The sequence below is a fragment of the Quercus lobata genome, chromosome 11 (assembly GCF_001633185.2).
Source record: "Quercus lobata isolate SW786 chromosome 11, ValleyOak3.0 Primary Assembly, whole genome shotgun sequence".
NCBI lineage: Eukaryota > Viridiplantae > Streptophyta > Magnoliopsida > Fagales > Fagaceae > Quercus > Quercus lobata.
Window position 1 is genome coordinate 23,694,479 of NC_044914.1, and position 111,527 is coordinate 23,806,005.

At 35.5% G+C, this 111,527-nt stretch overlaps 4 protein-coding genes across 5 annotated transcripts; 3 read left to right on the forward strand and 1 right to left on the reverse strand.

Annotated features, from left to right (window-relative positions):
- The first annotated feature begins 28,388 nt into the window (after positions 1-28,388).
- LOC115969083 (pentatricopeptide repeat-containing protein At5g09450, mitochondrial) lies at positions 28,389-32,355 on the forward strand. Its single transcript, XM_031088645.1, has 3 exons — positions 28,389-28,534; positions 28,615-28,915; positions 30,881-32,355. Exons 1-3 carry the CDS (start codon positions 28,494-28,496, stop codon positions 31,778-31,780), a joined length of 1,242 nt encoding a protein of 413 aa, XP_030944505.1. The 5' UTR covers positions 28,389-28,493; the 3' UTR covers positions 31,781-32,355.
- A 2,413-nt stretch (positions 32,356-34,768) lies between these two features.
- On the forward strand, positions 34,769-39,410 carry LOC115969106 (serine/threonine-protein kinase PEPKR2-like). 2 transcript variants are annotated; one of them, XM_031088674.1, is made up of 5 exons: positions 34,769-34,958; positions 35,621-35,689; positions 35,871-36,747; positions 38,217-38,513; positions 39,013-39,410. In XM_031088674.1, exons 3-5 carry the CDS (start codon positions 35,892-35,894, stop codon positions 39,375-39,377), a joined length of 1,518 nt encoding a protein of 505 aa, XP_030944534.1. In that variant the 5' UTR covers positions 34,769-34,958; positions 35,621-35,689; positions 35,871-35,891; the 3' UTR covers positions 39,378-39,410. The 2 variants fall into 2 exon arrangements, with proteins under 2 accessions (XP_030944534.1, XP_030944535.1); XM_031088675.1 differs by having other exon boundaries at positions 34,770-34,958; positions 35,647-35,689.
- A 10,216-nt stretch (positions 39,411-49,626) lies between these two features.
- LOC115966603 lies at positions 49,627-51,093 on the reverse strand. The gene is made up of 2 exons (XM_031085805.1): positions 50,980-51,093; positions 49,627-50,028 (listed from the first exon to the last, which is right to left on the reverse strand). Exons 1-2 carry the CDS (start codon positions 51,091-51,093, stop codon positions 49,627-49,629), a joined length of 516 nt encoding a protein of 171 aa, XP_030941665.1.
- Positions 51,094-72,645: 21,552 nt separating this feature from the next.
- On the forward strand, positions 72,646-94,971 carry LOC115966604. The gene is made up of 4 exons (XM_031085806.1): positions 72,646-73,788; positions 76,234-76,604; positions 77,238-77,847; positions 94,780-94,971. Exons 1-4 carry the CDS (start codon positions 72,646-72,648, stop codon positions 94,969-94,971), a joined length of 2,316 nt encoding a protein of 771 aa, XP_030941666.1.
- Positions 94,972-111,527: the final 16,556 nt, after the last annotated feature.

Here is a 111,527-nt window from a genome sequence, read left to right on the forward strand (position 1 = left end):
TTTATTTATGCTTCTCGGCTTGGTTCGATCGATCAAAGCTTAGGCTCGATCAATCAAAAATCGGGACAGAGGTGTTTTTTTGCAAAATTCCAACTCAGCCCTAGTTTGTTTTAAAATGTTTAAGGTTTTCTAATTTTCCCTAGGTATCAAAAGGCAAACCCTAGCCACATTTTAGTGTTGCTCATATTGCTGTTTGTGTAAATCTCTTGTGAGATTTGTGAGGAACTTTCCTTTACACAAGTTTAGGATTATCAAGAAGGAGATTCGTTCAAGAGCTTGATGATTGTTCAGTTGCTGTCATAAAAACTTAAAGAAACACAAGCGGGTGTGCTTGTACTTGCTGGAGAATCCAAGAAAGAAGGAGTTCGTGGTTTCGGAGCTTGCACGTGGTCATGTTAGTAAGTTTTTACTAGTGGGTAGCAATAGGATGTTATTGGTCTAAGTCCTGTTGAACAACTTTGATTCTTTCATAGTAGATTCAGGTTTACCTTGAGGATAGTTAGGTTAAATCCTCCCCAGGTTTTTACCGGTTTGGTTTCCTAGGTGATCATATCATTGTCTCTTTTATCTTTCAGTTGCATTGCATGATATGATTGTTTGATTGTGTTAACCTAGATTTGGAATTTGGACTAAGTAACAACTTGGCTAATTAGTTAGGTTAATCCTATTGTGTTTTTAAGGGGTCTAAAAACTATCAAAAGGCTATAAATTTATGTGATAGTGAATGTTATTAGTGTGCACTACTTCAACAATATATAATTAAATAACAAGTTTTTTATACTCTTATTGTTAGGAACCTAGGTTCCCAATGGTGATAGGTAGGAATTGTAAGAAAATTGACTTAATTAGAGGTAGTTACATTCTATAGAGAAATATTAAGAGAGTGAGGGAAAATGCACTAAGCAATTTTTTTTTTCTTTTCTTTTTTGATAGAATTACCAATCAGTTTTTGTTGTAGGCGGGGATTGAATCTCAGATCTCTTATTCAACCATTAGAAACTTTACCAGTTGAGTTAATTAGAACCCACCACTAAGCAATCAATTGGTTTATTCTTCAATAAATGAAAATGTGATTACAAGTAAGTCTTAATAGAATCATAAAATTATTCTATTGATCCACATGACCTTCTCTTCTCTTCCCATGTGTGTGTGTGTGTGTGTGTGTTAAAAATACTTAGTATTCTTGTGTGTTAAAAATACTTAGTATTCTAAAAAAAAAAAAATGGTTCTATTATTTCCCATGTGCATTATTAATTCCAACATGTGTTAAATGTGATTAACATGATCGGAATTGTAACTAACTAACCAACTAACTAACTAAATGCAACATTACAATAATTATTATCCAATTTATAATATTTTTTTAACATCTATTTTCATATGTTAAAATGTGGACATTCCCACATTAATTATGGACATGATAAAAAATAATGGTTGTAATTGTAAACAAAGTGTAAAAGGATATTGTCCCATTAATAAATGTTGACATATTTATTAGTGGCACCACAATTTTTAAGGTTTATGTGATAAAATTTATAGTATCCTTATCATCACTTTAATAATTTTTAATAAAGTAACCTCTTTCTTGTTGGAAAATACATGTTTGTATCGCATACAAAACATACGTAGCGGAAAATTAACAGATCTACTTCATTCGTAATTGATAACATATATTATGTAAATTTCAGAAGTTAAAAACAAGAGAGTGTACCTTGGTGTGGTGAATTTCAAAACAAAGATTAGAAGTTCTTAAGAACGCTTTCAATCTTTACTCCAATTCCACTTGTGCCCAAGAAGTGTGGTCTCTCAATCAGTTTCTATAAATTTGTTCAAGGGAGAATGAGAGAGAGTCTAACCCTCACATACAAACCATTTTATGTTTTTACAAAAATTCTATATGTTTCTCTCCTTATAATTGATTATCTAATTTGGATAGCCTTTTGGGCCTTTCCAATTGGGATTTAGTATGCAGCTTGGAGTGGGACCAAAATGGAACAAATAAGACACTAACTCCAATGGGCTTTAGGCTTTTCTGTCAACTCTTGACAAGTCCAAAGTTACCATTAATTATATTTAATATCACTATATAAATATAATTACACTCTAGGCTTTATTAATAAATTATATCCCAAGACTTTATTGTACATGCAATCCCTTCATAAAATATTCGTAATAATACAAAGTCATGAATATAGACTGTCATTTTGTAGATTACTACATCTTAATCCTTGAGTATCCGGTTTAACCCTTTAAGTTATTCATTATATATTTATGAAATCTAATTTCATAAATATATACTTTAGTAATTCCTTACTAAAGTGGTTAGGCTTAATTCTCTGAATAACCGTACCTATTAAACTTATCTCAAGGGAATATTTTATACCTCTGTTAAGAGATTATGAATTCCATCAACACTAAATGTGGCTGCCCAACATACTGAGGTTTTGACTGTTACTTTAGATCTCACTCTTGATATATCAAAGCAACTTACACTCCATAATTAAGTCCATTATTCTCTCAGGATTAACAGTTTATGTAAATATAAGTCGTGAGATTTATTATTCATTTGACAGTCGTTAGGAGAATAATAAATCTTAAAGCGGTTCAGTTCAATATGTCTTAACTCTTAAAACATATCAATACATCAACTAGAAGTCTCCACTTCCATGATCAAGACAAATCATCTTAGTTGATATGTTATAGTCTTCACAGATAAAATGCCCAATTTCATCACCAACTACAAACTAAAATTCTGAGTTTACAAAGAACTTGTGATTTATGTCTTCTGTGACTTTTCACATAAATCACATACTATGCATCTCATGGATTATATGATAATGTCCGAATATTCATGTTACCATTATTTTAGATAAAAGTAAAACAACTTTATTAATCACAACATTAAGGCATACATAATGTCATACATAATTACGTACATAGCATCATACAATAGGATTTTAGGGCATTAATCCTAACATTTCCCCCCCCCCCTCTCTCTCTCTCTCTCTCTCTCTCTCTCTCTATATATATATATATATATATATATATTTTTTTTTTTTTGGGGTTAAAAGGTCACACCAAAAAGATTAATGCATACCTATATATATATATATATATATATATATAATTGTATCATGGACTCATAGCTATACTCATTAAATTGTACATTGTAATTGATACAATCACTACAAGAAAAAAAACTTTATTGCAATGAAATTTTTTGTTGCAATAGACTTCAAATTGTTGCAATAAACCTCTATTGCAATGAAAAATTTTCGTTGCCCAATTCACGCAACTTAAATTAACCCTAAATCAATAGTTTGCTTAACTTTTACAATTAGAAACTACAACTTCACGCTAATTGAAATGTCAAAATTGCTTGGGGATCCAAACTCCATACATGCTTAAGCTTCGGAAGATTGAATAACCTCAGGACTCTCAACTGAGTGGATACTGTATCACATATTTCATCAACATCTACCCCTCTAATGTCAAGTACCTCTTCTATTGAATTGCAACCCCTTATCTCCAATTCTTTAAGATTTTGGAGGATTCTCAACATATGTTCTCATTTATTGTTTGGATGTAATCGGCTATTGTGCGAGTATTGTAGGGGTGTCAGTCCAAAATTCAGGAGGATTTGCAAAGAGGACCCTGTTCAGAATGATGCACATCTAGTTGAGAGGGTATGTTATATAAATTAATTTTAAACAAAATCGAAAAGTAGATGTGGTTTTATCATGTGTATACATATGCATATATTTGATTCTTATTAATGTGATGTTATTAATTGTTTATAGTGCTTCAACTGTGGAAAATGCATTAGTGTGGTTACCATTCTAAGACAGATAGGGGTGCTGCTGAAAAATGGTGTTGAGACTGTTGTGATGGTTCTTGACATCGAGGGGATGATGCCTGTTGCTAATCAGCTTGATACTGAATTTTCTTGGACAGCCAAAAGTCAAGTAAATCTCTCTTAATTATTTTGGACTAGGGAGCTTAAAAAAGTTAAGCCTATGTATTGTATTTCTATAATTAAATATTCATGGGTTGCTATATTGTCTGTTTTCAGGTTATTGGAGCATCTTCAATTCCTTTCAAAATTGAACTAGGACAGCCACAAGAAGTGATGCCCCAGCATGGATACCATCAAATGGGTATGGTTCACCGCATTTCATGCAGTGTTAGGAGTGTGCAATATGCCTACCACTTGCACTATTATCTTTCTTTTTGTTCAAGTTTATTTAAGTCTTTACTATCTTTCTGTTCAAGTATATTTGAGTCTTTTAATATGTAGGGAAAAGGCACAAAGCAATCAATTTTTTTTTTCTTTTTTGACAGAATTTCAACCTATGGCGTCCGCTTATGTGATTTTTACTATTTATCATCAGACTAAGACACCAATCAGTTTTTGATGTAGGCGGAAATTGAATCTCAAATCTTTTATTTAACCATTAGAAACTTTACCACTTAAACTAATTGGAACCCATCACTAAGCGATCAATTGGTTTATTCTTCAATGAATGAAAATGTTATTACAAGTAAGTCTTTATAGAAGCATAAAACTATTCTTTTGACCCACATGGCCTTCTCCCCTCTCCCCATGTGTGTGTGTGTGTTAAAAATACTTAGTATTCTAAAAAAAATGGTTCTATTATTTCCCATGTACGTTAATAATTCCTACATGTGTTAAATGTGATTTATATGATCGGAATTGTAACTAACTAACTAACCAACTAACTAACTAAATGCAACATTACAACAATTATTATCTGATTTCTAATACTTTTTTAACATCTATTTTCATATGTTAAAATGTGGACATTCCCACATTAATTATGGACATGATAAAAAAAAATAATGGTTGTAATTGTAAATAAAGTGTAAAAGGATATTGTCCCATTAATAAATGTTGACATATTTATTAGTGACACTACAATTTATAAGGTTTATGTAATAAAATTTATTGTATCTGAAAGTTCAAATAGTGTATAAAACACCCTTGAACGTTTAGACCCCCAATAACAAAAATACAAATTCAAGCTTAATGACAAACCATAAGTGTGCGGAAAATGAACACAAGCTATAAACAGAATTGGTAAACAATCTAAGCCAATTAAAATCACATCCATAGCAAAAAATAAAAGGCAAAGATTAAGGGAAGGGAGATGCAAACACAAGGACAACACAACGATGTGTTATCAAAGAGGAAACCGAAGCCCTCGGCGTAAAACCTCTCCGCCGCCCTTCAAGCGGTAAGAAATCCACTAGAAAATGTAGTTGGGATATATGAACAGCAATAGACCCTCCAAGCCTAATTTACTCAGTGTACCTAAGCCCTTCAAGCTTCTTGCTCCAATGAGGTTGCATCGAACCTATTTCTTTTCTAGCTTCTCAGATTCCGCTACTTGACCATAGCATCAACCAATGTGAAATTGGTTCCTTCCTAACTGCTTCCCAAAACACCAAACAACCCTCTCATAGTAATGGATATGGTGAGAAAATGTTTTGGTAAAAAGCCTCTCAAGGAATTAACAATGGAGAGGAAGAGAGTAGAGGAATTTGAAGAGTCTCTTATGTAAAGATTATGGATGAATCAATCTTGTTTTTCTCTAGAGTTTCTCTCTCAAAATTCTCTCTAGAAGCTCTCTTTCTTTCCTGGGTATAAGGGGTATTTATACTAGGGTGAGAATGGAATGTGAAGAGTCAGGTTTTTCAAAACAGGGTTGGCTCGCGGCTTGACTGAGTTGCGAGTTCCAGCCGCGAGGTAACTGAACGGTCAGTTGTCCTATTTTGTCCTGTAGTACTCCAGCTAACATTACGCTTCAACTTCTGGCATGCTTGGCACGTGTGCAGCTTCTGGCAGCTTGTAGCCGCGAGTCACCCACGAGATCCAGTCGCGAGTCTCTGTTTTTCTTGTACACTCTTGAGCATTTCTTCACACTATCTCACTCACTACTCTTACAAGAATCCCACCTAAATACAGGGTTACTAATTGCTGAAATACAAGCAAATTTGGTACGGAGTAAAGCCAAAAAGATGATTGATTAAATTCAACCTTACAATCTCTCCCTTTGGCTATTCCGTGACAAAACCCTAAAACAAACTCTAGACTTAACATGTGAGTTGGAAACAGTTGAACATAACTCACTCACACCTAATTCTAGAAACTGTGAAGCTCTTGAATCATATGAACATGAATCTCCTAAAACACAACAATACACCATAATCATTGTATGTAGAAAAGAATGAAATGCGTATAAAGCAGGCATAATGTGATCAAGCAAAGATGGAGTTAAGAAACAAACCATGGCTTGATCAAACAAGTAATCACTACAAGGTAGTGACCACAATGCTCATTCACACTTGGAATGAACACTTGGACATACAGGCTAACAAGAACAATGCAAATCACTTGTATGCCCAACACGCATCCAATGCATAATACAGTAAGTATATGCATCTAGGAACAATCCTACAAGAGGACAAGAGTGACAGTACTTAAAAGGAACATGCATGACATTTAGTTAGAAGTACTGATTAAGCAAAGCATAAAGGCTGCATAAAGCATGGTACAAACCATAAAGCCTACAAACTATGATAGCAAACCCTAAAAACTTACAAAAGCAACATGGGTACAAACCACATTATATACTGAAAAACCTCATCAATATATAAAAAGTACCAAAGTTTCAAAACCATCCATGAGTTATGAGTTTGAACCAAATATAAACCATAACCATAGTGTATCAAATCCATAATAACAACAATTAACCAAAACATAATATTATAACCATAAACATAAACAAAGTAAACAAGATAAACGTTGTAAACATAAACAAAGTAAACAAGATAAACACTATTTTTGACTGCTCCCCCTCAAATTAGTACTCCCCCTCAAGAGCTGCTAAAAAAAACTTCTCCCCCTTTTTGACCGGAATGGCCAAAGGGTCACTGCTCATGATATGTGGTGATGCTGTCAAATTTTGCTGAGAGAACATCAAGCTGGTCCTGCATGGCTGCTATCTTCTCAGACTGCTCGGTCTGGACCACTCTGATTCCATCAAGTCTTTCCAGGATGACCTGAAATGCATCTGGAGGTATATCTAAAGAAGTTAATGCTCTAGTCCTCTTGCATCTCCTTCTAGGTGTTGAAGTTGATGCCTGACTTGCTGCCTCTACCTCAATCTCCATTGGGAAACCCTCTCCTTCATCACCTTCATCTTCTTCACCTGGAAGACGAACACTTATCCTCTTAAAGGTTTGCTTGTTAATTGTTAAGGGTGTAGACATGAGACTGATGTCTTGAGGGATTGCAACACCCTTCTTTCTAAAAATCCTCATGAGTAGGCTAGGGAAGATCAGTTTAGGCCTAGAAGTGGTTCTAGTCTCATCCACAATAGTATCAAATATGTGAGAGCTGATATCAATGAATGTCTTTTCTAGGGTTGTACACGGTGCGGTGCAACCGGTTTTTGTGGCCGTTTCTACACTGCACCGGAATTTTCGGTTTCCTAAAAACCCAAGCCGTCGCCGTGCCTGAGGATTGGTTTTCCCGCAACATCGGTGGCGGTTCCAGTTGGCGCGGTTGTCGGTTTCCACCTGTCTATCACACACACAAAGAGGAAGAGATATCTAAAACCAAAATCAAACCCAGAAAACTCAAGGATTCAAACCACAAATCAAAACTTAGATCAAATCTAAATATCAAAAGATTCAAAACCCATTACAAACCCAAATATTAAAACCCATTACAAACCACTTGTCTGACTGAGCTGAGTGATGAAGTGAGGTAGCTGTCTAGTTGATGAGTGATGACTGAGTTCTGAGTCTGACTCTCTGAGAGGCGAGAGTGTGAGACTTGAGACTTGAGAGGAGTAGAAGTCTAAAGAGTAAAGAGGAGGAATGAGAGCAGCTGAGTAGGAAAAGACATGTGTGGCTGAGATCAAAAAGAGAAAAAAAATATTTTGTACAGTGATTGATTTCATCAGTGACAGGTATCCTTTTTTTTTATTATTTTTTTATTTTTTAATTTTTTTTTCAAAAAACAAAGTGAGAAAACTGTAACACACTAACCCATATGGCCACAACATTTTTATTTTTATTTTTTTAATATATCTTTTTTCAAAAATGTAAGTGGGAGACACTAGAGTTTTTTTCTTTTTCTTTTTTTTTTTGGGTTAACAGCGACGCTAGAGTTACTTATAGACAAGACCACTCAAAGTCTCAGACTATTTCTCCTGCACACACACATTTTTTTAATATATTTTTTTTCAAAAATGTAAGTGGGAGACACAAGAGTTACTTATAGACAAGACCACTCAAAGTATCAGACTATTCCTCCTGCACACACAATTTTTTAATATATATTTTTTCAAAAATGTAAGTGGGAGACACAAGAGTTACTTATAGACAAGACCACTCAAAGTCCCAAACTATTCCTCTTGCACACACACACACACATTTCTTGACTAAAAAAAGGAGCTCACAGTCACACACGTTAACTCTTTTTTTATTCAATTTTTTTTTTTTTTTTTTTTTTGATAAGGACAACCCTGTTTAGTGTTCAAGGATGAACGTTGCCTCTTCTTACTTCTTAGTTATTAGAAGTTAGAACGTTAGGCCTCTTCACTGAGGCCTCTTCAGCTCTTCTTATACATATATATATATATATATATATATATATAAAACACGTCGGGTCGGTTCGGTCTTCATTGGTGTGCAAATCTCAGCGCCGATGGCTGCACCGGTCCAACGTCGGTACTGAAGATCCACCGCCGACCACCGTGCCAGAAACCTTCGACGGAGCTCTGAGCGGGGCGGCACGGTGCGATCAGACCGGTTTTGTCGATGTCGGTATATTCTTGAACAGGCCTAGTCTTTTCCTTAAGCTCCATCAGAAAAATTGCTCTAGCATTGTTAATTGTAGTCAACTTCTTTATAGGATACAGGTTAAACATCATGATAATAGTGAGACACCTCATGTCCACTGGAAAGGCTATGGTATTTAGGCATTTTCCTTCTCTCTGTCCACCAATCCTTTGCTGTACAGCTTCTATAGAAAGCATCCTATCCTTATAGTTGATGAAATCATGATCTTCTAACCCCTCAAGACCTAGCACATCATCAATGTCATGTGCATCTAAGGTGAATTCTGTTCCTCTAACCCAGCAGCTCAACTCATCTTCCCTTATCACAGCATTGGAGTAAAACTCCCTAATCAAGGGTTCACACACAACTGGTAAATCACTTAGCAGCTTTTCCCAACCTCTCCCCTCAAAACAATTAAGGATAAAGGTGTCTCTCAAATCCTCCAAATCCACATACCTTTCTTGTATGATGTCTGCCTTTAAGAAAAAATTCTTGTATCTCTCAAAATGGGAAACATACCTGAACAGATTATGGTCCATTTTCATTCTCTTATCTGCTTTCTTGGCAGGTGTTTTCTTCTTTGGGGATAAAGGAGCCATCTGTAGACAAGCAGAAAAGGGCACAACAACAAAGCACAGTACATGTATACAAAAAATCAGTACTTTGTTAGTGTCATAAAGAGATAAGAGTAGAGCAACAAGACCAAAGATGGCTTAAAGTCAGGTGTAGAGGAAATGGCTCAAATCATAAACCAACAACTCAAATGAGTGTACCCATTGGTAGACACTCAAGACCAAACAACATTTTGGAGAAAAGTTCTAAGGTTGCATAGTATAACATCACACAAGGGGCAAACAAATGTCAACGAGACATATCTTGATGAGTATGAGAAGACACAAAATACTCAAGACAGAAGCACACACTAGATAAACTAACACAGAATCAAATCAATAAATCCTAACAAACAGAACTCAAACATTTTGAATCAACTAAATTAAATTGATTTCAAACGAAATGGGTACTAGTCAGTTAACAAACCCTAAGCATAGAGTAAGACAAATAATAATGAACAAATCTAGCAACCTAAACAAGTTCACATAAATCAAGAGCCTCAACAAGCCAAACACGGTCAAAACTCAACACTGAATCACCAACCCATCTCAAAACAGAAAAACAACACATAGAATCAAGAGGGAAAAGCTCAAAAACAAGAAATACTGAGTGAGAAAATGAGAACCCATACCTTTTTCTTGAGGATTTTGAGAAGAAATGAAGCAAAAATAAAGTTTGTAGAGAGTGACACGGAGTGTTTAGGTCAGTTTCAGTTGAAAGAGAAATTGAATAGTCACAAAAAGTTTGAGGGAAAACTGAAAAAAGGTTTTAAAAACTGCCCTTATAGTGCAAAACACGCGTTTTTTGCGACTGAGGTAAGTCGCCAGTTTCACCCGCCAAAACACTTCAAGCCAAAAGTTTTGAAAAAATTTGCTAAGTGTTTTTCGCGACTGGAATTCTCACTCGTGAGGGAGTCGTGAGCTGAGTCGCGAAAATCTCTGTGTACCCCTCACGACTGGATCTTCCACCCGCGAACAAGTCGCCAAAACTGACCCACGAGCTCGCAATTGTGGCATGCGACTTATCTGACCCGCGACTGAGTCGCCAAAACAGGGTAACACTGTTTTTGAAATTTTTCAGTTTATATAAGAACAAAATACTTTCCAAAAACAACTAAAACACTAAAAAATCTTTTTGTGTTTGAATCAACAAAGATTAAGCATGTGACAACACATTTTATCAAGTAAAATCACACAAATGAATATGGCATTTATTGAACATAAACTTGTGTGTTGTGTGTGGATATCAACAATAAGATAGTCCTTAGTCTAATGTGAAACTTCAATAATCAATTCAACCAAGGCATACACAATTAGCACTAGATCATGTGACCCATCTCAATTATAGAAGTATGCATATATGACCTCCCACAAGCCTTGATTACATAACTTGGAGCTTTACATTTGGCTCCACTTTCAATCATAACATTTGATCTTTTTGATCCTTTTGTAACAATCACATCTCATTGTGAGAATAATGTTTGATATTTCACCTTGATGAGATAGCCTTTGGCTTTTTGAAAAATCATACACTTTATTTATTTATTTATTTATTTTGGTTACTTTTCCTTTTTCCTAGTCAAATACTAGTATGTACGATAGGCTTTTGCAGCTCAATATCTCTTTACATTTGGAGATTTACATTTGATGAGCTCTTTTTAGCAAAAACAAAAAAAATAAAGAGTGGGGAGATATATAGGCACAAGTCTATGCATGTCTCAAGATTAACATAACCATTCACTAATCATTCATGACAAGTTTGAAGATCTATTTACAACAGTCACATAGATTTCAAGATTTCTTCCACAGTGATAAGAGTGCAAAGGAACAAGCTACGCTCGTAAATGCACAAAGCCATTAGCACAAAAGTACAAGGCAAAACAAGTTTTGAGACAAAACTCAACAATGTCAATCAAACCTTTTGATTTTCTACTTTTTATGTGGTTTTTGGATTTTTGACACATAAGAGGGAAAAAGATTGAACGGAAGCAACAAAAGAAATGAACGAAAGTATGCAAAAACAGACAAACAAATTTCAACTCACACAATCAATAAGCAAACAACCAAACAAAGTTACAAAGCATAGGAAGTATTGATGCATGGACATGTTGTAATGCTTATGCATGAGTACCTTTTTTCACCCACACATCACTTGCGTTTGGAGTGATTTTCTTATAGGATTAGGTACGAGAGCTGGAGCTTTCAAACCTTCGTGTGAAGCTTTCCAAGCAATTGGTGAATGCACCAATCATCTTCATCACGTCCATCATTCTGGGATCACCATTTCGATCTCTTGATGGTTCACCATCCCAATTTCTCCTGTAATTTCTAGGTCCTTGTGACCTTGGAGTAGTTGCACTATTCATTGCTCTCAGCTTTTGACAATTTGGTCAAGTATGCCCTTGAAGTCCGCAGTGATGACACACATAGTTCGATCTAGGACCTCTTTGTGGTCGTGGACGAGACTTGGCTCGGGATTCAGACCTGCCCACAGATTGATTACGGGGGTTGTTCAACATTCGTTGGTTCTCCACATTCCTCTTCTCTTCTATCTTGGGCTTCTCAGCAGTAGGGCCAACTTCCACTGACTCTTTGGCCTTTATAAACTTCACTTCTTTGGTGATATTGCTCGATGAGCTATTCCCTCCGGTATATCCCAACCTGGATTTGTCTGAAAAATGTTTTTGAGATGAAATAACATCATCTAACTTTTTGGTGGAGCCCCTCTCTATCTTGGCATTTGCTTGCATAACCTCTTGCTCAAGAAATCTCACTTTTGTGTAGGCTTCTGACAGCTCACCATTCAGTATTTCTATCTCACATTTGGCCTCCTTATAGTGAATTAAGAGACTTTTATAGTCCTCCTCTACCTTCTTCATCTTTCTCACAGCTGCCTTGGCCACCCTTGTGTACTCACCCGACTTCTCCAAGAGTGAGTTATAATTCTCTTGAAGATTGGCTGTGATTTTATCTTCTTCTGCATCTGATTCTTCAACAACTCCCAATGATTCTTCATCACTATGTTCTCCAAGCTCTTGTACAAGCAAATTCAACTCATCTGAAGACTCAACATGGGCAATAGTCATAAAAGCAGAGTAATTCCCTTCTTCGTCACAACTTTCCTCAGAATCAAAGTTGGATGAATCCGAGTCACTCAGTGTTGTGGCATACACCTTGCCTTTCAATTTCAAATAATTCGGACATTCTTTCTTAAAGTGTCCATGCCCATTGCATTCAAAACAAGTGACACCTTGTGTAGATTGGGATTCTTTCCCATCTTTCTTTTTGAATTCCCTTCTCTCCCTTCTTGAACTTTGAAATTTCCCTTTATCACCAGATTTACCATTATTCTTGAATTTCAAGAATTTCTGGAAATTTTTCACAAGGTATGCAACATCTTTGTCAACCACATCCTCATTCGATGAGTCATGGACTTCCGACCTTTCATTAATGGTCTCAAGAGCAAGAGATTTGCTCTTCCGTTGAGTGGGCAGTGACATTTCATAAGTCTGAAGGGAACCAATCAGTTCTTGGACTTTGATGTCATCGAGGTCCTTACTCTTTTCAATCGCTGTCACTTTGGCACGAAAGCTTTCCGGTAATGACCGAAGGATCTTTCTTACTATTTTAGAATCCTCTGTTTTCTCCCCCAAATTGAACTTGCTGACAACCACCTCATTCAGCTTGCTATAGAAAGAGTCAAAGGACTCATCCTCACTCATTTTTAGCTCCTCAAACCGAGTGGTCAGCATCTGCAGCTTGGTGTCTTTCACTTTCTTCGTGCCTTTGTAGGTGGTCTCTAATATCTCTCATGCTTCTTTGGCAACGGTAATGTGAGAAATCCTGTGAAACTCATCTGGAGACACACCACAGAAAATCGCGTTAAGTGCTTTACTATTAGCATTAGATGCGGCGAGTGCTGCCTTATCCCATGTGGATTTGGCTTCCTCAGGCCTGGTCCAACCTATATTAACAACATCCCAAACAGATTCATCAATGGAACATAAAAATGCTCTCATGCGAACCTTCCAAAATGCATAATTACTACCATCAACATATGGAGATGCATTTAGGAATTAAGACCGGTCCATCTCAATATGGGGTCAAGGATCACACTATGGTAATGAAACCAATAAAAGTGTACCCGCTCTGATACCAATTGAAAGTTCAAATAGTGTATAAAACACCCTTGAACGTTTAGACCTCCAATAACAAAAATACCAATTCAAGTTTTATGACAAACAATAAGTGTGTGGAAAATGAACACAAACTATAAACAGAATTGATAAACAATCTAAGCCAATTAAAATCACATCCACAGCAGAAAATAAAAGGTAAAGATTAAGGGAAGAGATATGCAAACACAATAACAACACAACGATGTGTTATCGAAGAGGAAACCGAAACTCTCAGCGTAAAACCTCTCCGCCACCCTCCAAGTGGCAAGTAATCCACTAGAAAATGTAGTTGGGATATATGAACAGCAATAGACCCTCCAAGCCTAATCTACCTAGTGTTCCTAAGCCCTCCAAGCTTCTTGCTTCAACGAGGTTGCGCCGAACCTATTTCTTTTTTAACTTCCCGGATTCCACTACTTGACCATCGCATCAACCAATGTGAAATTGGTTCCTTCCTAATTGCTTCCCAAAACACCAAACAGCCCTCTCATAGTAATGGATATGGTGAGAAAAGGTTTTGGTAAAAAGCCTTTCAAGGATTTAACAATGGAGAGGAAGAGAGTAGAGGAATTTGAAGAGTCTCTTATGTAAAGATTGTGGATGAATCAATCTTGTTTTTCTCTAGGGTTTCTCTCTTAAAATTCTCTCTGGAAGCTCTCTTTCTTTCGTGGCTATAAGGGATATTTATACTAGGGTGAGAATGGAATGTGAAGAGTCAGGTTTTTCAAAGCAGGGTTGGCTCTCGGCTTGGCCTCGCAGCTTGACTGAGTTGCAGTTGTCCTATAGTGCTCCAGCTAGCATGACGCTTCAACTTCTGGCATGCCTAGCACATGTGCAGCTTTTGGCGGCTTGTAGCCGCGAGTCACCCGCGAGATCCAGTCGTGAGTCTATGTTTTTCTTACACACTCTTGAGCATTTCTTCACACTGTCTCACTCACTACCCTTACAAGAATCCCACCTAAATACAGGGTTACTAATTGCTGAAATACAAGCAAATTTGGCACGGAATAAAGCCAACAAGATGGTTGATTAAATTCAACCTTACAGTATCCTTATCATCACTTTAATAATTTTTAATAAAATAACCTCTCAACATTACAACAATTATTTTCCAATTTCTAATACTTTTTTAACATCTATTTTCATATGTTAAAATGTGGACATTCCCACATTAATTATGGGACATGGTAAAAAAATAATGGTTGTAATTGTAAACAAAGTGTAAAAGGATATTGTCCAAGTAATAAATGTTGACATATTTATTAGTGGCACTACAATTTTTAAGGTTTATGTAATGAAATTTATAGTATCCTCTCTCTCTCTCTCTCTCTCTCTCTCTCTCTCTCTCTCTCTCTCTCTCTATATATATATATATATATATATATATAATTGTGTCATGTACTCATGGCTATACTCATTAAATTGTACTTTGTAATTGATACAATTACTACAAGAAAAAACTCTATTGCAATGAAATTTTTTGTTGCAATAGACTTCAAATTGTTGCAATAAACCTTTATTGCAACGAAAAAATTTCATTGCCCACTTCATGCAACCTAAATAAACCCCTAAATCTATCAAAATGTTGATGATTTGAAACCCAAAATTACAAAATAAATTGCAATTAGTGAGTCAGTGTGTGCGCCATTGAATTGACAATAAGGTAACCTAAAATCAAAATCAATCAATGGAAGAGGAAGAAGAAAAGGAATTTGTGAAATGGAGAGAGGGAAATTGATTTGATTACCTTCTTCAAGTGAATGGTGTGAACGGCATCTCTATCTAAAGTGGAAGAGGAAGAAGATGGAGAAGAAGATGAAAGATCAAAGGTTATGGCCTTTGGTGGTGGTGGTGGTAGTGGTGGAGGAGAACCTGAGAATGAGCCTGACAGAGGAGGTGGTGGTTGCTAGATGAAAGAGGTGCCTCAATGGTTGCGATGTCGTTAGGCTCCACACTCTCAGTGCCTCAATTGCTTTGCTTTTGTTTTCTTGCTTTGGTTTCTTCTTCTTCTTCCATGGCAAACTCAGATTTCGATTTTGTGAAAAATGTTGGACTGAGAGAATATGAAAGAAGAATAGGAATTTTTGTAATATGGGTAATGAAAAATTGTGGGAAATAAAAAGGCGGGGGGATTAGGCTATTGCAACAAAGTTTTTGTAAGTTATTGCAACAAATAAAAATTTGTTGCAATATATTAGTATTTTTAAGTCTTTATTGCAACAAATAGTAATATAAGCATATATTTATGTTTATTGCTACTATAATCTCTTTTTGTTGCAAAATAGCTTTTATGCTTGTAGTGAATGGTAGTACGTGCAATTAGGTGATTCATTTAATTAGTTGCATTGCTATTGATCACTGCTTAAGCAAACATCGCTATTGGATAATAGTTCAAAAGGCTTAATCGATAGTTCACAAGTAAATCAATTAGGTAACCTTCAGGGGTGGCTCTATGTGTATCTTCAGAGTGGTCATAGGACCACCCTGACTTGCCAAAAAATGTATACACATATACACACTAAACTAAATTATTTTGACCATCCTAACAAAAATATTGATCACCCTAATTTGAGAATTATAAGAATTTTGATTCAATAAAAATAAGAATAATGCTACCTTCACAAAATTTTTACAATAATTTGATAACAAATCTTATGTATTAAGTGGAAATCGGTTATTAATTCTAATTTGGGTCCAATATTGACATCACTTTTTAAACCACTAATAACAAATTATTGTACAAGATTTGTTTTTAAAATGTTGTATATGTAGTATTACTCCAAAAATAATTATGGCCCCTCAAGAAAAATATTGTAATTATGAGTTATCCTTGATAGTGCCGGTAATTATACTCTTTTTGGCTTTCCAGTGGCAATAATTTTGCTTTTCGTGGTGACTTAGCTCACAGTTTTAGCAAACATCATCCGTTTTTCTTTCTATTCTCTATTATCATTTCACTTCTCTTATTTTATTACTCTTATCTCTGCATTCTCAATTCTCACATTATCTCTTATCAATCCTTTTTTTTTTCCTCTTTGTTTGATGTGGGATACAGAAGCATCAAGAAGCAAAACATGTCTACCTCTAGAAAACAACATGAGGGGTCCTTGAATCCACAAGGGTCCTTGAATCCACAAAGAGAAATGGTCTGGAATCTACCAAAAAATAGAAATAAAAAAGTCTAAATTTTATTGATTGAATAATTGTTAAAAAACGTGTATAGACTTAGGGGCCTATTTAAGGGTTTTGTAAAACTTGACTGAGAAGAAAATATATTCTAAAATAACTCCTAATTAATATCTAACCATAACAGGAACCAAATTTGACCTAAAAAACACTAAAAAGCACCTAAAAACAAGGAAATAATAACCCTAAACCTAAAATAACGAAAATTACAAATTAAATACCAAAATTAATAAATTTCAATAATTAAATAGGAAATTGTGTCCTACATCATTGTTGGTATAAAAAAAATGGTAACACTTCATGTATTTTTGGTTTTTTTTTTTTGGTGATTGATATATTCAATTTATTTCTTTATTAAATTTTTTATGATTTAAGTTTTTGTAGTGATCATTCTAAAAATAATTCTTGGAGCAGTCACTGGTAATCGTTCAAAAGTATAAAAACAAACAAGTAAGACTTTTTTTTGATAATCAAACAAGACTTAAAAAGAGTGAGTTTCGTTTCTTTTCTACATTTTTATGGTTGCACATAGATCACTACTAGAAACATTGTGTCAATGTACAGACCTTCATCTCAATGAACAATGGTAAAAGTATAAATAATTTAGCAAAAAGAAAATGGTAAAAGTATTAATCACTTTTATGTGTGAGAGAAGAATCTGTGTGGTGAGAAACATGCAGTCAAGTGATGTTATGTTATGACTCCTCATGTCAGATTTAAAAAATAAAAAATAAAGGCATCAAATATAATTTTGCTTCACACAATTTTAGGTTACTTTTATTAATCTTTTTACTTGATGTTGTTATATGTTCACAAAATTTCAAACAGATTTCAATAATTTAGGAGTAATTCTTAGGTACTCTCGAAGTATAGAGAATGGTACTCTCTCCTCTCACATTCATGGTGGAGTTTGCTCATTAAATTCATAGTGGGGTCCATCATGAATGTGAGAGGAAGGAGCACAATTTTTTCGTGCTCCGAGAGTATCTAAGAATTTTCCATAATTTTAGACCTCCCTACGCACCCATATCTCGTACATAGTCATATGAAAAGCATCGAATTTGATTGGAGCATAATTCCATTTAAGGTACTTCAGCACCTGATTCACAATGGAAAAAAAAGAAAAAAAAAAGATAAGCAATTTGTAATCATAGGTCTAAAACATTTTTTAGGAAAATATATCATTTCCCACGTTGTGATGAAGCATTTTCCAGATCAAACTTCCTCAAGAAATGAACACTTGAAACACACATTACTCTTTCCTTCTCTTCTCTTTATTATTTTTATTTCTATTTTTATTTAATTTTCTATTAAATATATATATATATATATATATATATCTAAAATAGAAATCCTACTTTAACTTAATTTAGGTGTATGTATGTGAAAATCCCTCCTATAAACTTGAACTTCAACCCTTGCCCCTCACTCCACAAGAACTTATACTTGTGAAATAACCATCATGCTACATACTTTAAATCAATTATGATAGTGTAATTGTGTTGTGAACTAAGATAATTGAAAGATAGTGTAGTTAATTTGAGATGACCAATCTCCTGAACTTGAGAGAGGAAATAGACATTTTTGGTTTTTTTTTTTTTTTTGCTTAATTCTCAATAATGCATTCAATGTACATAAATAGCCAAGGATGAGATAACCTCATCAACAAATCCTAAAACATAGGAACTAATCCTATCCTGAAATATAGGAATTAAATTAAATATAAAAAAAATTACAATACTAATCTATCTAGGAAGATTTATTCTATCACTAAACTAATTCAAATAATTTATCCAACACCTGGGTCATAACATTCCCTCCCACTTCAAAATGAATTTTGTCCTCAAGATTCCAAAACATGAAAATAGATGCTTGCCCACACCATATCCTTCTTCCCTAATTGGTGAAAAGTCGACCTCAAATCTTAAAGAGTTGAAGGATATGAATTCGAACCATGGGTACTTGCACCAATTCTTTCATCAATTTTGTGAACAGAAAAGCCTTGATTTTCACATCCTTGAACTTATCGGGAATGACAAATTCAATGTGTGAAATTAGACTAGGCTTATTCAAAATCACGAGAAGATCTCTTTGATTTATCTTTTCCACTTCACTAATCCTTTGATCTTCAAAGACGATTTTTTTTGGCAAGTGCTCCCTCCAACATATTACCTTCTTGAATTGTTGGTAGTTCTTTGATCACCAACACTTGAATTGTTGGTTTTTGAACGGATTGGACAAGGTTTTTGAATGATTTTTCCATAGGAGCCTCCACTGATACTTCATTGATTGATATTTGAAATCAATCTTGAAGGGCGCATATGAACTCCACCCAATCAGTGTATAATCCCGTTGCCTCTAAGGTTTAAAACCAATCATGTGCATATCCTTCCATGTAATAAGAGGCAATGGAAACCATATCATGTGATGGTGTGTTGTTAAAAGTGAAGAATTTGTAGACCTTAAAAAGCCATGAAAATGGGTCTCCACCTTTGAATTTTGGGATCTCCATTAATTTCCTTTGAGTCCAAACATGATGGCTTGATGAGGTTTTTATTTTTATTTTTTATTTTTTATGTAGCACATGGAAACTTATATGAATGACTTGATGGGTACTTTGTTAGTTGGGTTTTGGATTATGGTGGGCATGATGATTTTTTTTTTCTTTTTTTTTGGGGGGGGGGGGGGGGGGGGGGCAGGGGGGCTTATGGTATTTAGTGGATGGCTATAGGTTGATGTACGGCGGGTTTGAAAATAATCTTGTGTGCGTGTTGATATTGGTGTTTTGGCTGGATGTGGGTTTCTGTGTTGAGAAGGGTGAGTCTGGTTACTTTGTTGAGATGCGGTGATATTTCAAATGGATCGAAATGCTCTGATACCAAATGTTGTAAACTGAGATAATTGAAAGATAGTGTAGTCAATTCGAGTTGATTGATCTCCTGAACTTGAGAGAGGAAATAGACATTTTTTGGTTATTTTTCTGCGTAATTCTCATTAATGCATTCAATGTACATAAATAGCCAAGGATGAGATAGCCCCATCAACAAATCCTAAAACATAGGAACTAATCCAATCCTAAAACATGGGAATTAAATTAAATATAAACAAATAACAATACTAATCTATCTAGGAAGATTTATTCTATCACTAAACTAATTCAAATAATTTATCCAACACTTGGGTCATAACAAATTAATCTAGTAACCTTTTATTTTTAAGAGCAAATCAAATAAATTGGTAAACTTAAGTTACCAGGTTGTGTGAAAAGGAAAAATAAAAGATTATTTTAGCTAAAATGCATTCTAGAAATTAAATTAGTACTGGGAACAGTAATTTAAATATTTAATTGTTCTTTAGAGTACTAAGAAATAGATAATGTCATAATGCATGACCCAAAATTCATATTAATTATGTTTCATTTATAGACTTTCTTATGCCATAAACAAAATTTATTAACCAAGGAATGAACATTTCCACAGCAACAAATCATGCTGGAATAAAAAAATTTAAGAAAAAAGAGTAAAATGAAGCACATAGTTAAATATAAACCATATCAAATGAAGACATGGGAGCATAAATTTTTAATGGAAGAAGAAGTCAGAATATTATTTTACCATTAGTATCATTTAGTAAGTTGTAATGCAAGTTGATGAATTTTTCCCCTGTAATGTTCTTAACAGTGTGCAGTTCTCCCTCGGGGGCTATTACTAAAAATTTCGACCAATCAAGAATATTTTTGAATGGCAAATCAAGGTTGCTTAACGAGACAACTGCAAAGTGACACATAAACTACTTAGAAAGCAATTAGAAGATAATCATCTAGGAAATACTAAGTAAATCCAGTCTCAGCAACAAGATAAAGAAAGTAAAATAAAATGACCCTTAAAGAAGGAAAATCAAAATCATAATACATGTCTTAAATTCAATCTACGATCACTTCAGAAATATGAGAAATACCATAATGTGAATTTAAACCTGAAGCTTATGTATTGAGCTAACTTTCCTTAGTTAGATATAAGCTAGCAAGAGGGATGCATTCAGTAAAATGCACTCATTTGAACCCAATACTCTTTTTTGTGGAAAGGAAAGGATATATTTGTGGTTGTTCTTGAACTTTTGTGTGTGGAGGTGTGTCCAACACAAAGGTTGGTGCTATAGTTTGATCCTAAGACTTTTTCAGGCAGGGAACCGTTTTACGCCAAGCTCTACTCTAGGTTGCACAAATCAACCTTCAAGGGCAACACTTTCATGTCATTTTTTATAACTTAGGTGAGATTGTTCTCGAACTTAGATATTTTCTTTGCCAAAAATCTCTGCATTCTCAAAAAAAGTTTCCAACAGAAGGAAAAGATGTAGAACGACATGAATAAGATTAATGAAGAAATTTGCACAAAAGAAGAAATTAAGGCTAATTTATAGAAAACCTAGGGGAAGATGATATTACCAAGAACACATTCTTCAAGGATTGATTCTGCTATACAGGTAGCAAAGTATTCGGTTGTAGGGCATGAACAGAAGTTCCTAATAAGTTCTACACCATCCTCTGAATAATCTGACAAGTTAAGTCTTATTTTCCTGCAGCATACAATAATCTCAAAGAGGCAACAATGTTTCCATCAATACAATATGAAACAGTCTTTATGTTGTGTGTAAGATCATAAAGGTACAAAGATGAGTACCTCTGAAAAATGGAGAATTTTATCTTAAAAACCATGCATATTGAACCTCATAATATGAGCTCTATACCTAGTAACTAATATGGCCGCAAATTATTTGGTCAAAGATATATAGTCTAATAGCTTTGTCAGAGGACTAGATGGAAATCACCTGGTTTCTATCTCAGCCCGTGGTTGAGCTTCTTGAGCTAGGATGACAATATGCGTTTTTGAATTAAATTCTGAACTATCCCAAGATGTACACACAAATTGAATTGCATTCTCAAGTCATGCCAATCCTTTGGTCCAAATCAGACCATGATGGGAATTCACAAAAAAGTGAGCAGCACCTTGGTTCTGATTCCTATAAGGGTACTTTGAGATTAAGATCCGGGCATACTTCTCGACTCTCATCATATTTTCATTATAGCTTGCTCCCTAGACGCCACAAAGACATGTTAGATAGATACCAGAAAATTGCAAATTGGGAATTACATGAGTTAAAAGAGTCTCATACAACACTCGTTTATGATTATGAGTCACCCGAAATTCCGAAATCATCAAATTAAAGAACTAGAACAATGTCATTCAATCTATGAGATGCTAAACCTTCATATCACACGAGTTGTAAGCCTTGTGCGCACAACACAAATTGCTATGTTATCAGATTGTATTAGGAATAAGTTAAAAGAATATTTATTAAAAAAAGAAAGAACGTGTTGGTATTATTTGGAAGAATATAAATACATACATAAGCATACATACATGCACACAACTAAACCTCCATTGGATAAAAAAATTAATTCATTAATGTGAATTTTGATTAATCAAACAATTGTTGAGGTACAAATTTTCGGACCCTAATTTCATTAGCCCACTCACTAAAAAATACCCATACAAACTTATAACTATTTTGAGCTCACACAAATATTTCCTACATACTTACCCCATATTACCCAAATACTCTCCCTATTATTACCCAACTTGGGCTCCCACAAATATTTCTTACATATGCCCCATAAATTATCTTGGGCCCTCCCATAAATATTACCCATTATATCCCACGTATTATCCATATTTCACAAAAATACTTATTATACTATTACCATATTGGGCCACAAAATTATACCATCGCTATAAGAAGCCCAAAATCATTTACCTTGTGGGCAAGACCCAAAAAGCCCAACAAAAATCTCTTATAAAGCCCGTTGCTACACGGCACCTTTAAAGCCCGTTACGATACGGCACCTCTAAAAGCTCGTTGCTACATGGTACTCTAAAGCCCGTTGCTACACGGCACCTCTAAAGCCCGTTACGACACTACACTCTAAAAGCCCGTTATAATACGGCACCTCTAAAAGTCTGTTACGACACGGCACTCTAAAAGCCCGTTATGATACTGCATCTCTAAAAGCCCGTTACGACACAGCACTCTTACTAAAGTCTGTTACGATACGGCACCTCTAAAAGTCCGTTACGACACGGCACTCTTACTAAAGCCCATTACTACATGGCAACATTTTTATGAAATCTCAAAAAGCCCAAATCTATTTTAGCATATATTCATAAAAGCCCAAATCTATTTTAGCACCTATTTTACAAAACCCAATACTATTTTGGCAACTACTTATAAAGCTCAATATTACTTTGGCACCTATTTATAAAACCCAAATATAATTTTGGCAAAAACAATTACATTATGCTCAAAAGCCCAAAACTATTTTTTGGCAAAAAACATATTTTCATATACTAAAGTCCCTAACTCATGGGAAATGTAAATTACTCATCTCTCAAAAATATTTCTTTTACAAAATTTATGAGAACTATGCTTATTTTTTTCCATAATCAACTAACTACAATAGTCCATGTATATCACCCATGGCAAACTATTCATCTTGTAGGGATGGACAAGCCCAAAGAAGCTCAACTACAAGGCCCAGCTTAGCTAGCCTAACTCACATACAAATCTCAGCAGTTGAAGCTCACGTGAGCTGTCAAGTCAAAGTTCAGCACAACCTGACAGTTGGGACCCACTACCATTAGTTCCAATTTGTCAAATCAAATCAGAGGATAACACGTGTCTAGTAGGGGTTAAACCCTTCCTTGCCAAGTTCATTTGCATCATTTCTCATGTGACATAAAGCTAAGGTGACATGACATAAAGTTGGGAAGCTTCAGCTAGCTGTCTTCCCTTTCTTCTCCAACCCATTCGGTCAAAGACTAAGGGCAACCATGACTAGACCATGAAATCTTCTAGAGTGACTTGAAAACAGCTCATTATCTTGCCAAAAACTTACACTTTCTGGTTTATGGACCAAAGGGATCTCTAGCAGAGTTCCCAGCAAGGGCTCCAAAATTGACACTTGGCTTAGGGTGACACAATCTGCCCTAAGGAGCTCTGATTCTAGTAACAACAAAACCAAGATCATTAGCCTAATACATGCTCTAATCCCTTTTGCTAAGGACAATTAGCATTTAATACTAAGTTAGAACTCGAGCTGCCATTACCTAAAATAGAAAAGAATACTCTAAAGCTAAACTTACCAATCTTGACCTAATCCTTGAAACGATTCTCCAAGGATTTTCTAAAGATTGAAGAAGATTTAGCAAAGATTATTTACTAATTACCCCCTCAAACTCAACTATAAAAGGAACTCCACACTATTCCTTCAAGTAGGGACCAATAGAACAATATACGCCAAGAGATACACAAAACTTCTCTGTTTTCTCCCTTTATAATCTTCTTTAAGCTCTTAACGAGGTTCTAAACCTTTGAGTTCTTAGTTTCAAACTTTAAAACTAAGTTCTTAACCCCTAGCTCACAAATACTTCTCACACCTTTACTTGTATACTTTTATCTATCCCCAGCAGAAAGCCCTATCAGCTTTACTGAATACTCTCACTCACTACTCATACTACCTAAAAATGACCCTTACTACTCACTACATATACTATATCCACAATCATACCTTGGCATCATAATGATCTTGTTGTGCTAGCTGGAATCTCTCTCTCTCTATTCATCTCACACTAAGTTTCTTCATTATTTGTTACAATGGAACCCATGAACCAGTGGATGATGATTTTGAAGATGTAGATACTTTCCTTAATTTGTGAAACAGTTAAAATCTGGAAGTTTATTTTGCTTTACTTCACTTTACTGCTGGAATATTTTACTACTGGGCTATTTCTTATTGCAATATGCTTTTTATTGTGCTAACGTGTTTGTTGTAGGAAGTGATTTTGGGCCATCTCATAACCCTTGTCAGTCCCATCCTAGGCCCAAGGTATAAAAAAGGCAAACTCTTCAAAAACTTCATCAATAGTCCTTAGGTCGTGCTTCAAGCCCATTGTCGAGTTTCGGTTTAAGCCCCCAACCCAACACAAATCTCATTTGTCGGAAGGAAGACTTTTTCGCCCTCGACAACAGTCACTAATACTTTGTAACTATTTGGATTTTTTCTGATAGATGATGAAATAACACTTATATGTAAGCCTCGTGAACCACAAAAAAATTATTTTGAGGACAACCTCTTCATGGTTGTGCTTAGTACCTTATCAAAATTACTCTGTTATCATATTAAATCAAGAATCACTTAAAGAATGTTTGTCCAAAGCAAGAACAATGTGTTGGTATTTCTTTGCAAGGATATACATTCATGCATACATGCATACAACTAAACCTCCATAGGATTAAAAATTAATTCATTATATCTCGAATTGCATTAGATGGTTAGAGATGGGGCTAAACAAGTAGTGAGCTTGATTAAGATCATCGGTGAGGAGTTGACTCTTGTTGAGATTCTTGAAGAAGAAGTCCTCATTGGGGCCAACATTCAAGTATACAGATATCTTAAAGTCCCTCTCCATTAGCTCATACTCCTACAAGAATTTCCCCAATTTGAAAAAGACATCTGAGAGATCAAGTTCCAAGGCCTACAATTCACAAGTCATGGATTAATCACCATTGGTAGCAAATCATGGAGCAAGATTGTTATAATGTATGTACCTGTTAAGAGCTAAAAATGTTGAAATAGGAGTTTAGAGCTAGAAAAATGGCAAAGACTGCGATGATGAGACTGTAGGTCGATGTTAGGATATATGTGATTCAATGTTAGGAACATATGTCACTATTTTATGTAATTGGCTAATCCTTTGACAAAACGCTCTTTACTTGTAATTGGGTAAATCTATGATGTGCTTAATGCTTGAAGAAATAAGGTTTCAAGTTCAAGTGTTAAAACCATGCAAGTTTGTCCAAGAACCAAGTCAGAAAGTGCTTAGCATCTATTGAGACTTAGAGCTATCGGAATCTCGTGGCTCGACAGCTGCTCGACAGATAGGGTATCTGTCGAGATTTATGAAACTCAGATTTTCAAGTGTGTTTTTCCACAACCCTAGACATATATAAGGATTATTTTAAGAGCCATTAAATGTGACACAAGTTGTACAAGTGTTGAGAAAAATTTTGTTCAAGCAAATTGTGACCGAAGACAGAATTTGCCCTAGTTCATCTCTTGTGAAGAAGCTACTGTGTTTGTACATTGTAGGGTTTTGTGACCAAGGAGTTTCTTGATCTTCATCGTGTGATGAACTGAAAAACTTTGTAGCCAACAACCTTTTCTAGTTGGTGATTGAAGTAGCATACTGGGATCTGTGCAATTGGTTAGTCACATACTAGGAGCCGTGCATTGAAAATGAGAGATTGTCACTACAAATTAAGTCCAATTGGGTATTGGGATAAGAATTCAACTGTAGGTTAGTAGAAGGTACTGAGATTCCTTTACTTGTAACCACTTGTTGTGATAATAGTGAATTCTCGAGAGTGGTGTGAATTCTCGAGAGTGGTGACCTTAAAATCACCCGGTAGAGTTTTTGCTATATAGGTTTTCCCCATTCGTAAACAAATCACCATGTCAATTTATTTTCTGTTGCATACTTTAGATAATTGGTGATTTGTTTGTGTTACCACGTGCTTTGCATGTTAATTTGATTAATTAATAAACTTGGTTAATTAATCAATTAATTCATCACAAGGGGTCAATACATTTTTGGCCTATCAATCCAAAACATTTTTTTTTCTCTATTACTTTCTCGCTTGGATGGAGCTTCTTGGGGGAGTTTGGAGTTCAATCTCTTGGGAATTGAGGAAGGTAGTTGGGTTGGATTGTGGGAACAGGAAATGTTGGTTTTATATGGACTTTGTATGATCAGTTTGGTTGGTTTTATATATAATGCAATCTCGATCGTCAACATCACAACATCTAGCCGCGTCCCACCATATTTAGCTAGCTAGCTCTAGAGTCAGACCCCAATTTTTTATTTTTATTTTCTTGTTTTTGGTTTATAGACCATCATTTTTAATTCTCGAAATTGAAGGAATTTCGAGGGAAAAGGGGGAGGTTGCACCTATATTAAAAAAAAAATATATATATATATATATATATATAATACTTTAATGTCAAATAATAATTAGAATTTAAATTAGTTTATAATTATTGTCTAATTTTGTATATATATAACTATCTATTTTATGAGTAATTATTCAAGAGCAATGCTTCATCCCCTCAATAACTGTGGATCTTACTAATTATTTAAGGACGACTTCCACAGTGACTCTTTTCACTAGTCATCATCACTGTGAAAGGAATTTAAGAAATTGGTCCATTTGTGACTTCAAGGAATGGCTTTCGAATCTAGGTTTCTAGGGTTTGTGGTGAATCTAGAGGGATTTTGGGTATTTCAAAGGTTGTTACAATGGCGAGGGAAAAAAACTAGACTTTGTTAGAGAATTTATTATTTTCCTTTTGTTTTAAATTTTGTTTTACTAGTCTTGTAGATAGGATGTTTGGTTGATGTAATTCTAAGAAGTTGTTGATTTCTGTCCTTTAAATTTGGTTTCTTTTTCCTTTAGATAGTGATTAACAATGTAATTTTGAGTGATTTTAAACACTTTTTACTTTTTTTTTTTTTTTTATAATGTACATGTGCTTTTTTTTTTTTCCTTGTTATAATGTGTTTTTTTCTCTAAGACAAACAGTGATGATAGAGGGGTATTTTTGTCTTTTAACTTTAAGTGTAGAGTCCAGTTCACTTGTGGTGCAAGTGCTTGCATTTTCCGTCAAACTTAATAGCAAAACAAGCGACAGGGGATTAAGTGTTACAAAGTTTTCAATTTGAGGGGTTGATCATGTATTTTAATAGTTCAAGGAACAAAAGTGTAAAATGAGTATAATTTAGAATGCAAAAGTGTATGACTTCTCACTCTTCCTCTCATAAATATGTGCATGTGCTATTTTCAGTATCTATTATTTTTTGTTATTTCTTTTAGTGTCTAGTCTAAAATACTATTGCAAATTAATTACAATAAGTTTAAATAAAGAAAATAATAAATTTCAAACTCCTAGGCCAGATTTAAATTCTTTCATTTTCAGAACTTTTTATCCTAGAATAACTTTTCATAATTACATGTATTTTTTTCTTAAAAAAAAAACAAAAAACAAAAACAAAAAAAACCTACACATGTTTTAGACATTTACATAGATGATAAATATGAAGAAATGCATAACAATTTTTTTAGATAAAATATTATTTTACCAAAAGTTTGTTGTTCATTCTTAAACTTAAAAAAAATGTTCGTCTTTTGTCCAAAAAGTTTGTTTTACAAGTTTAAACCATTGAAAATGTTTCACATTTTGTTCTTAAAGTTTACAAAATAATTTATTTTATTCTTATTTTTGTCTCAAAACTATTGAAAAACATCATTACAAAATTTAGAGAAAAAAAAATTAAGAATGAAAAAAAAAAAAAAATTGTAGGGATCAGGATAATATTTTACCCTAAATTAAATAAAAAAAAAGAAAAAGAAATAAACGGGTACCGGCCTTTTAACCGATCCAAAACCCGCCCAACCGAGTATCTGCCATCAATCACTCACTCATTCACTCACTCAGCTGCAAAAATGCAGTTGTAACCAAACAGCTCAGCCAGCAATGGCGTCTCGCTCTCGCTCCATTTTCCTGCCTCTCATTCGGTAAAGCATACTCTACTACTACTGTTATTTCTCTTTTTTGTATAAATACTGTAATTCTCATAAACCCTAAAATATCGCAGAAATGGCGGATTCAACATCGTCCCCGAAAATTCTCAGTCACTCTCGCTCTTCAACAGAACCAGCTACCTCTCTAGGTTTCTCTGCTCGATTACTCTGAAAGGTGATTCATTGACGAGTTCTCAAGTAAACGACGACGACGATGACCTGAGGAGTAGAATCTTCAGGCTCAGACTAGCCAAGCGGAGCGTCACCAATGTTATCCAAAGATGGCTCAGCGAAGGCAATCAGATTTCCATCTCCGACCTCCGCCACATCTCCAAGGATCTCAGGAAGTCCCATCGTTACAAACACGCTCTCGAGGTTCGCTTTTTCTCTCTCTCTCTCTCTGAAATGATTTTCTTTGAGCTGTTTGGTTTCCGAGAAAGTAATGATGGAAAATTTTAATGGATTTTATAAGTGATTGTGAAATTAAAAGGAAATTAAAGGTTTGCTAGTATGATTTATTGGAATTCTGGTGATTTTTGAAAGGCATTTGTATTTAGTGTTTGCCATTGCTTTGTACAAATTTTGCTTCATTGGGTTTCTAGGTAGATATATATAGTTTAGTTGGATGTGTTTAAATCAAAATCTTAAACATTCATTGGTGCCTTAAATTATTCCTCATGATAATTGGTGCCTTCTAATTGTCCAATTAATGGATTTGATTATCAATTAATATATAAAATCAATATAATTGAGATTTAATGTACAAGTAAAGCATGGCATAATATTGATATTTAAGTTGCCTTGTTTGTGTTTTTTTTATTTGTAGTGTTGGTGTTTCTATGTAATTCATCTTCTTAATTCAGAACATATGCATGAGTAAAGGTTTGAACACATTCAAAGAGGCTCGCTTTTGACGAAGGAAATATGAAGAGCCAATACACTATTATTATTATCAAGCCATATCTCAAAAATTCTTCCACATGCATTGACATTGGTAACTTGAAAATTCATTGACAAAGATAACTAGCTATGTTGCAGAGATTTACAAAGCTAAATGAAAAAATTCTAATGATAAAAACTTTGAAGAGACCCAAAAAGTTTAGAAAACAAACGGGTATGCTTCAACAAATGGAAAACGTACTGGTGATGAGGATGCAATGGTAGTGGCAGCTTTGATTCATAGGCCATGAACCTTCAGCTTGGGCTCTCTCTCTCAAGTCATCAGAATGAAGGGCTTGGCAGAAAGTTCATAAGGGGCATGGTTGTCATCATGTCAAACTAGCATGAGACATTTTGTCAATTCATAGTATTTTTTTGTTTTTTTTTTTTTTTTTTTTTTTGAGGAACTGAAAACGACCCTTCCCAAATACCTTTTAAATCTGTTCTATTCCCAAAATGCTGATTTCAGCTTTTTGAAGGTGCTAAAAGCTCAATTCAAAATTTTCCAACAACTTCCTTTTGCATGAAAAAATATTTTTGGCCTTGGAAAGCTCTTTTTGCCCTCTCGAAACACTACCAAATGAGGCCATAAAAAATAGTGTGGAGATGGGTAGAGATTTATTATAGAAAAATGCAAAAAGTCACAGTTTGAACTGCAGCATAGCTAAGAAGCTTATCCTGAAATGAGAGTTCAAGATTTGGGTTGTGGGTTTCCTAATCCTTTATATTCTCTAAACAGGTCACATTGTTTATAGAAGCTTCAAAACTTATTCTTTTATTTATTTTCTTTTGGTTCCAACTTATAAAAAAAAAAATCTTTTGGTTCCCACTCTCTCTCGTTGATTTATCCCAAACCAAATGGCAAAGTTTCTCTCCTCACTGAAAACCTAATGCTCCATCTGCAGTTGAAGTGATCAACAAAATGTTAATGGGCATGCTCTAAGGGTTTCTTATGTGACAGTTGGAGGCATGAACAAGACCAACAATCTAATTGCTTATCTTATGGGATATCTTGGGCACATTAAAGAATATATGTTGATGAAATTTGTGAAGATTCTTTTCTTTTCCCCTTAGTGTCATCGTGTTTTCCCTTGTTTGTAGTTCAGATAAACCATGAGTGAAATTATCTTGATTACTTGATAACCTAGACGTTTATGCTAGAGTTATGTGATATTTTAATATTATAATAGATTATGATGGAGCACTTGATTATCTTGCATAATTTAATTCCTTTCTTATCCAATGTAACGTGATTAGCGGGCAATCAAATGATAGAATTTTCTGGGAAGAATTCCAGAACATCTGTTAAGCAAATGTTTTAGCTTCCTTTGAGGTACCTGCTGAATACATAATTGTTGATGTAATGGTAAATCCTGTTGTATGACTGATTTTAGCTTGCAGATATCAGAATGGATGGTTGGCCATGAAGAATATGAATTATCAGGCTCCGATTATGCAGTCCGCATTGACTTGATGACAAAAGTTTTTGGCCTAGATAGTGCAGAACGCTACTTTGAAGGCCTACCTCCTTCTGCAAAAACTAGTGAAACATACACTGCTCTCCTCCACTCTTATGCTGGGGCAAAATTGACTGAGAAGGCCGAGGAACTTTATGAAAGGATAAAGAAATCAAACCTTTCCTTCAATGCCCTTACATACAATGAGATGATGACATTATACATGTCAGTTGGGCATGTTGAGAAGGTTTCATTGGTTGTTGAAGAACTTAAACGACAGAAGGTTGCGCCAGATATCTTCACTTACAATCTATGGATAAGTTCATATGCTGCAACTCTAAACATCGATGAAGTTAGAAGGATTATGGAGGAAATGAGCCGAGATTCAGGTTCTAATGAAGATTGGATGAGATACATTAACCTTACCAATATATATATTACTACAGGTCATCTTGTGAATACAGAGTCTAACACTCTAGTTGAAGCTGAGAAAGGTATTACACAAAGGGAATGGATAACATATGATTTCCTTATTATTTTGTATGCTGGTTTAGGAAACAAAGATAAAATTGATCAGATATGGAAATCCTTGAGAATGACCAAACAGAAAATGACCAGCAGAAACTATATTTGCATTCTTTCTTCATATCTGATTCTTGGGCATTTGAAAGAAGTAGGAGAAGTTATTGATCAGTGGAAGCAATCAACTACTACAGATTTTGATGTCTCTTCGTGTAGTAGGCTTTTGGATGCATTTACAAATGTCGGTTTGACTGAAATAGCCAACAATTTTTATCTGCTGCTGTTTCAGAAAAACTCTGACCCAACTAGTGGATCGAAATAGGAGCTAGAGTTTGGTTTTCTCTGCAAACAATACTTAAGGGAGCAATTTATTGCGTTTGGATGTCTCTTTTGATAAGTCGTTCGGACATCACAGAAAGGAAATAATACTTGTAAGTTTGCTGCATCCATATGTTCAGCATTCTGGTATTGCTGCTGTTTCGCTGTGTCCATACCATTAAAATGTAAACATGAGGGCTTCTTAAGTATCAGATTTGTGTTTTTTTTTAATCTTCCTAATCTTTCTTGGATCTAAGATGTTTTCTTGGCTGGCTAACGTAATCATTACTGCTAGTGTTAAAAATTGGTGCAAATCTTGTAGTTTTGCAATTTTGAAGCCAGTTTGAACTCAGGGCTGAGGATGGGGTTCAAAAATAAACTTTGATAAAGTCCTTGATGTACCGAATCTAGAATGGTTAATGCTTGACAATTAGGCTTGTTATGCTGCACATTCTGAAACAATTCTATGATGATTAAGAATTGCAAGCTCATTTGAGTTTAAAAATATTTATCAAATAAATGTGTAACCTTTCTAGATTCTTGTCACGATTGGAGACCTGTAAGAGAAGGTTTCATACCTCATTTACATTATAATTCTTATTATATTAAATACTACTATTAGCCAATTTCATAGTGCGCTCTGGTTTAGATGGTGAAATTTATGAAAAATGATGGTTGAGATTGTGGAAGTTGCTGCATGTACTTTAATTCTTGATAAATGTATTCATATATTTCATGTTTTTGCCAGAGAAATTTGGCCTTTATTTGATCAATGACTAAAATTAAGGTGAATTATAGAGGTTCTGTTTAATGTAAAGTGCAGTATGAAAATTTTCTATGCTTTTTACCTGCTTCTATCTGAAACTGATTAGCTTCTTTCCCTTTAGGCTTCCGGGTGTGCATTAGTTTCGGGTGTGTGCCCCCACACTTTTTTTTCTTTGAACCTAGAACTTGTGTTCTATTTTGTTCTTCTGGTTGTTGGCATTTTGTTACTTTGTAGTTTTCGTTCCATGGGTTACTTGGTTGCTTGGCATACTTCTTGGAGCACAAACCACAGAGTCCTTAACATAAAATCTGTTCTGCTCGACCCAAGAGGTGTATTAATGAGACATCTTGTGTGTTGGTATGTCGTAGTTCTAGCTCTTTTTTTTTTTTCTTTTTTTTTCAATTAACTCTAAGCTTCGACATACTTGTCTGGTGCCCAACTCAGGATCAAAGCTAACTGTTCGGTGGCTGGTGAGTACGATCACTAATGGTGTCATTGCTCAACTCCCAAATGCCAGAAGAAAAGGGATTTCCCTTGTTGGACTTAGGGCAGTGGTCCTATATGCTCATTAGCACATTTGGTAGTTCCTCCGGCCATAATACTTTGAAGTTCCCCGGTCAAGTCTTAGTTCATCTTCAACAATGTCATGTTGGTCTTCTTGTTTGTTTCCTTGTGGCTGATCAGTAGATATGATTCTTAATTTCAAGCTATGAACCAAATGCCTAGAACTTATTGTCGTCGAATTGCTTCTCCCATTCTTGGAATTGACACTAGTGGGATTCCAAACCATACGATGGACTTTCCATACAAAATCCTTTGATTGTGTGTGGGTTGTGCTAGGTGGGTTATACAAATTCCTTGGACTGAGCATGAGTTGGGCTAGGCGGGTTATGTGAAATTTTCAACCAATCTGTCATTGTATCATTGGTGGGTTGGAAAAAATTCCAAACTACCACCAATCCACTAACTTTAAAAAATGGCGAGTTAATTGAAAATTTGGGCTGTTTCGACTTGGCAGATTGGACATGTTAGGCGGGTTAAATTTAGTGTCCATTTGACATTAAATTATAAGTCAGCTTTTTTGCTTTTAGTTTTTATGTACAACTATTTAAAAGTTCACTTAAAAAAAAAAAAACTTTTTCCTCACATTTTCAAAATATAAGTAGATTTTAACACACTTTCAGTAAAAAAATTTTAGCAAAAAACTAAATAAATTATTTCCAAACGAACACTTTGTTATGTATTATATACTAAACATTAAAGAAAATCATAGAAAGTAGCTCACTTTATAATGATCAAAGCACACATCTAAAGTTATGAGTACTTTTTATATTTTACTAAAAAAGAAGTTATGGGTACCATATCTTTGTCATTATGTATGCAGATAAATATGTTAAGAAGGTATTATTCATTTTTCATACTATTTGAATTTGTTAATTTGCCTTATTTTGGTATTTTGAGACAGTTTTGTTGAGTTTGGAATATTATGCCCAATTGTGTAAATTGGAATAATTTATTGAATAATGGATTAAATAGTTGAATGAAAATCCTCCTTTTCTAGTAGGACTGTATGAGATTTTTCTGTTTCATAACTTTGAACATCACATCAATTTTTCTCTTCAATTCTTTTAATTGCTTGTCCTATTGTGATGACATCTTTGATTCCTCCACTCGTTTCTATGTAGTTGTGTCCTACCTTGCCCCCTTAGGTATGTTCAATTCTCAATCCTCCAACTCATTAAACTTTATCATAACACTCATGGAGATGACTTAGTAGTTTGACTCCCTCAAAATTCTTTTCCTTGTGGGTTTGAGGATGAGAGTTTGAATATTTGCATGCCTTATTTTATTTGAAAATTTTCTTTTGAAAACTCTAATATAACTTCGTAATATGAAAATTTTAATAATAAAAGATGTTATAGCTTTTCTTTTTCTAACATTTTGTGTTCTTGATATTAATAAACTCATGTATAGCTATGAAATTACTAGTATCTTAAATTTCAATCTAGGACTTTCCTCCCCCCCCCCCCCCCCAAAAAAAAAAAAAAAAAACTTTAAATTAACCTCTACTTTGGTCCACAAAAAGGGCAAAAAAAAAAAAAAAAAAAAGAAAGAAAGAAAGGTTAGAGAATTTTGTCTTAATCTTAATAAGTGGAATGTTGGCTCCCTACTTTGTGGGTAAAGACACTAGTGTTTTAGGAGTCACATCACATCGGTAGTTAATGGGGACGCGCGAGAACAACCAAGTTATTTATACCAACGGTTGTCGTTTTCACGTGAAACTTTGCTCTTTCTTAAACACACACAGTACTCACACAAGTATGAAGCTTTCCCTTTCCAATACAATTCTATAGCCTCCAATCACAGTCACAGGAGCTCCATCAAAATTCCATTTTCTTCTTCTTCTCTGTGGAAGGTAAATAAGCGTACCCAACTCAAGCTTTCATTTATTTCATTTTCAGGGTTTCCCAGTTTGTATCTTTCACTTTCCTTTTATAGATTCTAACCTTAGTTTTTTAGATGTCCCTTTTTTTTTCTTGACTCTGTTTACTCAGAAAAGGAAGGAAAATAAGAAAACAAGACTTGGGATTCTATATATATATATATATATATATATATATATATATATTTATATAGTTGATAAACTGACCTTAAGAAGGCTAAAAGGCTATTCATATTTTAACTGACACATAGCTACTTCTGCTTCTCATTTGTGAGTGATTTTGTTTGATTTTAAACTCTGTTTTTGGATCCAAGAAAAATAGTGGAAATTTTATGTTTTTAGATGGTTTTGTTTTTTTGAAGATTGAGGAATTGTCCTTAACAACATCAAATATGGTTTTCTAATACACAGCTGATCAGTTCATCCTAGAAAAAAAAAAAAAAAAAAATTCAGCGGTGTATAGAGTTCAGATTTTCCCTTTTTAGGTCCTAATAAGTGAAATACTAGTACATGTAAAGTAGGGTTTTAATAATCTAAATCTCTAATCTTTTAGCAACTAAATGAGGCATTTTATTTAATGTTTTACTGCCTTAAAGGTTTTCATGTCTTCAAATTGCCTTTTTAAATAAAAGCAGATCGAATTTGTGAACCATCTGTTCAGATGGGGCGGAAGAAGAAGAACAAGCGGTTCCTGGTGTTCAAAGGTTCAAACTTTGTTCTTATTTGTGTTTGTGTACTATTTATATAATGTCAATTTGGAATTTATAGTGTTTTCATATGGTCTCAAAGAAGTCAGCCTTGACAATTTCCCATTCCTTTGCCTCCCTTTGCTAATAGGGATTAATTTATTATGTTTTGATTGCTATACATTTCCTGGAATTGCAGAAGTCGATAAGAAAGCAATCAATGATTTGGTTCAAGGTTTACAAGGGGGGTTTTGTTTATGATGCAGTAAGTGAGATATATTTTTCTGTTGATAATGGAAATCACAATATTGTATTATTTTCTACCTTGAATTGCATCATGGAGGCACATGGCAAGAAAAGGAAGGGACTGGATATTTTAGTGTTAAGTCACAATTCTCTGAAATCATTATCAACCATTTGGTCTCATTCGTCATTGGAAAATAGCTCAAGGCACAAAAAGAAGTGTAAGGAAGATGAAGTTAAAGCAGTTGGTTCCTGTAAGAGTGTATTTAAAGGAATTGTAACTGCCCCACCTTGTGGGAGCACCTGTCCGAACTCATCTGGGAGAGGTCTTAAGAGAAAAATTGGGTGTATCGATGCTGCAACTCAAATGGGTAGGAAGAAGAAGATTGAGCAAGATTATGATTTGGTTGTGACAATTGGGCAAGGGAGGTTTGGGTCAGTAATGTTGTGTCGGAGTAGAGTGAGTGGAGAAGAGTTTGCATGCAAGATATTGCGCAAGGGGGGAGAACTTGCATATCAAGAGGTGGAGATAATGCAGCATCTCTCTGGTTATCCTGGTGTTGTAACGATAAAGGCAGTGTATGAAGATATGGAATCATTTTATCTTGTGATGGAATTCTGTTCGGGTGGATGGCTGCTTGACCATATGGCTAGGGAAGGGGAGTATTCAGAGCATCGAGCTGCTAATGTACTCAAGGAACTCATTTTGGTTATCAAGTATTGCCATGAAATGGGTGTTGTCCACCGTGACATAAAGCCTGAAAACATCCTTCTTACAAGTTCAGGGCAGATGAAGCTTGCAGACTTTGGCTTAGCCATGAGGGTGTCTAATGGTAAAACTGATTCTATCAACAATTCTGATTTTCAATGCAATTCGGCATCATTTAGCTTATTTTTACCATTGATTGAAGAAGCGGACATACATGCTGTAGCTTTAAGAGAAATCTCATTGTTCTTGAGAATAGTTAATGTGCAGTTGTCACTCAGCATCATTCTTGTCATTTTATTTTGTCAAGCGCTCATGTTTTACTCCCTATAATCATTTTTAACATTTGATCACTATATACACCTAACATGTTTTTGTATTTAAAATTTCCATTTGCTATTTTCTGTCTGACATTGTTTTAGAAACATGGTCTTTGCTTTGTTTTGCTTCATTTGGAGTCTTGCGCCTGCCTGATAAACATAAATCATATATTTAATTTTCACAATGTTGATTTAAATGGTTCATTAAAGAATAATAATCAATTATCAAGATAAAAAATTGTTGGAAGTCTTTTTAGGTTGAGTACTTGAGTCATTGAGAGTTTCCTGGTCATCAATATGTTAGCTAGTTTAATCTAGGGCTTACAAGCCTTTGTAGTTGGATGGCATCTCACCCACATCAGAAAGTTGAAACCTGGCATTCCTTTATAACGGGTGAGGGAGATTTTAGATTTTGTTGTCCAATTTGCCATTTGATCACAAGCCTAGATTTTTTTCCATCCTAATGAAGGGGTTTGATTTGGATATATGCGGTTCAACAGGCCAGTTTGGACTGGTGCCTAGATCATTTTGGTAGAAGTTAATATACCTTGGGTGTGTAACTGTGGATGCTATGGAATGCAGAACAGAACGGGCATGCAGAAGCCATGTACTTTGAGACATATTATTGTTGGAAAGGCTTATACAGCTTATGTGGAATGCTTGGTTAAGATGTCATGTGCATACTTCTAATATCAAACAGGATTTCTTGCCATTCATTATATGATAAATGTATTTAGAAGATATTATATTCCTTAAAGCATGTTTTTATTCTCATTTTCTTTAATATTAACACACAAGGATGAGATTTAAGACGAAAAAAAAATTAAGATTATCACATTTTTGTTAGTCTGAATTGAAACTATACATTGGTTGTGGCGATCCGCTAAGTCACTAGTTTTTTTCGGTGACACAATGAATGGTTTGCTTCATAATAGTGAAACATGGTTAATAGATTTTATTCTGTTTATCACGTTTTCCTGTTACTGCCTGTTTATTTATTCTGGTAAGAAGTGTCTCCAACAATTGGATGAGCACTGGTTTATAACATCTACATCTTCATAGGCTATGCACCTTGTTTCTTTTAACTTTCCAATTTTTTTTCCTTTTGTATGTTCGCTCATCATTATTATGTTGTTCTCTATGATCGTGGTGTTTTTTCTGCCATTTAATTTGTTGAACACTGAATATAGCTACTTATCATTCCGCCTATCTTTATTCATCATCTAGTTTTATTGTAAATTGCATTCAACTACTAGTAGATTTGCCTAAAATGCAGGTCAGAGCCTGGCAGGTGTGGTTGGAAGTCCTGCTTATGTTGCCCCTGAAGTTTTGGTTGGTCAGTATTCAGAAAAGGTTGATATCTGGAGTGCTGGTGTCCTCCTCCATGCTCTTTTGGTTGGAGTGCTTCCATTTCAGGGTGATTCTGTGGAGGCAATATTTGAGGCTATAAAAAAGGTGAAACTTGACTTCAAGAGTGGAGTATGGGAATCAGTCTCTCAACCTGCCCGGAATCTGATTGCCCATATGCTTACCAGGGATGTTTCAGCAAGGCTAACTGCTGACGAAATACTAAGTAAGCTACAAATATTCTCTGAATTAGTATTTGCTTGTAGTGTTTTTTTTTTTTTTGGGAAACTTTGAAGTACTAAAATGTACTAGAAAAAAAAATATCAATTTTCAGTTGTCGTATCAGGAAGTTAAATAATCTTACTTGCCTTCTGTATGAGGCTTTTTGAGGAAGCCACTAGCCAGTCTTACCATCCCTTGTCTTGGGGATTTCTGTTTTCTTATTAAAGCGTCTATATTAATGTTGTGAACCTATAGCATTTTCTTTAGTTTGAAAGGAGGTATGCTCTCTTTTGGGATTTCGCTGAAGCAGTAAAGAGCTGGCATGGGGTTTGGTTAGGGGTTAAGGTTCATATCTTGCCAATAAAAAAGGCTAATGGAGTAAACACTTCATTATCTTTTGACACAGTTTCTATTTATATTCTCATTATTATATTTCATCTAGAACAAATGTAATATATTCCTGGTCCTCTATGTGTTTATGATAAAGTTGTGCTCTTCTCCAGGACATCCATGGATCTCGTTGTATACAGAACAAACACCGCAGACTTTAACATTGATGACAAAAACTAGAAACCGTGTAAAACTGTATTCTCGAAAACTGACTACCATAACTGGGGTGGAGTCACAGATGAATAAGCTAATGGCCAGTAGCTTTCTCTGTGATTACTCTAGCCTAAATTTATCATCTGATAGACTAACTGGGAGGTCAGAAGAGCAGGACTGTGGATTGGTTGATGCTCTTGCAGTGGCAATTTCACATGTGAGGATATCTGAACCAAAGAGAAGTACGCTTTGCAGCCCCAACAGTCCAATCCAACAACAATATTCATCTAACATGAAGGTTAATAACCTCTGTACAGCGTTTTGAGTTGTCAGTGTAACCTGCTGATAAAGCCACCAATGTGACCCGTAGTGTGGTTGGCTTACATTTACTAGAGAATGACTGGGCAGAAAGAAGTCTAATAACTCGCTGACCTTGTAGATAAAACAAAGTGACGAGTCAGCATTATTCATATGCACTAGAAAGTCTGGGGAAGTATAAGATTATCTAGTACTTCTGTGGTTTCTATATGTGATTTATTTAGTTTTTCCTTACATATCAGATACTCTGTAATTCTGGTTTGTAGATCTCTTATGTAAATAAATTGTGTTATTTTGCTTTGCCTTAGTCATGAATTTGCAGTTTGAGGCAATTATTTGACGAAATGAAGGCAATTCTTCTTCTTCTTCTTCTTCTTCCTCTCTCTCTCTCTCTCTCACATTATTTTTAATATACTTTCTATCAATACTTAAAGTGTAACAAGAAGCAAGCTGAGATAATTGGTTGGTTTCATGAGTTGTGTGATGGGCGGTATTTCGTATGGGCGAAGTGACAACATCTTCCTCTAACATAAATGTGGTTTTCATGTGCAAGACCCACATGTGAGGTCTACCTTTATGTGAGAAGAAAGCTGGTGGTATAATTTCATGGATGGTTGTAGGCACATGAGTGGATCTCTCTCTCACTAAATGTTCAGAAGTTTGGATAGGAATGGAGAATAGAGTCAGTGGTGAAGCTTGAGACCAATTGAGTGATTTTATTTAAGAATGCCCACAAGATAACATTAACAAGAAAGATCGGTAAATTTACAGCACAATTGGTCTTATTGGTCAAAAAATGAATAGTCAAGGTGAATGTGTAATTTAAAGTTAAAAATATGTCACTATCATTTTTATTCTTACCATGATTTCTGATGGGTATTGATGAAGTCACTTCTTTCTTGGTCATTTTAAGTTGCAAAATGTCCAGCCGAGTTGGAAATGCCAATTCACCGTTTTTCCCCTGCGTTTCCTAAAACTGCCACTATAGCAAGGTTTGCTAAAAACCCTACAATGGTTAGATTACGACAATAGCTTAAGCACTTCTTGAGCATCTTTACCTGGATGCTAACTTCTATAATCATAACTAGTCATTTTCGATATCTTGTAGTTATTGAATTATTTAATAAATTTTAAGGATATTTTATTTATTTTTTGGGGATCTTTGCCCCTTTTTTTTCATCATATCATTTTGGTCCTTTCGAAGGCTTGAAGAGATATTTTAGTCATTTTGGAGATCTTATGGATATATTGATATTTTGGAGATTTTACTATTAATATCTCAAGGTTATTTTTGCATTTTGTAGACCTCATAAATATTTTGTGAAAACTTCACAAGTAATACGAGTAACCAATCAATTGCGGTGATCTTATATTCCATTCCATTCCAATGTTCAAACACTAATGGAAGTTAGTTTACAAATAGCCTAAAAATGAGTTATGAAAAAATTGGCAAGTAAACTTACGGGTATATGGTGGATTATAGAAGCTGGCTGTCCAAGGTCTAGGGATAGCGACTGTTAAAAAATAAAAAAATAAAAAAAATCATCCAACACGTAACACAAGTTAGTTTACAAATCACCTTAAGGATGAGTTATGAACAAATTAGCAAAGTAAACCACATTTGGGTGATATTAGATTCAAGAAAAAAAAAAATAGTAATAATAATTGTAAGGACACAATTTGGATCCCAAGCCCAAAGGATGTTTGAACTTAAGCCGAAAGAGTCCAATACAATGAATTTATAGAGAGTGAGTTAGAAAACTAGGCTTTAATGAGTTAGACAACAAGTAAAGTGGATACAGATGACAAGAAAATGAAGAGAGACTGATTTAATTTAAAGAAAATTGTCATCGGCGAAGTCTGAGGAGATCAGTTCTTATGTATTGATTCTCAAGTTTGATTACAAGTTCTACTCTTGATTGCTACAATACTTTTCTTTCAATTTCTCGATCCCCCCTCTCACTGCTTTCTTTTTATTTTATACTATCCATTTGCCTTCATATCTGCCTTCCACGTGTAGATTATAATGTTGGTATTGATCCCTGTCACATCAGCACCTTCCTAAAGTCTCTGGAGAGTAGTTGTAAGGTTGAAAACTATTGTTCATGTATCACTTCCTCATTAATGCAGCCAAAGAGTTAGCTACAAAGCATTTAATGCAGTGGTAGCAGCTTTCTCTTGAGATATTTCATAGCCTCCCTCTATCCTGTTCCTTCTAGATACTTATCCTCATCAGTGGAATCGTCCGAAATGTTGCTCTTGGTGTCAAAACGCACCTTTTGACCTTGGCTTTGCTCAGTCGAGGAAGTATTCCTCCTCAGACCGTCTTCTTGGATGATCATGATTAGATTTCACATCTTTACTCAGCAACACGGATTTTTAGGAAGGTGTTTATCTATCCTTGGACTACTTAATGTCATCGGATTGGGCCCCCAGCCCAATACATACATAGATATGTACTCTTGGGCCTATCACCCCTACAATAGCCCCTCGAGATTCATCTTTTTGGCTCCTCGAGAAGAAAGAAGGATTTCGATGTCACTATAGTTACTCCGTGCTCATTGTATATCACCTCTGACTACGAAGATGCCTTTTTAACTGCCCAAGACACGCTCCTAACGCTTTGGCATTTGAGACGCACCTTCATTAAATTTTTATGGCTCCCTGTCCCCCACGTTCTACGGCGTGATGCAGATCCAACAGTTGAGGATTTTGCTAGAACCCGAGCAAGAGTTTTCCCATTTGTAACTATCTTTTTGATATAAATACTACCCACATCAATCATTCTTCTCACTTTAGCGCTCATACACTAAACCTGCAAACTTATTCAATCTACTCGTGCTCTCACAAATTTCAAGAGCCTATCCAAGGAGACCTTTCCTCTCTACGTAAGTCTTTATAAACCATTCCATTTATTTTTCCATCTACTTTTTTTTTTCTCCGTGTCTATTCCTCCTTGGCCCCTTAGTTTCTCTCCTACTGTCTTAGCACCTCCAATCCTTCTCTGAATATGGGTAGATTCGCTTATCAAGTAGACTCCAGGGAGGGTATAGAGAACTTTAAAGCTCAATATAGGATTTCCCCAAAAGTGTCAATTAGGTATTGTAAGGAAGGGGAATGGCACGAGAAAAGGCAAGAGGAAGAGGTAGTAATCTTGATGATTGCCTTTATAGAGGGCGGGATGAGAATCCCAATGGACACCCTCACTAGGGACTACCTTAGGGCTCGCAGATTAGCTCTCACCCAATGTGCCCTGAATATGTTTAGGATTTTGGGGAGTATAGACGCCCTTAATGAGAAGATGGGCTTAGGGCTTACCCACCATGATGTTAACTGGGTTTACAACCTCCACCACCTAAAAGGGCAGGGATAATACCTAAAGTTTAGGTACCCTGAGGTTAGGCTTATCCAATACCTCCCTGATTCCAACAAAGGTCTAAACAAGGACTTCTTGATCGTTTCAGGGGAGTGGCATGATGGCCTCCCTTGCCCGACTAGAAATGGTAAACCAGGTGGTTTGATTATTTCAAAGTCATCTCCTTCTCCTTCCCCTTTTCTTTTATTTGTATTTTGTATATGAGTTTTCATTTTGACTCACTTTGTCTTTTACTAACGATGTTTTTCTGTTTTTTCCAATGGTTTTGCAAATAAGAACGCTGTTGTACCTAACTTTAGCCTTGTTAATCAACCAAGCCTAGACAAAATATTGAAGGTCGAGGTGTTCGTCCACAGTGACGATCAGCTCAGAGCAGCACATCTAATCCTCAGCTACACCCCTATCTCCAAAAGCTACCAGGCACCGAAGTGCATCATTAAAGGAAAGGACCCCCGCCTTCATCAAATTAGTGTCGCTGCTTCGGGCTTTCTCACCATCGGTCTTATCCTAGAAGGCATTCTCACCACCGATCCTATCCCCGAGGGCATACCAATGGTCGCATTGCCCTTCTAACACGCTGCCAAGGAGGAGGCAACCTCGTCCTAACCTTTAGCTAAAGGAGAGGAAGGGATCGTTGAAGTCTCTAACTCTAAAGATGAAGTCTTCAACCAACCTTCGCCCCCTAAAATCCCATTTGGTGACCTTGGCCACCCCCTTCCTGCGCAAACAAGCTAGGCCTAAAGAGACTCCCCCCTACCAGAAGACATGGGGATACAGCGTAAGCCAAGGTCGACCCTCCAAGAGCTACTGGAGTCCCAACTAGGGGAAAAAGTGCCTGGGAAGGCTACCTAGAACAAGCTTCCTACCTCCACCCACCCAGCCCATCCAATATGATCCCGTAGACCACAAAAGGAAGAGGAAGCAGAAGGGTAAAGAGGTGGTGGAAGGAGGAAAAACTCACCCCTCCTAAGAGGCTGAGCCCCCACGAGGGGCCAAACAAGCCAAAGTGGGGCAAACAGGAGATGACAGGAGGAGTGATTCTCAAGTCGAACCCCCATCCTAGATCCCTACTCCAATGCTGGATAAAGCTCCTCTGCCAGCCAATGCCTCTATCAGGGACTTCTAGTAAGGGAAGGTCAGCTACGTGGTCGACGCAGTGGAGTAGGCTCTACTGCTCCCTAAGGACATGGCTGATTTGTGGTCCATGAAGAGGCATGAGGTCATCCTCAGTTTGAAGAGGTACCTCGCTATGGTAAGTCCTTCACTTAGCCTTTTTTTTTCTTTTTCTTTTTTTAAATGCTACAACTTTCCTCCCTTTTCTTCCTTTTACTATTTCCCTCTTCTTCTTCTTCTTATTCTTTTTTTTTTTTTTTAATTTTTTTTAATCTATGTTTCTTTCCTCAGCAAGCTGTTCAAGTCTTATTTTGAGTAGGGGAGATAACAAATTTTTGCCACTGGCAGATGAAAGAAGAAAAAGGAAGGTGCAACGCTGCCATGGAGGCCTTCAATGTGGCTGAAAAAAGAATAAACGAGATGAAGTATAAAATGACCAAGGTAGAAAGGGACAAAAAGAGTGTTGATGCCGCCTTGGACAATGCTGAGAGGCAAGCTGAAGGACAACGGGTACTCCTTCGCCATGCCGAGGATCAGCTGGCCGCCTCCAAAGGACAGATCATCGCCCTTAAGAAGAAACTAAAGGAGGTCAAGAAGGCAAGGGACCAAGCAAAGAAGGCTAGGGATTAAGCCGAGCAGGAGGGTTATGATGTAGGAGTGGCAGAGACTAAGGAAGCCCTTAGGACTGAGGTCTCAGAGGTATGTAGGAACTACTGCCTCCAAGTATGGAATGAGGCTCTCAACTAAGCTGAGGTTGAGGCTTCTTCAGTACTTAGGAAGGCAAAGAGTGTATACTACCCTTCTATCATCCAAGCATCTAGCTCAGCCAGTTCTAAGACTGATGCCTCCCCCGAGGTGGCAAAAGTGGGTAAGGCCAATCCAGCCAAGGCCCTAGCCTCCTTTAACAACCCTTCAGAGGTGGCTCAGTAGCAAGGGGTTGCTGAAAAGGAAACTGATGCTAACAAGGGAGTGACCTCTAATGCCACCCAGCCCCTTACTGCTCCTCAAGATCCACCTAAAGAGAAAGAGGTGCCCTCTACGACGAAGATAGTTCTAGCAACTCTCCCATTGCCTGCCAAGGGTGATCTCAAGAGCAAAGATTCAGGATCTTTAGAGGCAGCACTCTCCCAATCTACTAAGGGTCCACTAAAAGAGAAAATTGTAATAAAAAAGAAGTAGTTTAGAGTAGCCCTTTTTTTTTGTTTTTAACTGCTGTTTTTGTCTTTAAAGCTTGTAATTATGTTACCCTTTTGTATTCAATCTGCCTTTTTCAAAGGCATTAATTAATGAAAGTTATGAACTTTTTCTTTATTCTTGTGATGTTTGTATTGATCTTAACATAGTTTATGTCTTATCTAACACTTAACTAACTTGGAAATAAGATATAACTCCATTCATGTATATAAATGGTAAAACACCCATTCATGTCAAACACTATCTAACTCTCCTCCCATTACTAAGTTAAAAGAGCTGGATACAATAATCAGCTCTTAAATAGATCATGGATGTACTTTCAAATGCTTTAAGTGATGCTCCCAAGCATGCAATTGATCATGTCACTTCAATGAAAATCTATATCATTCAGCATGGTTGTTCCTATCAGACACTTAAGTAGGAAGTATTAACTTACTCAAGACAAGTGGTCCGAGGAGCCAGATATAATGCAAGTTCTATTTGATACTTAGAAAAATGATTAAAAGATATCAATTTACCCAAGGTATGTGGTCCGAGGATTCAGACATGACCAAGGTTCTGTTTGATACTTAGGAAAATAATTAAAAGATATCAATTTACCCAAGGTATGCGGTCCGAGGTTCCAGGCATAACTAAGGTTCTATTTAATACTTAGGAAAATTATAGGAAGTATTAATTTACCTAAAGCATGCGGTCCGAGGAACCAGACATAGCTAAGGTTTTATTTAACACTTAAAAAAATATTATGAAATATTAATTTACCTAAAGTAGATGGTCTGAGAAACGAGACATAACTGAAGTTCTGTTTAACACTTAGAAAAATGATTAAAAGATATCAATTTACCCAAGGTATGTGTTTTGAGGATCCAGGAATGACCAAGGTTCTGTTTGATACTTAGGGAAATGATAGGAAGTATTAATTTACCTAAAGCATGTGGGCTGAGGAACCAAACATAGTTAAGGTTCTGTTTAATATTTAGATAGATGTCAGGAAGTATTAATTTACACAAAGCATGTGATCCAAGAAGCCAGGCATAGCTAAGGTTCTATTTAACACTTATAAAAATGATTAAAAGATATCAATTTAGCCAAGATATGTGGTCCGAAGTTCCAAGCATGACCAAGGTTCTGTTTGATACTTAGGAAAATGATAGGAAGTATTAATTTACCCAAAGCATGTGGTCCGAGGAACCAAGCATAGTTAAGGTTCTGTTTAACACTTAAAGAAAATATCATGAAGTATTAATTTACCCAAAGTAGATGGTCCGAGGAACCAGACATAACTGAGATTCTGTTTAACACTTTAAAATATATTTAAAAGATATCAATTTATCCAAGGTATGTGGTCCAAGGATCTAGGCGTGACTAAGGTTCTGTTTGATATTTAGGGAAATGATAAGAAGTATTAATTTACCTAAAGCATATAGTCTGAGGAACCAGGCATAGCTAAGATTTTGTTTAACACTTAGAAAAATATCATGAAGTATTAATTTACTCAAAGTAGATGGTCTGAGGAACCAGACATAACTGAGGTTCTGTTTAACACTTAGAAAAATGACTAAAAGATATCAATTTACCCAAGATATATGGTTCGAGGTTCCAAGCATGACCAAGGTTCTGTTTGATACTTAGGAAAATGATAAGAAATATTAATTTACCCAAAGCATGTGGTTCAAGGAACCAGGCATAGCTAAGGTTCTGTTTAACACTTAGAAAAATATCATGAAGTATTAATTTACCTAAAGTAGATGGTCCGAAGAACCAGACATAATTGAGGTTCTATTTAACACTTAGAAAAATGATTAAAAGATATCAATTTACCCAAGATATGTGGTCCGAGGAATTAGGCATGACCAAGGTTTTGTTTGATATTTAAGAAAATTATAAGAAGTACTAATTTACCCAAAGCATGTGGTCCAAGAAACCAAGCATAGCTAAGGTTCTGTTTAACACTTAGATAGATGTCAGAAAGTATTAATTTACCCAAAACTCGTGATCCGAGGAGCCATGCATAGCTAAAGTTCTGTTTAACACTTACAAAAATAGTTTAAAGTATCGATTTACCCAAGGTATATAGTCCGAGGAGTTAGGCATAACTAAGGTTTGGTTTGATACTTAGGAAAATAATTGGAATCATGACGCATAATGTAACAACCCAAAATATGGTAAAGAAAACTTTCATTAACAATAATACCTTCTCAAGTTGTTTACATTCTAGGGACGTGGTAAAACATTCTCATCTAGATCTCCAAGATTATATACACCTATTTCAGCCAATGATGTGATGTGATATGACCCTTCCTAATTAGGCCCTAGCTTTTCCTATGTACGGTTCTTGGTAGTACCCAAAACTTTTCTTAATACCAAGTCTTCAAGTGCTAGTGGCCTTGACCTTACATTTGAGTCATACCCCTGCTTGAGCTTGTATTGATAGTATGCCAACTAAATCATAGCATTTTCTCTTCGCTTTTCAATTAAATTCAAACTCTTCTCCAATAGCCCATCATTGCTGCTCGGAGTAAAAGAGCTTGTTTTAAGCATTGAAAATCCCATCTCCAGTGGAATCACAGCCTCAGCTCCATAAGTCATTAAAAAAGGTGTTTCCCTAGTGGACCTGCGAGGTATAATCCGATATGTCTAAAGAACGTGTGGCAATTCTTCCACCCATTTTTCCTTTGCATTGTCTAGCGTCTTTTTGAGCCCACTCATTATGATCTTATTAACAACCTCAGCCTGTCCATTCCCCTATGGATATGCCGGGGTGAAATATCTATTTGTTATGCCCAAGTCACAACAATACCTCCTGAAAGCTTTGTTATCAAACTAAAGACCATTGTCCAAGATGAGTGTGTGAGGGGTTCCAAATCGAGTGATAATATTTTTCCAAATAAATCTCTTGGGAAGGGCCCTATCAACGTGTACTCTCCAGGGCAAAGTCTCTTGCAGGGAGACCATACTAACTAATTTTCCATCCATGTTCTGTTTCTCAACTTTTTCTTCAAATGGGGTTTTAGCAAATTCGGCTACCAGATTAGCGAGGACTTGACCCTTGATAGAGGTGCGAGGCATGTACTTGATATTAAAAGCCCTTAGGATCATACCTTACTTGGCAATCTTTCCTGTGTAATCAGCACTCTAAAGTATAGATCTAAGTGGAAGCTAGGTTAGGATAACAACTGTGTGTGATTGGAAGTAATGGGAAAGCTTATGTGTAGCATGCACCATTGCCAAAATAGCCTTCTCCAGTGGTAGGTAATAAACCTCGGCCTCATGCAGTGATTTGCTCACATAGTAAACTGGCCTCTATACTCCATCATTAACCTGTACCAGCATCAAGCTCACCGCATGGGAAGCCACTACAATATAAGCAAACAAAATCTCATCCACCTTAGGCCTGAACATAATGGGAGGTCAAGATACGTATTCCTTCAATTGCTGGAAGGCTAGGATACACTCTTCGGTCCATTCAAATCCCTTCCACTTGTTCAGCAACTGGAAGAAAGGTCTACACTTGTTTGTTGACCAAGAAATAAATAGGTTTAGAGTAGCAGTCCTCCCTGTCAACTTCTAGACCTCTTTGGGATTCCGATGTGGTTGTAATTTGATCAGGGTTGACTTCAATTCCGCAGTGTGTAACCATGTACCCCAAGAACTTCCCTGATCCGACACCAAAAGAGCACTTAGAAGGATTAAGTTGCAACTTGTATCTCCTCGGGATTTCAAAGATATTCCCGAAATCATCAATATGCTCTGATTCCAACTTGCTCTTAACCACCATGTTATCTATATAAATCTTAATGTTTTTTCCTAGCTATGGCTCAAACATCCTGGTCATTATCCTCTGGTAAGTAGACCCTGAACTCTTTAGATCAAAAGACATCACCTTGTAGTAGTAATTCCTAGTAGGGGTGACAAAAACTATCTTTTCTTAATCGTCCAAGGCTAAAGGGATCTGATGGTACCCTTAAAAGATGTTCAGGAAGCTCATCCGAGGATGGCCCATAGTGGCATCCACCAATTGGTCTATTCAAGACATGGGAAAAGGGTCTTTGGGGCAAGATTTATTCAGATTTATGAAGTCCACGCATACTCGCCACTTCCCATTCTTCTTCTTCACTACCACTGAATTGGCCAACCACTTAGGGTAGAAAAATTCCTTAACAGCCCCAGCCTGCTTAAGCTTGTTCACCTCCTCCTTGACAGCATCAGAATGTTCTTTAGATGAGTGCTAAGGTGGTTGCTTCCTAAGGAGGACAGTTGGGTTGACATTCATATGGTGGCAAATGAAGTCTGAATCCACCCCAGGAGCTTCATAAGCATTCCCTGCGAACACAACAATATTCCTCATTAGAAACGCTAACAGTTTTTCCTTCTCTCGATGAGACAACTAAGCTCTGACCTGAAAAAACTTATTCGGGTCACCATCTATAACAATCTCCTCCAACCTCTCACACTTTGCCTCTTTTGACACCGCATTTGTATATAGGACTAGAATCTTTGATTGCTATGAGCCCCCTTCAGTAGAGGCTAAGGACTCAGCCTCAAGCTGATTCATGATTACTGCCACCAGGCACTATCTAGCCATGGATTGACTCCCCACAAGCTTCTCAATCTCGTCCCCTGACAGATGTTTCACTTTCAAATGCAGAGTTGAAGAAAAGGCCTTTAGAGCATGAAGCCAAGGTCTAGCTACAATGGCCGTGTAGGGAGAATAAACGTCCACCACAATGAAGTCCAACTCCACTACCTTTGAACCTGCTTGCATGGGCAATCTAATTTGACTCCTTGGGATGACAACTTTCCCATCAAAGTTTACCAAAGGTGAATCATAGGATGTCGAATCTTCGGGCTTTAAATTCAACCCTTTGTACAAGTCAGGGTACATAATCTCTGCACTACTGCCCTGGTCTACTAACACCCTCTTCACATCATACCCTTCTATTCTGAGGGTGACCACTAAATCATCATCATGTGGCTGAATGGTTCCAATCTTGTCTTCATATGAAAAACTCAATGCCGGTCAGATCTCCACTCTAGCCCTCTTCGGCTTAGAATTAGGGTCCGTTTGGATACAGCTGAAAACTGAAAACTGAAAACTGAAAACTGAAAAATACTGTAGCAAAATAATTTTTAAATGTGTAAATAGTATCGTGGGTCCCATTTTTAATGAAAAAGTTGTTAAAAAGTGAAATTTGTGGGTCCGTGAACAGTACACAGGACCCACATGTGGCTGAAAATCAGTTGAAAAGTAGCTTTTCGGCTAAAGAAAAAAAAAAAAAAAAAAAAAAAAAAAAAAAAAGGAATGCAGAAACGCAAACGCGTCTGGGAAGCGCAAAACGCGCTTCCCAAACGCACTCTTAGAGTCCTCAATGGGTAGTTGAGTTACAGACATCACCCTAGAAGGATGAGATCCAATTCTTCCAGGAGCAACAAAAATGACATTAATGGTGCTCAAATGGGGCCTTAAAGGAGCATTCCCCTGAGCCCCTGACCTTGCTTGGTCTCCCTACCCATTGGGTCGATACAAAAACTATTGTAACCTCCCATCTCTGACCAATTGCTCTAGATGATTCCACAAAGTTTTACAGTCCTCAGTGGTATGCCCTCACTCCTAGTGGTATTGGCAATGAAGACTTTGGTTGCACCTCAATAGGCCTCCTTCCATCTTGTTTGGTCATTTGAAGTATGACTCATTTTTGATCTTCTCCAAGACTTGATGTACTTACTCTTAGAATACCGTGTTAACCACTTGAGGAGCCGTAGACCCAAATTGCCTAGCAAAATCCCTTCGGGGCCTGCTCTTATTGTATCTGTTCGACCTGAAATCCCTTCTGTCCTGAGGGATAACCTTAGCCTTTCCCTTCCCTTGCTGCTAGTCTTCCTCGACCCACTTGTATTCATCAATGCAATCCATAAGCCGACGTACACTCTTTACCGACTTCTTGGTCAAGGACTTTCTCAAATCGTGCTCGGTAGGCAAGCCGACCTTAAAAGTCCTTATAACTTCATCATTAAAGTCCCCATCGATCTCATTGAACATCTCCTAGTATCTGTTCGAGTACGTTTTCAGGATCTCCCTCTCTTGCATGGATATAGATAACAAGGAATCTAAGGGCTGAGGAGTCCTACTGCAAGTGATAAAATGAGATCCAAAAGCCCGGGTGAGCTCCTTAAAGGAATCAATGGAACTTGCATCTAAGCCATCAAATCACCTCATCGCCACAGGCCCCAAGCCTGATGGGAATACCTTACACATCAAGGCCCATTCTTGGAATGCACAGCCATTCTCTGATTAAAGTGGATTACATGCTCTACAAGGTCTGTTCGGCCATTATACATGGTGAACGTGGGTTGAGTGAACTGCTGAGAAAGTCTTTCTCCTTCAATTCTGCGTGTGAAAGGTGATTTGGAAATTTGGTTGAATGCTTTGCTCATTGCATCATTTCCCAAGCCTTTGGAAGATGAATTCTTGTTTCTGTGCTCATGATGGTAGTCCTCATCAAACGAGAAAGACTCATTAGGAGGGTTCTTGATTTGGGTCTACAACTACCATCCTTTTCATCATCAAAAGATAAGTCAAAGTTGGAGGGAGTTCACCTTCTCCGTTTATGGTGCAACTTCCTCTTTAAATGATTAATCTCCAACAACATGTTCTTAGCATTTTCCTCATGGGAGAGGTGGCTCCCACCCCGAGACTGGCTCCTACTAGTATGGGTAGTATGCACTCCCTTCCCGGTCCCTTCTTTGTTCAAGATTACAAAAGTGATCTTGACACTGAGACCCCATAGATTTTACTTGATTCAGACTTGAACCTACCATAGTTGGACGTTGGACTCATTACAATACCAGAATTTCCCACAGATAGCGCCAATTGTAAGGACACAATTTGGATCCCAAGCCCAAAGGATGTCTGAACTTAGGTCCAAAGAGCCCAATACAATGAATTTGTAGAGAGCGAGTTGGGAAAATGGGCATTAACGAGTCAAACAACAAGTAAAGTGGATACAGATGACAAGAAAATAAAGATAGATTGATTTAATCTAAAGAAAATTGTCATCGGCGAAGTCTGAAGAGATCAGTTCTTATGTATTGATTCTCAAGTTTGATTACAAGTTCCACTCTTGATTGCTACAATATTTTTTTCTCAATTTCTCGATCCCCCCTCTCATTGCCTTCTTCCTATTTTATACTATCCCTTTGCCTTCATATCTGCCTTCCACGTGTAGATTATAGTGTTGGTGTTAATCCCTGTCACATCAACACCTTCTTAAAGTCTCTAGAGAGTAACTGTAAGGTTGAAAACTACTATTCAGGTATCACTCCCTCATTAATGCAGCCAGAAAGTTAGCTACAGAGCATTTAATGCGGTGTTAGCAACTTTCTCTTGAGATATTTCATGGCCTCCCTCTATCCTGTTCCTTTTGGATACTTATCCTCATCAGTGGAATCGCCCGGAACGTTGCTCTTGGTGACAAACTACACATTCTGACCTCGGCTTTGCTCAACCGAGGAAGTATTCCTCCTCGAACCACCTTCTTGGATGATCATAATCAGACTTCACCTCTTTAGGAAGGTGTTTATCCATCCTCGAACTACTTAATATCCTCGGATTGGGCCCCCGGCCCAATACATACATATAGATATGTACTCCTAGGCCTATCACCCCTACATCACTAATCTTATCCCTCTACTTTTTTTTTTCATCTTGCCAAATTTAAAAGTTAAAATCATGTTTAAAACCTTTTTTTTTTTTTTTTTAAATCCACGTTATTTCAAAAACCTTCACATTTAAAACTATAATCAGCACAGTTTTTTCCCTCTTCATTACACCTATATCTACAATCCTTCATCTTGTGCCTATGATCTTGATGCTAGGTGGGTTTTTCTATATTTTTCATTTTGATTGATAATGGTTTCTTACTTGATTAGATGTTTCTTTTCAGTCCAAATTTTCATTCATATTTACTTTTTGAAAGTGCTTAAGTATTTGATTTTTTTTTTTTAAAGAAATTTAAAAAGGAGCAAATTTGACCCTTTTTTTTTTTGGTTATGTGCTTAGCTATTCTGATTTTGGAATTGTATACAATGGGATTAGTATACATTCACATTCGTTGGATTAAGGTATGGTTTTTTTATTTTTTATTTTTTTTTTATATATTCTATCATTTAATTTTGAATATTGTTTATCAAAAATTTTGTTTTTTAATATTGTTTGTCTCCTTCCTTTACCTTTTTATTTTTTATTTTTTTCATAGTTTCAAGTTCTAGAACACAAATTTATTTCATATTGGATCTATCATTTGAAGTAGGAAAAAAAATCCCAAGTAAAATTTGATTCAAACACTTGATGGATAAAGGTAGGGTCATATTCCCCCCCCCCCCCCCCCCCCCCCCTTTTTACTTTTCATTTTTTATCCTATCATTTCGTTTTTGATCAATTGCTCACCTCATTGCTTCACCATTTTTTTTCTTCGTAACTTCATAATCACTTTTGTTCTTTCACTTTTTATTTTTTATTTTTTGAATTTATGCTATTCTTGGTTCTTGAGAATCATGAAAAATATATGGAAAAATTTAAATAGTTTCAGGAGTAATTATTATTTTAATCAATAACCGATCAGTGGTTACTGACCCACTTTTGATTTCTTTACAAATTGAAATGATTGAATAAGAAGAGCCGTAGCGGTTGTGAACTTCGATTTTTAGAAGAAGCCAACAAGGTCATTAGAGTTCTAACAATATCAAGAGGAGCAAAGGTTGTTATATGAACTTATGTATCAAGGTGTTTTAATAGAGTCAGGTTCAAGTTAGAATAGATGTAAATTGTTGTGATCCAAACTATAACTATAATAGATGTAAATTGTAGCACATGCCCATAGGCCTTTTTTTTAATGTCAAAATTTTCATTCACCCCAATTTGATATTTATGTATATATTTGATGACATTTATGCTTTGTTACTCCTCAATTTGTGGTGCAACCTAGCACAAAAAAAGGGCAAATAGACCAACCACACAAAATAATGTCTTCTTCTTCTTTTTTGATAATTTGATAGTTACAACGGGGGAGGGAATTTGAAGGCAAGATGTTTCATTTAGAAACACCAATTGAGCTAAGAAAATGCATCAACCAAAAATTATGATGAAGAAAATTTTGTCATATATATATATATATATATATATATATATATATATATAAAGAGCCTCTTAGCTCATGCAAATGCAACAAGTGTGCAAAGAGGCTAGTTTGTTAGAAGAATTTTTATGTGTATCTAATGACTCTTTTTCCTAAATTTTTGTACAGTTATATCTATTTTTTATATATATATATATATATAAGCGATAAGGTTTGCAGCTTCATTTAAAAAATAAAAAATAAAAAAGCAATCTAAAATATCAGTTATCTGATTTTTATTTTTATTTATAAAAAATATCATTTTTTTTCCTTCTAAAAAGTAAAAGGGTAGAAATAAACTCTTTTTTTCCCCTAAAAATTGAAAAATCAAGTCAAGCATGAACTGTCAGAAACAATTTAACTATACCGTTCTTCTCAAAAAAATTTAACTACACATTTAAAAAAAAAATGATAACTTTACAATTTGACGAGGAAAATTATTTTTTCATATAATAAGGATTCTAATATTACACAATTACAATTAAGAGATGGTGACTACCTTTTTCTCCAAAAGAAAAAAAAAAAAAAAAAAAAAAAAAAAAAGAGAGATGATGATTAACAATTTAATGACTACCAAAATTTAATGAACCGTAAGAATCAATTTAATGACGACCAAGATTTAAGGTTTATTGTTACATACCTTCCTTTCCAACCGTGTTGATTATCACTATCACAAAATGGCTCTAGCAAAAAATCTGCATGAATTCAATGTTTTCTTTTCAAAACAAAAAACAAATTCAGTGTGTGTATATATATATATATATATATATATATATATATATTTTTTTTTTTTTTTTTCTATAAAGAGGATGAGATGAACTTTACCTTTTTCACATTTCCTTTGATGTTACATTCGTGGATCCTTTGGCAGAAAATTAAAGGAGAAAAAAATATACACAAACTTAAACTTGTGGAATCATTCAAATCAAATTACAGACTATTACAGTTTATAGCAAGAAATTACAAATAAATAACTAAAATTCTGATATTTCAAACTATATTCGTTTACAAATTTTGTTTATTGGCATTCGTGAAATCCACCCCTTTACATAAAAATTCAGAAATGGATTGAACATATGCGTTTGTAAATCTCTTTCGTAGTAAAATCAAAACGAAAAATAAAAAATATCAAGATTTCAATTTTCAAGGCAAGTCTTCTTTTCTTTTTCAGTCTCTACTTCGCCGCCTCTAATGCAATCGTGATGATCCTCCGGAGATGATCAGGCTCTGATAGCAACCGAAGCGCAAGGATTCTCAAAAAGTAAAACGAGTTTGGTTAGAAAAAGGAAATATATTATTTTATATTTCCTCTCTTTTTTTCTTTTTGCTATATTTTTTCTCATGAAATAAACAGATAACAAACATAAACATGCACCTAAAACAAACCGAGCTCTGGTTTTCTTCTATTTTTCCACATTTCTCATTAGCCAAACAGGAAACGAAGGAAAGATAGTTTTAAGCGAGTGAAAGAGAGTACTGTGTCGAAGTGAGAGAATGAATCCATCAATAGCAAAGTAATAATCTCAGGACTAGCTTCTAAACACGCACGTGTTCAAAGACTCTTCTATTTTTTAGGTAAAATTTAATAATTTGTATTGATTATAATTTGGGATTACTATATTTTTCAATTACAAAATACCTAAGGGTATGATAAAAAAAAATATTTTGTCCAGAAACGCATAACACTCACCACACTCTTAGATATTTTTTTTTATCACACCCCTAAGTATTTTGTGATTGGAAAATGTAGTAATCTCAAATTATAATTGATGCAAATTATTAAATTTTACCCAATAAATAGAAGAGCCTCTGAGCACGCACTCTCAGAGACTAGTTTGGGATTACTATAGTAATATATATATTGCTATTGTTTGAATCTCTATGAGTATTTGCTTCAATTTTTATTTACTTACAAATTTCTTGGCCTCATATGTACGTACTAAATTGCTAATTTTTCACCATTGGAAATTCTTTGAATGATGAGCCTCTAAAATTTATGACATTAGAAGAGATGAATGAATTAAAAAATTATTATACTATATTAATGCATTAAGTACTTTACCTGAGTCTTCATTGAAGTACACACTTGTTGGATAATTTTGTCCATGTTTTTTAAAAAAAATTGGGCGTCCTATTCCAGCCTTTGATTTCTTTCTTTGAATTCAGCTAGTAACTAAGTCAGTGTTTCTACCTGAGTCTCCAATTCCGTAACCCTCTGGTCGCTGGCATGAGACAGTGGTGGAGTCATAGTGTACTGTCGAATGTCTCTCGTCTTTCTACCATATGGAGTCTATCCAAAACCCACCCCATGTAGCCGTCCATGGTGCTCTGGGCTTATCACTTGAGCAAACGCATCATTTGGTGCCTAAAGGACTCCTCCACCACTGTTCTTTCTAGTTAATTGGGTTCCAGGAATAGTAATGTTAGTTTTTAGATCCCTGTAAACTAGATTGTTTAACCTAATTAATTAACCAAGTGAATACTTAGGTTTATTATTTAGATCTAGGTTAAAACAATAAAGTCATATTATGTAAAGCAGCGGAAAATAAATAATACAATGATATGATCACCCAAAAAAACCAAACCAGTAAAAAACCTGAGGAGGATTTAACATAACTATCCTCAAGGTAAAAAAGCAAATCCACTATAGATAATTGAAGTTTACAATAAGACTTAGACCACTAACATCCTATTGCTACCACATGTAGAACTTACTGACACGACCATGTGTAAGTTTCGAATCCATGAACTCCTTCTCTATTAGGCCTTTGCAACACAAGCACCCACACTTGTGACTTTGAGACTCTACTCAAAAAGAGGCACAAGATGCACTCTAATCTCTCTAAAAAAAATCTGAAAAGCCTCTCTAGGGTTAGCTTATAATGTCTTTTAAATACTGGAAAATACGGCTTGCGATTTGGGCTTCAAACAGTCAATTATGGGCTTTTTACGTTTATTGATTTTTTGCTAATATGCAACTTTCAATCAATCAAGTACCAATCGAATGAAACAGATTGTAACTCATTGTTTTCATCCCGAACTTTAGTTTTTTGTCTTGGACTTCAATGTAGACCATTCTAAACCAATGAGACCATTCTAAACCAATGAGACTTAGTTTTTGTCATGATTTGTCAACATTACAAACTCAAAACCTAACAAGTAAGCAGTTCTTGCATCCTCACCTTTTTTTTCACAATTGTACCAAATAACATATTAAGTTCTACATATAATGCAAAGAGTTTCTTGTATTTATAATCAACAATTACCTAGTCATTAGTGAATATAAGTAAGGCAAGAAGGATGAACATAAATAATACTTACAATGTTTTGAGCGGCTTGTTTAGTTATAGGACACCCATCTTTATGTCTATATGCTTTCTCATAGACCACATCACGCTTTACTGATGCCTCTTTTTCTTTTTCCTACAACACATTCATTGTATCCATTACAATAATAATAGGGTGAAGACTTGTTTAAGCCTATATATTATAGTGTTTGTAGTGTAGCTACCAAGGATGTTAATTCCGTACCGTACCGGCCGGTACGGCCGGAATTTTTCGTGCCGGTGCCTGGACCGGTACAAAAACTGGGTTGATTCGTACCGTCTTAAATACCGTTGTGTTTCGGCTTGTTTCGGCCATTTCGGCGGATTCCGGTGCTTTTCGGGCGGTATCTTCTTTCCGGACCGGTATAAACTGAAATGGGTTTTCATAAAAAAAGTTGCTACTTACAGCGCCTCTTCACCATTACTAAACCTTCATCCACCAGTGAAATATTGTTAGATCTTGAGGCTTGAGCTCGCTGCCATCGCATAGTAGCTTCTTGAGTTTTCTTCTCTTCGTCGTTGTCACTCTCTTTCTTTTGGCATTTATGGTCTGGGTTTCTAAACAAAATGTTAGCAAAGAAACCCAGAGGACAGAGTTCAAGATGAGATGACTTCCACTTGTTTAAAGCCTACCCACTTTTTGCTTCTTACTAAAAGGTTTTTTTTTTTTTTTTTTTTTTTTAATTATTATTTAACAAAAGTTATTAAGGGGTGGACAAACCAACGTGGTTTATCTGCCCCTAGTTTACAGTTTACTCTTCTTTTCTTTTTGACCACTCAGAAGTCTTATTATGGTTTTTATTTTTTATTTTTAATTACTATTAAGTAGTGAAATGGGCTAGGCATTAGCTTAAATAATTTGAACAAAAGAGGTCAAAAATTGAAATGTAAATAAATATATTAATTTATATAGAATTTGTCACTTTAAAATTTTATATATATATATATATATATATTAGCAGTAATCCCAAAACGGTACACCGGTATTGACCGGTACCCGAAATATATCGTACCGCTGGCTAAACCGGTACAGCCTCCGGTACGGTATTGACACCCTTGGTAGCTACCCACGTTCATTCAGTAGAATATATAAGCATTCATGTGAAGCATAGCAAAATATGTGGTAACATGTAAGTACAAGCTATATATGGCAATGCAACTAGAGCTCAAATTTAAACGTATAGCCTATTTAATATATTCGCTTTTTTTTAGCAGTACTACTGTAAGAAGGTTCATACCATGATAGCAACCAATTTGCGTAACTTCTTAGTCCAGTTATAGGTATTTCATGTTGGAGTCTACGATTGGCTTTGTTCTTTGCAGCCAATGTCTACGAATGCATTCTTGCAAATGACCACCAAACAAAATCAACGGTCTAATATACTAAGTCCAATAAATCAAATGGTTATTACCATGAATCATAGCAAGGTAGAAATAATTAGTACCTATACATCCTCGTCAAACCAGTAATCCACTAACTCGCCCCATTGTTCTGTATCCATAGTCTCTGGTGCACTCCGCAGGACATCTTCTTTCGTCATCCCCTCCAAACATTGTGCAGCCTTCAACTTGTTCCTATTACACCTCCTCTTCTCAAGTTGTTGCATTGCCCACTCCTCTTGATCCTTTAGTTTGAATTTGTCAACAGGGATGGCCCACCATCTCTAAAATCAAACGCTTAGCCAGCATATATGGCAAAGTTAATCCTGGTCATGATGAAAATTAGCACAAGTACTCATAATAACACTCTAGTCTATATTACCTCAACTAGTACAACTACACATAATGACAATTAGTCCACGTAATCACATATAGAACAACTACTTATAATTTGATAATATTAAAGCAATATGCCAAAGTCGTTGTCACTATTCCCTCAATTTCCACCTAACACTCTCATTGTCACATTCGGCCAATAAGGAGGCACAAGTGGGCACATACAGTACATGTTTGGGATTGTGCCCAACCACTTAGTGAATGTCACCCCACTATCCCCAATCGGTTGGCCTCCGGTGTTCACCTCCAAGAAATTCTTTTTTTTCTCGACGGTAGATTCCATATATCAAGATAATGCGTACACCAACGAGTTTTACGCCTCCTACTAACAGGGGTTGCTAGGGCATCATCTATATCTAGTAAACCACCATTACATTAGTCTAATAGTTTAAACTGTTGACATAAAACAATGAAGTTATAAATGTCAATAGTATAAATTGTCTCTCTAACAACATTGACTATCATCGAACATTATGACAATTCTTTTGTCCACAAATAATTATTTTAAATAATGTAATGATGTTTAACCTATAGCAGCGCTTCTAAAGCTTTTGTCGGCGTTTTTGAAAACGCTGCAAAACACCTCTCATTACAAAAAAAAATAAAAAATAAATAACACATCACACCATATTCTTTCATCCATTGGAACAACGGCTACAAAAACAAAACTTCAACCACAACGGAAATTGCAGACCTCAAAATGAACTCATAGCCATATAAATATTCCTAACACAACACATACCAAACTTCAAGCTAAACCAAACCAAAAAAAAAAAAAAATGCCCATTGAAAAAAAAAACAAACAAACACAACCAAAATAACTACCAACTAGAGATAGGTAAAGAAAGAGAGGTGGAGAAGAGATCAGGTAGGGGAAGGGGTGTAGTGGGTTTTGGGTAGGAGAAGGAGGAGGGGAAGGGGAGAAGAGATATATACTAAATTGTAATTTATATAATTAAAGTTTGGGGTAATTTTAACTTTGTCCCTAAAATTTCAATATTTTGATCCACTTTCCTAACTTCACCAAGTCTTTGGATTTTCTCCATTAAGGGCGGATGGAAGTGCGGGGGAGCGGTTTTCCCAAAAATTGCTCCCCCCCACTCCCCCCATTTTAATATTAAAAAGTAAAAAGTTTGAATAAATTTTAGGTAATTGCCCCTCTTCATTTTTTTTTTCAAAAAATATAAATAATCTCTAATTTATTGTTGTTTCATTTATTTTCCTTTTAATATTTACTTTTTGTTATAAATAAGTCATTAATTTTAGGAGCATTTAATTATATGTTTATAATATTATATAAGTAAATCTCTTTAGCAATTTTTTTCCTCAAAAATAAAGTTATACATATTTATATTGAAAGAATTAAGAATACCGAAATACAACGATATATTTGGTTTGGCATCTCTTGAGAAAAATTTCTAGCTCCATCATTGGCTCTATTCCTTTAATTTTTGTTGTTGAGGTGGTTAAGTTCAACCTCAGCTTGCCACGTGAATTAATTCTTCATTCAGATAGTGTCACATCAATTAGTTGTGCATCATCACTTAATTAATTTAATGAAAACTACTTTTATGTTAAATATAAAGTAAAGTATGATAAATTAAATTTTTTTATATTTATTTTAGTTCATCCCAAAAAGAATTATGACTCCACCATTGTACTTATAATTGTTACTATCACAAATCAACATTTACATTTTTTTTTTTTTTGAGATTTAAATACTAAATATTTGTATTGAAAATACTAAATAGTGTTAACAAAATTAGTTTACATATCACATAAGAATGAGCTATGAAAAATTTTCAAAAAAAACAAATTGTGATGTAGTTAATATAGATAGATAGGCTTAGCGACGGGACCGGTTGTGTTGTAGAAACTGGCTCTCTCATTCGTGTCATAAGCACCTGAAGCAGCAGCGAACACAAACATGCCAACAATCAAAAGAAACTCCGGATCCATGTCTACTCCAATTTTCATTTTTTCACTTAACAAATAACCTATAAATATTGACCACAATACTTACTTTAAGTTATAATGCTAAAGAATTTCTCACAATTTTTATATATAAGGGCCATCCTATCAAGGCAATGACCCTTAATCCCTCTAGCTATTAGAGGTGAGTGGCGGTGCCAAGCAACACAACCCCCTTTTTTTTTTTGAGTTAATGTTGTACACTACCTAAGCGGTGCATTTCCATTGCAAACTTTTATTATTTTATTTTATTTTTTATTTATGAAAAAATGTAGTTTGGAAATTGCACTTTTCTTACCAAAGAATTTTTTTTTTCTTTTTTTCTTTTTTTTTTCTTTTTTTAAATTAAAAACTTCAGCTTTGTATCTTTGGGTAAAGTGTCACTACAAGAAAGTTTGCTATTTTCAACGGTTGAAACCGTTGAAAAAAGTATTAGAAACTGTCGAAAAAAGTGTTTTCGACGGTTTAAGTGACCGTTGAAAACCGCCACTAAAAACTATGTCAAAATTTTTTTTTACAACCTATGTGACTGTCAAAAAATGTGATTCACTTTTATCAACAGTTATTAAATGTCAAAATATTATAAAAAACCGTTGAAACATATGTTGTCTTGAGATAAATTTCAACAGTTTGAAACTGTTGAAAAAAGTATTTTTTTTAATAAATAAATAAACAAATTTGGATGCAGTCCTTCACATGATCAAAATTTAATAACTTAATTCAAAATATAAACATAAACACAATTGTGCAATTTCAAATTAAACTCCATTCTCAAATAAAAACCAAAGCATCAATCTAATTTTCAAGTATTCAAATAGTTCCAAGTTTTCATAATGGCTAATTAAAAGAAAAAAAAAAAAAATTGAAACCCATTGTGCTCCATCAATTATCCTCAACTAACAGATATATGGAGAAGTGCCACTTCCCAACAAAGAAGGCTAGGCCCATAACAAAAGCTAGTATCATTGAAAAAAAGATGATGCATCATTTCTTCATGTACTTCCCCGTGGAGGAAACCCCATCCCTCCTCCCATATTTTCCTTACTCCATAAAACACATGCATCCACTCTAGCAAGTGCATATCCACCCAATTTGCTCCAGGTTTCATTGTAGATATTACACCATTGTGTGCATCAAGGACAACCTGTAAACCACATAAAATTGGGTAAGACTTAAGTGAGGAGCTATCCAAATTTTATTAATTGTGGATCAAAAAGTCAAGGCCCAAAGGTAAAAAATTGAAATTAAGAGTATAGACAGACCAACACCAAGAAGAATACATGCTTTTTGATAGAGATATCCAACACAATTTAAGGTTGATTCTTTCAAGGACAAATCTATTTCAAATTCTAGTATCATCATCAAATTCAACAGCAAATGAATAAACTTATGAATGATAAATGATTAACAAACTAAACTGATTGGTGAAGTTAGGAAAATACTATCAGATTGAGCTAGCTCAAATGGCTTATCCTAGTTCAACAGAATCTGAAATACGACTTGGAAGTAAATTGTACTAAATAACTATTTTGTAGTCCCTAATTAATTCACACCAAACATGTATGGTGTACGAAATTAAGATAAGCCAAAGACAAAACAAAAAGAAGATATTAATCAAGCTCAGTACAAAATACAATAAACCTCCATAATTTATTGTTTAACTACCATAATAGATAATTCTTCACACAAAATGAGCAAGTCACTTAATATAAATAACACAATAGATCAGGCTTCACACACAATGAGCAAGTTAGTGGGGGTATCAATGCACTACAAATATTGATAATGTAAATGAAGTCAAATTGGCTCAATAAAATACCAAGGTTTCTGGAGAATAATTTATCTTAGATAAACCTGACTTTTCTTTGTTTAGAGACACGGTCATACTCCAGATGATATGAAATATAAATCACAACAGCCTAGAACCTATATAACGATGGTTCAAAAAACAAATGCCATGAATTGACACTCACAATGAAAATGATCTACAAAAAAAAACACCAAACTCACCTCTGTTTTAATTCCAAGTGCTAATGACAATACAACAACTATGATCAAGATGATAAGGTTTAAATCTTGCCAAGCTTCCCAAAGGAGCCTCTGCAGGAAAATAATGGAGCATGAAAACAAATAAAGAAAAAGAAGACCAAAAGAAAATGACAGAATTTAAGTTTACATTAACACAAAGAAAAAGAAAACCCATACCCAAAAATTTTCTTTATTCCTCCTTGCTATTTCTTTTATTTTACAATGTCTATCACTTTGTGCTTGCCTCATTTATATGCATTAGTGGCCTTAACCCAAGCAAGAATAAAGTAGTTACTTTGTTTTAAATAGCTATAAAAATTTATATTCCTTTGTATAGTTTATTTAAGATTGTATCATCTCCTTAGGGTGCAATAAATAGGCAAGAACTTGTCTTAAGTTGAAATGATTACAAACCAACTTAAGCTATTAAACAATTAAGTACAAAATCTCTAAAAATAGAAAGGCAACTACCAGAAAGTGCAAAATTCTACAAGCAATAAAACATTGACAATGGCGTGGTCAAAATACAAGAATAACGCTTCAGGGTACAAAGGAAAGGCAACAATATAGGAAACTACTAAAAGAGAGAGAATAGACGTGTATGAATACTTAATTTGTATATCGCCGCATGTGTATTTCTGTACATAGATGGACAATATATATATAGGCCAAATGCTAGTTGACTAGAGGGGACAAAGGATCCTGGATTGAGACTAAAATCAAGGACTTCCAGTGACTTTAACATAGAGCTTGATGCAAAATGCCTAATTAGCTAGCTAACAAATAACAATGTTCCCCCTCAAAAAAAAAAAAAAAAAAAAAAAAAAAAAAACAAAAACAAAACAAAACAAAACAAAAAAAAAAAAAAAAAAACAAAAACAAAACAAAACAAAACAAAAAACAAATAACAATGCCACTAACCTATTGATGGATTCCTTACACTCTGATTTTAGGAACTTACTACTCCAAATTTGAACACCATCATGTATTTAGGAAAGCTAACCAATGTGCTAATGCATTGGCCAAGTTGGGTTCTTACCCTCCACCATTTTTTATGGGGCAGGTACCCTTTGAGTCAAAACTCATTGGCGATCATGATTTGGTCATTATTATCCATTGAATAGGTAATTGCTGCAATATGGATGGAACATGTTGTCACAGGACACTTTCATTTCATCGCAACAAAAATGGATGGTTGGAGCTTCGTCATCCATTCCATGTCAGTTGCATTAGAGAACATAAGAAATGCAAAAATATCAAATATTACAGTGAATTGTTATGTAGGAAACTTCCATTTTCTACCACATTTTCCTGTACAACCAAGAAGGCATACAATGATGTGATGTGGGGGAAAGGCAAAGGGGACACCAATAATGAAAACAATGTCATAGGAATATCATTTCCAATAATTACTCATAACCAAATCTTGACCTCATAATTTAAATCAGTTATAATATAAAACAAAAATTCAAATGGTGACTACGAATATTATCATGAGTTAACATGTAGCTTATACTTCACAAAGCAGTTATAATATATTACAAAAAAGTTATTTAAGGTCAAATTTTCCCTACACTGTTCCCAAAGAAGAAACAAAGTATAACTTGTTCATCAAAGCAATGATGAACAACATGGTTAAGCAAAGTAAGCTATCGACAAAAAGAACATGAAATGGAGAAAACAATGTTTTGATAATCAAACCTTGTTAAATGTGCAGATGCTAGAAATACCATAGGTTCCACAAGTTTCTTGCAAAAATGAATGAAAATCAGACTAATAAGTTCATTTTTCACCTTGATGATGTTTCCACCCTTAGTTTTTCTAATGAATAAGTGATATTATTAATCAACAAATCAAACTACAAATATAAACACCAATTCTCAATAGGGGAAACCTTAGACTCCAACAACACAGGGTTAGAAGTCAGACACCAACCCTTAACCTATTCTAGCATTCAAAACAGAGAAAGAAATGTTTCACTTACTACATAAGACCCTAAAACAATGTGAATTGGTCATTGTTTTGCAACTACCTACACACAACCTCACATAATTTTTGATTTGTTGCATTAGAGCCTCTTCTAACAAGATTCTTCCATTAAACATTGTAGCATTCCTCTGAATCCAAACATAATACCTTGATGCAGCCCAAACTAGTTTACAAAGGGGAGGATTTGAACCCTCTTTTCCGTAGATTAGTTAAGGGGAATTATTTGAGCCCTCTTCTCCCCTTTCTTCTCTTCTTAGAGTTTTATTTGTCAAGAAACTCACTTTATCATCAAGAAAGGTACTTCATCAGCCTCTAATTTTGTCTAGTACTTACTCCTTGAAGGGAAATTTCTTCAACCAAATCAATTCAAACAAATTAGTCTAATGGCTCCTTTTTCCCTTCATTTCCCTCTAGCAAATGAAGCTCATAAAAGTCTAATGCCATATTCCAACTAAAGATTAGTCTGAAACCAACAACCAGCCAACATTGGTGAAACCAAAACCTCTGGGACAGGTCCCATAAACACACCAGGGAATGTAATCCCAAAAAATAAATACAATTCTTGATTTTATAATTCTAAAAAAAATAGTCATGGTTTCACTACAATTTTTCACAAGGAAACTATAATGAAGATGATAAAATATAGAGCCTGATGGGCCTACCTTAATGGGCCTGACGGATTGGAACTGTTGGGCCTGTGTAAAGATGGTCTCACGCGCTTCGAAGGCCCATCGCTGACAGACATAGTAAGGGCCCATGATCCGAAATCTCTATCACCTAGAAAAGCCCTAAGATCCAAAAAGGGAAATCCTTGCTCATCACGCTTTCGCTGAATTTGTATTAGAGTCCCACATTGGAAATATCTGGAGGTCAAGAAGAAAAGCCAACTCTCTACCACTATAAAAGGACTAACACTTTCGCAAATCAAGGTACGATTAATTGACCCTCTCTAGCGCTCTAGAGTGAAAAGACGAATTCTAACTTGACCTTCGGAGAGTGTTTGGCCGGCACCATACCGGTGCTCTCTAAAGGTTTTCTTTTGATCTTTCTTGTTGTGCAGGTTCGCTTTGAGTCGCGAGTACGGTGTGACCTATTGGTGACAATTTTCAACGTCATCATATAATATCATAGTAACTTATTATGAATGCAATGGCTATAGTTAAAAAAATAAAAATAAAAAATAAAACAGTGAGGAACAAAATAGAAACCTAAAAGCTTGAATACTAAGTTGTAAGCTCTAATAAGCATTTTTTGCTCCAAGTCTGCAACTATACATCTACATTAGTTTTAGCTGCGAGATTTTTATTTTTTATTTTTTTAATTTCCATTAATTCAATATCTATGAATAATTAAGAAGATAACCTATTTTCCTTCATTTGCCTAAATTTTCTCACAAATCAAAGAGAGCAAACTACGAGAGAGATGTAAACTACGAGAGAGAGAGAGAGAGGGTGCGAGAAAGAGAGAGCTATCATATAAAACTTTATTATAAGCTCCATGTTCTTTATTTTAAACATTTTCACCAATATTTCATTTATATTTTTCATGTTCATCAAACCATTGATAAAACATTTTATTTATTTTTTCCACATTCATCAAACCAGTGATAAAACATTTCATTTATTTTTTCCATGTTCATCCGACCCGTTGATAAAACATTTCTTTTTTTTTTTTTCCACGTTCATCCAATTGTTAATAAATTTTTTCCCTATTTATGTTTTTTTTTTAACACTTATTTCAATAGTAATGCTAAATGTGGAAATAAGTATGTGAATTTCCTTCCTTTACTCAATGGTTGAGTATAACCGTAGATAATTAAAGCTTTTATCAACACTTTTTAGTGACCGTGGATAAAAACATGTTGAAAAAACTCGAGTTTGTTGTAGCGTGTGAAAGCTATCGTGTTAGGTAGCTGGCTCTTTTTTGGGTCAAATGGGTAATACAATCTCTTTTGTGTTCTTCTAAATAAATTATTAAAAAAATAAAAAATAAAAAAAACCTCTTTCGTGAGGTTCAGGACCTTTTTAAATTATTTATTTATTTATTGAATATCATGAATTTTAACAATATTTGTTAAGTTCTCGTTTATGGTGACTTTAATAGCAGACTTTGACTACAGTTTTTGAAATGGAATTTGAATTTACACCACGATAAGGTTGAGTTATTTGTTTATTTAATTATATATACATCTTCTGAGTTCCAAGTTTTAGCCAGCCTAATGAGATCGAGAAGGATACATAATTACATTATAACTAAACACTTCCATTTCATTATTTATCATGCGAGAGACATGGTTTATACTTTTTTATTTTTTATTTTGAGGAAGTACATGGTTTATAATTGATCATACTAACCATCAAGTTTTGTTAGGAATGGGACTTTGAATCTTAAGAAATATTATTAATTGGCATAAAATATTGCATTGAATGGAAGCAATTCTGATCAAGTTGGTATTGTTTTAAGAGTAATGCTACAGTTACAAACCATTTTATAACATTTTTACAAATTGTTGACATGACCAACTTCTTACTAGTTGTCATCTAGGCCCACAACTAACATCATTTTTTCATTTACCAATAATTATTCACCACATCAGCAATTTAAAAAAAAAAAAATTGTATCTTTAACATTACTCTTGTTTTAATTGATGCTATAAAATATTTTAATTTATGACGTTTATTCTATAATAATTGTTATTTATTGTTATACCCAATAAATTAAGTCTTTTTTATTTGTGTTAGGTCTGTCTTTTTTTTTTTTTTTTTTTTTGGGTAGGTATGGATCAAACCCTAAATAACATAAATAAGTAGTATTGCTAAATTATAAGAAATATTGGTTTTTTTTTTTTTTTTTTATAAAATATGCTGAAGTGCAATACTTAGAATAATGGAAGAACATAATCCAACCATCAACGTATGTAGAACACTACAAAAAAAAACGTTCAATAGCCGCATTTTTATAGCAGAATTGCCCTTGGACTAGAGCAATTTTGGGTTCATCTACCTGGAATCTTACAATTAAACCTCTTTCATCTTTCTTTGCAAGACTGGTTTTAAATCAATTCTACAAATGAAACTGAAGTGATTTTGGCCACAAGTTCCCCTGGAACATGTTTTTTGCTATTTGGCAAATATGGTTTTAGCTAGAAACGATAGGATTTTTTTGCAATATATACATGCATATCTCAATCCCAATAATATATAAGTCTCTGCATTTAGCTCTTGAATATTTCTAGCTATCTCGCCTACCCTACTAAAATTAAATAAATAAATAAATCATTTCAAGAAAGTTGAGGGCGGATAAAATATGATATTGACACTCAGTTTTGGGGCATATATCCCATGATTTAAAACATGCAACAAGACTGATATATAAGTATGGTTTTGATTTAGAGGGGTGAAAAAAAACAAACAAAACAATTTTTATTTGAAAACCGTGATAAGTCATGGCTACCAAAAAGGCTTGATATCAAGACAGATTTGGAAACTCAACATTAGCCATTGCAACAATGTTTTACGCGGTGGTCCTGTCCATTATCAAGATCTCATCGTTCTTTTGTAAATGAAGATTTGAACTAAATGGTATTACACCAAGGGAAACATCCCTCGTTCTGAAGCATAGATTTTTTTTTTTTTGAAAGGACAAAAGCATAGATTCATATACTAGTTTAACAGAGAAATTAAAAAACGGAATATATATATAGGTTCTTCTAGGTCGTAGTATTTATTTCAACATCCTCCATGGCCCTTTTAACAAATTTCTTGAATTAAATATTTTCTTTATTCGCCTTTTTTTTTTTTTGTTCCAACTTTTTTTTTCTCCCTTCTTCCTCTTTATATTTGTAAGAGGACAAATGTTTGGTCCGTACCAAGCCCAAGCCGAGTATGTTTAAGTTTGGGCTCTGCCCAAACTTAATGAACATCGAGCTACTACGCAGACGGATGTGTCCTTGATGGGCATATCTAAACAAACCCCTCTATTCCTATAGATGGAAAGTAGTGCTTTGAAAGAGTCCGCCAGCCGAACATAAGATTCATCATCTAACGCAAATTACTAGAAAATCATATCAAGAGAATGACTATGGGCCCCGTCCTTGACGTGCAATTTGATAGAATTAAACAATGGCTTAGACCCAATAAGCCACTCAGATCTCGCAAGTAGGGGGATCCACAGGCACATGGAAGATTTGCCCATCATGACATAACCACTCATGGGAGGGTATATAAATGGGAGAGGGGATCAAGATGAGGGGTTGAAACCTAATTGAGGGGAGAGAAACACGAGAGAAAAGAGTGAGAATAGAATGCAGTCTTGGGGGTAAGGAAGTCCAGCTTAGACTGGGTACCTTGGCTACCTGACAGTCTCCTCAGCTAGCCAAGTTTCTAAGCAAGTGATTATCAAAACACTATTTACACACTGCCTACTATTAGATAAACTACGTCTGAGATCTCTTATTGTGAGCTAAACCTAATTCAAAATACAAATTAATTGGAGGTTCATGCCCAATCAGCCCAAGGTTGTCAGGAAAGCACCACCACAATATTGATTTTTATCTTTTCTGCAATGCATGTTCCTTTAAGACCAAGTAAAGCTCCATATTGATATCTTTCATGCTTCTCGCCATAAAATCTGGAGGTTATTGACAAAGTTACATAACTCATGGTTGATTTCTTAAATTCTGTATGAATCTGATCCAAAGCCAAATAAGGCACGTGTAAAACTTTCCTAAGAATTCCTGCATGACAAGTTTCATGTTTCTATTTTAATAATCCACTTCATGTTCATGGAATTTAGTAGGTACTTACGTAAGAATGAAGCACTTACTTTTTCTCCTTTTCTTGATTTTATTAAACTATTTTGATACAAATGCTGCTCGTAGAATATGCTGTGAAGAGTGCTTTTATAAATATATATGTGTGTGTTTCCCTTCTTGTTTTTAACAAGCGATGGAATTTTGCATTCACGATGTATTAAATCTTGGAGCTAGTTCTCCTTAAAAGAGACTGGCACCAGACTAGATTATACTTTATAAGGCTATTGATAATCAATATATCAGAATAAAGATTGTGGTTTTACCATATTATTTAAAGAAAAATATATTAATTAAGGTATTACAAATATATTAATTGATACTCTTTTAGAAACGCCACACAAGATTTCACAATGGCTTCGTAAGTTGCTGGACTAGTCCAGCAACTTACGAAGTCATTGTGAAATCTTGATTGTCAATAGACAGAGCCTCTAACAGTACTGTAAAAAATATATTAACGGCGTCCAGCAACTTACGAAGCCATTGTGAAATATTGATTGTCAATAGACAGAGCCTCTAACAGTACTGTAAAAAATATATTAACGGCTCTGTCTATTGACAATCAAGATCTATCTCCAATTCCAAGGTTCCATTTCAATGATATTAAAAACAAATGAGTTTTTAGGTTATGGATTACAGGCAAGTTTTAATTTGTTAAATTTAATATAAATGTAGAATTTTATGTGGCATCAAATTTTTTATTTATTTATTTTTTGGGTCAAATGTGGCAGAATTATGGAAGATTCAAATTTACGGCAGTCATTGATCAAGAAGAGTATTCTTTTGAAAATTGATGGGCTGTACTAAGCCCCATAAACTACGTACATGACTCACTTTTAACGTTAAAGTAAGTTTTCTAATATTCTTTTGCGTCAAATCTACTTTATGCAGCCGTATTATATATATATTATAAACTTATAACGATAAGTTTCTTTGTTTGTAAAAGTAAATAAAATCTATGTGATTTATCCGTTGACATGAAGTTTCTTTAAAGTTTTATCTCATAATATATATATATATATATATATATATATATATATATATGAACGTTTAAATATTTGTTGAAATTAATAAAAGGTGAGTTACTTTTGTAATGACAAATGTTCATGTAAGGACACGATTCGTGGCGGACCATAACAGTGTCGGGTTCGCGCGTGAAAATGCCGTAACAATATCATTTGTAGAGCGTGGGTTTGGAAGGCTAGGCCTTGATCGACAGGCGGTGGGTTTTTCATGGTGTTCGTACAAATTTAAGTTTTCCTTTACCCCTGGAGTCTTTCTCCTGGAGGTGGGCTGGGAGACTCTGGTTTTTGGCCATTTTTTCCAACCTCTTCTCTAGGTTCCTTATTTTTCCTTTTATACTCGCCTGCGTCCACTATCTTTCATCCACGTATAGGGTCAACCTTTCCAAGGCTGATACTTGTCCCGTCAGTCCATACCCAAAGTCGTTGGGAATTGTTGTAAAAGTCAAAGAATGTGGCTCTGTCAGGTTCAGAGCATTAAATGGCAGTAACAGCAGCTTTCCCTGGATATTTTAGATCTTTCTTCCAAGTTTCAGTCCTATACCGTTTTTACCCTTCTTTCTGGGGGTACTTTGGGTCTGCCGAGGACTGAACTGCCCTCGGCGGTATCCAAAGGCTATCTTGTCGAGTTTGGGCCATAACCCTCCTCGGTTTGGGCCTTCGGATTCTCCCCGGGTAGATGGGCCTGACCCATAAATCATTTGGGCCCCACAGTTCATATTAAAAAATATATTTTCATATAAAATAATGTGTGCTTTGTGTTACACTTAAAAAGTTTAGGAAGGTAAATGTCACACACTTAACAATTTACACATAAAATTCACATGACTCTTAATCGCGAAAGAGTTTCATGTTTTTTTTTTTTTTAAGAATCATTCATTGTCATGTAAAATACAAAATTGGTTACAATTTTTTTATTAGTTTTTACATAATTTATCATAATTATTACATAATAAATAGTGTCAATAAGGAGTTTATATAAAAGTCACACACTTCATATCACAAATTATATATTGTACTTCCTTAGAGATTCCTAAATATAGGTTGTAAAAATAGTGGTGTCTATAATATTCCTCAACTAATTCTGGTTTGATAATCTTATTATATATTTCCATTGGAAGAAGGGAAAAAGAAATCTTCTAATTTATATATTTTTGGAAGAAAAATAGTATTTGCTTGTTAAGAGCTAGTAGCTCAATTGATTGATATTTTTTTAGTATTTTTAACGTAAACATCTAGATTTGAATTCTCCTTTTTCTTAACTATCAAATTATTTATAAAAATAAATAAATAAATAAAAAATTGCTTGCGCCTTAAAGATGTAACGTATACTAAAAGTGGAAATATCATCACATGGAGTCTCTTATCCTCCACATGAAGAGTGAGAGGTGTTGAAGGAAACCCTCCGAGAACAGAGAATTCAACTCATATAACCATTAACTCATCTCCACCAAGCTTCAACTACACTAATACCATTCTCCACCTATTTTCAGAGCCATGAGCAAAGCACCTCCAGAGATGGATAGAACTACAAGTCCCATCTCTAGCAAAGCTCATCATCACCATCTCAAACACCACCACTATCGCAATCTCTCACCATTCTCTTTCTACTCTCCCAAACTCTCTATCTACATCCTAGCCACCTGTGTCATTCTCTTCATTCTCTTCAATATTCAATATTCCCTCCAAACCCCACCATCTAATTCCCCATTATCAACCTCATCATGGTCTCTCATGCATCAATGGCAGAGAGTCATCAACACCACCACAACCACCCTAGCGTTTTCCTCCACCAACTGTACCAACGAGCTCATATCCTTGGCCGACAAGCTCCGCCACTCGGTAACATTTCTCCCACTCAAAGATTTACGATACACACAAACCGCTCTTCAAGGCCACACCTGGTTCATGAGCTCTATGCATGACACTCATGAGGAATATGAGGTACAATACCAACAATTCCCTTCAGAAAACTCACATGGCAGGCTTCTGTGCCTGAAAGGACGAGACAAGCATGATGGGTCTTGGAACTCCTACGCACTCGCATGGCCAGAAACTTTACCTTTTAATGCCACCCTCATGAAAGGCCTAACATTTGTGTCATACAATCATTACAACTATGACAATATCTGGCATGGTTTGTCAGCTATGGTACCCTTTGTGGCATGGCACAAGAAAAACAAATGTGAAATTCCCAATAGGTGGGTTTTATACCACTGGGGTGAGCTTAGACTCAACATGGGGTTGTGGTTAAAGACCTTAATGGAGGCCACTTTTGATGGGCCACCATACATTGAAGGATTTGAAGGAGTACTTGGTGATGATGAGCCAGTTTGCTTTGAAAAAGCTGTGGTGATGAGGCACAATGAGGGAGGGATGTCAAGGGAGAGAAGGATGGAGGTGTATGATTTGATGAGGTGCAAGGCTAGAATGTACTGTAATGTGAGCCTGGAGGGCAGGGTTGCTGAGGTCAATGATAAAGGAGTGCCTGTGATTGGGATCACCATGTTCATGAGGACTGGTCCTAGATCCTTCAGGAATCAGACTGAAGTGATTGGGATCTTTGAGAGGGAGTGTGCTAAGGTGGACAGTTGCCGAGTTATGGTGGCTTACTCCAACAATCTCAGCTTCTGTGAGCAGGTTAGTGTATAGTTAAAATCTTTTTTTGGGTAAAGCATAGGCACGCAAAACCCAGGTACAATTGCAGTATATTAATTGAAGCGCACAAACAGTAAATTCAAACTCACGATTGTGATGAAGCACAAACAGTATTATCTTTCTCTATAATAATTAAATTGAATACAGCTAATTACGTATATACATTTAATTGAAAAAATCTAATGCATTCCACTTAAGAAATAGTCCCTAAATTTTACTCTCTTTTTTTCATTAAAAAATATCATCTAAAAGTTTATAGTTTTTTTTTTATACATATATGTAAGAATTCAATGCTAATGTTTTGTTAGATATGCAGATACACGTACATATATATATATATATATATATATATATGAAAAATTTAAAATAAGTTAGAAAGTGGAATTGATATGAAGAAAATAAGTTTAGCTAGTGGAATTAGCGTCACTGCCACCATAACACGAATGAACCCCACTCATATTAAAGTAACCACAAACAAACGGAAAACAGACTTTAATTAATCAGAGCACTCAATATTATATATTCTGAAGATCTCTGCCCATGAATTGAATGCACCCAAATTGGCTATGAACTGCTTAATTTAAGTGTTTTTTGTTACTTGAAATCCCAAATTGTTAGATGCATGTCCAGGATGAAGTAAGATAGACAAAGGCAATCAGGATTTTTTTTTTTTTCCTCAGAAAGCTAAAGTATCAAGTATGATAGTCTCTGCAAATTCTAGGAAAGAGGGAGACATTTATAAAAATTTTATATAGGATAAGAGAACTATTCAATTATTATTAATTAATACCCATGGCCACATGGGGATGGAAGTCATTTGCTTTGTCCAATGGCGCATATATAAATTATATATATGACTCTAAATTTTCTTGTGTTATCATGGTTCCAGCAAAGCGTTGCACTATATCCAAAAAAGACTAATAATAATTGAAGATTTTTCATAATCATTTATGTAACTTAACTCAACCTGGTTAGTATATGAATAATATAGAACTTAGCAAACATCCACGCAATGTCTTCACAATTCAAATCCACATACAAATCCATAGTATTAAGATTATTAAATCCATGGAATTTAGAGCTTTAAAATAGATACTTGTGATGAACGAAATATAGGAAATTATTAAATAATAAACCTTTTCCCAAGGAATTATTATGTTGAGTTCATTCCATGGGGATTTTCAAATCATTCCTTCCATCCAACCACCTTAGTTGTATTAAGCCAATCATATGGTGCACAACTGCATTAAAGGTAGTATTCTTTTAGGAAAAATTAATACTAAAGCCACAAACTAGTTTACAAATCTTTTTACTAATTGTCAATATTGTGATGTTAGTGATAAATTCAAATGAGAATTAATAAAAATTTATCACATCAATGATTTGTAAAAATGTTGTAAAATAGATAGTAGTTTGTTACATCAAACTATTTTTTAGTATTACTAAATCAACTTACCTTCTAATTGTGATTTTTTTTTTTTTTTTTGGTATTTTGGGATATATTACAAATGTAGTCGGTGCATCAGTGCATGTAGTGCTACAGACACAGAAAATACACTGAATTTTTCCCATCCTCTCACAAGTAGGGATGGCAATTTTTCCCCGCCCCGCTTAACCCGCCCCTCCCCGCTTCGCCTCGCGCGGGTTTTCCCCGCCCCGCAAAAGCGATGGGGCGGGGATGGGGCAAGATTTTAGCCCCGCACCACGGGGCGGGGCGGGGATGGGTTTAGGCTTTTTAGACCCACCCCGCCCCGCCCCTCCCCATCCCCGCCCCGCCCCGCGTTACTAAAAGTTATAATTGTAAAATTTTCATACCCTAAAACCCTACTACTTAAACAAACATATTAATATTAGCATATTTTATTATACCCAATGTGATTCTCTGCCTTTATTTTGTTGTGTTATACTATGAGATTTTTATTTATTTATTTTTTTTAATGATTGTCTTGATAAACACTTGGATATATTATTCAATTTTTTCTAAAAATTGATTTGATTTTATGGGATAAATTTAGTTGTAATTTCAAGTATATTTTTATTAATGAAATAGGTTTCATTAAAAAAATTGTACTAGTTGTAGGGCAAATTAACAAAAAGTAGAGTTTTACGGGGTGGGACGGGGCTTCGTGGGGCCCCAAGGGGCGGGGATGGGGTGAGAAAGTATTCCCCGTCATGCGGGGCGGGGCGGGGATGGGGTAACATAAAATCATGTGGGGCGGGGACGAAGACCCCATCATTCGGCCCCGCCCCGCCCCATTGCCATCCCTACTCACAAGAATTCACATGATTTGAAAATCTGGTGCATTTTTTTGGTGGTCGTGGCAATTTCCTAACTCCTGACAACAACCCTTTCTTCCTATATTAATGGCTCTATATATGTAGACTATTAGTGGCTCTAATGTATTACAATCCATTTTATTGATCCAGGTGAAGCTGATGAGCATGACAGACATTCTAGTATCCCCTCACGGTGCCCAGTTAACCAACATGTTCCTAATGGACAGAAACAGCAGTGTGATGGAGTTTTTCCCTAAAGGCTGGCTAAAACTTGCAGGCGTAGGCCAATATGTGTATCATTGGATAGCTAGCTGGTCTGGGATGAGACATCAAGGTGCATGGCGAGATCCCAATGGGGACAAATGCCCCTACCCGGAAGACGATCGCCGCTGCATGTCCATCTTCAAGAGTGGCAAAATTGGACACAATGAGACGTACTTTGGTGAGTGGGCTAGAAATGTTTTGGCTGAAGTGAAGACTAGGAAGATGGAAGAAGCCTCAAAGAAGATCAGTTCTACTGGGTGTGCTTGTAGCTGAATTGCAATCTCAAGCGCCTTTCCTATTCTATATACTTATCTATTTAGGTAGATTGTTCTACTTCAGGTTATAATTCCTCTTTGTGCAGAACTGCATCTAGAATGAGATAACTTTGAAAAAATTAAAAAAAAATTAAAAAAACCCTTTAACAATAAGGTCAAAATTGAATTGTTCTTTCATCATTCCGGATTTTTGTACCATGGTCCATAACAAAGGATGTTCATGTGATTCATACTCTGTACGTGCACCTCCACCTTCCTACGAGGAAACTCTTCATTTGTAAAATTAATGAAGCACATACAGAATATGAATCACTTTTACTCCTTCTGTTTCTCTTCTACGCAGTGTTACTTCTCTTTCTATTCTTCACTGCTCACCATGGAAGACCTCACTAAAAATTGGTCTGAATTATCTCTATCTGATAGAGAACATGTTGGTTTTGTCCTTCCAAAAATTCACAAATCAGGGGAATACATTATAGTAGCAAAGTTTTTAACTTAATGCTATCTCATTGTGGAGGCAGTGGTTCGTACGTTTCAGCAGCGATGGAGGTCGGTAAATGGTTATAAAATTCAAAATCTGGGAGATCATAGGGTGCTTTTTGTTTTCGACAACAGTTCAGATGTGGAAAGGATAATCAAAAATCAGCCATGGAGTTTTGACAAACACCTTGTGGTCTTGCAAACATTTGAAGAGTTTTCAAAACTCAAAGATCTAGGTTTTGATAAAGCATTGTTTCGGGTTCAGGTTCATGATATTGCAGAAAGCATTTGGGAAACCATTGGAGAGGTCCGAAGGTCACCTAAATCCACAGATGATGATGGAGGTAACTTCATTCAGGAACGTTTCACAGTGGATATTACTCTTCCTTTATGCCGAGGTAGGGTGTTCAAGCTAGAGAATGGGGAGAAATCATGGGTTTGTTTTCAGTATGAGAGGGATGGTCGTTGGAAACACTATGAAAAACAATGCGAGCTATGGATTCGTAGCAAGAGCTCTCTAACCACTGATAAACGACAATTCGGTTCCTATATCAGAGCGGCACCATATCAAACAGGTGGAAGAAGGGAAATTCTGGTGCTTGGGTACTATGATCAGGTGGCAACGACTGAGAAAGTTCCATCGGAGGAGGGAAGTCCATCGGTTGCTGCAGTGATAGGGAAATCTAATACGGTAACTGAGGATGATAAGGAGAGAATTAAGGCTGTAATTAATTCAAAAGGCTTGGTAATGGCAAAAACGAGTACGGAGTAGGCAATGAAAGAAATTAATTCTCATAATATCAAAATTCCGGATTTTTCTCTCCCTAATAAAACAGAATTGATATTAATTGAGAATGAGGCTCTGTCAATGTTAATTGAAATTAATGAGGGCATTAATTCTAGCCTCATTTTAGAGTCTGATTTGGAAAAGATGGTTGATCCAAAGAAAATGGTTGAAATGGCAAGGTCACTTGAAACGGAAACTCCTTATTATCATAAAAGCTCACTTTGGGATTCTATTCTTACTAAAATTCCAAGATTGAGTTTCAAGGTTAATAAATTTCCTTCAAATCCAGCTGGTTCGGTAACGTGCTTGAGAGGAGATAATGAAGGGAGAAGGTACGGGTTTGATACCAATTATCCTACTAACTTACTCTGATCACATGCAGGGTGTGAAAGGTTTTATGGGTGATCGAGTGTAGGGTCCAACGTGTTTACTGAGTGAAGATGTGAAAGTGTTTCCTAACAATTTTTGTAAAATTATTGTATTCTCACGTTAAGAGAAACGACAATAGGGTTGCTCATAGTCTGGTTAGAAATGCATTATGCATACTAGATGTTCAAGTATGGATGAAAGATGTCCCATCACATATTTTTTCAATTTTACTATTGGATTTAGTTGAATTACATTAATAAAATCCATCAGTTTGCTTCTAAAAAAAAAAAAAAAGTTTACGTTATTCTATTAACGTAAAATTTACATTATAAACTAAACATATGCTTATTACATTAAACACGTTCACACAAATGTGTATAATATTGTACACTGTTTGTTTGTTTAGACCCCTGAACACTCAGATTGTTTGACTTAATTAATTAACCAAGTTAACACTTAAGTTTATTATTTAGAACTAAGTTAAACAGTAATAAATCATATTATGCAGTGCAAAAAAATAAATAAGACAGTGATATGATTACCTAGAAAAACCAATGAAACCAACAGTTTCAAGGTAAAAAACCTGAGGAGTATTTAACCTGATCTATCCTCAAGGCAAACAAATCCACTAATGGAGAATTGAAAATTTTACAAAAGATTTAACCCTAAATCTATTACTACTTCCAGTAGTAACTTACTAACACAACCACATGCAAGCTCTGAATCCACAAACTCCTTCTCTCTTGAATTTACTTTGCGCAAACACCCATGTTTGTGACTTTGAGATCTCATTCAAAGGTCTAGCAACACAAACTTTCCAGTTGGTGACTTCAAGACCACCCTTGAAGGTTTAGATCATTAGCAGTTGTTGATCTTGTTGCAGCAATTTCAAATCTACTAGTTCTAATGGTATGAGAATGATTTCCGGTAGTGACTTTGAAAGAGGAAGGCACAATACCTTTTTAGATCTTACAAAAGTAGCTCTAAAGTCTACTTAAAACATGTCTTAAGGTTTCCTTTAAATGCTATATGAAATAGATCTAAAACCATAATCACTTAATGGGTTTAACGAGCTCATGGGCTTAATTAAAATTCTACAGACTCATGTTTCAATCGATTGGACCTGTTCTCTCGATCGGTCGAACCTAGCAAGTTTCTGAATTCTTGTTTCAGCGGCTTCCTTTTTTCTTGTATTCTGACTTATAGCACCTTGAGCATTGTCTAATAAATCCTATAGTTTCTAAGATTTAAATCTAGACAAATTTGTGCTCACAATTTGTCAATTGTTCTAAACTTTTAGAACCTAACAATTTCCCCATTTGACAATCCGTGACAAAACTTACATACAATATGAAATGCTCAAATACAAGAATAGCCCTATTACAATAATATGCCTAATTACATCACAAATCTCAATCTAAGACTCCTAACCTAGAAATTGCAAGAAGAGGCAGAAGGTCTTGATCAGAATGTACCTGTCTTTCCTGAACACTCAAAAGAGCACATCACCGCATGTATGGAAATAAAGACAGATAAATAATATGAAACACAATTTAAAATTAAAAGTAAACTAACTTTCCCCCTAAGTTAGATACATATAAATAAATAATAAATAATAATAATAATAATAATAATAAAAACACTTTTATTTTCTCCCCCTTTGAAAAACAATTTCATCTCCCCCTAAATAAAAACAGTTAAAAAAAACCTTTCCAAAATTTCATCTATGTCTCCCCCTTTTTGTCACATATTGATAAAGACAACCCAATCAAAAGGTAGACACAAAAAAACATACACAATAGAGGTTAAGAGAAAATAGAAAACAAGGGAACACAAAACAATTTAGCTCTATAAAAAATAGAGGCAACTCCCCCTATGAACAAAGGTTTTAAAAATAGTTTTCTCCCCCTATAAAAATAGGAGAAACAAAACAAGTTTTGGGAGAAGAGTTTTGGGGAAATTTTAGGAGGTGGGGAAAACTAAAAAGACACACATAAGTTGAGGATACATATGAACACAAATATTCTCTCTTTCAATATATTCAAACTTAACATTATTTGACCCATAGACAAATGCATGCAAACACTTCAAGCACAATTAGTTAAGACTATACAATATAGATCTCAATGATATAAAAATTCAGCATGCAATGTGTTTTATAGAAAATATTTGGACATTTATTATCCACCATATCTCAAAAAAAAAATCCAATTTTTAGTAGTACATACATCAAAATAAATAGCATATACTAAAATGTATAGAACTCAAAAAATAATTAATCAATTTTTAAATCAAGTTGAGTACCCAATTTAGTAAAGTGTATGCGTGTTGTGTGTGAAAACAATGAGAGAGGTATAATTGCAAAAATGCAAGATGGATAAAGAAAATAATGGAATCCATGTGAATCCTATCACAAATGATGCAAAAAAAAAAAATGAACGGTCAAGAAACTAAAATCTGAAAATTTTCTAGTTTCGATTAGTCGAAAGGAATCAAGCATCAATCGAAAAAGCTTCCTAGAAAATTTCGATCAGTCAAGCATCAATCGGACATCAATCGAATCAGGCAGAGAGTTTTTGCTTTAAAACCTGAATATTTTCAATCGATCGAGTGTAATCTTCGATCGGTCAAAACAGTGAAAAATTTTAAAACTTAAAAATCTGGAAATTTTATGCAGAAAAACAATTTGAAATCAATTTTTATGACTCAATGCAAAAGCACATGATCCAGAATAGTTTTAAAAACATGATGCCTCTTAAATGCATGTATCAAAACCAATCAAGAAGTTAAAATCACATAATTTAAACTTCTAAAACACATTTTTCTTTAAATTCCCAACCAAAACCAAAAAAAAATAAATAAATAAAAAATTTGCATTTACACATCAGTTCATATGCAATTAAAGATGGCCTAATTATTTAACACAATCATATGTACAAAATTTAGCAAAGATTTGCGTGTAATGTGTGCAACTAGTAAGTGTACAAAGTAAAAAAAAAAAAAAAAAAAAAAATGTGATATATGGATAATAATCAAACAAATTTTCAACATTATCCATCACATTGATTTCAAAGTGACTATCACCTAAAGAGTTACATCATATAACTCCTACATTTCCTAGAAAACACGCTTGCAATCATATATAAAACATTTTTTTTATTCTTTTTCTTTTAATGGTTTTTTTTTTTTTTTTGCTTTTCTATTTCATTTTCTTTTGAATTTTCTTTTGATTTTCACATTCTTTTCACAATTAACACCTCGTTTAATCTTTCTGTGCAAATTTTATACCTTACCGAGCACAGCTTTTATAATTTGCACACAGGTATTCATGATTGGCGAGTAACAATGGTAAGATTGTTATTTATGTTTTTCTCCTAAGATTTTATAGTCCTTACAATCAAAAGAATGTGACATTAAAATCAAGAGCATGTGTTTAAAAACCATAATCAACTCACACAATTTAAACACTACACAGCACAAACTAGTAAAGTGAAAAAAAATAGTTCATCAAAGCTAAATAAGGTACACAGTCATGAAATGCAAATTTCATAAGCCAACCTCTATTACACACTTGAAGATGTGTAATACCAAAAAAAGTTATGACCAAAAACAAAAAACACAAAAACAATGCATGAACAGTGCTCAACTAAGCTATAAAGGATACACAAACAAGAAATATAAATTTATTAATTAACTCATGAGTACATGTACAAACTAATACATACTCATACAAAATCCGAAATTGCTTATGCACTCAATTATGCAACACATACTTTCTATGTTTCTCCACAATGCCAAGTATGTTCTAAATCAAGAGAGAGATATCATAATTCACGTAATTCTCAAGAAAAATAAAATAAGACCCAAAATAAATTATTTTTATCATTTTGAAAATTTTCAATGTTTTTGGATTTTTTTTTTTTTTTTGAATAAACAAAACAAACTAAAAACAAGACAGCCAATAATAGAAAGTAAACATGTCCACAAATAATTGAAAGAATTAAATTAAGGACAAGTAAACAAAACTCATATTAGCAAATCTTTTCTCACCCATATAGCACGATTCTTTGGCTTTGTAGGTGAACAACCATGAGAAGTAGAGTGTATTTGAGGGATTACAAAATTCTTCTGAGATAGATCAAAATCCTGCAATTTTCTTTCACAAGCCAACAAGCTTAAATTTTTCAAAAGCATATGAAACAATTTATTAGGACTTATGGCAAGAAAAATATCATTACATATCCTAGACTGAAACACAGAATGCTTAAATTTTAATTTATGACAGTTAGGACGAACGTGACCAGACACACCACAAAAGTGACAAACATGAACAAATTTAGGAACATCAGTATTCCTAACAGCAAATCTAGTCTCAGATTTTTGTTTTTGCCTCAATAAAGAACAATTTGGTCTAATGTGACCAACAACACCACAAAGGTGACAGACACAAAAACATATTTCTTTTGCACCCTAAGAGTATGTCTAGAAACTTCAGCGTCTACATTAGAACTTTTACTTTTGTCTAACCTAGCAACGTAAGCCTTTTCTTTATGAATCCTCTTGAAAGGAGGAACATAAATTTTGTCTTTAGGCTTAATAGGGAAAAAAAAAGATATAGATATGTTATCAATAGCAAGTTTGGAACTAGACAAATTTTCAAGTTTAGCTTCAGACACAACTAACTTTAATTCCAAACTTTTCATCTTTTCATCTTGAGAGGAAAGTTGATTTCTCAAAAATTCATTCTTTTTATTTGATTCATCCAATCTCACAATCAAATCTTCTTTTTCAAGATTAGCCAATTTTAACTCTTCCTTGAATTTCTTAGCAATTTTCATAGATTTAAATTATTCCTTACAAAGAGTTTCACAGGCATCAATAAAATCAACATAAACAATAGTGTCCTTTTTATTCAAATCATCACAAATATGAGCAAACAGACACTTAAAATTATCCATGATAGCAAGGATCAAGAATCTCACTCAAGACATTAATCCAATCAGAGTGAACCCGCTCTGATACCACTTGTTTGTTTGATTTGAACCTTGAACACTCAGATTGTTTAACCTAATTAATTGACCAAGTTAACACTTAGGTTTATTATTTAGATCTAGGTTAAACAATAATATATCATATCATGCAATGCGGAAAAAGAAATAAGACAACCATATGATTACCTAGGAAAACCAATGAAACCGATAGTTTCAAGGTAAAAAACTTGGGGAGGATTTAAACTGACCTATCCTCAAGGCAAACAAATCCATTAATAGAGAATTGAAGTTTTTACAAAAAATTTAACCCTAAATCTATTGCTACCTCCAGTAGTAACTTATTGACACAACCACATGCAAGCTCCGAATCCACAAACTCCTTCTCTCTTGTATTTGGTTTGCACCAACACCCACATTTGTGACTTTGAGATCCCACTCAAAGATTTAGCAACACAAACTCTCCAGTTTATGACTCCAAGACCACCCTTAAAGGTTTAGATCATCAGTAGTTATTAATCTTGTTACAGCAACTTCAGATCTACCGGTTCTAATGGTATAAGAATGATTTCCAGTAGTGACTTTGAAAAGGAAGGCACAATACATTTTAGATCTCACAAGTGCACCTCTAAAGTCCACTCAAAACGTGCCTTAGGGTTTCCTTTAAATACTATGTGAAATAGATCTGAAATCCTAATTACTTAATGGGCTTAACGGGCTAATGGGCTTAATTAAAATTTTGCAGACCCGTGTTTCAATTAGTCGGACCTGTTCTCTCTATCGGTCGAACCTAGCAAGCTAATGAATTCTTGTTTCCGCAGCTTCCTTTTTCTTGTATTCTAACTTGCAGCACATTGAGCATTGTCTAATAAATCCCACCTTGAGCATTGTCTAATAAATCCTATAGACTCTAAAATCTATATCTAGACAAGTTTGTACTCACAGTTTCCCAATTGTTCAAAACTTTTAAAACCTAACACACTTTTTGTAAATGTGTACAATGCATAACGATAGGCCAAGAATGTATTGACTCCTTGGGTAAATTACCCAAGTGAATTAATTAAGTCAATTTAACATGCAATAAGCATGGTAGCACAAACAAATCACCAACTAAGTTAAATACAGCGAAAAATAAATTTGACACAGGTGATTTGTTTACAAATGAGGAAAACCACTGAGGCAAAACCTCACCAGGTAAATTTAAGATCACCACTCCCGAGAATCCACTATTATCAAAACAAGCGATTACAAGTAAAGAAATTCTAATACCTTATACCAACCTATGCCAATACCTAATTGGACTTGTAATGTAGCAGCAATCTCTCCTTTCAATGCACGGTTCCTAGTATGTGACTAACCAATGATGCACAGATCCCAGTACGTGACTAACTCCATAGTAACCCTATGATTATTGTAATTGATTTGTAGCAGCTTCACATAGAAATACCAATAAGATCTTCAATGTTGGTGCAAGAGACTTTGCTTGGTTATAGAACCCAAAGGCGTATAAAAAACGCAGCAAGTTCTCCAAGAGAAATATGAACTAGGGCAGATTGTCTCCGTTCACAATATGCATATAACAACAAGTGCAACAACCTTATGACGGCTCTTAAAATAATCCTTATATATGTCTAGGGTTGTGAGAAAAGAAAACATAAACACATAGCTTGGATATGCGTGAAAAACAGATCTGGAAATCTGAATTTTGTAATTCTCGATAGATACATCTATCGAGCTTCAAATATTAAATCTTGATAGATACATCTGTCGAGCTTTAATGAACAGCACTTCTTCACTTGATTCTTGGACAGATTTGTATGGTTTCAATACTTGGACTTGAACTCTTGTTCCTTGAAATATTAAACACATCCTAAATCTACCTAATTACAAGTAAAGTGTGTTTTGTCAAAAGATTAGCCAATTCTATATGACATATGTTCATATCATATTCCACATATGTCCTAACACATAATATAAACCAATAATTGTCTAATAAAAAAAAGGGACCACTTTAATAGATATTCTTAGGGCAATTGTTAATAAATCATAATAGGAAAGTTTTGACACCACTTTTATGAGAAATATAAAAAGCTATCAACAACATTTATTGTTTTATCATTCTCTCAATAAAATTTTTGGTTAACATTTCCCTAAAAGAAATATACTTAGCATTGAATGCTATTGCATATGCAAGTCAAAGCAATCCTAGATACATGGTCAGAGATGATAAATGTGTTATTTACTTGTTCTTCCAAGTTTTATTGTTCCAAATACCAAGACAAAGTAAAAATAAGTACCCAAACCACACAGTGTTACTAGATTGGATTTGAAACATCATGACTAGAGATGACAATGGGGCAGGGCAGGGCCAAAGGATAGGGTCTTGGTCCCCGCCCCACATGATTTTGTCTTGCCCCATGCCCGCCCCACCCTGCATGACGAGGAAAACTTTCTCACCCCATCCCCGCCTCACCCTGTAAAACTCTATTTTTTGTTAATTTACCCTATAACTAGTACAATTTTTTTAATGAAACCTATTTGATTAATAGAAATATACTTGAAATTACAACTAAATTTATCCCATAAAATCAAATCAATTTTTTGAAAAAATTGAATTATATATCCAAGTGTTTAACAAGGCAATCACACCCAAAAAAAAAAAAAAATCTTGGTATAACACATAACAAAATAAGGCAGAGAACTACATTGAGTAGAATAAAATAAGCTAATATTAATATGTTTGTTTAAATAGTGGAGTTTTAGGGTAAGAAAAATTTATAATTATAACTCTTAGCAACATGGGGCGGGGGCGGGGGCATGGGCGGGAACGGGGACGAGGACGGGGAGGGGCGGGGTGGGTTTAAAAAGTCTAAACTCATCTCTGCCTTGCCCCGTCCCGTGTTGTGGGGCAAAAAGGAAAAACCCGCACAGAGCGAAGCAGAGAGGGGCGGGTTAAGCGAGGCAAAGCAAAATTGTCATCCCTAATCATGACCTAAGAATAACACATTAGCACAATTGGTACTACATAGGAGATCTAGTCGGTAACTGTGAAGTAGACAAGACTCTCATCTGGTTGCCTTCACGAAGAGGTTCTCTATCATGGGCATGTATGCTAGTGTTGTATTCTATTGGTATGTCGATTATCTTGTTGTCTGTAATTACAGCTTAGGAGATGAGCTCAAACATATACGTAGCTTGAGTAAGATAGTAATCATCTGATAATGAAAAGACTTTGAACCCAAGAAAGTAGCTAAAACAGCCCAAATCTTTTCATCTTGAAGTGTTGATCAAGGAAGTACTTAAGATCATGGATGCCTTGTGTAGACAGCCCATTTCATTTCAGCCTTTACCCAAGGTCCTCAACCCTTATAAATAAGAACCTAACCGCTAGTAACAATCAATAACAACCACTAGCAGCTAGCTGCCTAACTGACTAACAACCCATGCTGATTGAGCATTGCTGACTTGGCTACTGCAGTGATCCTAAGTTCCTGACAATTCCTCTCAAAACAAGATCTGATTGGAACTTTCATAATAAAATCAGACAATGACGACCTCCAGTCTTGTTAATTGGTTCTCTAAAGCTTATTCTAAGTAGAAATATACTAGAGAAACCGAAGAACTAAAATAATAGTAGCATATATGTTTCATGACAATGGGTGTGTTTGTATAAGTTATTGAAAAACTGTGTTTTAAATTTAAAATGAGCATTTGTAAAAAAGCTATGAGAAGTTGTTTTGAGTTTTAAAAATATTATTTTAAACTCTCAAAACGCCCAACCAAATGAACCCAATATGTCTATTGTATGGTTAATGAGATCAATATATTAAGGTTGTGAACCGGTATGGTTAATGAGATCAATATATTAAGGTTGTGAACCGCATCTATATGAGTAGGTGAGTTAAGATGGAAGCATCTGATTATGTAGGTGCTTCATATACCATTCAAGTTTTCTGTAATACCGAAGGATGCAATTGGAAATATGATTGAAATTTACTTTTGGTAGCTTGTCAAAAAAACCATTCAAGTTTTCTATGCTATCAAGGGTTTTTTTTTTTTTTGAAATTTTCTTACGAACAGTGGGGAAGGTGATTCGAACCCAAGTTCTTTCTAATGGAAGAATCAGAAAATACCACTGCCCTACAAGGCCTTTGGCCTATGATTTTAATGGATGGTAAGAATGACAATGACAATTTGTTTGAAAAAACAGTCTACAGGATGAGAAGTATAAAAACAATCTACAAGATGAAAACTAAATACAAAGATGAAAGCATAATTGAATTCAATCCCTCAAAATTCAATTTCTCATATAATATTTTTCCCCTTTTATGGTTTCACCCTTAATTCATACAGGACTTAGTCTAAAACATAGGTGATGCTAATAATATGATTAGCATCATATAAACATCTAACGAATTAAAAGCCACGGCTGGTTCAACTAATTCCACAGGACATGCTTATGTGTACATGGGATAGATAGTAGCATAAGTATATAATATCAGACGTAAGGGACCTAACCAGTGATCAAATGGAGGACTAAAATTTGATCCTTGAGATGTTTCACATAGCTGATTATTACAGTTAGCTAAAGACCAGAGTACCAATCAAATGTACTACCATCCATATATAACTGAAGCTCAAAATACATTTGTTGCAATTGGATTGCATCTCAATGTCGTTATCATACATACTAGATGAAATGGGAATAAACTGATTAAATCCCAAAACTCCCAGAGAGTACTATACATGTTTTTTAATTGCATAACCTTCAACGAAGCTTTGGTTTCACTGTTGTAGCCCAGATAGTATCGGATATGGCCATAGTCTTTATAGGATTCGGAGCACAAGAGGAAGCAGTATTTGTTATCACCTAAATGGAGCAAAGCAGGTGGTTCTGACTATGAACGAGTGGTGACAATGTATTTATAAGTAAAGGAGAGAGCAAAGGCCCGATTGGTATTCTCACGATAGTAAGCTACAAGGATTTGTTTTGTTTGGGCTTTCTGTAATATGAGTCCTTTATTTTTATTTTTTTATTTTTTTTACAGGCCCGGCTCTTCTCATTTTATAATTTTATAGACACGTACTGCCTCTTGAGTGAAAAAATTATGATAGAACTTTTTATTTGAAGAAATATGAAACTATATATCAAAATGTAGAGTTCAAATTAATTGCAACTTGAAAATAATATAAATCAAATTGACTGTTATCAAAATATAGGGACCAAAATAGTATTTTGACCTTAAATCATATAATCCAAAAAGTACTATTTCGATTGTGCAAAGCCATTGAATGTTTCACATTGAATTTTTTGGTCCCTATTGTCCTGAAAAATTATTGGATTTCCGTGCATTGCATAATTCTTTGATTGGACCAAGTCATATTCTGCACTTATTACAAGTGCCACTAAATTTCAGTGTGAGCAAGGGAGGGAGGACAATTGCTATCAAATATCACAAACACCAACCAAATCTTGAATGGACCATTCAAAGTAGAATGGGCCCAATGAAAACAAACTAACATCTTAGTGTGTCCTTTCCTCAATAGAATAGTCGATAGTCCACCAATGGTAAAGTGGGCCCAAAGGCCACAAACATTCTTACATTTGGGTTGGAACTTGGAATTTGAAATCTGTGATTTAATGGAAAAAATCTCATTGCACCTAACACCCCAAGATAAACAAAAGAAATTTTAAAAAAAAAAAAAAAATCTAAGAAGTGTGCTTCATTATTAGATTTCTTGTCGATTCTCAAAAACAAAATAAAAATAAATAAAATTGGTTGTATATTACGGGGAAGAAAGATCATATGGTCATAGGTCAAATTACAGCTTCAATTTAAGGGATCAATACATAATGTCTGGCCAAAGCCCAACCAACAATGGGCTAAACATGTGGACGAAGAGTGGAAGGCAACGTGGTGAGGCTCCCACCATTTCTAGACATCGACACACGCAAACAGAGTATTCTCCTCCTACACGGTGATTTGCCCCCTGCAAGTTAACATTTTCGGGACTTAAAAAGGTTTATGTGTGGCACGTGTTTTAAGAAAGTTTCTTTTTAGTTAATAATAATAATAATAATAATAATAAATCTCTTTTCATCCTTAAATTAAAAAATAATGTATTTTTGTCAATGAAAATTTAAATTATTTTAGATTTTGTCCTAATGTTCGAGTATGGTTGTTTGCGGTGCAGTGCATTGAGGTTTTGGGTTATTTTTAACACCGCATTTTACGATGCAATATAACCAAAACCATAATCACACTACACCTCATTTTTGTGGTCATATGTACAGTGCAATGCAATTTAGAATTTAGTCAAAACTATAATCGCACCGCATTTTAATTTTGTGGTCATATATGCAATGCAATGTATAAGATGCGGTTTGAAACCGGTATATTTTTTAAATTTTGGGTTTTTCTTACTCAGTCAAAAACTTATTTTTCCCTTTTTTTTGGCCAAATTTTAAACTATTAAGCTAGTTTTTTTCTTTATTTTGGAGTAATTTTCCTAATCAACACTTGTTCAGGTTATTAAAAAAAAAATTTGGTTGAAAAATAGGCTTATTAAACTATTAATAATATATTTAATATTAAAAAATATACTAATATATAGAGACGGTGTAGTGCGGGACGGTTTGTGCAGTTTCCTTATTATAAAACCGCAAACTGCATTACATCATACGATGCAATGCACTGTTACTTGCAGTGCGGTTGTACCATTTTGTAGGCAGTTGTGGTGCAAATTTTACAATTTGTGCGGTTTGGTAAACACCCCTATCCACAAGCAATGTTAGGGACACAAAAAATTGCACAATTTTTACTACAACTGGCCACATAGCGAGTTGTGAGTGGTGGAAGTATGGACCCACCATTTAATCTCCACCATTCACAGTTCACCTCATGACAAGTTGTGACAATAGCTATAGAATTTTTTTTTATGTCCCTAGCATTCTCCTATGTACACTTGCCAACGTATTTAATGATATTATAGGGACAAAAATAAAACCTAAAGTATATATATATATATATATATATTGTCCTTTAGAAATATAATCTATATTCAATTCTTGTCCATAAAATATGCATATTATTGGTAGTATTTCGACATTAGTATAGGCAATATCACAAAATTTCTACATCATCATCACAATTCACAAGTCACATCTATGTTAACAAGATTATAATCTATAAAGCCGCAAAACAACAAGTAGTTAGCTCGAGAGGGCAAAAGTTGTCTTGAAAATTGAAATGAGGTGGGGAAGGGTCCTAGTCATAGAGGGAGCCGAGCAATCAAACATGTGAGCCTCGTGAGTTGGAACGTGTCCATCATGTGCAGTCTTGCAAGCCTTGCATGCCAGTTTTGAGCAATTTTCAACTTTACTCTTAACTTAAAGGACATTTTGATGGTCTTCCTAGTCTCGAAGCTAAACAGATTAGCTACTGTTCGAAATTTATGAAATTATATTTCTAACGATACTAAGTTTGCTTCAATTGAAGGTCTAGATCAAAAGTTTTGGCCTTGGGGAATCTGGTACCTCCCAAACTTTTCGAGTTTCCGTCTTACTCTAGTAGGTGCACGTGCATTAAGGCTTTCATGAGTATGCAATTGGGAGATCCAAACGTGGATGGACATATTTTGGCAAAAACCTCATATTTGTGCTTTGGTTTGAGAAAAACATATTTTGTTTTGGGAATTTACGGGTACATGAAAGTGTCGATTTCCACACATTTCAAGGTTTGTTACACACGATTATACGTGGTTTTTTTTTTTTTTAAGCCCATAGTAGTTCCTGAAAATCTACATGACTTCTATGATAGCACTAATGTTTTGTTTTGAAGCTTTTATATATATATATATATATATATAGCACTAATGTTTTGTTTTGAAGCTTTTATATATATATATATATATATATATATATAAAATTAAAAATAAATAAATAAACCATAAGATCATCTGCAAACATTAGGTGAGATTTGTGGGCTACCTCCATGCCCTTAATCTTGCCTTGAGAGATTTGTGGGCTTTTTTTTTTTCTTTTTTTTTCTTTCTTTTAATGGGGAGAGATTTGGGGGCTAGCTCTTGCTACTTCCATGCCCTTAATCTTGCCTTGAGACTCCAGGTTAATGATTAAACTAGAGAGAACATCAATAACAAGGATAAAATAGAAAAAAGCAATGGGATTACCTTGTCTAAGACCTTGGAAGTGTAAAGTCTATATTTTTAAGTTGGCAACCATGAACAAATGTAACCTATAGAACTTAGTTTGTCTAGTTGTTTATTATTGAAATAATCTTTGAAACAAGACAAATGAAGTTCTAAATAGGGTGAAGACTTAAGAAATCAAAAAATTGAACTGCTGAAGACTACATTTCAATTACAGGCTGACAGGTTAGAATCCAATTACCTTGACCAATCAAGATTCGTGCAAATTGTAGATTCTGGATTTCTTCTTAGCAGTTTGATCTAAAGTTTTAATGGATCTTAAGCACATATAAATACAAACCATAGAGCATGTTTTTGCATATTCAAGGGGCAGTGTTTTGTACAAAGATTTGAAGATTTTCCATACCCTTTTGAAGCTATAGCTAAAGACCATGTGTAAACAACAAATCCAGTCATAAAGCAAAGTTGCTGCATTCAATTAACCACAATTGCTGATCTAGATAAAACCTTTGAGTGAAGATCTCAAAGTCACAAATAGGAGAATTTGTGTGCAACAATTTCACAGTAAAAGAGTTTGGATTTGGAGCTGCATGTAGTCACGTGGGTAAGTACTACATGAAGTAGCAGTAGATTTAGAGTTACGTCTATTGTATAAACTTCCATTCTATTTCCAGGTGTTTCTTATTATGAAACCACAGTTTCATAAGTTTTCCTGCATCATCATTTTTGGTGTCTGATCAAGTAAAAATCGTCAATCAAGTAGACTCATCCAAATGAGCCAACAACCTTGTCCCTATACCTGAAAATGTTGCACAAAGTCCTCTTTAGGTGGTCATCGGTGTGGTGTCTGCCACAGAGTCTCCGATGATAAAGTCAACGTATAAAAGCTTCAAGAAAGTATCAGAGACCAAAGCTATAGCGTATTTTTGTATTTAGGATTGTGTGTGCACCTTGTTTTGGTTCTAAAGAGTGTTTATATATGGTTTCACAACATCTAGCCGTTATGGCCTTTAATGTGGCTTTAATGCCTCTTTTGGTAATGCCTTTAGGCTCAGTAATGTAGGCTTTGATGAGCCTTCAACGGTCTATACAGCTAGTTTTGCAATCGTCCGAGGCATTGAATACTTCCTTAAATGGCTTGTCTCCATTCGTTAGTGATATGGAGTGGTGGATGAAGATGTCTAATGATTTCGTCTGAGCCAAGGGGTTCGTTGGTCCCATCAACTGCCCCCCCAGGTTCTGTGGTCATCCTTACGTGTCATGACGACCACCAAAAGGTGAAGAGTTTCTTGCTTAAACATGACTCTTGGGGTTTCATTCCACTTTTAATGTGTAGTGGTGGCGCCAGACATGTCGTGGCCACGTGGCATGTTCTGAGTGGGGGATTTAATGCTCTACTTCTTGTGACTCTTGGTTTTCCCGCTAATTTTCAGTTTTCTGTGCTTAGTTTTTAAACTTCCATCATTTTCTATTTCTACTCCACTTTTCACTTTCTTTCGCCATTGCTGTTCTGCGCTTTCTCTTCTCCAAGCTGCTATTCTCCCTGCAATTTCCTGCATTTTGCCCTTCTTGGGGTTGCGTTTTTGAGGTAAGGCTTCTTCTTCTTCTTTTTTCACACTTCGTAGAGTAGATAATTTGTATGGGTTTTTTATTTTCTCCTTTTTCTTTCTTCTTTCTATGTTTTTGGTTTCTTTAGGATCTCCTCTTTTTGCTTTTTGAGTTCCATGGTTAGTAGTTCCAAAGTTAGGACACTTTACCCTTCTGTTTCAGTCCTTTTTGCGCGTTTAGGGGCTTCGCTAAGAATTTCTCGCACTTTCTGTCCTTTAGTTGAGGGTTTTACGTGTGGGGAAAATAGTTTAAATCTGGTATTAGCTGATCTGTTCCCTTTACTTCGTCAATCCGTCAATTGATTTGAGGATCTGGTGGGTGATCAGAGGGTGATGTCGGAGGTAAGATCCAGCAAGTTAGAGACGGGGTTGTCGTCTAACGACGACCCTATGAAGGAAGGTACTACGGCCTCTACTTCGAGAGTGGTTAAGGCTTTTTCTACTCTAGAGGAGGAGTGTGGCCTGGATGCTGAGACCCTTTCCAAATTTAGGGATAGGTTTCAATTTCCTGAAAGGGTTAGGATTCATCTTCCTCGCAAAAAGGAACGAGCTTGCCATTTTTCGCCGGGAAATATGGGTTTTTATGAGGCCGTTTTCTAGAGCGGCCTTAGATTCCTCATCCACCGCTTTATCATGGGGCTCCTAAATCACTTCAATATTGCTCTTAGGCAACTTATGCCCAACTCGTGGAGGATCGTAGTTTGTTGTATGGAGATTTGGCTGGCATCTACAGAGGGGGATATGATTAGGGTGGACGAATTTGCATATTTGTACCGTCTGAAAGAGTCTAAGGAATATGGGCACTACGAGCTGGTGCCTTGGGACAGGAAGGCTAGGATCATTACTGACCTACCCTCGTCCTTTAGATATTGGAAATCCCGATTCCCTAGGTTACTCCGTCAATGGAGAGCCCTGAGTCTAAGTGCGTCATTTCTCTGCAAGTCCCTTCGTTGTCCTTTATATACTCCCACTTCTGTGTTCTTCTTTCCTTTTGATCGTCACTAACTTTCTTGCTCGTTGTGTGTAGTTAAGAAGCATCCAAGGCTCAAAAGCAGGTATAAGGACCGTGTGGAGGCAGCTATGAAGTACGCGAAGACAATAGACAACTTTGACAACCCGGTGGATCCGCAAACTTTGGCTCGTCACTATCTTGGTCCAAAGCCTTCTGCCTTTGTTCTTTGGGCTATAGCAATTGAAGAGAAGAGTGAGTGTTATCATAACTTGTTGTCCTTCCCTTCTCCCTTTTTTTTTTCTTTTTTTCAAGTGCTTCTCTTCTTTTCTTCTGTAGAGATGACAACCAAATTTAATCAAGATATGTATGTCAAAATGAGGGCCAAGAAGAATATGCCCCTTTCCCACCTCGGGAAGAGAGTGGTGCGTGTGGTGGAGAAAGGGGTCTCTGTCACTCCTGCTGCCTCCACCCCTGACCCTTCGTCCCTGACATGACGAGGATTGCTTCCCTGGCAACCTCAGTTGAGGAGATCACCCCACGCCCGAAGAAACAACATATGGCCGACAAGGGGATGGAGAAAGCTAACTCCCGCTCATCCAGCTGTGTTTGAAACGACGCTGGCCTTGCGCTGACAAGGGCACAATGCGCCTTTACTATTGAAGATCTTAAGGTCTTTCCTAGCATGCCTTCTAATGAGCTCGTGGGTCATCACATCCACAAGCTTGTCTAGGTAATGTACTTGTGCACTTTCACCTTTTCCTTTCTCTTCTTTTGTATTGTTCTAAAAATTGGGCCTTCTTTTCAGGTACTGGGGGAAAGCATTCATATTACTTCGGAGTTCTTGAGCCATGAGGCAAAGGTCTCATCAGTGGGGTCCAGGGTGGAGGTTCTAGAGGTAGAGAATTCTAAACTGAAGAAGGACCTCATTTCTGCCATGGACAAGACCAATACCATCAAGGAAAAGGTCAAGGTCTTGGGGGACAACCTCAGAGCTTAGAGGCAGCTGACTCTGGAGAAGGATGAGCAATTCCAGGCCACGAAGGGGAAGATAAAGACCATTGCTGCCAAGTCCGTCGAGGCTTTCCAACAAACTAAGGAGTACAACACTGTGCTCTTCAGTTGGTACTACAAAGGCTTTGAGTTCCTTTGACGATACCTAGTCAAGCATCCTTTCGAAGTGGACCTGGAAAACTTGGACATGGAGGAGGTAGACCAAGAGATGGCGGTGAACGAGGCTTCTCAGTCTACTGTTGCTGCTCCTACAGGTGATGCTCCAGGAAATGCTCTAGTGCCCCCTTCTGTTGGTGATGACGAGGTTACTGCTTAAACCTGTTTATCACATCTAAGTATATGTTTCGTGTTTTGTTTGTTTTTCTTTTGGGTGCCCAGTATGTTTTTGGGCTTTTTATTCTAGTTTCAAAACAATATTTTTATTCTAATTCCAGAACAATGTTTCTTGCCCAGTGTTTTTGGGATTTTTCTTCAGGCAGAATGTATTTATACTTACCGTTTGTCTTTATGCTTTGATTGATTTGTTCTTTATTTTGCCTGCTTGTGACTTGTGTGTTCATCAAAACCCTCCTCTGTTTATCCTCGTTTGTGGGGGGCTTGGTCAATTTTAGTGAGTTATGTCCGTCCAAGTGGACTCTCATCACTTAGCCAATTTTTAGGCGACTTACACCCATGTAAGGGATTGTCATTTTGCTTCGTCAATAATTTACATCCGTCTAGGTAGAATCTTATTACTTAGACAAATTTTTAGGTGATTTACACCCATTTAAGGGATTTTATTGTTTGGCTTCGTCAGTAACTTACATCCGTCTAGGCGAAATCTTGTTACTTAGACAAATTTTTAGGAAACTTACACCTATTTAAGGGATTTTGTTCGTTTGACTTCGTCAGTAACTTACATCCGTCTAGATGGAATCTTGTTACTTAGCCAATTTTTGGTGACTTACACCCATTTAAGGGATCTTGTCATTCAGCTTCGTCAGTAACTTACATCCATCTAGGTGGAATCTTGTTACTTAGCCAATTTTGGTGACTTACACCGATTTAAGGGATCTTGTCATTCGGCTTCATCAGTAACTTACATCCATCTAAATAGAATCTTGTTACTTAGCCAATTTTTGGTAACTTACACTCATTTAAGGGATCTTGTCATTTGGCTTCGTCAGTAATTTACATCCGTCTAGGTGGAATTTTGTTACTTAACCAATTTTTTAGGTTTTAGGCTTTTGGATTTTTTTTTTTTTTTTGTTTGCATGACATTGGACCATTGGTTGAATAGTTCTTTTATTGCTTTACTTCAAATATGAGTACAATTGTTCGTTACATGTATTGATGGTACTTCTTCAAATGCTCGATATTCCATGGTTATGGAATCTTCTTCCCATCCAAGGTGTCCAGGTGATAGCTGCCTTGTCTAGAGTAATGGGTGACCCTATAGGGCCCTTCCCAAGTTGGGCCAAGTTTCCCTTGGGCCGGATCTTTGGTTTCCGAGGTGACCTTGCGTAGGATGAGATCCCCTATGTCAAGTCGTCTGAGCTTCACTCTCTTGTTGTAGTACTCGACCATCTTTTGCTAATACTTCGCCATCCTGTGAGAAGCTCCGTCTCTAACTTCGTCCAAGCAATCCAAATTGACTTTCAATTGATCGTCATTGTTATCTTCGTGGAAGACCTCTTGTCTGACGCTAGTGATTCCCACTTCGACTGGGATTACTACCTCAGTGTCATAGGTGAGTCTAAAGGGGGTTTCTCATGTCGGGGTTCTTACTGTAGTCCTGTACACCCACAGGACATTGGGTAATTCCTCCAGCCAAGCACCTTTAGCATCTTCCAAACAAGCTTTGATGATCTTAAGAAGTGTCTGGTTCGTCACTTCCATTTGTTCGTTCGCTTGTGAGTGTCATGGGGATGAGAATTGGTTCTTAATCCTTAGGCCTGAACAAAAGTCCCTGAAGCCTTAGTTGTCGAACTGCCGCCCATTATCTGATATAATCATCTGTGGTATCCTGAATCTACAAATTATGTTCTTCTATACAAAGTTCTAGATCTTTGCCTTCGTGATGGTTAATAATGCTTCTACTTCAACTCATTTTGTGAAATAGTCAATAGAGACTAGTAAAAATTTTACCTGTCTCTTACCTTGGGGTAATGGGCCGATGATGTCAATCCCCCACTGTGCAAACGGCCATGGGAAGGCTATCGGTGTCAATCTTTCTGCTGGGAGGTGCTGAACATTTCCAAACCTTTCGAATTTGTCGCATCTCTTGACAAACTCCCTTGCATCCATCTGCAAAGTAGGCCAGAAGTAAACTGTTTTGATAACTTTGCCTACCAAGGATCTTGGGCCTGCATGGTCTCCATAAATTCCTTCATGGATCTCTTCCAGAATGTATTGGGCCTCCTCCTCATCAACGCACTTCAGGTAGGGCATGGAGAAACCTATCTTGTACAAGGTGTCATTCAAGATCGTGAACCTAGCTGCTCTTTTCCTGACTCTCCTGGCCTCCTCGACATCCTGTGGAAGCCGTCCATCCTGGAGGAAGGATAGGATTGGGGTTATCCAGTTGCTTACGCTCTGGATTACGAATGTGGAGACTTCTTCAATGCTAGGGCATTTTTGGACCTCCATCTTCAAGTTCATACTCATTGGTCCCGCTTCTGATGATGCCTGTTTTGCGAGCTCGTCTGCCACTATATTTTGGCTTCTGGGATCTGAGCGAATTCCACCCGATCGAATTCTTATGCTAAATGCTTTGTCAGCCTGAGGTATTTTTGCATTCTTTTCTCATTTGCCCCACTACTAGCTTTGAATCGCTCTAGAGGAGTAAGGTTTTGGCTCCTAATGCCTTCCCAACCCTCAGTCCCGTCAGTATTCCTTCATACTCAGCTTCATTGTTGGTGGTCGAGAACTTTAGCTGAACTCCGTTTTTAAGCGTCTCTCCTTCTGGGGTGATGATAACGACCCCTACTCCGCCTCTTTTTCAGGCTAACAAGCCGTTAGTTTAAACCGTCCATCTTTCTGCTTTGTCAGGTGCCTCATCCTCGTCTAGGATGGTGAATTCGGGGACGAAGTCTACTAATGCCTGCGCCTTAATAGCTGTCCTGGGGTGGTACTCAATGTCGAACTGGCTAAGTTTGATTGCTCACTGGACCATCCTTCCTGTAGCCTCAGGCTTTTTCATAGACTTTTTAATGGGTTGGTCCATTATTACCAAGATGAGGTTCGCTTGGAAGTAGGGACGCAACTTGCGTGCGACTACAGTCAATGCAAATGCAACCTTCTCAATCTGTGGGTACTTGGCTTCTGCCCCTTAGAAGGCTTGACTAACATAGTAAACTGGGAGTTACGTTTTGTCCTCTTCCCGAATCAAGGCTGTACTCACAACAATAGTTGACACTGCTAAATATAAATACAAGTTTTCTCCCTCTTTGGACGAACTCAAGAGGGGTGGATTGCTTAGGTAGTGCTTGAGTTCCTGGAAAGTTTTCTCACATTCATCGGTCCAGGCGAAGGCCTGCTTCAGTGTCTTGAAAAAGGGTAAGCATTTGTCCGTTACTTTGGAGACGAACCTGTTGAGTGCTGCTATTCTTCCTATGAGCTTCTAGACTTCCTTTATGGTCTTGGGCGACGTCATGTCAAGTATGGCTCACACATTCTCTGAGTTTGCTTCTATCCCTCTTTAGGACACCATGAACCCAAAGAACTTCCTTGACGCTACCCCAAAGGCACACTTACTGGGGTTCAACTTTATTTGGTATTGCCTGAGTATGGTGAATGTCTCTTGGAGATTATCCAAGTGAGAAAACTCTTCCTTGCTCTTGACGAGCATGTCATCCACGTGCACTTCCATATTCCTTCTGATTTGCTTGCCGAACATTTTGTTTACTAACCTCTGGTAGGTGCTCCTGCATTCTTCAGTCCAAAGGGCATTACCTTATAACAGTAGAGCCCTTGGCTCATGATGAAGGAAGTTTTCTCTTGATTCTGCCATTTTTATTTGATTGTACCCCGAGAATGCATACGTGAACGTCAATAGCTTATGTCCTACTGTGAAATCCACCAACTAATCTATCTTTGGCAGAGGGAAACTGTCCTTTGGGCAGGCCTTGTTTAAGTCTGTGAAATCTACGTACATCCTCCATTTCCCATTTGCTTTCTTTATCAGGATGACATTGGCGAGCCAATTTGGGTAGTAGACCTCCCAGATAAAGTCAGCTACTAATAGTTTACTAACCTCATCTATGATAGCTTGGTTCCGTTCTGGAGCAAAGACATGTCGTCTTTGCTGGACGGGCTTTTTATCAGGGTCCACATTTAGCCTATGTTGGATGACCTTTATGGATATGCTTGGCATGTCCTCGTGGCTCCATGTGAAGACGTCCAGGTTCTCTTTGAGGAATTGGACTAGTCTCGTCCTCATCTCGGAACTCAAGGTCGTCCCTATACTGGTCGTCTTTGTTGGTTCTCCGTCTACCAACTCCATCATCTCCAGGGCTTCCACTCTCTCTTCTTCTTTCTCCTCAATCATCCATGTATGGTTTTCCTTTGCAGCTAACACCGCTTGGTAACACTCCCTGGCCAACACTTGATCTCCTTTTACCTCGCCTACACCATTTTTTGTTGGGAATTTTACCTTTAAGCTATAGGTGGACGTGGCTGCCTTCCAATGATTGAACGTGAGCCTCTCGATGATCACATTGTAAGAGGAGGGATAGTCTACCACCAGAAAGTCCAGCTGACGAGTCAATTGTTATAGGTAAGCCCCTACTATGATCGTCAGTGTCACTATGCGTTTGGGATACACTCTGTCTCCACTAAAGCTGACAACTGGGGAGTCAAAGGGACACAGCCTTTCGGGGGCAACCTTCAACTATTAAAAAGTAGAAAGGTAGATGATGTCGGCGAAGTTGCCATTGTTTACAAGGATTCTCTTAGTATTGAACCCTTCTATCATAAGCATGATAACTAGGGGATCATCATACGGCTGTTTTATTCCTCTGGCATCTTCTTCAAAGAACAAGATATCCATGTCCATCCTTTTTTGCTTCAGGGGTAGTATTCTATGGATGCTGTTCACTTGCCTCTGGTATGACTTCTTGAGGGATCTGAACAACCCCCCTATTGATGGTCCTCCTGTGATCGTCTTTATTTCCCCTATTGCACTCTGTTGACAATGTGACTTGTGGTCTTCGTCTCTTGGAGAGGTTTCGGGCTTGTCCCTGCTATCGTCACTGGGCCTGCTGGAATCTCCCTTCTTCACAAATTTTTACAACTTCCCTCTTCGTATGAGTTTCTCTATCTGCTCCTTCAAGTCTCTGCAGTCTTTTATATAATGGCCGTGATCTTTATGGAAACGGCAGTATTTCCTCTTGTCACAAACATTGTGTGACGAGTGTAGCGGCCTTGGCCACTTGAGGTAGTGCTCATCTTTAATCTGTGTAGAATTTTATCAACAGGCATAACTAAAGGAATGAATCTTACCATCCGAGGGGTTTTATCGTCTTTTCTTTTGTTCCCATCAGCATTTTGACAATCTGTCCGCTCCCTTTTTCATCCTCTTCAATCGTCGCCCTTTCTTTCCTTCTCATGGGCTTTTCTATCTCTTTGATTGTTGCTAGGGCGTCCTCAACGTTCATGTACTTCTCCACCTTCGGGAGCATTTCTGCCATCATCTGTGGGGGATTCTTCGCAAGTGAGACCACAAACTCCCTGGACTTCAACCCGGCTTTAAAGGCTGTCAGCTACACTTTGTCATCCGCTTCGTCCACCTCTAAAATCTCTCAGGTGAAGCGCTTCACGTATGACCTCAGGGTCTCCTTTTCTCCTTGTTTAATTGTAAGCAAGTGGTTTGCTAGCCTTTTTAGGCATTGTCCTCTGACGAAGTGGCATAAGAAGGAGCTGCTCAGCTGCTCGAAGTCATCGATGGACGAAATTGGTAACTTCGTGAACCACTCCTTCACAAATCCTTTGAGAGTAATGGGGAAAGAGCAGCATAATATCTCGTCGGGGGGTTGCTAAAGACCTAAAGTTATCTTGAAGGTGTTAAGGTGATCCAAAGGATCCTTCAGCCCATTAAACGGCTCGAGCTATGGTAGGAAAAACTTCGAGGGCATTGGGCCCTCTAGGACTGTTGTGGTGAAGGGTGAATCTGTCCTTCTAACCATACGGTCTAAGCTTCGATCGGTTTTTTCCTTGATTACACTCCTCAACTCGTCCATCTCCTTTCTCATCTCCCTGAGAAGGTTCGAGCTCGGTTCTTATGGAGTGGCAAGTCGTCGATGTTCGTCCCTTCTTTGGCTTTCCCCATCGTCATCCTGGTTGGTCCTGACTAATTCTCCTCTTGCTGCAACCGCAATCTCATTTCTTGGTTTTTTCGGGTAAGCTCTTCCATGCTGGCTATGAGTGTTTGGATTTGCAGAGCTAATGCTGCAGAATCTTGGGGAGTGTTGGGCTCCATTTGGACTCGTGAGTTGAATGGAACTACGTTCTCGAACCTAGGTACGAAAATATCATCCCCACAGACGCCGCCAAATTAATGAAGCAGAAATCGTCAGTCAAGTAGAGTTGTCCAGATGAGCCAGCAACCTCGTCCCTGTACCTGAAAATGTTGCACAAAGTCGTCTTTAAGTGGTCACCAGTGTGGTGCCTGCCACAGAGTCTTTGATGATAAAGTCAGCGTATAGAAGCTTCAAGAAAGTATCAGAGATCAAAGCAACAGTGTATTTTTGTATTTAGGATTGTGTGTGTACCTTGTTTTGGTTGTGAAGAGTGTTTATATATGGTTTCATAACATCTAGTCGTTGTGGCCTTTAATGTGGCTTTAATGCCTCTTTTGGTAACACCTTTAGGCTTAGTAATGTAGGTTTTGATAAGCCTCAAACGGTCTATATAGCTGGTCTTGTAACTGTCTAAGGTATTGAATACTTTCTTAAATGGCTTGTCTCCATTCGTCAGTGATGTGGAGTGGTGGATGGAGATGTCTAATGAGTTCGTCTAAGCCAAAGGGTTCATTGGTCCCATCAGTGTCCATATGAACTATACTTGTTTGATGTTTTAATCATTTTAATTTTGATAATAATTAATTAATTAGTTAAAATTCGATTAATTTTGTGATAACTAGTGTCTAAAATCGTAACCGGAAGGTTTGAAGAAACCCATTGGACGACCATTAGTAAGAGAAACCAAAACATTTTAGCACATGTAGAATGCAGTTCCATTCAACCTTAATGTAAACCTTCTTCATATCAATCTTAATGGCTGCATGGCCCACTTTACCTCTTTCCTTTTCAAAGAGTGGATAATTTTATGAGTAATCATCGTGTTGTCTTGAATTTCTCTAAAAGGGACAAAAGCACCTTGCTAGGGAGTAATAATTTCTAGGAGGATTTTCTTTAGTCTATTAGCTAGTAGCTTGGATATAACCTTATAGGTCACATTACAAAGGCTAATGGGGCAAATGTACCATAGCAGCACCTTTGGGTTTGGGAATGAGGGTCAAGAACGTATGGTTAACTTCCATCAACAGTCTTCCTAGAAGCTGAAAAGGCTTTGGACAACACCTATAAGAGCAACACAAATAATATCCAAATAGTGATTATAGAAACCAATAGGGAAGATATTTGGCCCAAGAACTTGGGAATAACCCAATTAACTTAACAACACATCTTTTATCTTAAAAACCTCAGGAAGTGAACAAAGGAAGGTATTATCTTCAGGTGTAATAGTCCTGCAAGGAATAAGCTTTTTCATTTCTAGGATGTCAATGTAAACACCAGGATCTGCTATGAAAAGAGACTTAAAAAGTTAAAAAGCTCAAGAAAGCACTCTGATAACTCAATTTTCTCCTGTGAACTATTTGCGTTAATGGATTAGTTCAATCCAAAACTTGAGATAGGGGGTATATTTCGAAAAAAGATTCATACTTGGTTGTTAATGGAGTTAAAGTTACTAAATTATGAGGAGTTGATATCAATTTATGCCTAATTGCTCATAGTTCCTCTAATCATATTTTCTAAATGTTCAATTACTCTTTTACTTGCAAATGCAATGTAGGAATAGTGTTCGACAATAATGATATCGCCTAACATACCAAAACTGGCTGTCACTCCACCAGTGGTAGGAGATGTATGGATTGATACATAGAATAACTTTTTCTTTGATTGATAATCATATAAAGCGGAAGCTATTTTAGCCATTTGCATCAAGCTTAAAGAAAAGTCAAGATAAGCCTAACTGAACCAGAGTCGATGAACCTTGAACTACTACTAACAAAGAAAGAGAGACTACTAATTATCTTACAACTCTGCATATTCCGAAATCCATTACCTGCCTAATCTAATTCTACTACTTGAAGTCAAAATATATTTGATTTCATCATATATATTTGTTTGGTTAGGTTAGGTCAGTAGAAATGATCTTTCCCTCGTGTTCAGCTATAGCGAGAGCCCTTGAATCTAGAGCCACTTGGCATTCCAACCCAGTTCCAACAATACAATTGTCGGATAAGGAAAGTGGAATGATTATTACAATATCGGGTAATCTCGTCATATATTTGATCCTGCCCAGATATGTTTTCAAGTGAGATAATTGTCTCTTCAACATAACTGAATCTCTTTTAAAAAGACGATTGAGTCTCCCTATCTTTTGTTCCGTTCTCAAGTCCCTGAACTTATGAAGTATTGTTTCTGTAGTATACCAATTCGTTAACATACCACCTAGGGCTGTCCAAAATGATCTGAGACCCGACCCACCCAAAGAAACCGACTGGATCCGATCCGACCTCGGCTAACCCAATTACTTCGATGATCGACAACAGATCTTCAGCACTAGAAACTAATTCCGGCGGGTCGATTTTAGTTTTCCTCCCCTAAAACCCGAAAAACCCAAACCAATCGAAGAAATGCAAAGTCCGACGAAAATTTCCAAATTCTGGCCAATTTTTCCAGATTCCACCAAAAGAAACCCAAATTCTGGCCAAAGTTTTCTAGATTCTGATGATATTTAACTTAGATTTGGTGAGATTTTGACCGAATCTGGTGAAATCTCATCAAATCCAGTGAGATTTTTGCCAGATCTAGCGAAATCTCTTAGAATCAGGTGAGATTTTCACCGGATCTAGCGAAATCTCTTAGAATCCGATGAGATTTTCGTCGGATCTAAGTTTTTCTCACTGTTTTCTCACCGTCTTCTCAAATCTGTGACTCCGACCGACTCACCCGCCACCCGTTGATAGTTTGATTCGCTCAATCCGATTACTTCAGAGGTCGATGGTGGGTTCAATGTTTTGCCACCCGATTCTGGCAAGTCGGTTCTGGGTTTGGCACAAACCCGACTGGGACCGACCCGTGGACAGCCCTAATACCACCTAGCCATTTTTTATTAATATAATGACAATGGGCCCTTATTGCAGCCTATGCTACTGAATCAACTGCTTTATTTTTGGTACCACTCCCTTAGCCCTTTCATCTATCGATAATAGAGATTTAATTAAACTCCCTTTAAGGAGTACTATTGAGCTTCTTATGGTAACTACCCCTTTCCGGTAAGGTAAAGCTTACCTCCCCCCTCCCCTAAGAGGTCCCTTCCACTCGAATCTCACCACTGGTATAGGTATGGTGAACTGCGAAAAAGCTTGTGTTAAGCAAAGGGGGGCCTTCTTCGCCCTCCACCTAAGCTGCGCAGGAAAGTCCCAAAGCCAATCTCAGGGAACAGTGAAGTTTCATAGGGTCTTTTTGTCCAGGTGCAGATAGTCCGTATTTTCATAGACATGTCTATTTCACTAAGTCTCTCTCCAAGACAGTGTCTAGATCATTATGCCTTTCGTCAATAATTCCATTCGCCGATATGGCGAAGCAAGGAAAGCAGCTAGAAAGACAAAGCGCTACTAATGACTAGCCTTAATAGGCACCATGCTTTCACCCAATGTAGAAAATTCCCCACTGCTACCTCCATTAGGAGTTTAGGTCGTGTCTCAATTCCAGTGTGGCTGATCATCCTCTTGAACCATGAGAAAGTCAATCAAATTCTTTCTTTTACTAATTCATTAGGCCACTCTCATCAAAAAATTTATTTACCACTACTTTATCTTGACTCCTCTTCTACACACATAGTTCATCAGGATTTTGATCAACTATAATATGTATAGTGCACAAAAACTTCAACACATAATATTTATGTACAAAGCAATCAGAGAAGAGACCAATTAGAATTTGTATAGTTTTGGGTTTCTGCATTTTGATAAAATTTGTAATAGGTAAGTTTTAATTGGTTTTAACTGATATGCCACCATGTAATGTATAAGAAAGTTCAACAAAGAATGTTTTTTTTTTATAATACATCTAATTGATATGCATTAACAAAAAAAGAAGTAGGCGAAAACACCATTTTGATCCATACATTTTAGGATCACAATCAATTTGGTCCTTACATTTTTGTAACAATTAATTTGGTCCCTATTATTTTTAATTTATAGTTAATTTGGTGTGCTACTAATTCACTAATGGAAATGCTTACATGGCAAACAGTGTGCACTATTGCACACTTTAACCTTACGTGGCAACTAAAATAATAATATAATATTACATGCCACATCATCTAGAAAATTTTTGATTTATTAGCTTTAAAGGGGGAAAAAAAATTAGATCTAGGAAGAACATGAACCCAGATAAATCCAACCTAAATCCACTTTCAGCACATTCTTTAAGCAAATTCAAAAATAAAATCAAACAAAAATCAAATGGTTAAAAAGTAATTGCGGCCCTATAAAGCTTCTTGATGAGGGCCATAGGCTTGCGTTTCAAACCCCTTTGAAACAATATAGATTAGACCCATTTGATTACTTTACATTCTCATATATCCTTCTGGAGCTTGACATGCTCATCAGTATAAATGTCGATAAGAGCATCCAAATCGACTCCTCTGAAGCTGAACTTCTTGAATGTCCTCTTCTTAGACTGTCCCACTGCTGCCATAGCCACATCGGTCTCAACGTCCACCTAAAACAAACTCGCAGAGAGAGAGAGAGAGAGGAACTAGTGGTGGGATTTGCTAAAAGAATTTGTTGTTTATGTTTGCTTTTTGTGTCCTTTGCTGAACGTAATTGTCACCAAGGAATTGAAAAATGGACTTTTGGATTTCATATATGCTATTGATTGATTGATTTGGTGTTGAATGATGAGAGATTTGTGCTTGAAGAGCTGAGATTTGTGGATTTGGGTTTGATTTTTCTAGGTTCATGTTCCTCCCGTAACTAAATTTTTTTTTCCTTAAAAAATGATAAATCAAAATTTTCCAATGTCGATGATGTGGCATTTAATATTATTATTTTAGTTACCACGAAAGCTTAAAGTGTGCCAACAGTACACATTGTTTGCCACATGGGCGTTTTTCGTTAGTAAGTTAACGATAGAGACCAAATTGAATGTAAATTGAAAATAACAATGACTAAATTGATTGTTACAAAAATGTAGGGATCAAATTAACTGTGACCTCAAAATGTAGGGATCAAAATGGTATTTTCCCCAAAGAAGTAAAAATAGAGAAATTAATAACAGATTTTAGATATTATTTAATTAGAATATATTAGAAAAAAAATACAATGTAATTTAATTAGAATTTAGTTTTTTTTTTTTTTTTTTTTTTTTGAGAAACAATTAGAATTTAGTTAATATTGAGTTACTGTAGTGACTTCTAAAATACAAAGGGCTATGATTGGTGGTTAATAATTGTGATGTACCACACCAATCATATACAATATAAAAACTCTAGTGTTTTGTGTATCGGCTATCTTTTCTGAAGACTACATGATGAGCAGGTGCCACTGGATCAAGAAATGGGAACCATACATGTGTCTTTCTGAAAATGCTCTCCCATCTTCCTTATCCCCATCACCGTTTGGTAGATTTGTCTTTGTGTTATAGTAGTGGCTTATCCTAATATTCTTCTGTTTCAACTCTCACTTAAAGCCACATGTGTCAATTAGTTAACTGTTAACGTCTCCTTGTCACATTTTAAAAGTATGACAACCAATCAGAATGAGACTATGAGAGAGGTTTCTTCGCCTGGTAAAGCTAATAAGAAATTTGGGGTTGAAAGTTGGAATCCCACTGCACTAAAAAAATTGGTGTTATGGCGTGATTATAAATTAAAATTTTATCAAATTGAAAAATAAAAATAGAAAAAGAGAGAAATATAGAGAGAAGGTTATCTTTCCTTGTAATTGTATACAAACTTCTACAAAAATAATAACAAAGAATAGGTTGGTCCAATAACCAGTACATTATATGAAATTTCAAATACTATATAATCGAAACGCCATTGGGATTCCAGAGGCGACTTTACCATGGTGTTCATGGGAATAGCCCGACTTGCCAAAAATTAAATTTATATTTGAAAAAAAAAATTATATACATAACTATACCTATTTTATCTACCCTAAAAAAAATACTAAATACCTTGACTTGAAAATCTTAAGAATTTGGGTTTAGCAAAAATAAGAGTAATACTAGGAATACAACAAAATATCACAATAACTTCACAACATTCATCATGGATTTTAAGTGGAGTTATGGTGTGTCTTTGTGTTAAAACATATTTCCCTCTCCCTTTATGTGTGTGTCTTTGTTTCTCCCAAAAAAAAATCACAACATTCCTAAATTAGCATGCCAACTCACAAATGGGCCCACAAAAATCTTTAATTTGATTTTTTTTCTTTTAATAATTTAATTTAAATTTTTTAGTATGCTAATTTAGGAATGTTGCAAAATTCTTGTGTCATTTTGTTGAATCCCTAGCATTAATCACAAAAATAATCTTGGTCCACTAAACATAACCCTTAAACCCTTAAATAAAAAGTTAAAAGCCCAAATAACAACAATAAAAATTGGCCCAAATAACTGTAAAAATAAACCAACATCAACAAGATTATGCTAAACAACAACAAATGAACAAAATATTCAACAAAAAGTTCATTAAAATACATAAAAATAAAAACTCTTAATCAATCAGACTCATAACTAGTTCAACCCATTGCATAAAAAATATTCATAATTTCATTTTTCCAAAAAAGATGGTACCAGGAGACATAATGTGGCCGTGAATTCTCATGGGTAGTGCCAAAAGCTCTACTCTCCTCAGCTTTGCAGCCACAACAGCTTTGCACTCCTCGACGGCTTGGTTCGCAATTGCAACATGTATTATATATTTGCTCTGTCTCTCTCTCCATTTTTCTCTTATCTATCATCATTTCATACTTTGTCTCACTTTGTTCCTCTCTTCTCAACATTAACTCACTAAATCTCTTATCAGTCTCGTTTTTCCTTTTAATTTTGTTAGTAGAAGGAATTGTAAAACTTCATGTATTTTGGTGTTCTTTTGTGATATCGTTATATTCAAGTTCTTTTTTTATTAAATTTTTTATAATTTAAGTTTATTACTGACTACCCTAAAAAAAAAAATAATAGAGTCGTCACTAGGATACAAGTTATAATTCAATGGTAATAATATTATTTGTGATGGCTTATATTTGTGGTTAACTACATATTTCTCAACAAAAGGGAAAAAAAAAAAAAAATCGCCTTATATGTATAGGTTTTTTCTCCTTTGTCATGTGATGCATTGTGAGTAAATTAAAATTATGTACATAATTTTTCTTTATAAGAAATTATTATTAAAGTTTTAAGAAGATTATTTTTTTTTGGAGAATCTAATTTTAAGAATTACGTATATGTAACTCGTCAATAATCCGTATAATGTACATAAAATTTTATCAAATAAATATTCATAAATGATACGTATTTTAATGTATATCAACTAATAAAAAGCCCAATGAGAAAGTTTGAACAAAAGATATGATGTGAAAATACCAAATGTAATTTAATGGAACTTGTTCAGTTTTGGAATTTAATATTTTCGTAAAATAGTGAGTTCTAATTAGTTTTAACTTTCATGTAATAAAAACCAAATTAAAAATATGCATTATGATTATGGTGTGAAAAGCTATGAGTTTTCAATAACTTATATATAACAACACAAGAAATAGTGAAACCCTAAAGATTTGCCTTCTACAAACTGTGATGGCATTAAGTGAACATCCACTCATTTAGGGGGTGTTTGGTGAGTGTTTCTAAACAATAATTTTCAGTTTTTAAATAACATTTCACGTATTTTCACACACTTTTTCACCCACATGTATTTCCACAAAAGTTTTTAAACAACAATTTTCAGTTTTTAAACACATATCCCAAACGGGCCTTAGTGTTTATATTTCCCCTTTTTTTTCTCTCTCTCTCTCTCTCTCTCTTTTTTATTCCATCTTATGCCATGTGATGCGTTAGGAGTGCACTAAAATTATTAATATAAACTTTATAACCAAAGCTTCAAGAAAGTGTTCTATCAAAATCCTATTACTATTATGAAAACAAATTTATGCTTGCTATTTTCTGCTCCTGATAAAATAAAGACATTGAATCAAACAAAACATGTACATGAAATTTGAGGATGGTGGGCTCATGAACAGCTAGAGAGGCATGGGATAGATAAATAAAATATCACAAGTATCTCCAAACAGTAAAAGTATCCTACACTTTGGGGGAGCACTTCAAATTTCAATGAGAAAAGAAACAAATCAACAGCCTTATTAAAGGGCCACTGCTTATTCATGGTGGAGGACATGCTCATTATTTGTATCAGTGCAATTGAGAAACCGCTAAACATAGCAAATTTCAACCATTTTACTAGCAAAAATGGACCTACCAATCAGGCCCCAATAAAATGAATTTTTCTACTTCATTAATTAAAGGAAGAAGAAGAAGCGTTGAACACCCAATTGCATGACTACAAGAAAGACGACACTCTTAAATACAGTAGGGACCCATATACCAAACTTTATTGAATTGAGAGGCATGTGCATTCGTACGATTTATTATTAACACAAAATCATCCCTATTAACCCAATCAGAATTCAGAAGTTATTGCTATCAGATTATATATTTATTGTTCATCATATGGTCAACTCCTGGTCATGATGTGCCCTAATTTTATTTACTTATTTTCCAATTCTTATTGAAAGTGACCATGATGGAAAGTAATTCTGTAGTTGAATGCGTTTATTTTATTTACTAAATATTTATTAGTTTAACAATTCTTTTTTTCTATTGTTTAAGTAAAAAAAAAAAAAACAATTTCTTTTTAAGAAAAAATTAAACATGGCCTATTAATACTCCTACCAAATCCAATAATTATGACAACGAGAGATGAGAATATGCAACACTACCACATATGATAGTTATGAAAATAAATATAAAATTGGTTGTGATTCTAAAATAACTCTATGTTATAAGGTTCCTCTAACATATGTGATGGGTTCATGGCAGCACATCTTATTTATATTTGAGAGGATATTACTTACACTTGTTACCTAAAATAATGTTGAAGAGATTAAGTATTATGAGTCACCTAATTAAAGAAGTATAAAATAATAAATAAATCTCAAAACTTCATGAGAAAAATACTCTCAATGGACTCACATGAAATAATATTCTTTCACTAAATTGGCTCCACTTTATGTCAATAAAAAAATCGGAAAGAAAAAAAAAAACCTTTAATATATATATATATATATATATAGTTTTCGGTTCAAGTAGTGAAAATGGGCCCAATTTGGTGAATATTAACCACCAATTTTAAAACCTTCTATAAAATTATTGCTCATTTGGAAGAGTTGAATTTCATTGACTTATTGGACTTAAAAACAAAAATTAAATAAAAAGTACAATTGTACCTAAAAGAAATTTTTTTTGAAAGGAAAATTGTACTTAAAGATAAAATGCTAAACTTTTTTTTTTTTTTGGGAGACGATGTACTAATAAGTACTTACATAATCCTTTGTAGTGTATTCTTCATAATAAAATAACTAAAATTTTACGTTGGTAGTGAATCTATAGCGACTTTCTCCTTTTCCAAGATTGAGACTAGTTATGAACACAATATAGGACACAAAGCACAATTATATAAGACCGCAAATGAATCAAGCCGTTCACTCAATTAAAAAACTCGTTCATATTTGTTTGTTTGTTTATAAGTAAGTCAAGCTTGAGACTTGTCTAATAAACAAGCTAAACCCAAAAAAAATAAAAATAAAAATAAAAATAAAAATAAAAATTGTTATGAACAAGCTTGTGAATAATATGGCTCGATAAAATACAAGTCAAGCTTAGGTTGGTTTACAGGCTTGGTAATAAGTTTGATATGATCTTGAATAATAAACTCATATATATCTTACTAAATTTTTAATTAATTAGGAGTTGAGATCAGTCTTCCAAACCAAATGGACTTGATAATATGATTAGTATGAGTTTGATAATGTAATTGTATTGAATCTTGGTCTCAAGAGCTTGATATTAAACTCAAGCTTGGCTTGACTAATGAATCAAGCCAAACCAAGCTGAGCTCAAGCTTTTATTCTTTCTGACGAGTTCAAACTCAAACATTGTTTACAGACTCAATTCAAGCTCAAACTAAACTTAAACATTCAATACTTGACAA

Excerpts from the sequence above, each read along its gene's own strand:
- LOC115969106 (XM_031088674.1), top strand. The coding sequence starts at position 35,892 with ATGATTTGGTTCAAGGTTTACAAGGGGGGTTTTGTTTATGATGCAGTA. Across the intron at positions 36,748-38,216 it reads AGCCATGAGGGTGTCTAATG|GTCAGAGCCTGGCAGGTGTG; the intron begins GTAAAACTGATT and ends CCTAAAATGCAG. Across the intron at positions 38,514-39,012 it reads AACTGCTGACGAAATACTAA|GACATCCATGGATCTCGTTG; the intron begins GTAAGCTACAAA and ends GCTCTTCTCCAG.
- LOC115966603 (XM_031085805.1), bottom strand. The coding sequence starts at position 51,093 with ATGTTCAATGAGATCGATGGGGACTTTAATGATGAAGTTATAAGGACT. Across the intron at positions 50,029-50,979 it reads CCAAGAAGTCGGTAAAGAGT|CCACATGATGATGATTTAGT; the intron begins GTACGTCGGCTT and ends GGAACCATTCAG.
- LOC115969083 (XM_031088645.1), top strand. The coding sequence starts at position 28,494 with ATGGCGTCTCGCTCTCGCTCCATTTTCCTGCCTCTCATTCG. Across the intron at positions 28,535-28,614 it reads ATTTTCCTGCCTCTCATTCG|AAATGGCGGATTCAACATCG; the intron begins GTAAAGCATACT and ends AAAATATCGCAG. Across the intron at positions 28,916-30,880 it reads GTTACAAACACGCTCTCGAG|ATATCAGAATGGATGGTTGG; the intron begins GTTCGCTTTTTC and ends TTTAGCTTGCAG.
- LOC115966604 (XM_031085806.1), top strand. The coding sequence starts at position 72,646 with ATGAGCAAAGCACCTCCAGAGATGGATAGAACTACAAGTCCCATCTCT. Across the intron at positions 76,605-77,237 it reads AAGAAGATCAGTTCTACTGG|TTCAGATGTGGAAAGGATAA; the intron begins GTGTGCTTGTAG and ends TTTCGACAACAG. Across the intron at positions 77,848-94,779 it reads TAATTAATTCAAAAGGCTTG|GTACTGGGGGAAAGCATTCA; the intron begins GTAATGGCAAAA and ends CCTTCTTTTCAG.